Raw genomic sequence first — 144,179 nt, forward strand, 5'->3', positions numbered from 1 at the left:
TTCCACGGCCTCTTCCACCAGCCTTCCTCATTTTTTGTAGAAATGTAGACAAAATCCAACAAACTATATAGTAATGTAAAACAAGGTACAAGGTGTCTATAGGACAGGGGAGATTTTGAATTTCTGCACACACTTGTGGACACTGGACACTTATGGATTGTGTGAGGCCCACTGAATATCACAGCGCTATGTCACAGGATCGATGGCACAGGTGTGAAAAAAGTGACTACAGGATAAGGGAGATTTTGAATTTCTGCACACACTAGTGGACACTGGACACTTTTGGATTGTGTGAGGCCCACTGTATATCAGAGCGCTATGTCACAGGCTCGATGGCACAGGTGTGAAAAAAGTGACTACAGGATCACAGAGATTTTGAATTTCTGCACACACTTGTGGACACTGGACACTTATGGATTGTGTGAGGCCCACTGAATATCACAGCGCTATGTCACAGGCTCGATGGCACAGGTGTGAAAAAAGTGACTACAGGATAAGGGAGATTTTGAATTTCTGCACGCACTAGTGGACACTGGACACTTTTGGATTGTGTGAGGCCCACTGAATATCAGAGCGCTATGTCACAGGCAGAAATTGCCTAGTGTATCACAAACTACAAGGTGTATGTAGAATTGGGCAGAATAGGAATCTCCCTAGAGTGTAGGTCTGTAAGAACGGAACAAGTCCTCCACTTATCCTTCCACAGTGACACACAGATAGCTTCACTGTGGCCGTGATAACAGCCGTTACACGGTACTGAGAGGAGCGTGCACGTACACGGCTGTCCGGTGTACGTAAAATTGTCATGCTCCGTGTTTTTTAAGTATACGGACTGACACGCTGTCTCTCTATAGTTTTGAATGTGATCAAACAGCAAATATATTTAACTGTTTGAAAGCTAGACAAAACTAGTAGGTGCAGGTCTGTAAGAACGGAACATGTCCTCGACTTATTCTCACAGAGTGACACACAGATAGCTTCACTGTGGCCGTGATAACAGCCGTTACATGGTACTGAGAGGAGCGTGCACGTACACGACTGTCCGGTGTACGTAAAATTGTCAAGCTCCGTGTTTTTTAAGTATACGGATTGACACACGCTGTCTCTCTATAGTTTTGAATGTGATCAAACAGCAAATATATTTAACTGTTTGAAAGCTAGACAAAACTAGTAGGTGCAGGTCTGTAAGAACGGAACATGTCCTCGACTTATTCTCACAGAGTGACACACAGATAGCTTCACTGTGGCTGTGATAACAGCCGTTACACGGTACTGCGTGAGGAGCGTACACCGCTGTATGGTGTGAAAAAATGCACGCTCAGTACCTCAGCAGGACAAAAAAAAAATTGGGATTGCTTTTAAAAAAGCAGTTTGCAGAGCAGTGGGTAAACAGCAATGCAGCTGTCAGGAAGCCTTAGAAGGCAGCCTAACAACCAACACCGCTGATCCACCACAATATAGCCTCCCCTTGCACTGCACACACAGTGACTGGTGTGTTGTACAGGCAAAATCGCTAGCAGCAGAAGCAGTTTTTTTTTCTTCTTCCCTGCCTAACGCTCTCCCTACAGAATCAGCAGCAGCAACCTCTCCCTATGCTAAGATCAGCAGAAGTAAGATGGCGGTCGGCATGCACGCCCTTTTATAACCCCTGTGATGCCCACCAAAGCAAGCCAATCACTTGCATGCCCTTCTGAAAGATGGTGGTGACCCCTGCCTATGTCAACACGTTGCCCACAGTGTCCGTGGATCCTGATTGGCTGAAAAAGAGCGCAAAACAAACTTTTGAAACGCGACTTTGGTGCGTAAGTCGCCGACCTCGTGAAACCCGACTTTGCCAAAAGTCGGCAACTTTTGAAATTTTTCGACCCGTTTCGCTCAACTCTAGAGACTACTATTCTCATAAGCCTACTCCTGCTGCCGCTAATAACAGCGAGAGCAGGCGGTGGCTGATGTGAGTATTCATCAGCCAGCACCTGCGCTCTAAATAAATAATTAAAATAAAATGGCTGGTGTTCCTGTTGTGAGTTCATTTTCCCCTTCACCGTTGATGTCTGATGAACTCCCTCTGCTGGTGAAGGGAGGTAGTGAAATTGATTGGGTTGAGATGAACCTGTCATCTGAACAGGTGGAGCCTGATTGGACACCTGGAATCACTGAGTGGATATAAGGCAGCCAACGCCCTACAGGGGTGCTGGTGATCCTTTCTGCTCTGAGCTCTTGCAACCAGATAGTCCTGTCTACTGAAAGTTTTTGCTCTCTTATTTTTCCATGAGATTTTGTCTGTTTGCTTCGTGTTTTGTGTTCAGCCTGCCTTTGTTGGGACGGGCTGAGCTCCATTTTCGTCTCTGATCAGTTTATCTCTTTGCTCTGTTTTCAGAATATACCTGAGTGCTGATATAGTGATTTTGAAGTCTAGCGACTTCAGGGCCTTTTTCCCCTATCAGACGGTTGGGACATTTTTGGTAGGGTTTTTTGCGGATTGCAGCCAGCATCTTTTCTGTCCTTTCCTATTTAGTTAGTTGGGCCCCATCGTTTGCTCAACCTGTCCTTCTGTCTGTGTTTGTGTTTTCATCTGCTTTTCACCGACAATACGTGTTGGGGGCTGTCTATTGCTTTGGGGTCTGCTCTGGGGCAGTTTAGACTTCCCCTTTCTTTAGGCTTATTTAGTTCTCCGGCTGTGAACGAGGGGTCTAGGGCACCGTAGGAACCCCCCACGGCTACTGTTAGTTGTGCTGAATAGGATCAGGGGTCTGCAATCCGATAGCTACCAACCTCTCCGGTTTTCTGGACTTAGCTTGCATTTTTGTTTTTTCCTCCTTCGGTGACTCAGTCATAACAGAATCACCAGCCATACAGCAGATTCTAGGGTACTCAATAGCAGGAAAGAATTGTAGAAAAAAAAAAAAAGGGAAAGAAAAAAAAAAAAAGTGTCAGAATTTTTTCCTCTATGTCTTTGAGGCCGTAGGGGGAATTTTTTCTTCTCAATGGAGATGAAGCAATTGTCTGATCATGTGGAACAGCTCGCTGCTGAAGTGCAGGGAATTTCCGCCTATCTTGCTCATTCACATGTTGCTGAGCCAAAGATCCCTACTCCTGATGTGTTTTTTGGGGATCGGTCTAAATTTTTGAATTTTAAGAATAATTGTAAATTATTTCTTGCCTTGAAGCCTAACTCATCAGGGAGCTCCGCACAGCAGGTTAAAACTGTCATCTCCTTGCTGTGCGGCGATCCTCAGGATTGGGTGTTTTCCTTGAAACCTGATGATCCTATTCTAACTAATGTGAACGCATTTTTTCAAGCCTTGGGGCTGTTGTACGATGAACCTAATGCTATTGATCAGGCTGAAAAGGCCCTGTTGGCATTGAGCCAGGGTCAGGATTCTGCAGAGTTGTACTGTCAAAAATTCCAAAAGTGGGCGGTCCTTACTACCTGGAATGATGGTGCCTTGGCAGCTCTCTTTCGGAAGGGTTTGTCAGAAACCGTAAAAGATACTATGGTGGGATTTCCTGTTCCCTCTGGTCTTGACAATTCTGTCTTTAGCCATTCAGGTTGATCGGCGTTTGCGTGAACGCAAAACTGCACGAGAGGTGTTGCCACCTGTTGAACAAATGTCTGAACCTATGCAATCTGATAGAGTTTTGTCTAGGGCGCAACGTCAGGAGTTCAGAAGGCGTAATAAGCTGTGTTTTTTCTGTGGAGATGCCTCGCATATTATTTCTGTCTGCCCTAAACGAGAGAAACGTTTTGCACACACATTTGTTGTGGGTGGTGTTCAACCTAAGTTTCTTCTGGCAATTACTCTGATCTGCTCCCTGTCCACATTTTCCGCTAAGGCTTTTGTGGATTCGGGAGCAGCTCTGAACCTGATGGACTTGGATTTTGCTAAACGTTGTGGATTTCCTATGACACCTCTGCGGACACCTATCCCTTTCAGGGGTATTGATGCTACTCCTTTGGCGAAGAATAAACCTCAGTTTTGGACCCAGGTGGTAATGCGGGTCGCCCCAGACCATCAAGAAAATTGCAGATTTTTGGTGTTGCATAATCTGCATGATACCATTGTTCTGGGGTTTCCCTGGTTGCAAATCCATAATCCAGTTTTGGATTGGAAATCTGTGTCTGTGGTGACTTGGGGTTGTTGGTGTTCCCTTAGTGACGCTCCTGTTTTCTCCACCTCTCCCCAGTCGCATGATGTTCCTGACTATTTGGCTGATTTTAATGATGCATTTAGTGAGAATGAGTCTGCGTCTTTGCCTCCTCATAGGAGTTATGACTGTGCAATTGAGCTGAGCCCTGGGTGTAAATTTCCCAAGGGTCGACTTTTCAATTTATCTATACCCGAGCACGAGGCTATGCGATCCTATATTAAGGAGTCGTTGGAGATCATATTAGACCTTCCTCTTCACCCTTAGGTGCTGGGGTTTTTTTCGTGGCCAAGAAGGATGGTTCATTAAGGCCTTGTATTGACTATCGTTCCCTCAACAAAATTACTGTTAAATATCAGTATCCGTTACCCCTGATTTCTGATCTATTCTCTAGAGTTAAAGGTGCTTGCTGGTTTACCAAGCTTGACCTCAGGGGGGCGTATAATCTTATTCGCATTAAGCATGGGGATGAATGGAAGACGGCGTTTAATACTCCAGAGGAACATTTTGAGTACCTGGTGATGCCTTTTGGGCTCACTAATGCCCCTTCTGTCTTCCAGGGCTTCATGAATGATATTTTCCGAGACTTTGTGGATAAATTTTTGATCATCTATCTGGATGATATTTTGATCTTTTCCAAGGATTGGGACTCTCATGTGGAACATGTTCAGACTGTGTTCTGGATTTTGAGGGAGAATTCCCTGTATGTCAAGGGATCGAAATGCCTTTTTGGGGTACAGAGGATTTCATTTTGTCTCCGTCAACTATTGAAATGGACCCGGCCAAGGTACAGGCCATTTATGATTGGGTTCAGCCCACTTCTTTGAAGGCCCTCCAGAAGTTTTTGGGTTTTGCTAATTTTTATCGTAAATTTATAGCTAATTTTTCTGGTATTGCCAAACCATTGACTGATTTGACTAAGAAAGGTGCTGATGTGCTGAATTGGTATCCGGAGGCTGTTTCTTCCTTTCAGTAGCGGAAGCGAAGGTTCACTTCTGCTCCGGTTTTGCGGCAACCTGATATCTCACTCCCGTTTCAGGTAGAGGTGGACGCTTCTGAGATTGGTGCAGGAGCTGTTTTGTCTCAAAAAGATCCGGTAACATCTAAAATGAATCCCTGTGCTTTCTTTTCCCGAAAGTTCTCCCCATCTGAACGTAACAATGATGTGGGGAATCGGGAACTGTTAGCCATGAAATGGGCATTTGAGGAGTGGAGACATTGGTTGGAGGGAGCTAAACATCAAGTCGTGGTCCTTACTGACCACAAGAATTTGATTTACCTGGAGTCGGCCAAACGCTTGAATGCTAGACAGGCTAGGTGGGCCTTGTTTTTCACATGTTTTGATTTTGTGGTCTCTTTTCTTCCAGGCACTAAGAATGTCAAGGCAGACGCCCTCTCTAGGAGTTTCTTTGCTGATTCTCCTGTTGTGACCAAGCCTGCTACCATCTTAGGTGAGGGAGTAGTTCTTTCTGCCATCTCGCCCGATTTGAGACGTGCTCTGGAAGAGTTTCAGGAGGACAAACCTGAGAGTTGTCCCATTGGAAAATTGTATGTTCCTGACCAGTGGAGGAAGAGAGTGATGTCTGAAGTTCATTGCTCTGCATTGGCTGGTCATCCAGGTATTTTTGGTACTAGATATTTGGTGAGTCGGTCTTTTTGGTGGCCCGCCTTGTCTCGTGATGTCAGGAGTTTTGTGCAGTCCTGTGGGACTTGCTCCCGGTCTAAACCTTGTTCTCGCTCTAGTGGGCTGCTGATGCCTTTGCCGGTGCCCAGGAGGCCATGGACCCATATTTCAATGGATTTTATCTCTGATATGCCTGTCTCTCAGAGAATGACTGTTATTTGGGTGATTTGTGATAGATTCTCTAAGATGGTCCATCTTGTACCACTCCCTAAGTTGCCATCTTCCTCAGAGTTGGTGCCCTTGTTTTTGCAACAGGTGGTTCGCTTACACGGGATTCCTGAGAACATTGTATCTGACAGAGGAGTTCAGTTTATTTCTAGATTTTGGAGGACTTTCTGTTCCAAGCTGGGAATTCAGTTGTCCTTCTCCTCTGCGTTTCACCCTCAGACCAATGGGCAGACGGAGAGAACAAACCAGACTTTGGAGTCGTATTTGAGATGTTTTATTTCTGCTGATCAGGATGATTGGGTTTCATTTTTGCCCTTGGTCGAATTTGCTTTAAATAATAGAGCTAGTTCTGCCACTTTGATGTCACCTTTTTTTTGTAACTTTGGGTTTCATCCTCAATTCTCTTCAGGGCAGGTGGAGTCTTCTGCCTGCCCAGGTGTTGACACTGTGGTGGAGAGAATGCACCAGATCTGGGACCAAGTGGTGGATAGGTTGTCTCTCTCCCAGGAAAAGGCCCAGTGGTTTTCCAACCGTCATAGGACCATTGGTCCCCAGTTTAATGTGGGTGATATGGTTTGGTTGTCATCAAAGAATATCTCTATGAAGGTGGCTTCTCCAAAGTTTAAACCTAGATTTATTGGATCTTACAAGATTTTGGAGATTCTGAATCCTGTCTCTTTTCGATTGGCTCTTCCTGTTACATTTAAGATCCATAACGTGTTTCATAAGTCTCTGTTAAAGAGGTTTGTTGAGCCAGTAGTTCCTGTGGTGGCACCTCCTGACCCTGTATTGGTGGAAGGTAATGTGGAATATGAGGTTGAGAAGATACTGGATTCTCGCCTGGCTAGACGGAGACTCCAATATTTGGTTAAATGGAAGGGTTATGGCCAGGAGGATAATTCTTGGGTCCCTGCATCTGATATTCATGCCGAAAGATTGGTTCGTGCTTTTCATCGGGCCCATCCTGATCGTCCTGGTGGCGTGGATGAGGGTTCGGTGACCCCTCCTCAAGGGGGAGGTACTGTTGTGAGTTGATTTTCCCCTTCACCGTTGATGTCTGATGAACTCCCTCTGCTGGTGAAGAGAGGTAGTGAAATTGATTGGGTTGAGAAGAACCTGTCATCTGAACAGGTGGAGCCTGATTGGACACCCGGAATCACTGAGTGGATATAAGGCAGCGGACGCCCTACAGGGGTGCTGGTGATCCTTTCTGCTCTGAGCTCTTACAACCAGTTAGTCCTGTCTACTGAAAGCTAAGTTTTTGCTCTCTTATTTTTCCATGAGATTTTGTCTGTTTGCTTCGTGTTTTGTGTTCAGCCTGCCTTTGTTGGGACGGGCTGAGCTCCATTTTTGTCTCTGATCAGTTTATCTCTTTGCTCTGTTTTCAGAATATACCTGAGTGCTGATATAGTGATTTTGAAGTCTAGCGACTTCAGGGCCTTTTTCCCTATCAGACGGTTGGGACATTTTTGGTAGGGTTTTTTGCGGATTGCAGCCAGCATCTTTTCTGTCCTTTCCCATTTAGTTAGTTGGGCCCCATCGTTTGCTCAACCTGTCTTTCTGTCTGTGTTTGTGTTTTCATCTGCTTTTCACCGACAATACATGTTGGGGGCTGTCTATTGCTTTGGGGTCTGCTCTGGGGCAGTTTAGACTTCCCCTTTCTTTCTTTAGGCTTATTTAGTTCTCCGGCTGTGAACGAGGGGTCTAGGGCACCGTAGGAACCCCCCACGGCTACTGTTAGTTGTGCTGAATAGGATCAGGGGTCTGCAATCCGATAGCTACCAACCTTTCCGGTTTTCTGGACTTAGCTTGTATTTTTGTTTTTTCCTCCTTCGGTGACTCAGTCATAACATGTTCCCCTGTATTTTGTATAACCAGCCAGGCAAAACTGATGGTTGAGGGCTGCTACTCTCAGCTGTCAATGTCAGCATACCTATTTATCAAATATAGTAGGGTCCCCATGCCGTATTTTTGAATTAGTTAAACAAATAAATAAAAAAACGGTGTGGGGTCCCCCCTTTTTTGACAACCACTCAAGCTAAAGCAGACAGCGGGGGGCTAGTATTCTCAGGCTGGTAAGGGGCCATGGATATTGCCCCCAACCTAAAAGCAGCAGCCCGCAGCTACCCAGAAAAGGTGCTTCTATTAAATTTATCCCTCATCCATCCGTCCAGCCATCTGTTGTGAATTCCCTGGCTCAGACTTCTGAGCCGAAGCTCCCCCTGCTCTCTCCGGTGGTTACTGGAGGTAGTGGAGCTGGCCAGATTGAAAGAGGTCTGCCACCTGATGATGATGATGATGAGAACGATTGGAGATCTGGGGTTACTGATTGGAGTATTTAAATCTGCAGACTTCCTGCAATCCCTGCTGGTGATTGCTTTCCTGTGCATTCAGAGGTCTGATGTCTTCTGCCCTGATCCTGCATTGTTCAGCTAAGTGGTTCATTTGCTAATCCTTTGCATCTGATCTGGTTTTGTCTCTCTCTGCTTGTTGTGTGTGGTCAGCTTGCTCCCGGTGGGCTGTGTTGGACCACTGCTCCATATGTTACAGCCTGTGTCAGTTTGTTCAGTCCCCTATTATATTGGTCTCTTTTGCTTTGCTTCCAATTCATACCGGAGTGCTGATATAGTGGGGGCGAAGTCATGTGATTTCAGTGTTTTTTTTGTACATCAGACGTGTTGGATTTTTGAGGGTTTTTGCGTGATTGTAGACAGTGTCTTTCCTTTCCTGTCCTGTCTAGTTAGTTTGGGCCCCATCATTTGCTCAGTCTATTTTTCTGCCTGCGTTTGTGTTTCATCTTGTCTCACCGACAATACATGTTTGGGGGCTATCTATTCCTTTTGGAGTCTGCTCCGGGGCAGTTTAGATTTCACCTTTCTTGCTTTAGGCTTAGTTAGCTCTCCAGCTGTGCCGAGGTGTCTAGGGCATCATAGGTACGCTCCATGGCTACTGCTAGTTGTGTGGATAGGATCAGGGGTCTGCAATCTGCTTAGCTACCAACCTCTCTCGTTTTCTGGTGGCTTAGCCTGTTCCTGCCATCCTTCTCGGTGACCCATTCATAACAGAATAAAAAAAACACTGAAGTCACACGACTTCGCCCCCACTATATCAGCACTCCGGTATGAACTGGAAGCAAAGGAAAAGAGACCAATTTAACAGGGGACTGAACAAACTGACACAGGCTGTAACATATGGAGCGGTGGTCCAGCACAGCCCACCGGGAGCAAGCTGAACCTGCACAACAAGCAGAGAGAGACAAAACCAGATCAGATGCAAAGGATTAGCAAATGAACCACTTAGCTGAACAATGCAGGATCAGGGCCGGAGACATCAGACCTCTGAATGCACAGGAAAGCAATCACCAGCAGGGATTGCAGGAAGTCTGCAGATTTAAATACTCCAGTCAGTAACCCCAGATCTCCAATCGTTGTCATCATCATCATCATCATCATCAGGTGGCAGACCTCTGTCAATCTGGCCAGCTCCACTACCTCCAGAGGGAGCAAGGGGAGCTTCAGCTCAGAAGTCTGAGCCAGGGAATTCACAACAGCCATCCCTTCATCCATCCATCCCCATTCATCCATGCATCCATCATCCAGGCATCCCTCCATCCCTCAACCATCCATCCCTCATCCATCCATCCATCCAGCAAGCCATCACTCCATCCCACGCAGCCTCAGTGATCATCGGTAACCTCCATGAAGTCACCGCTAATCACTAATGCTTAGATTGCGGCAGCTAATTCTCCCAGTGGTTCTCAGCCTGGACGATCACATCTTGATACCGTTCAGGTTGAAAACTGTTTATCTCCAGACATGGATTATGGCGTGGGACAGAACTCCAGAGAGGTGAGGGATATTGTTGTTTGTTATTTTTGTTTTATTACAGGAGATGTTGGCTTCAATGGAATGGGCGTTAGGTGAGTATAACTGTGTTTGTTATTTTTAAATAAAAATGGAAAAGTGTGTTTTATTTTATTTCTAATAAAGGACTTTATTCTGGCCGTGTCTTTATTTACCATGTAACTATAGGATTAGTAATGGATGGGTGTCTTATAGACGCCTCTCCATTACTAAGCCGTGGGCTTAATGTCACTGGACAATACAAAGGTGACATCAACCCCACAGATATGAACCCCACTTGCCACCACCACAGGGCAAGTGGGAAGAGCCGGGCAAAGCGCCAGAATTGGCGCATCTAATAGATGGATTTTCTGAATGGCTGTGGGCTGCTATTTTTAGGCTGGGGAGGGGCCATATCCATGGCCCCTTACATTCTGAGAATACCAGCCCCCAGCTGTTTGCTTTAGTAAGGCTGGCTGTCAAAAATTGGGGGACCTCACGCCATTTTTTTAAATTATTTAATTAGACTATATCATTAGATGCAATAAAACCAAATGATCTTTTTAGTGACACGCATATTAAGTGCGGGAACACAGCTTACTACGCATGTGAACTAATTTAAATAAAGGTGTACATTGTGCCACAGCCGGAAGTTCATGTCTACTGCAATTCTCGCGATGAGCTGAGCTGACCGCGAGAACTGCTGTGCACGTTACCGTCGGGGACAGGGTTATCTCCAGTCACTTGCCAAGTTCTCACGATCAGCTGACCGCGAGTCCTGCCATGCACGTGACCGCCGGGGACATCTCCGGTGAACATCTTCAAGCTCCACTGTGTCTGGATGTCAGGATGAGTGATGGCATAATGCCACCGTTCAGCCTGACATCCAGATGTACCAGATCTGGACTCGTCATGGGACAGTATGTGCATCTTCTCGGTGGACAGGTAAGGATATTGTTGCTTTTTTATTTTAATTCTCTTCCAGGAGACGAGGGCTTCGGTGGAATAGGCAATTCAGTAAGTATGGTTTAATTAAGATCTATTAAAGGAGTCTGTGTATTTCTTTCAGTTAAATAACTTTATTCTGGCTGTGTTTTTATTTACTATATAACTATAGGATTAGTAATGGTAAGGTGTCTTATAGATGTCTCTCCATTACTAATCCGTGGGCTTGATGTCCCTGGACAATACAAAGGTGACATCAACCTCACAAATATGAACCCCACTTGCCACTGCTACAGTGCAAGTGGGGAGAGCCGGGTAAAGTGCCACAATTGGCGCATCTTTGGATCGGCTGCAGGCTGCTATTTTTAGGCTGGTGCGGGCCAAAATCCATGGGCCTCGCCAGCCTGAGAATGCCAGGCCGCAACTGTCTGCTTTTTCCTTGGCTTGTTAACAAAAATAGAGAGACCTCACGCTATTTTTTTTGGAGAGAATCCCATTATTTTTGTTAGCCATCCAAGATAAGCAGACTGCTGCAGCCTGGTATTATCAGGCTGGTAAGGTTCATGGATATTGGATCCTTACCAGTCTGAAATACCAGTCCCAGTAGTCTGCTTTACTCTGGCTGGTTAACAAATATAGGGGAACCCCACACCATTTTTTAAGAATTATTATTTATTAAAAAGGAGGTGGTCTCTCTCTGTGCTTTCCTCTACTTCCTGTGTCCTGTACTTCCAGCTGTGTCACAAGATTCACCATTATGTAAATTAGTACACATGCGTTGTAAGCTGCGCTCCCGCACGTAATACACATGTGACTATAAAGATAGTGCCGTTTTACTGCATATAATTAAATCCTATGGATAATTTACGCAGCGGAGACTGAGCGTCTCCGCTACATAAATAGACATGCTGCGGTCTGTAAAGACGCACCGTATGTCCGTTTACGTAGGGATGCCGGAAGCGTCGTTGAACGCATAGTGTTCAAGAAATCCCATCCACTATGCTGTAACATCTGGCAGCTGCGGGTTGGACGCTGTGGATGTACGCAGCGTCCAACCTGCAGCATTTATTAACCGTGGGAACATACCCTCAATATATCTGCAAACAGGAAACCACTTTTTTCCTTCCCAGAAGCCAACTTTCAGTTAGCTTTATTTCAAGTGACAAAAAAATGCATGCAATGAAAAAACACATAAAAAATGCAGGTGACCTGCCTGTGAGCTCAGATACAGATTTCACCTGTGTCAGATTCTGAGCAAATACTGAACCATTCCTGATCGTGTGCACATACAGCCACAGCATCCAGATGTTACAGCATAGTGGATGGGACTTTATAAAATCCCATCTCCACTATGCGTCCAGGAATGTCTCCGGCTTCCCTGCGTAACCGAACATGCGGTGCATCTTTCAAGACCGCAGCATGTCTATTTAAATATCACAGTCTTATGTATAGGATTCGGTGATTCCGTATGGTTCAATGAACTCATGCGGGATCACCGTGCGTACAAAGCCGGCAGTGCTTTGGATGGAGCTGCGTCCAAAGTGCTGCCCAAACTGACCGTGGTGGAAACATACCCTTAGTGCCTGTTAGCCAAGTGCACCATAAAAAAGTGGAAGACATCAATCAAAGGAAAGGGGGCAGCCTCAGCGTCTTCTTTTTAGGTAACTAACCAATGCAAATTTTGTAACCACGCGCCCTCCTTCCATGAACCATTTACTGTAGATGTCCTCCAAGGGGGAAAAAAACAGTTGGCAGCTACCAGGGAGGGGTTTGGCTGCTGCCTCTGCCCCTTACACCCTCCTATCGAGCCTTAGTGGGGGTCCAAGGTGACACACTTTACCACATATATCTGTATAACATATGAAAGATGATTTTGGGCAGCAGTGGCATAACTGTGCCACCAAAGGATCTAGGAAGACCAGCACAGGGTATGGAGAGGAGTGTGTCTTCGACTGCTGCGCTCTGCATAGGCAGCAACCAACATGATAAAGTGAATATGTGGCGCCCCCAGGAGTATGGTCGCCACAGTGGCATTACCTTCCTCCTAGGGAGTGTGATGTCATGCTTGGAAGCAATGAAGGGTCTCTCTGTCAGTTAATCACAACACACAACACAGTTCTCATTCCAAGCCAGCACAGGGAGCTCTGAACCAAAACTGGGGGAAGAGCTACTCTCTGGGGCCGGGAAGGGAGATTAAAGGAGTTCGTGTGAGGAGGGCAACGTGTGTGGACGTGAGGAGAGGAGCTGGAAGATTGAGCAGAGTTCAGAGCTCACTTCTAGCTATAGCGCATTATCTGGAGCCCGGTCTCCAAGGTTGTATGGATACTGATGTTCCTGCAGCAGAAACCGGAGGAATAGGAAGCTGTAAATGCTCTGTTCCTATATAAGACTCGGAGGCACAACAGCAACAGGTGAGCCAGAAGAAGAAGAAGGCTACAGCTGTCTGCCATACGAGGGAGTTCTAAAAGAGAACAAGCACGTGGAACTTCAGTGTAACATAGTACTGCAAGTACCTAAGATAAGCGCTAGAAAGGAGACTACACAACCCATCTGCATAGAGAGATTCCCAAGTTGCTTCTAGGCTGGCCAGCCTCTGTTCCATCTGTAATCTGGACCCTGGACTGCATTTACCCAGCAAAGTAAAGGTAAGGCTAGTTTCACACTAGCTTATTTTCTACGCAGCGCTTAGTGCCGCTAAGCCCCGCCCCCTGCCGGCTCCCTGCCCGCCCCATCCGGTCATCACCGCCTACTATCACACACGGCTGCATGAGATCTGCGCACCCTATCTTTAGCATAGGGTGCGCAGACCGTGCGCAGACCGTGCGCTAGTAGGATTTTAGCGTGCGCTGCACACTTTTGAAGGTGCTCCGTGCGCGCCAAAATGCAACATGGTGCGTTCGGCGCACACCGGCGCACCTTCAAAAGTGCGCAGCGCACGCTAAAATCCTACCAGCGCACGGTCTGCGCACCCTATGCTAAAGATAGGGTGCGCAGATCGCATGCAGCCGTGTGCGATAGTAGGCGGCGATGACCGGATGGGGAGGGCAGGGAGCCGGCAGGGGGCGAGGCTTAGTGGCGCCGAGCGCTGCGTGGAAAATAAGCTAGTGTGAAACTAGCCTAAAAGAAACTGCACCCTGTTGTGTCCTTGCCTTCTTCCTGCAACCTCTTCAGCACTGCTACATCTCTGTGCCTAACACTGCACCCTCTTCCTCCCTGGGACTACAGCTCTACCTGTGGGGAGCTATTCCATCTTGCTGCCATATACCATCTGTCCCAGAGGCTCTGCACTGCAGCGTCGGCTTAACCACTTCATTGCCGAGCACCACAGGTGGCGTCACGTATCATTCACTTACAAACTTTAATCAGCCACTCTTAACCCTTTTTACATGGACGCCCAGGGCCACGGACCGGGTCACCGCTACTATGACACTTCCCTCTGAGATACCGGCCCGGTACCGAGTACCCCACTGCCCTGGTGGGCGACCCATTTTGGCGTCACGAACAGGATTTACGGAGCCCGGTGTCCCCGGGTCCTGTGTGCCAGAGACTGTGTTGTGTGCCACAGACTATCTGCACAATGGCCGCCATTACCCTGCCGCTTGGCGCGCACGGGAAACCAAAGGGGCGGGCCGTCGTGGGCGGAGCCAGCTGAAGAGCGCGAAAAAGTGAAGTGCTGGGCGGGAAGAGGCCAGCGCGCGGGAAGTGAGAAGCCGAGGCCTGGAGTCCCAGGGTCCCCCTGATCATCCAGCCTGCAAAGCGGCAACCGGTAAGTCAGCGCAACCCAGGTCCTGGCCAACGTTAACTATGGGGGAGGAGAATGTCTGAAGCAAGAGTAGATGCAGCGGCGGACGCCACCGCACCCCCCACAGCGCCGCAAGATGCAGGGGCCAGCGCAGCTGCGGCTCCAATGGCACCGCAGAATCCAGCAGCCAGCGCTGCCTCCAGAGCACCGCAAGAATCAACGCCCACCGCAGCAGTCCCCATAATGCCGCTGTCCATGCCCTATATACCGTGAGCAGCCTGGTTACCGCAGTACTCAGGGGAGTCACATACCCTGAGTGAATTTAAAGAGAGACTGTGCAGTTTGTTTGAGGTGTATCCTCTGTCTGAAAACCTTATTGGGCAGCTAACTGGTGCAGCACCGAGGTAAGTAAAAGCCTGGCAGGACACTGATAAAGAGACTGTTAAAAAGATTCTGGCCAAGCTAAGAAGCACCTTTGACACCCGCACTGCAGCTGAAATAAAAATGAGATTCTTTGGGTGTAAGCAGAGAGTGCAGGACAGTATACGGGACTATGCTCTTAACCTGCAGGAGGCGCTGCGAGCCATAAAGCAGATTGACCCCGATAGTGTGAGATGGAGACAGACTGTTAAAGGAGCAATTTATTGAGGGACTCCTATCCAGTACCCACAGAGCACAGCTGCGCATCATAGCACTTCAAAACCCGGACCTAGACTTTGCAGACTTCAAAGACAGGGCTATTCGGGTACTGCATGAACCAAATGTCAGCTGTCCAGCGCCCCCTAGGCGCCCAGCGATCACATACCACCAAGAAGCAGCATCTTTCCCTCCCAGCCCTGTGGGGGCTGATGCACTGACTCTGGATAATGATTCACCTACAGAACTGCGCCTTCAGGTCCAAGAGCTGGCCAAAAATATGGCTGCAATTGCTAAAACTGTGCAGTCCCTGCAGGTGTCCTCAAAGGAGAAGATCCAGCTGGCCTCCAGTCCAGAGGATGTCCCATGGCTATGGAAGAAGAGGATCCCGCCACGCCGAGGGAGAGACAACGATCGCTACGACCAGAACGGACGTCCCATCTGACGTCACTGCCACATGGCAGGCCACATCGCAAGATTCTGTTATTAAAACGAGCAACCCCTGGGGCAGAGGGCCTTCCCCCTGCAGTCCTGGAGCAGGACCACAAGGCCCAAAGAACTTGCGAGCCAAGTATGTTGGAGGGCGACCGATCCTCCCAGTGGTGATTGATGGCATCCCCATGAACGCTTTGCTGGACACTGGCTCTCAGGTGACAACTATGCCATATAGCCTTTACAAGCGGTATTGGGCTGACTCTGAACTTACTCGCGGCCCAAGTGATGAACTGACAGTAGTTGCCAGCAATGGTCAGTCATTGCCGCAAGTAGGATGTAAAGAGATTACCATTAAAGTGGGGCGAGTAGAGTTAAAATCTCAAGGTCTGATGTAGACATTGATCGACGAGAATGTAACCCAATGATGACCTTAGGTACTAACGTGATTGAAAATTGTCTTTCCGAGGTTATTGTTTTGTTGCAACAGGTAGCCGAGACTGCTGGTTCTAGTGAACAACGAGTCCTACACAAGGAGATCAAGGCCCTGATGCAAAGACAGCAGGTAGAACTGTCTGGCGGAGAAATTGGCAGCGTCAGAGTGAGTGATTCTTTCCCCATTGCAATACCACCCAGATGTGAAATGTTAATTTGGTGTCGGGCAGCCATAGGCCTCAGAGGAAAGGATTACCAAGCATTGGTAGAGCCATTGTACTCTGATAGCAGGCCCACTGTCCTGACAGCTAGAGGGGTAGTTGATGTTCGCAAAGGGAGGGTACCTGTACGCCTCTTGAATTGTGGGGAGGAGGAGGCCACAATACCTCGGTATGCCACAGTTGCTAAGCTGCTTACTGTCAGTAACAGCGCAACACAAGCAGCAGAGCCCTTGACCTCGTCCGACCAGGAAGGGGACAATGGCTCTGTGAAGCAGCTGGAGGAGTGGTGTCAGCAGCTGCAGGTGGGAACTGACTCCACCCCTTCATACCAAAAGAGTGGGGTTTACCGAGTGACTCAGGAGTATGAACGGGTATTCAATAAACACCCTCTAGACTTTGGGAAGGCAAAAGGGGTTCAACACCATATCCCCACTGGAGATCATCCACCCATTAAAGAAAGGTACCGGCCTAAACCCCCAACACAATATCAATGTGCTAAAAGTATGTTGCGGGAAATGAAGGAGGCTGGGGTGATCAGAGACAGTTGTACCCCCTGGGCAGCTCCAATAGTCTTTGTGAAAAAGAAAGATGGTACCATGAGAATGTGTGTTGATTACCAAAAAATTAACAGCATTACACATAAGGATGCCTACCCATTACCCAGAATTGAGGAGTCATTAGCCGCACTTAAAACTGCTATTTTTCCACCTTAGCTCTCACTAGTGGGTATTGGAAGGTTGCCGTGGCAGAGGCAGACAAGGAGAAAACAGCGTTTACCACACCAATGGGTCTCTGCGAGTTCAACTACATGCCGTTCGGGCTCTGCACTGCCCCTGGGACATTTCAACGGCTAATGGAGTGCTGTCTTGGACACAAGAACTTCGAGGCAGTCCTGTTGTACCTTGATGATGTCATTGTTTTCTCCAAGACTTATGAAGACCATCTGAAGCACCTGGCTGAGGTGTTTGAAGCCTTGTCCAACTTTGGCCTGAAAGTGAAGCCATCCAAATGCCACCTCCTGAAGCCCAAGGTACAGTACCTTGGTCATGTAGTGAGTGCAGAAGGTGTGGCACCGGATCCTGACAAAGTCACCGTCATCCGGGACTGGCAGAAGCCCAGCAACCTCCATGAGGTACGTCAATTCCTCGGGTTGGTAGGCTACTACCGAAGGTTCATCAAAGGCTTCACTGAAATAAAAAAATCCAAAAAAATCATTTGAAAGGTAACTCACCAAACCCTGACTAATGCACTGGCAGAATGCAGCAGAACCCCATTGATAAAGGTTGGGGCAGCACAGGTGCATTCCACTGATGAGGACAGCCAGTAACCAATTGTGGTCTGGCTGCCCAGTGGAAAAACTGCACACAGATGAGGCTTGCATAAGGCATAAGTCACACTGATAAATGTGATGCACAAGTGTCTGAGCAGCCTATTGATCACGCCCATAATATTAGCAGGCGGGCTGCTCTGCACTATATATACATGCATCCAGCGTCGGACTGGCCCACCGGAGAACCGGTGGATTCTCCGGTGGGCCCTGGCATCTGGTGGGTCCTGGCACCTGCTGGCATACAGGGCCAGCAGTTGCCTAGGGCCCCCGCTGCTCCAGGGGCCCCCAGCCAGTGGTGTGTCGCACACCATGCAGCTGCTATGGGGGCCCCTGCCAGCGGAGCAGCAGCGGGTGTCAGGAGGCAGGAGCCCCTGTCCCCGCTGCTAAAGAGAAATGAATATTCACTGCGAAGCAGTGAATATCATTTCAGGTCTCCACCCCCAGAGGCCCCGCCCCCAGCCCAGTAAGCTGCTCTGCATCAGGGCCGGCGCCGCCCTCAGTCCTCTCTGCTCCTGGCTCACAGCCAGTGCGCGATGACGTCACTACATCGCGCACCCGCTGTGTGTCTGGCAGAGGGGGCAGCTCCTGACACTGAAGCCGGGATCAGCGTGGGAGCGAGGAGGAGAGGTGAGTATTGTGTTTTGGTTTTTTTTTATATCTCTCTCGCTCTCTCTATCTATCTCTATATATATCTCTCTCTCTATCTCTCTTATATCTATCTTTCTATCTCTATCTGTTATCTATATCTATCTATTTCTATATCTATCTATCTATCGCTCTATCTTTATATCTATCTTTCTATCTCTACATCTATCTCTATATCTATCTCTATATCTTTCTATATATATCTCTATATCTATCTATTATGTCTATCTATCTATCTTACTCTATCTATCTCTATATTTATTATCTATCTAGCTACCATCTATATCTATCTATCTTTATCTATATATATCTCTATCTAATATCTATATCTATCTCTATACCTATCTATTTATCTATCCGTTATCTATCTCTATATCTTTTCTCTGTATCTATCTATCTCTATATCTATATCTCTCGCTATCTATCGCTCTATCTCTATATCTATATCTATCTCTATATCTATATATATCTATCTCTATCTCTATCTATATCTATTTCTCTCTATATCTATCTCTATATCTCTCTCTATAGCTATCTATCTATATATCTCTATCTATCTCTATATCTATCTCTCTGTATATCTATCTATCGCTCTATCTCTATATCTATCTATCTTTCTCTATCTATTTATCTCTATATCTTTTCTCTGTATCTATCTCTCTCTATATCTATATCTATCTATCTCTATATATATATCTATTATCTCTATCTATTTCTCTCTATATCTCTCTCTATATCTATCTTTCTATCTCTATATCTATCTCTATATCTATCTATTTATCTCTATCTATTATCTATATCTATCTCTATCGCTCTATCTCTATATCTATCTTTCTATCTCTACATCTATCTCTATATCTATCTTTCTATCTATATCTATATCTATCTATTATGTCTATCTAGCTATCTCTATTATCTATATCTACCTATCTCTACATCTTTCTATCTTACTCTATCTCTATATCTATCTGTTATCTCTATATTTATTATCTATCTTTATCTATCTATCTCTATCTATTATCTATATCTATCTCTCTATCTATTTATCGATCTCTGTATCTATCTATCTCTCTCTATATCTATCTCTCTACCGCTCTCTCTATCTCTATCTATCTTTATATCTATATCTATCTATCTCTATATCTATCTATTATCTCTATATCTATCTACCTATCTATCTCTATATCTATCTCTATATCTACATCTGTTTCTCTCTATATCTATCTCTATATCTCTATAGCTATCTATATATTATCTCTATCTATCTATCTATATATTATCTCTATATCTATCTATCTATCTCTATATCTATCTGTTATCTCTATATCTATCTATCTCTATATCTATCTTTCTATCTAACACTATATCTCTATATCTATCTCTATATCTCATTATCTATCTATCTCTTTATCTATCTATCTATTGATCTATCCATCTATCTCTATATCTATCTATTATATCTATCTATTATCTCTATTATCTATATCTATCTATCCATCCATCTATCTAGCTAGCTAGCTCTATCTATCTATATATCTCTCTCTATATCTATCTATCTTTCTAACTCTATATCTGTCGATCTCTATACATATCTCTATATCTAGCTATTATCTCTATATCTATCTCTATATCTATCTTTCTATATCTATCTGTCTCTATATCTATCTATCTATCTATCTATCTCTATATCTATTATCTCTATATCTATCTATCTCTATAAATATATATATCTCTATATCTATTTTTATTTATAGCCATCTATCTATATATATATATATATATATTTATCTCTATATCTATCTATATATGTCTATATTATTATTATTATTATTATATCTGTATATCTCTATCTATTATCTATCTCTATCTATATATCTATCTATCTATCTCTATATCTTTCTATCTATAGCTATCTCTCTATATCTATCTATCTATCTATCCATTATCTATTTTCTATCTATCTCTATATCTATCTACCTATCGATCTATCTATCTATCTATATTTCTTTCTATATCTATCTCTATCTATCTCTATCTATCTCTATGAATCTTTCTATCTATATCTATCCATTATCTACTTTCTATCCATTATCTACTATCTATCTCTATATCTATCTATTTCTACATCTATCTTTCTATCTATATCTATCTAACTCTATATCTATATAGCATTATACCCTATGAGGGGGGCATTATTCCCTATGAGGGGGGCAGCATTATACCCTATGAGGAGGCAGCATTATACCCTATGAGGGAGTGCATTATACCCTATGAGGGGGGCAGTATTATACCCTATGAGGGAGTGCATTATACCCCTATGGGGGGCAGCATTATACCCTATGAGGGGGGCAGCATTATACCCTATGAGGGGGGCAGCATTATACCCTATGAGGGGGGCAGCATTATACCCTATGAGGGGGGCAGCATTATACCCTATGAGGAGGGCAGCATTATTCCCTATGGGGGGGGGCAGCATTATTCCCTATGAGGGGGTGCATTATACCCTATGAGGGGGTGCATTATACCCTATGAGGGGGTGCATTATACCCTATGAGGGGGGCAGTATTATATTCTATGAGCTGGCTGCATTATATTCTATGAGATGGCTGCATTATACTATGTGAGGGGGCTGCTTTATATTCTATGAGGGGGCTACCCCAACTCCTGCTACATAATTAAGACATGTACAACCTTATATTATACCCGGATATTAGCGTGTTTTACCGCATAATTGGTGGTCTGGTATTTAACTCTATGCAGCTACATAGTGGGCCCCAAGAATGATTCTCTCTGGTGGGCCCAAGGTGTTCCAGTCCGACGCTGCATGCATCCCACAAAGGACCAAGCCAACATAAAGGGTTCTAGCTGCATCCTGCTAAAAAGTGCAAAAAGATAAATAGATATGGGGTATTGGTTACTATTTTGGCCAAAGCAGATAAGCTCACAACCCAACGTCAAGGGTCCCCAGATATTGTGAGTCCCTAACACTAAATATAGACAAACACTAATAAGAAAAAAATCCAAAAAATCATTTGAAAGGTACCTCACCAAACCCTGACTAATGCACTGGCAGGATGCAGCAGAACCCCATTGATAAAGGTTGGGGCAGCACAGGTGCATTCCACTGATGAGGACAGCCAGTAACCAATTGTGGTCTGGCTGCCCAGTGGAAAAACTGCACACAGATGAGGCTTGCATAAGGCATAAGTCACACTGATAAATGTGATGCACAAGTGTCTGAGCAGCCTATTGATCACGCCCATAATATTAGCAGGCGGGCTGCTCTGCACTATATATACATGCATCCCACAAAGGACCAAGCCAATCTGCTGGTGGGCTAGCCCAAGAAAGCCAGGAAGAAGAGTCCTACATTTGAATGGAATGAGGAACTAGAGAGGTCCTTCACTCGACTGAAAATGGCTCTCACAGGAGATGAAGTTCTTGCCTACCCAGATTATGACCAACCATTTGTTCTGTATACTGATGCCAGCAACGTGTGACTGGGAGCAGTACTGTCACAGGTACAGAATAGCAAAGAAAGAAGAAAGAGTAATCTCCTATGCCAGCAGGAAGCTCCGTCCCACTGAAAGGAACCCTGACAACTACAGTTCCTTCAAACTGGAGTTCCTCGCCATAGTCTGGGCTGTTACTGAACGATTCAAGCATTACCTAGCTTCAGCCAAGTTTACCATCTTCGCGGGCAACAACCCGTTGACTCACTTGGAAACTGCAAAACTAGGTGCACTGGAGCAGCGATGGATGGCCCGGCTGTCTAACTATGAATTCACCATCAAGTACCAAGCGGGGCACAAGAATGCCAATGCTGATGCGCTGTCCAGAATGCCTAATCTGCCAGATGCAGGAGAAGACCCTGAGGCACTTAAAGAAATAGAGTTACCTGCCTTCCACCGGCCAATTGCGGCCCAACGTGCCCAAGGAGTGAGAAACAGATGATCTATCGAGAAAGAGGCCACGCTAAATCCATTGCCTCATCATGACTGGGCAGAAACCCAGGATAGCGACCCCGCAGTCCGCCTGGTAAAGGAACTACTGTCACAAGCTGACTCACGCCCAAGTCCAGATGCTCCTGAAGAAACCCAGCAGTTGTCGAAGGAAAGAGGCAGGCTGTTCCTCTATGAGGGAAAGCTGTGTCGGAGGAGTATCAATGCCCCATGAGTTGGTCTGGCAGGTGGTAGTCCCAAAGAGGGAGGCATCAATGGTCTTGGAAGCATACCACAATGGAGCTGGACACCAGATGGAAGAAGTTGGAGGCCTTGCTCCGAGAGAGATTCTACTGGACTGGTATGAGGAAGGCCATTGAAAGTTGGTGCCGGGAGTGTGGACAATGCAACCTGCGCAGAAAGGACTGTAAAAGCCAGTGAGCTCCTTTGCAGCCAATAATAACCAAACAACCACTTGAGTTGGTAGCCCTGGACCATGTGAAGCTGGTTCCAAGCCGTTCAAGCTACGTTTATGCTCTTACCATCGTTGACCACTACTCAAGATTCCTGGTAGTCGTGCCTGTCAAGGATCAAACAGCCAGGACAGCAGCCAGAGCATTCCAACAGCACTTTTGTCGACCACATGGATATCCCGAGCGAGTGCTTACAGATCAAGGTCCAGCCTTTGAGGCAGAAGTGTTCCAGGAATTCTGTAACTTGTACGGTTGTAAGAAGATCAGGACAACACCGTACCATCCACAGACCAATGGCATGTGAGAAAAGATGAATCAGGTGGTGATCGATGTACTGAAGACCTTGCCTTTGGAAGAAAGGAATCTGTGGCCAGAAAAGTTGCCAGATCTGGTAGACCTCTACAATCACATTCCTGTGAATTCCACCAACTGCACTCCAGCCTACCTAATGAGAGCGAGGCCTGGCAAGTTGCCTATTGATTTGGATATGGGAGTCCTTACACCTGAGGTGACATCACCAGATGATGACTGGGATACAGAGCGGCAACAGCAATATCGAAGAGTACAAGAGTGCGTAGAAAAGAGTCTAGCTCAGGCAAGACAAAAACAAGAGATGAACTACAATCAACATGCACCTGCAGTTCCCTTGTCACCAGGAGAACAAGTTCTAAAGAGGAAAAGAAGGATGCATAAATTGGATGACCAATGGGAAGCAGAACCCTACACCGTCTTACTATCAAACTTCGACAACACCAAAGTGTGCCTTATCAGTAAGGATGGAGGAGAAACCTCATCAGCGGTATCAAGGGATCATCCGAAACTGTGCCCTGACCAGCTAAAGGAGAGGATGGGAGAACAAAACAGCCTTCAACCCATAGAAGAAGAAGAAAAGGTCAGCACTGTACTCGGAGAATTTCCTGCAAACTGGACAAGAATGGATCAAGCCATTGTAGTTCCTGTCCTAATCTTTCCCCAGCCTACTGCAACTGAAGTAGCAGAGACTCAAGACAACTCTGAAAATCAGCAAGTTCAGGCAGCGGATGCCACACCAGCAGTGGAGTCAGAGAATCTTCGCCCTGCCAGTGGTGAATCTGTCATGCCCACAGTGAGTCTAAGAGTTCGCAGACAGGTACTACCCAGTATACCCATACCAGTGCTACGTAGGTCTGTCCGTAGTACCCAAGGTATACCACCCCTAAGGTTTCGTATCTAAATAAGTTATACAAATGGTAAACATGCAACTGTTCAAGTTTATGTGCCTACAGAGACTCTGTAAGAACCTTTTTTAACAATCTCAGTTTGTTTTTGATGGACAAATGGACCACAGGACTATGTAACATAGTAACATAGTAACATACATAACATAGTTTTGAAGGCTGAAGGAAGACCTTATGTCCATCTAGTTCAGCCTATTTTTAGTGCTGCTGTTCTGCATTGTTGATCCTGGGGAAGGCAAAAAACCCACAGAGTAGAAGCCAATTTTCTCCATAGGGAAAAAAATTCCTTCCCCTAAGCTGGGTCAACCATCTACCTATAATATTCTGTTATTCGTGTGGTCAAAACTCTGTTTGTACATAGTTACTGTCAGGAACACCGCACTGCACTTGCTCACTGAGCCAGTGCGCGTGTCCTGAGTACAAACACTGTGCACAAAGATACCTGCGGTGCGGGATCTCAGTGGTGACAATGCATGCTCCAAGCTCACAGGACCAGAAGCATGTGATAGTCAGGATGTAGCAAAAGATCAGAAAACCAGAACGGGCAATAGACGGTACAATAGGGACAAACTGTAACGGAGTAACGATAGCCAAGCCAGGAGGTCAGAACCGGAAAAGACAATAGTGCCAAAACGAGAAACTGAGTACAGAGTGGGGGAACGGACCGGGTCATACACGGGAAGCAAACAAGCAACGCAGAATACACGCACACCAGGGGTCAGACACACCAGAATAACAGTATAGCTGACAGAGAACCCTGGTAAAGAGTGAGTATAAATACCCCTCCCAGATCCAGAAAGAGGACAAGAACACTTAACCCTGTGAGTGCAGGGCAAGAAACCTGTTCAAACCTTGACAGTTACAAACTGCTCAGGATGGACCATGGACATTGACGCATGGACTAATCGTCACAAGGACTATTTTTCAGCTTTGGTTTTTGTATTTTTCACTTTTTGGAAATCGTGTTACATTGACAATTGCTCATTTGTTAATATGTTTTTGCATGTTTTTCTTCAGTCCGGGAGTACTGAATTGCACTAGGGGGGAATATGGCGCCCCCAGGAGTATGGTCGCCACAGTGGCATTACCTTCCTCCTAGGGAGTGTGATGTCATGCTTGGAAGCAATGAAGGGTCTCCCTGTCAGTTAATCACAACACACAACACAGTTCTCATTCCAGACCAGCAGAGGGAGCTCTGAACCAAAACTGGGGGAAGAGCTACTCTCTGGGGCCGGGAAGGGAGATTAGAGGAGTTCGTGTGAGGAGGGCAACGTGTGTGGACATGAGGAGAGGAGCTGGAAGATTGAGCAGAGTTCAGAGCTCACATCTAGCTATAGCGCATTATCTGGAGCCCGGTCTCCAAGGTTGTATGGATACTGATGTTCCTGCAGCAGAAACTGGAGGAATAAGGAAGCTGTAAATGCTCTGTTCCCATATAAGACTCGGAGGCACAACAGCAACGGGTGAGCCAGAAGAAAAAGAAGGCCACAGCTGTCTGCCATACGAGGAAGTTCTAAAAGAGAACAAGCACGTGGAACTTCAGTGTAACATAGTACTGTAAGTATGTAGGGTCGGTGGGCCGAGCTGGGGGGTGGTCCCTCTTCTTGCCGCGCAGAGACGAAACAGAGACAAGATGGAGGCAAGTTCAGGGTGCAACAGGTCCAAGTTTATTCACGCTCGCCGTCCGCCTGACGGCCTCAAAAGCATACTGTACTTTCTTCAACTCACGGCCCTCCATTTCCAGAGCCGCTTCTCACACCGTACTTTACACTAGGGACGTGTCTGCACACACCGTCCCCTCCTCACTCGTCGACGCTCCTGACAGGTCCATCACTGTGGCCGCCTTAGGCCCGTAAACCAACAGCGCTTCCACTGATCAGTCATCGTGTCAAATACGGTGTCTCACACCCAGTGCCTCGTCCCTTCTGCGGTTCTTCCTGTCAGTACCACCCCCCTGACGTTCTCTCTCCTCAGTCCCCTTGGTTTAGATTCTCCTCACAGCGCACACACTGTCGCAGTCCTCTTGTCACTGGAGCTCCCCCTGGGGACTGGAACTTTCTGGAACCCTCCCTCAGTATTTATAGCTCTCCCATTCCCCTGTCACTGTAACCCCGCCCCCCATGACCAACGTTTTCTAAAGCCCTAAGCTGTTGTCAACTCCTTTACTCACACTCCTCCCTGCCATCTAATGGTCAACCCAAGGTACTGCACGTCCACTACACTTTCCTAGCTGTTTCCCCACTGTAATAACTGACACCTACCTACACTGTGCAAACCTTTCCTTCTTCACTCTGACTAGTCCGTCCGTCCGTCAGGTCACCTTCCCTACAAGTACATAAGATAAGCGCTAGAAAGGAGACTACACAACCCATCTGCATAGAGAGATTCCTAAGTTGCTTCCAGGCTGACCAGTGTTATGAATGAGTCACCGTAGGAGGCAAAAGCAGAAATACAAGCTAAGTCCAGAAAACCAGAGAAGTTGGCAACTATCAGATTGCAGACCCCTGAACCTATCAACACAACTAGCAGTAGCCGTGGGGGGTTCCTACGAAGCCCTAGACCCCTCGATCACAGCCGGAGAATTACATAGGCCTAAAGAAAGAAAGGGGAAATCTAAACTGCCCCAGAGCAGACCCCAAAGCAATAGGCAGCCCCCAACATATAATGACGGTGAAGCAAGATGAAAAATACTAACACAGACAGAAAGATAGACTGAGCAAAGACGGGGCCCGCAACTATCTAGGTAGGAAAGGACACGAAGGCTGCTGTCTGCAATCTGCCAAAACCCTATCAAAGACATAAGCCAACAAGCTGATATGAAAAAGGCCCTGAAGCAGCTAGGCTTCAAAAACTAAATCAGCACTCAGGTATTTTCAGAAGACAGAGCTAAATGAATTCAGCACACCCCAGAAGGGAATGGCAGAAATCCAGAAAAACAAAGCAAAACAAAGTCAAAGCACAAAAGCAAAAGGCCGAGCAGCAAACTTAGCTTTAGAGGAGCAGGAATTCAGACTGGTCTCCAAGGATCCCACAGAGAAATCACCCACAGGGCAGAAGGGCGTCGGCAGCCTTATATCCAGTCCGAAACTCCACTCAGCCAGTCATCATCATCAGCCTCAGGTGTTTGATAATCAGGCTCACTACCTTTCTTTACCAGAAGAGGGAGTTCCTCGGGCCTCAGTAATGAAGGGGAAAATGAACTCACAACAGTACCTCCCCCTCAACTACGCCACCAGGGCGATCAGGGTGAGCCCGATGAAAGGCACGCAACAATCTTTTGGCATGAATATTAGAGGCAGAGACCCAGGAATTATCCTCCTGACCATAACCCTTCCACTTAACCAAATACTGGAGTCTCCGTCTAGCCAGACGGGAATCCAGTACTTTCTCTACCTCATATTCCATGTTACCCTCAACCAATACAGGGTCTGGAGGTGCCACCCCCGGAACAACAGGTTCAACAAACCTCTTCAACAAAGATTTATGGAACACATTATGGATTTTAAATGTGACAGGAAGAGCCAAACGAAAAGAGACCGGATTAATAATCTCCACAATCTTGTAAGGTCCAATAAATCTAGGCTTAAACTTAGGAGAAGCCACCTTCATAGCAATATTTTTTGATGATAACCACACCATATCACCAACCTTAAACTGGGGACCAATGGTCCTATGTCGGTTGGAAAACCGCTGGGCCTTTTCCTGGGAGAGAGATAACTTATCCACCACTTGGTCCCAGATCTGGTGCATTCTCTCCACCACAGTGTCAACACCTGGGCAGGCAGAGGGCTCCACCTGCCCTGAAGAAAATCGAGGATGAAACCCAAAGTTACAAAAAAAAGGTGACATCAAAGTGGCAGAACTAGCTCTATTATTTAAAGCAAATTCGGCCAAGGGCAAAAATGAAACCCAATCATCCTGATCAGCAGAAATAAAACATCTCAAATATGACTCCAAGGTCTGGTTTGTTCTCTCTGTCTGCCCATTGGTCTGAGGGTGAAAAGCAGAGGAGAAGGACAACTGAATTCCCAGCCTGGAACAGAAAGTTCTCCAAAATCTAGACACAAACTGGACTCCTCTGTCAGATACAATGTTCTCAGGAATCCCGTGCAAACGAACCACCTGTTGTAAAAACAGGGGCACCAACTCAGAGGAAGATGGCAACTTAGGGAGTGGTGCAAGATGAACCATCTTAGAGAACCTATCACAAATCACCCAAATAACAGTCATCCTCTGAGAGACAGGCATATCAGAGATGAAATCCATTGAAATATGGGTCCATGGCCTCTTGGGGACAGGCAAAGGCATCAACAACCCACTAGAGCGAGAACACGATTTAGACCGGGAGCACGTCCCACAGGACTGCACAAAATTCCTGACATCACGAGACAAGGAGGGCCACCAAAAAAACCGACTCACCAGATCTCTAGTACCAAAAATACCTGGATGACCAGCCAAAGCAGAGCAATGAACTTCAGACATCACTCTCTTCTTCCACTGGTCAGGAACATACAACTTTCCACTGGGACAACACTCAGGTTTGTCCTCCTGGAACTCTTCCAGAGCACGTCTCAAATCGGGCGAGATGGCAGAAAGAACTACCCCTTCGCCTAAGATGGTAGCAGGCTTGGTCACCACAGGAGAATCAGCAAAGAAGCTCCTAGAGAGGGCGTCTGCCTTGACATTCTTTGTTCCAGGAAGAAAAGAAACCACAAAATCAAAACGTGTAAAAAACAAGGCCCACCTAGCCTGTCTAGGGTTCAAGCGCTTAGCCGACTCTAGGTAAATCAAATTCTTGTGGTCAGTGAGGACCACGACTTGATGCTTAGCTCCCTCCAACCAATGTCTCCACTCCTCAAATGCCCATTTCATGGCCAACAGTTCCCTATTCCCCACATCATAGTTACGTTCAGATGGAGAAAACTTTCGGGAAAAGAAAGCACAGGGATTCATTTTAGATGTTACAGGATCCTTTTGGGAGAAAACAGCTCCTGCACCAATCTCAGAAGCATCCACCTCTACCTGGAATGGAAGTGAGACATCAGGTTGCCGCAAAACTGGGGCGGAGGTGAATCTTCGCTTCAGCTCCTGAAAGGAAGAAACAGCCTCCGGAGACCAATTTAACACATCAGCACCCTTTTTAGTCAAATCAGTCAATGGCTTGGCAATACTAGAAAATTTTGCTATAAATTTCCGATAAAAATTAGCAAAACCCAAAAACTTCTGGAGGGCCTTCAAAGAAGTGGGCTGAACCCAATCGTGAATGGCCTGTACCTTGGCCGGGTCCATTTCAATAGTTGACGGGGACAAAATAAATCCCAAAAAAGAAATCCTCTGTACTCCAAAAAGGCATTTAGATCCTTTGACATACAGGGAATTCTCCCTCAAGATCCGGAACACAGTCCGAATATGTTCCACATGAGAATCCCAATCCTTGGAGAAGATCAAAATATCATCCAGATAAATAATCAAAAATTTATCGACAAAATCTCGGAAAATATCGTTCATGAAGCACTGGAAGACAGAAGGGGCATTAGTGAGCCCAAAAGGCATCACCAGGTACTCAAAATGTCCCTCCGGAGTATTAAACGCCGTCTTCCATTCATCCCCATGCTTAATGCGAATAAGATTATACGCCCCCCTGAGGTCAAGCTTGGTAAACCAGCAAGCACCTTTAACTCTGGAGAATAGATCAGAAATCAGGGGTAACGGATACTGATATTTAACAGTAATTTTGTTGAGGGCACGATAATCAATACAAGGTCTTAATGATCCATCCTTTTTGGCTACAAAAAAAAACCCGGCACCTAAGGGTGACGAGGATGGTCTAATATGACCCTTCTCCAACGCCTCCTTAATATAGGATCGCATAGCCTCGTGCTCGGGTACAGATAAATTGAAGAGCCGACCCTTGGGAAATTTACACCCCGGGCACAGTTCAATTGCACAGTCATAACTCCTATGAGGAGGCAGAGACGCAGACTCATTCTCACTAAATACATCATAAAAGTCCGCCAAATAATCAGGAACATCATGCGACTGAGGAGAGGTGGAAAACACCGGAGCCTCACTAAAGGCACACCGACAACCCCAACTCACCACAGACACAGATTTCCAATCCAAAACTGGATTATGAATCTGTAACCAGGGAAACCCCAGAACAATAGTATCATGCAGATTATGCAACACCAAAAATCTGCAATTTTCTTGATGGTCTGGGGCGACCCGCATTACCACCTTGGTCCAAAACTGGGGTTTATTTTTAGCCAAAGGAGTAGCATCAATCCCCCTCAAAGGGATAGGCGTCTGCAGAGGTGTCATCGGAAATCCACAACGTTTAGCAAAATCCAAGTCCATTAGGTTTAGGGCTGCTCCCGAATCCACAAAAGCCTTGGCGGAAAATGTGGACAGGGAGCAGATCAGAGTAATAGCCAGAAGAAACTTAGGTTGAACACCCCCAACAGAAAACGTGTGTGCAAAGCGTTTCTCTCGTTTAGGACAGACAGAAACAATATGCGAGGCATCTCCACAGAAAAAACACAACTTATTACGCCTTCTGAACTCCTGACGCTGCTCTCTGGAAAAAACTCTATCACATTGCATAGGTTCAGACATTTGTTCAACAGGTGGCAACACCTTTCGTGCAGCTTTGCGTTCGCGCAAACGCCGATCAACCTGAATGGCTAGTGACATAGAGTCGTCAAGACCAGAGGGAACAGGAAATCCCACCATAGTATCTTTTACGGCTTCTGACAACCCCTTCCGAAAGAGAGCAGCCAAGGCATTATCATTCCAGGTAGTAAGTACTGCCCACTTTCGGAATTTTTGACAGTACAATTCTGCAGAATCACGACCCTGGCTCAATGCCAGCAGGGTCTTTTCAGCCTGATCAATGGCATTAGGTTCGTCATACAACAACCCCAAAGCTTGAAAGAATGCGTTCACATTAGTCAGAATAGGATCATCTGGTTTCAAAGAAAACGCCCAATCCTGGGGATCGCCACGAAGCAAAGAGATGACAATTTTAACCTGCTGCGCGGAGCTCCCTGACGAGTTAGGCTTCAAGGCAAAAAATAATTTACAATTATTTTTGAAATTCAAAAATTTAGACCGATCCCCAAAAAATACATCAGGTGTAGGAATCTTTGGTTCAGCAGCATGTGAATGAGCAAGGTAGGCGGAAATTCCCTGCACTTCCGCAGCGAGCTGCTCCACACGATCAGACAATTGCTTTATCTCCATTGAGAGAAAAAAAAATTCCCCCTACGGCCTCAGAGATATAGAGGAAAAAATATACACTTTTTTTTTTTTTTTTTTTTACAATTCTTTCCTGCTATTGAGTACCCTAGAATCTGCGGTATGGCGGGTGATTCTGTTATGAATGAGTCACCGTAGGAGGCAAAAGCAGAAATACAAGCTAAGTCCAGAAAACCAGAGAAGTTGGCAACTATCAGATTGCAGACCCCTGAACCTATCAACACAACTAGCAGTAGCCGTGGGGGGTTCCTACGAAGCCCTAGACCCCTCGATCACAGCCGGAGAATTACATAGGCCTAAAGAAAGAAAGGGGAAATCTAAACTGCCCCAGAGCAGACCCCAAAGCAATAGGCAGCCCCCAACATATAATGACGGTGAAGCAAGATGAAAAATACTAACACAGACAGAAAGATAGACTGAGCAAAGACGGGGCCCGCAACTATCTAGATAGGAAAGGACAGGAAGGCTGCTGTCTGCAATCTGCCAAAACCCTATCAAAGACATAAGCCAACCAGCTGATATGAAAAAGGCCCTGAAGCAGCTAGGCTTCAAAAACTAAATCAGCACTCAGGTATTTTCAGAAGACAGAGCTAAATGAATTCAGCACACCCCAGCAAGGAATGGCAGAAATACAGAAAAACAAAGCAAAACAAAGTCAAAGCACAAAAGCAAAAGGCCGAGCAGCAAACTTAGCTTTAGAGGAGCAGGAATTCAGACTGGTCTCCAAGGATCCCACAGAGAAATCACCCGCAGGGCAGAAGGGCGTCGGCAGCCTTATATCCAGTCCGTAACTCCACTCAGCCATTCATCATCATCAGCCTCAGGTGTTTGATAATCAGGCTCACTACCTTTCTTTACCAGAAGAGGGAGTTCCTCGGGCCTCAGTAATGAAGGGGAAAATGAACTCACAACAGACCAGCCTCTGTTCCATCTGTAATCAGGAATTCTGGACTGCATTTACTAAGCAAAGTAAAGGTAAAAGAAACTGCACTCTGTTGTGTCCTTGCCTTCTTCCTGCAACCTCTTCACCACCGCTACATCACTGTGCCAAACACTACACCCTTCTTCCTCCACACCTATTCTCACTGCCCTGGGACTACAGCTCTGCCTGTGGGGAGCTATTACATCTTGCTGCCTTATACCATCTGTCCCAGAGGATCTGCACTGCAGCGTCGGCTTAACCCCTTCTGCTATGAATGGGTCACCGAGGAGAAAAAAAAACAAAACAAGCTAAGCCACAGAAAACCAGAGAGGTTGGTAACTATGCAGATTGCAGATCCCTGATCTTACCACACAACTAGCAGTAGCCCTGGAGCGTGCCTACGATATTCCTAGACGCCTCGTCACGGCCGGAGGACTACATAAGCCTAAAGCAAGAAAAGGGAAAACTAACTGCCCCAGAGCAGACCCCAAAGGAATAGATAACCCTCACACATGTACTGACGGTGAAACAAGATGAAGGCACAAACACAGGCAGGAAAATAGGCTGAGCAAATGTTGGGGCCCAAACTAACAAGACAGGAAAGGAAAGGCAAGTCACTGTCTGCAACCTGCAAAAAACCCTACAAAAATCATGTCCAACACTTCCGATAGCAAAATTAACCCTGAAGTCACTAGACTTCTCCCACTATATCAGCACTCTGGAATATTCTGAGACAGAGCAAAAAGAGACCGAACTAGTAAGGGACAGAAAGCCAATTGGCAAAATACTGATAAATAAGAGTGGAAATTCAGCTCAGCCCCCAGCCGGGGCTGGCTGACCACACAAAAAACTGAACAGACCAACAAAATCAAGTGTGAACATTAGCAGAAAAATTTAGCTTTAGATCACTGGAACAGAGCTGAGAACCAAGACCTGACAAGCAGAAGGAATCACCAGCAACTGAATAGGGCGTCGGCTGTCTGAAATCCAATCTGAGAATCCTGAGATCCAATCGTCATCCTCATTCTCAGGTGGCAGATCTCCACCGATCAAACCAGCCGCACCACCTCCCGTCACCACCAGAGGGAGTCCAGAAGGGGAACTCACAACTGGTGAGAATGAACTCACAACACCCTTCATTGCCGAACACCACAGGTGGCGTCACATATCATCCACTTACAAACTTTAATCAGCCACTCTTAACCCTTTTTACATGGACGCCCAGGGCCACGGACCGGGTCACCGCTACTGTGAACTTCCCTCTGAGATACCGGCCCGGTACCGAGTACCCCACTGCCCTAGCGGGCGACCCAAATACCGAAACAGGAAAACAAAAAATTGCAGAATTGCCATTTTGTTTTCACGTCATTTCCCAATCCCCATCCACACAAAAAAATGGAATAAAAAGAGTTCAGAAAGTCATTTGGTGATCAAAATGCTACAATAAAAACCAAAGCTGCAAAAGACAAGTCGTCACACAGCTCCAGCAGCGGAAAGCAAAAAAGAAAATAATGTAAGGCTCTCAGAATATGACGACTGGAACCAGAAGTTTTTCAAGATTTTTTTTTATTGTTCTTTTTTATTTTCAGTAGTAAAACAAAAATCCTATCATTTTGTTCTATCCCCACAACGGTACAGAGGCCTAGAGCAAAGTCACCGGGGGATTTTTGCAGTGTAGTGAATGTTGTAGAAACAATCGCTCCCCTTCCCCTACTTACAAAAAATGGTGGGAACCGTATTGTTTTTACTATTTCACCCCAGGCGGCATTTTTCCCATTTTTTTTATATGATGTGAAAAATGTTATTCCAAACTACCACTCGTCCCGCAAAGAAAAAAAAAAGAAAAAAAGTTCTGACTCTAAGAAGATTAAGAAAAAAAAGCAAAACCAAAACATTAAAATTTAGTTGGTCTTTAAGGTGTTAAAAAAATACAAAAAAAGAGAGACTGATGGAAAAAAAAAAAAAAAAAAGCTAAAACCCGGACCACAAAAGACAGATAAAGCTTTATTATTCAACTGATAGCTTTTACATGTAAAAAATAACCCAAAAGCTCCTGTTCCCGCCGACAACATGGCGGTACACACTACTGGCGACACAAATCATTCCATAAAAGACCTAGGAGAATTACTGCTCTCAGGGGGCGTGGCTTTTCTTTTCTTCAGAACGAGGCGTGATTCCTATTTACATATTGGGCGTGGCATGAGAACTTGGATAAAAGGGGGAGGGGAGAGAAGCGTTACCGTCCGGGCGCAGACCCAGAGAGGAGGTAATTGTTTGGCTTGTGGCTGCGCGTAACTTCCGGTCTAGTCATGTTACCAGTGCTTCCGGAATACGGGATGGAGGCGGACGGGACTTACGAGCAAGGGTTCGTCGGGATCCGGTTCTGTCAAGAATGGTAAGAGCGGGGTATGTATTGGTGAATGGCGGCCGCTGAGCTAATGCCCCTTCTCACTGTTACACTGGGTGGGATACATTATGTGACTACAGCGGAGGCTTGAAGGGATTGTCCACTCCACTGCCCAAACCTCAGTATAGGATCCTGGAAGGTAAAAAGAAACAACAAACCTTACTGTTAGTCTGCTGGACACCAGCTCTGCTCCTCTGTACTCTGCGCGTTGCCGCCACAGGCCGCCCCCCCCCGCGCGTTGCCGCCACAGGCCGCCCCCCCGCGCGTTGCCGCCACAGGCCGCCCCCCCCGCGCGTTGCCGCCACAGGCCGCCCCCCCCGCGCGTTGCCGCCACAGGCCGCCCCCCCCGCGCGTTGCCGCCACAGGCCGCCCCCCCCCGCGCGTTGCCGCCACAGGCCGCCCCCCCCCGCGCGTTGCCGCCACAGGCCGCCCCCCCCCCGCGCGTTGCCGCCACAGGCCGCCCCCCCCCGCGCGTTGCCGCCACAGGCCCCCCCCCCCCCGCGCGTTGCCGCCACAGGCCGCCCCCCCCCGCGCGTTGCCGCCACAGGCCCCCCCCCCCCCCGCGCGTTGCCGCCACAGGCCCCCCCCCCCCCGCGCGTTGCCGCCACAGGCCCCCCCCCCCGCGCGTTGCCGCCACAGGCCGCCCCCCCCCGCGCGTTGCCGCCACAGGCCGCCCCCCCCGCGCGTTGCCGCCACAGGCCGCCCCCCCCCGCGCGTTGCCGCCACAGGCCGCCCCCCCCGCGCGTTGCCGCCACAGGCCGCCCCCCCCCGCGCGTTGCCGCCACAGGCCGCCCCCCCCGCGCGTTGCCGCCACAGGCCGCCCCCCCCCGCGCGTTGCCGCCACAGGCCGCCCCCCCCCGCGCGTTGCCGCCACAGGCCGCCCCCCCCGCGCGTTGCCGCCACAGGCCGCCCCCCCCCGCGCGTTGCCGCCACAGGCCGCCCCCCCCCGCGCGTTGCCGCCACAGGCCGCCCCCCCCGCGCGTTGCCGCCACAGGCCGCCCCCTTCTTTTTTTTTTTTCCCCTCCCTGGGCGGGTTAATAACATGTTATCTGACACACACAAACACCATTGCTCTATTTCTTGTCTGTGGGAGTCTGGCAGTCCTGTGTACAGTATAGAGAGGGGGTGCACAGGCTCCGCCATTGTGCCAGTCATGTGCACAGTATAGAGGGGGCGCACAGGCTCTGCCATTGTGCCAGTCATGTGCACAGTGTAGAGAGGGGGCGCACAGGCTCCGCCATTGTGCCAGTCATGTGCACAGTGTAGAGAGGGGGCGCACAGGCTCCGCCATTGTGCCAGTCATGTGCACAGTATAGAGAGGGGGCGCACAGGCGCCGCCATTGTGCCAGTCATGTGCACAGTGTAGAGAGGGGGCGCACAGGCGCCGCCATTGTGCCAGTCATGTGCACAGTATAGAGAGGGGGCGCACAGGCTCCGCCATTGTGCCAGTCATGTGCACAGTGTAGAGAGGGGGCGCACAGGCTCCGCCATTGTGCCAGTCATGTGCACAGTATAGAGAGGGGGCGCACAGGCTCCGCCATTGTGCCAGTCATGTGCACAGTGTAGAGAGGGGGCGCACAGGCTCCGCCATTGTGCCAGTCATGTGCACAGTGTAGAGAGGGGGCGCACAGGCTCCGCCATTGTGCCAGTCATGTGCACAGTGTAGAGAGGGGGCGCACAGGCGCCGCCATTGTGCCAGTCATGTGCACAGTGTAGAGAGGGGGCGCACAGGCGCCGCCATTGTGCCAGTCACACTGATAGTTTTTCTGCCCTGGGATCAGGTGGGTCACAAGCGACAGGCAAGTTATGGCTGATCCTGTGGTGCAGATAATCCGCTTTCCATGGATCTTACTGGAAGTCGCATCTTAGGCCCTCACCGATCCCGAGAACCCTTGTCGCTGCTCCCACTGTCAGTTACTGTCTGGAGTGCTGATGTCACGTCGACAGCACTGCAGTCTGAGCTTTGCGACCCTGCCTTAATTGCTGGCACGAGCCACTGAGCTCACTGACTGCAGCACTGCAGATAATATCATGAGCAGTGGTGGTGACCCGGCACTGGACCTGGAGAGAGGGGGCGACATTGATCTCCTCTTCTATAACAAACTGCAGCCGGAGACAGGGTTAGTTCTGAAACGAAAACCCATTTAAGGACAGTGCTGTGTCTCGTATTTGGGTAATATTTAATTGGGGTCCATAAGATCAGTTTGTGTTGGCTTCTTGCACACAAGGGTTGAGTTTGGCTAAAACTCCCAATGGCTGCAGCTGTCTCCCATAGGAGATTACATATTGTGTACTTACTGTGTATCTGAGGATTGCAGGAAGCTCAAGAGGTTCTGGCCCTCTGTGAGGCATATTGGGGTCTATGGACACATGTGTAGACTTTTCTGCGGCACCGACTGAACGAGAGGGGTAGCACGGTGGCTCAGTGGTAAGCATGGTTGTTTTGCAGTACTGAAGTCTCCATTTCAAATCCCACCAAGGACTACATCTGCAAGGAGTATGTATGTTCTCCCCATGTTTGTGTGGGTTTCCTCTGGGTTCTCCAGTTTCCTCTCACATTCTGTAAAGCTCTGCGGAATATGATGGCTCTATATAAGCAAAGCATAATAACAGAATACATTGCAATTGCGCTGTTGATGTAGTAAAGTGTTCACACCTTTTTACACTTAATTTTTAGCAACAACATGTTGTATCCTAAAGAAGACAAAGAGAATCGGATCCTCCTTTATGCGGTAAGATCCAGAGGCGATGTGCTGAGCAATATACTCACACATATCCATAGACCGGTATTAGGAGCTGCAGGTGCTGTAGACCTCAGGGTGGGTTTTTGAGTGGTCTTGTTATGGCTTTACTATGGATGCAGCTGTACTCCGCCCCCACAAACATCTGATTCAGCAAGAGAAAGCCAAAGCTGGCAAGCTTCCCTGTAGCCGACGCTGAACGTAGTAGATGAATGCTGGCTAGCATGGCTCTGCTGAGATTCAGTGCGATCCTTTTCCCCATGATCACGTACCTCCTCATCAGTGACCCCCCACGACTTCTTACTTACATGAGTCTTCTGTCTTCAGATGCTTGTCAGTAATCTGCAGATGTAATTGCTAAAGGGTCATTCCCATTTCACTGATGCCCTCTAACCTCTGGGACCCCCCACCTATCCTGACAATATAGGAGTCGCACCGCATTCCTCCAGTTGTTTCCCTGCACAGTTGCACGCTTCCCAAACCCATCTGGGAAACTACACCCGGCCATGTTTGTATGCAGCAGGTATTTGGGAATGCCCCTGTGCAGACAAAACTGTAAAAGGGATATAACAAAGTATAGGGGTTTCTCCAACCACCCAGTGCTGATCAATTCAAGGGAATCTGGTGCAGGGGCAACATTCATGATCCACATCTGGGGGGGTCCTAGAGGTCAGATCCCCAGCGCATCTGCAGTACATTGCTAGGATATACCAACACCTAGTATTAGGATGGAGGTAACCTCTTTAATGGCCGGAATACTTTACTGTGTATGGAAAGGTTTAACCCTTGTTACTGGAGCAATTTCATGGCCTCAACATTGAACATCTGTTTATCTCCAGTGTCGAAACTGTGACTACCAGCAAGAGGCAGATAACAGCTGTATATATGTGAACAAGATCACGCACGAAGTGGAGTGAGTATTTATAATGATGCCTGCTGTCCGTACTCCGACCTACGGAGAAAATAGCAGGGGTGACTCCAGGGTGCAAGAGAAAAAGTTGGCGCTCAAAGAAATTTGTTTAGCTGCCTTAGTTTTTCTCTTGCACCCTGGATCACCCCTGCTATTCAGTTGTCGAGTGGTGGCAGTGGCAGTTAAATAATGTTTTAGAAAGTCATTCCCCAACTTCTCATAAAATGCTTTGGCTGTGCAAAAGTGGCAAGACATTTGACAAATAAGCAGATTTGGTATGTATGGGACTACAAAAATATTAATGTAGTTTTCTCTGCATAGATGGCAGCAACAAAACTGAAAAACACTAAAGTAATATCCTCCCAATAAGAATAAAGTCCCCATATTGTGCTGTTGGGAAATACTTCCTCCAGAAATAGAACAAGCCATTCCATAGCTACAGGAAAAAAAAAAAAATTGGTCGTAACAATATTGGAGTTCACTCAAACACCAGACAAGGGGTTGTCTCTTAGAAGAGTCCTTTTGAGATTAGGCACTGGTGCTTATAAAATGTGGTTCTCCATTCTAGCTGAAGAGCATGGGGGTCCTAATTTGGGCACGTTTCTCATGAGCAATCTTATCTTGATGAAGCATATAGATCGGGTTGGCTTTAACACTTTTAAGGGGTTAAAGATCCTTTTTGAAAAGCGAGAGCTGTTGTTTGCTGTGAGCAATAGCTGCCCTCTTCACTTGTCATTAGACATCAAGAGGGATTTATTAAAACTCGTGCAATGATGGAGTCCCTCACCGTAACCTCATATGTTGAGATTTTGCTCTCTGCAGTATAAGGCGGCATTCACACGTCCGTGTTTAAACACATGTGAAATAAATGGTGCCGGTTTCATCAGTGATTTTCTCTGACGGATAAATTGATGACAAAGCTTCTCCTATACATTGCTTTGTTAATCTTGGACAGTACACGATTGTACACTGGTGCCATTCATGTGCTGTCCATGATTTTCACCAACCCATAGCCTTGTTTTTGCCCTTTTCATTCGTGATACCTGAGAAAATGGCCGTGTCTTGAGTTTTGCAGACACCTGGTCTGCGATCAAACACCTAATTGTGAACAGCCACATAGACTACAATAGGTACCATGGATCCAATGTGTACGTGAAACACTGGTGTGTGAATGAGGCCTAAGGCTGGTTTCAGACCTCTGAGCAATACCAACCCAGATCAAATCTTATTGCCTATGTCTCCTGACCTGAGCTAACCTCATGGGCATACACGTGGCTGTTGGCTCAGACCAGATATTCCTATGAAAGCCTGGTCTGTTTCATGGACCTGTGAAGCCGACCTAACCTCTGATCTCAGTATTTGATGTCATCTCTTCAGTCACTGACTTCCATGTCTTATTTCCCAGTGAGCTGACTCAGATCATTGCAGATGTGTCTCAAGACCCCACACTGCCTCGTACGGAGGATCATCCCTGCGCAAAGTAAGTGATCTTGTCCAATGAAACCAAAATATGCTCACAACGCCCACCATGGTGTGTGAATTCCCCTCTGCTGGATATTCCCTTCTACCTGTAGCTTCTCTCCCTCCTCTCCAGGTGTGGCCACAAAGAAGCAGTATTCTTCCAGTCTCACAGTGCTCGAGCTGAGGTACGCCATACATTTTTTTTTTTTTTTTTTTGCATAGCATTTCCTTCCAACTACTATTTCTTAATCTATTAGGAAATCCCTTTGAAACCTTCTGGTTCTGTAGGCTGATTACTGAATAAGAGAAGGGGGTATGGTATACCCCAACTCCGGTCCTCAAGAGCCACCAACAGGTCATGTTTTCAGGATTTCCTGAGTATTGCACAGGTGTTTGAATTCTTGCCTGTCCAGGTGATGCAATTATCACCTGTACAATACTAAAGAGATCCTGAAAACACGACCTGTTGGTGGCTCTTGAGGACTGGAGTTGGGGATCACTGGTGTAAAGGGATGTTCAGTTTGTTACAATACACTATGACCTATGATAACTACTAACATAGTAACATAGTTTTGAAGGCTGAAGGAAGACCTTATGTCCATCTAGTTCAGCCTATTTTTAGTGCAGCTGTTCTGCATTGTTATCCTGGGGAAGGCAAAAAACCCAGAGTAGAAGCCAATTTTCTCCATAGGGAAAAAAATTCCTTCCCCTAAGCTGGGTCAACCATCTACCTATAATGTTTTCGTAACCTTCTATACTGTTACAAGAAAAGCATCCATTCCTTTCTTAAATTCATTCAGTGAGTTGGCCATCACCACTTCCTCAGGAAGAGAATTTCAGAGCCTCACTGCTCTTACCATGAAGAACCCTCTTCTATGCTGGTGCAGAAATTGTCTTTCCTCCAAACGAAGAGAATGCCCCCTTGTTCTTGTCACAGTCCTTGGTACAAACAGTTCATTGGAGAGATCTCTATATTGCCCTCTGATATACTTGTACATATATATTAGGTCTCCCCCAAGTCTTCTCTTTTCTAGAGTAAATAGACCTAATTTTGATAACCTTTCTGGGTATTGTAGTTAACCAACTCCATTTATCATTTTAGTAGCCCGCCTTTGAACCCTTTCAAGTTCAGTAATGTCTTTCTTGAGCACTGGTGTCCAAAATTGCACACCATACTCCAAGTGTGGTCTGACGAGTGATTTCTAATGCATCCCATGACCCTATTTGCTTTGGTAGCAGCTGCCGGACACTGGGCACTCCAATTTAGCTTCTTATTGACCAAGATGCCCAAGTCTTTTTCCATGTCTGATTTCCACAGCAGTTTCCCATTTAGTAAGTAATTGTAGCATCTGTTTCTCCTTCCCATGTGCATAACCTTACACTTATCTGTGTTAAACCTCATTTGCCATTTTTCAGCCCAATTCTCCAATTTACTCAAATCTGTCTGTAGTTGCAAACTGTCCTCCTTTGTGTTAACTACCTTACATAGTTTTGTATCATCTGCTAATACTGATATTTTACTGTGTAAGCCATCCACTAGATCATTAATAAATATATTAACTAGAAGGGGGCCCAATACAGAACCCTGTGGTACCCCTCTAGTAACCTTGGCCCAATCTGAATATGCACCATTAATAACCACTCTTTATTTTCTATCACTAAGCCAGCTACCTATCCATCTACACACATTTTCCCCTAGCCCAAGCTTTCTCATCTTACTTACCAATCTTTTATGTGGGACAGTGTCAAATGCTTTAGAGAAGTCGAGATAAATGACATCCAAAGATTCTCCTTGGTCCATTTGAGAGCTTACATCCTCATAGAAGCTGATCAGGTTAGTTTGACAGGAGCGATCCTTCATAAATCCATGTTGATATGGAGTTAAACATTTATTAACATTGAGATATTCCATAATGGCATCCCTTAGAAACCCTTCAAAAATTTTACCCACAACAGATGTTACGCTTACCAGCCTATAGTTTCCAGGTTCCCTTTTACACCCCTTTTTGAATATTAGTACCACATTTGCTTGCCGCCAATCAAAAGGAACACACCCTGTTTCTATAGAGTCTTTAAATATAAGGAATAGAGGCCTGTCTATCATATTACTTAACTCCCTTAATACCCGAGGGTGAATGCCATCAGGGCCTGGTGATTTGTCAATTTTAATCTTACTAAGGCGGTTCTGCGCTTCTTCCTGGGTTAGGCAGGTAATACTTAATGGGGAGTTTACATTATCACTCTGCATTTCCACAGGCAAATCCTTTTTGCTGTGTGAACACTGTTCAGAAAAAAGTATTTAAAACATTTGCTTTTCCCACATCGCTCTCTGATTACATCGCTCTCTGATTTCATCCTCCTTGTTCTTTAAAGGGCCGACACCATCAATTTTAATTATTTTACTGTTTATATAATTAAAGAATAGTTTGGGGTTTGTTTTACTTTCCTTAGCAATGAGTCTCTCAGTTTCCACTTTTGCTAAATGTATTTGTTATTTTACACATTTTTTTTCTCTAACTTTTTAATGCTTCTTCATTGCCTTCTTGTTTTAGCTTCCTAAATGCCTTGTTCTTGTTCTTTATTGCCCTTTTTACATCCTTATTTAGCCACATTGTGTTCTCCTGTTCCTAGCCCTTTTATTTCTGTATGGTATGGCTAGCTCGCAGTGGGTGTGTAAAACTGATTTAAATATTTCCCATTTATGTTCTGTGCTCCTATTTTTGAGGACATTGTCCCAATCAATTCGGCTAAGGTCCTCTCTAAGCTGATCAAACTTTGCTTTCCTGAAATTCAGTGTTTTTGTAACCCCCTTCCAGGGCACCTTACTGAAGGACAAGTGGCATTGTATTATATTGTGGTCACTGTTCCCTAGGTGCCCATCGACTCGTACTTCTGTTATTCTATCTGGCCTGTTGCTTAAAATTAAGTCCAGAAGGGCTGTCCCTCTAGTTGGGCCCTGCACAAGTTGTGACAGATAATTATCCTTGGTCACTGACAGAAATTGGTTTCCTTTCTGAGATACGCAGGTTTCAGTTTCCCAGTCTATGTTGGGGTAGTTGAAGTCCCCCATAATAATCACCTCATTGTGATTTGCTGCTTTGTCTATTTGTTTCAATAATACATTCTCAGTGGTTTCTGTTATATTTGGTGGCTTATAACAAACCCCTATGAGGATTTTATTACTTTTCCCTCCTTGTATCTCCACCCATAGAGACACCACCTCTTCATTTCCCTCTTGTATATCTTCTCTTAGTGTGGGCTTTAAAGTGGACTTAATATATAGACAGACTCCACCCCCTTTCCTTTTTTTACGATCCCTCCTAAACAAATCATATCCTTGCAAATTAGTCGCCCGGTCATTGCTGTCGTCTAACCATGTCTCAGTTATTACTACTATGTCGTATTTTTCCTCATACATTACCAACTCCAGATCTTCCATCTTATTGGTCAGGCTTCTTGCGTTGGTCAGCATGCAGGAAAGAAGTTTTGCTTCATTTTTCTTAGCTTCCTACTGAGTACCCTGTCTCACTAGATCAGTGAGCACCAATCGCCAGAGTTAAATTGGGCAGCAGTCATGCAGTAAATCTATATAGACCTGAAGGACTTCTCCACTCGGCCATATTCATCAGTCCTATAGCTATTGAATTGATTGGCAGCATGCATGGACAACCATTGCTCCATCTAGTAGCCATCACCTGTACCGGGGATAGGTAATAATTACCAGACTACCCCTTCAACAATTTTTGTCCTACTGCTGACAGGGCACAGGTGGAGGCTTCTGCTGCAGCCATTTTCCTTCAAACTAGATTAGAAAGGGGGATTAAAGGTTTATATATTGAATATTAAAATTTTTAATTTTATTTGCTTTGTCTTCCTTTAAATTCTATGTAATTAAGCTACAGTGGGGCAAAAAAGTATTTAGTCAGCAATAGTGCAAGTTCCACCACTTAAAAAGATGAGGCGTCTGTAATTTACATCATAGGTAGACCTCAACTATGGGAGACAAACTGAGAAAAAAAAAATCCAGAAAATCATTGTCTGTTTTCATTTTATTTGCATATTATGGTGGAAAATAAGTATTTGGTCAGAAACAAAATTTCATCTCAATACTTTGTGATATATCCTTTGTTGGCAATGACAGAGGTCAAATGTTTTCTGTAAGTCTTCACAAGGTTGCCACACACTGTTGTTGGTATGTTGGCCCATTCCTCCATGCAGATCTCCTCTAGAGCAGTGATGTTTTTGGCTTTTCGCTTGGCAACACGGACTTTCAACTCCCTCCAAAGGTTTTCTATAGGGTTGAGATCTGGAGACTGGCTAGGCCACTCCAGGACCTTGAAATGCTTCTTACGAAGCCACTCCTTCGTTGCCCTGGCGGTGTGCTTTGGATCATTGTCATGTTGAAAGACCCAGCCACGTTTCATCTTCAATGCCCTTGCTGATGGAAGGAGGTTTGCACTCAAAATCTCACGATACATGGCCCCATTCATTCTTTCATGTACCCGGATCAGTCGTCCTGGCCCCTTTGCAGAGAAACAGCCCCAAAGCATGATGTTTCCACCACCATGCTTTACAGTAGGTATGGTGTTTGATGGATGCAACTCAGTATTCTTTTTCCTCCAAACACGACAAGTTGTGTTTCTGCCAAACAGTTCCAGTTTGGTTTCATCAGACCATAGGACATTCTCCCAAAACTCCTCTGGATCATCCAAATGCTCTCTAGCAAACTTCAGACGGGCCCGGACATGTACAGGCTTAAGCAGTGGGACACGTCTGGCACTGCAGGATCTGAGTCCATGGTGGTGTAGTGTGTTACTTATGGTAGGCCTTGTTACATTGGTCCCAGCTCTCTGCAGTTCATTCACTAGGTCCCCCCGCGTGGTTCTGGGATTTTTGCTCACCGTTCTTGTGATCATTCTGACCCCACGGGGTGGGATTTTGCGTGGAGCACCAGATCGAGGGAGATTATCAGTGGTCTTGTATGTCTTCCATTTTCTAATTATTGCTCCCACAGTTGATTTCTTCACTCCAAGCTGGTTGGCTATTGCAGATTCAGTCTTCCCAGCCTGGTGCAGGGCTACAATTTTGTTTCTGGTGTCCTTTGACAGCTCTTTGGTCTTCACCATAGTGGAGTTTGGAGTCAGACTGTTTGAGGGTGTGCACAGGTGTCTTTTTATACTGATAACAAGTTTAAACAGGTGCCATTACTACAGGTAATGAGTGGAGGAAAGAGGAGACTCTTAAAGAAGAAGTTACAGGTCTGTGAGAGCCAGAAATCTTGATTGCTTGTTTCTGACCAAATACTTATTTTCCACCATAATATGCAAATAAAATGAAAAAAAAAACCGACAATGTGATTTTCTGGATTTTTTTTTTTCTCAGTTTGTCTCCCATAGTTGAGGTCTACCTATGATGTAAATTACAGACGCCTCTCATCTTTTTAAGTGGTGGAACTTGCACTATTGCTGACTGACTAAATACTTTTTTGCCCCACTGTATCTCCCCATTTTAATAATTGCAGTATACGTTAACTTTGTACAACTAAAACCGTTCTCTGTTTTCCTTGTAGGACGCCATGAGGCTGTATTATGTGTGTACTGCTCCCCACTGTGGTCATCGCTGGACAGAGTGATATTTTTCTGGAAGTTCTTAGTTTTTTATTTTTAAATAAATTTAATTTTTTTACTTGTTGCTGATCATTTCATTTGTGGAGGAAATTCTTAAACCAGTAAGTCACGGTGAGCAGTCATCAAGATTATATTGTCTGCATCTGGTGGGGATAAGATTTGGGAGGTAGCATGGTGTTGGGTGGAGTAGCACTCCCATCTCTCCTTTGTGAGCCCCGGCTCCTCTTTTCCTTAAGTGTTTGGAGAGCAGTGGGTTGTTTGGATGCACCTCAAGAACATGCAGGGTGTAGGTGTCAGAGCTGGGCGATGTAAACCCACAGTCCTCGCAGACGTAGATCTTGGAGCGGCGCTGGCGGTAGGCGTAGCTCTGTAGTACTCCATGGATCTTGCGCAGATGAGACTCCAATGAGCAGCGTTGAGTAAAGGATTTGTCACACGCCAGACACTTGTATGGTCTTATTCCTGCAGGAGAAATTCAGTGTGATCTGATAACGTGGCACAAATGGTTATTAGAATTACACTAAAAATGTGCATTTGTATATAAATATAAGTGAAAAGTTACAACAATATTGTCTGAATTAACTTTCTAGGTTACCTGTTTGTTATACTTGTAAGCTCAAAAATCCTGCTCTGTTTTTGCAGGGGTTCGTGCTTTGTACACTTTCCTTCATACAGTCTTAAGCCAGTCTCGCACCTCCATGTTTTGCAGTCTGTATATGAGGCTGTGGAGTTGAGGTCAGAAGATCTGAAGCCATTCTGGGCATCACGGTCTTGAGTACAGACTGCAAAATGCAGATTAGAGAGGCCTAGAATTGGATGAATGAGCTTTCCTAAGAATGATCATTCTGGATTATCAACATGTGATCACTGGACAAAGGAGCAAAATGCTTGTTCATCGGATGAGCAGTTCATTTATGCTGTCAAAAAAGGGAATGTGCTGCTGACAATTCTAAATGGGGACAAAGATTGTACTGACGATCCTTCTGTTGCTATTGTTTTTTTTCACAGCACATATAAACTAGCTCCAGTCCCATTGTATATGGTTGATTGGCCCATTTTTATGCACTTAAGTATCTTCTGACATGTTGGAGGATGGCTCAGAGGGAATTCTGTGACTCCAACCAGTTTCTGGAATTTGGCAGGGCCCTAGGACTCTCCGATGGAGGAGTCCTTTTAATAGCAGATAACTTCTGAACAGGAGAATACCCATTTTATTATAAAATTCTGGTTGCCTGCAGACACCTCTAGGGGGCGCAATCTCTTGCTTGCCGAAGACCAGAAATAAGTCATTAAATGGAACCAGTCATGTCCACAAGTGCTATTAACCTGCAGATACCGGGTAAATGGTGTTACAGTGCTGCTTCCTGGAGGAAATGAGCTTCATTCTTCCTGGGAGCTGCTGACTTTGTCATAGAGGTGTGCATAGAGAATCTACAGTCATCGCTCACCGCATTGAGTGGCAGCTGTAAGCATGCCCTGACACTTTTAGAGCTTACTCTGTACAGAAGTGTTACAGAGCAACCTGTCAAACTGCCACTACTGACAGTGAGTGCAGTCGCTCAGGACACGCCTGTACAACTAAAAGCTGGCAGCTCCACGGAGGAATGAAGTTCATTTTCTCAGGATAGCTGCACTTCTAGTAAGGTCTCTGTTCAGCATTGTAGTTTTATTAACATGTAGATTAACTCTATATCTGTAGATAAATGGCATTTGGGGACATGACCGGCTCCCTTTAACACTTTTGAATTGCACCTTTTTCCACAGTAGGAGCTGATCCCCCTAATTTCTACTGTGGTTGTGTTTGCTGGATCTGCATGAGTCGTGGCACCAATATCCTTCAATTGGCCTAATCCTCTGCTGCTTACATTACTTATTTCCACTGCTAGGTTTTGTTTTATACATTTAGTGCCAGAAATTTGGAAATCTTCAGTTTGAACAGTGTTATAGAAACCCTCAGTCACATTCATAGCACCTGGATTGTCACATTTGTCCTATCCAATACCTGTAAATGGGACCTTAAGGTGGCCATACACACTTGTGGCATCCAACCATCTAACGTGTATGGTGATGTCCTGACTCTGCTGATGACACTTGTGGGAAGGCAAAAAAGATCAGTCTATTGAATTTTCACACTTTTGTTCTCGGGGGAGAAGAGCATCACCATTTATCAGGCAGCAGCTTACTTCCCTTTACTTGGCCGACCATGTATGGGATGGGGTGAGGGTAGGAGATTCAGCTGATGGGTACACTAAGATAATTATCATTTACAAAGTTAGGAGTAAAGTCATTCTGACCAATCTCTTTCCCCCATGACGGCACCACAGAGAGAGAGGGATCGGAAACCTACAGATGAAAAAGGCGGTACCTCTCTCCCACATCAGTTGGTTTCCTGTCCCTGACAGGGAACCTACAGCATGTACCTGGAAGTCGTCGCAGGATTCCGGGGACCGATCCAGACCGGCAATAAGGCAGCGGGGCTCCCTGCCTCGGCTGGGTCGAGGCCTTGGACAGGCTCCCCCCGAAGCACCACCATCGGGGTAGGCGGGCCTTGAGGGTGAGTGGGGAGAGGCAGTGAATAATCCAGAAAGTCTGCCAATCCCGGGGAAAAAAAGGGCCTCCTGCAGTATAGTGACGGCGGTCACTACAGGAGAGCCCAGCTGATCTGATAAGGGGCCGGGCAGGTGGCGGTGGTCACCAAGGGCCATACCCGAGATGGAGGGGGGCCACCGAGAGTCGGGAAGCGGGCAGGCCTCTGCAGCACACAGCGGGTGCGGCGGCGGCCACCGGAGCCAGGTGTGCAGCAATGGAAGGACGCAGGAAACTGGCGCCGGATGCGCGGTACACCAGAGGATGGGGGCGCGCGCGCCATGTCAGCTCCCTTAAGGGAAAGGGAGCGCGGTGCACCACTGGGTGATTGCGCGGTGCGAATGCGCGAGACTTCCGGCGGGGCACAGGGATCCCTGGGAAGGGGGTGCGGCGCGAAATTTTAAAAAAATTCAGCAGTGGAGATAATCCCTACGCCCGAGACGGTATCGTTCGTTCCACAGGGGGTGAGTGATCTCCGTGAATGCCGTCTGCTAATCTGCGACTTAATTTTTCTTTTTCAGGGGCGTAAATGCACTACCAAATGTAAACACGTGGTATGTGCTATATGCACGGAGGAACTACCCCCTAAATGGGAGAAAAAGCTCTGTGCGGCTTGCATAGAGCAGACAATACAAGAAGAATCCCCGGGGTTTGCCTTAGACCTCAAAGCATTAATAAAAACTCAGATCGAAGACGCCCTTAAGGGCGCCAGGACCTCAAAGAAGAAACGCCGGTCCAGGCATAGATCCCCAGAGTCGAGCATCAGTGAGATGGGAAGCGAACTACCCGACAAGTGATTCATCATCCTCTTTGTCATCCTCAGAAGGGGGACGCAGCTGCTTTCCCATTGAGGAGACGGACGCTCTGGTAAAGGCCGTGAGAACAACTATGGGGCTGGTAGACGAACGGCCCAAGAAAACAGCCCAAGATATACTGTTCGGAGGGCTAGAGCAAAAAAAACGGAGGGCTTTTCCGATTAATGAAAAAATCCACTCCATCAAGCGAGAGTGGAAAAAGCCAGACAAAAAAGTCCTCCTAACACCAAAGAGAAAATACCCCTTTGATGACCCGGCCTGCTCCTTTTGGAACAAAGCTCCTAAATTAGATGTGGCTGTAGCAAAAGCCTCTAAAAAGTTTGCCCTGCCCTTCGAAGACATGGGCACCCTGAAGGACCCAATGGATAAGAAGGCTGAAACTTTCTTAAAAAGCACTTGGGGGGCTAAAACCAGCCATAGCAGCCACATGTACGGCACGGGCCCTGATGGTGTGGCTGGACCATTTAGATTCCCAAATAAAGGAGAAGGTCCCGAGGGAAACGATACAGAGGTCAGTTTCCGTAATGAAGGGAGCAGCAGCGTTTCTGGCGGATGCGTCGGTAGACTCAACCAGACTGGCAGCCAGGACAGCGGCCTTTTCAAATGCCGCAAAACGCGCCTTATGGCTGAAATGCTGGCCGGGAGATTTGCAGACGAAAGCCAAATTGTGCGCAATCCCGTGCAAGGGGGAATTCTTGTTTGGGCCGATACTGGACGACATCTTAGACAAGGCCGGGGACAAGAAAAAAATCCTTTCCCAGGTTCCCCAGCCAGTCATACAAATGACCCTTTCGGAATAGGAGGTTTATGCGGCGGAAGCCCCCAAAAGGGAACAAAGAAGGTTGGACGGACAGAAGGAACAAGAGTAAAGACTTTGTTTAACAAACCCCCCGACAACAAGAAGCCACAATAAAGGTACTCCCCGGGTCGGGGGAAGATTATCATACTTTCTCCAGGCCTGGGAGAAAATATCCACGAGTTCTTGGATACTGGACATAATAAAGGAAGGACTGAGGCTAAAATTAATTTGCCTCCCAAACAGCTCGGGGCAGTAGCGCTAGACGCTTTCACGATACCCTGGGGTTATCAGCTGGCCTACGCCTTCCCACCAATATCTCTCATCCTCTTAGTACTGAGGAAAATACGGGAAGACAGGCAACAGTAGTGGTAATAGCGCCCTTCTGGCCACGGAGAATTTAGTTCTCCTGGCTAAGAATGTCCGTAACGGATCCCTGGGTTCTACCGGAAACTCCAGACCTGCTATCCCAGGGACCAGTGTATCACCCCCACATAAAAAATCTACACATGACAGCTTGGCTTTTGAGAGGGAGCTCCTAAGTAAACAAGGGCTTCTTGTCAAACTTGGTATCCACACTACTACAAAGTAGAAAGCCAGTAACCACCAAAGCATATGGCAAAGTGTGGAAGAAGTTCATATCGGTGTCAGGCTCTTACCCAGCGGGCAAAATCCCTGTTGCCAAGATTCTGGAATTCCTTCAGAGGGGGTTGGAAAAGGGGTTAGCTACCAGCACCTTAAAAGTACAGGTGGCGGCCTTGGGAGCTCTGTATAACCATGACCTAGCCAAAAATAGATGGATTATGAGATTCATTAGAGCCTCAAATAGGTCCAGGCCGATCCCTCTACACACACCCCCAACCCCCCCCCCCCCCCCCGGGATCTAAACCTATTGCTAAACACACTAACCAAATCTCCCTTCGAACCCCTAGCAGAGGCTTCCTTAAAAATATTGTCACTTAAGACTTCCCTCCTCGTAGCCTTAACTTCTGCCCGCCGTATTAGTGACATGCAAGATGTCTGCCCACGCACCCTTCACGCAAGTTCTGAATGATAGGGTAATTCTTAAAACCGACCCAGTATATCTCCCCAAGGTGTCATCATGGTTTCATAGGACCCAGGAAATTTCCCTACCCTCTTTCTGCCCCAATCCCAAAAACAAAACAGAAGAGATGTTGCACACTTTAGATGTAAAAAGATGCCTGGTCCAATATTTAACAACCACGCGGGAATTTAGGAAGGATAGGGCTCTGTTTGATTGCTTTCAGGGTCCTCGGAAGGGTCAAAAAGCGTCGAAGGCCACACGGGCGAGGTGGATAAGAGAAGCCATCACCCTATCCTACTCCTCTTGCGGGGCGGCCATACCGGAGGACGTAAGGGCCCACTATCAGGGCAGTGGCATCATCCTGGGCAGAGAAAGCCGGCGCTTCAATAGATCAGATATGTAGAGCTGCCACTTGATCTTCCCCCTCTACATTTTTCAAACATTACCGTCTAGATTTGACCTCCTCTTCAGATCTCACCTTTGGGGAAAAGGGTTCTGGAGGCGGTGGTCCCTTCCTAGATGTACAATCTTTGTAATTCTCTCCGTGGTGCCGTCATGGGGGAAAGAGAAAATCGTAGTTACTTACCAATAACTGTATTTCTCTGATCCCATGACGGCACTCGTACATCCCCTCCCTTTCACACACACAGGTGTGCACATAAGAGTGAGTTAGTTAGCGTTAGTACTTAGCAACGCGGTGCCTTTGTTAAGCTTAATTTGATTAATGTTGGATATTTTTGTATAACAGTTTGAGTTGCAGCTGAGAGTTCTGTGTAATGCTCTGTAAACCAACTGATGTGGGAGAGAGGTACCGCCTTTTTCATCTGTAGGTTTCCTGTCCCTGAGGGGGGATCCCTCTCTCTCCGTGGTGCCGTCATGGGATCAGAGAAATACCGTTATCGGTAAGTAACTACGATTTTCTCAAGCGTCACTGCGGGCGATTGACAGGTCTCTCCCATGTGTCATATGGATACATGCGTACAAGCTGAGAGACCTGTTGATGAACAAGAGCGGTGATGGCAGGGGGAGACATCGGACTAGTCTCATCTCTGCCTTTGCACCCACTGGAACTTTAAACGGTTTTCTGAAATACTGGAGCATAATAGAGATGGCTGTAATTGTGCGGTGATTTGTGATGCCAAAGTTTGGGTTGCATAAATCAAGTGTTGGGATCTCTTTAACGTGAGACAATATCAGTCATTCACAGAAAAATAGTTAATTATAGGGGCACAGTGAGGCCTAAAATGCAAAAATTACTCACCGGTATGCGTCCTCATATGGCGCTTCAAGTCAAAGGTGTCATTAAAGCCTTTCCCACAGCAGGGACAGCGATGTCTCTTCTGGATGCTGTGACACTTCAGGTGCCGGGTCAACATACGCTGGAGCGGAAAGGTCTTCCTGCAAGCACGGCAGAGGTATGGACCCTAGAAACAAGGATTACTTTAGCAATGAGTTAATGACTGGTTTTGTGGCAGAAATAGACGGAAAAAAATACATTTTTCCTCCATAATTTAAGTTGTCTTTTTGGATCTCTTTATTTTTGACATTTCATATGTGCATGTCAAGCGATCCAAAAAGTCATTTTATAGTTATTCTTTTAGGTATTGCTCCCCTTATAATCTATGGGGGTGATGGAAATAACTTCTGTAAAAGTTCCAGACAAGTTTCCAGAATTTCAGTGTGACAGATTAATTTACAATTGTACAGTTAGGTCCATATATATTTGGACAGAGCCAATATTTTTCTAATTTTGGTTCTAGACATTACCACAATGAATTTTAAACAAAACAATTCAGATGCAGTTGAAGTTCAGACTTTCAGCTTTCATTTGAGGGTATCCACATTAAAATTGGATGAAGGGTTTAGGAGTTTCAGCTCCTTAACATGTGCCACCCTGTTTTTAAAGGGACCAAAAGTAATTGCACAGATTAAATAATTGTAAATAAAATGTTCATTTCTAGTACTTGGTTGAAAACCCTTTGTTGGCAATGACTGCCTGAAGTCTTGAACTCATGGACATTACCAGACGCTGTGTTTCCTCCTTTTTGATGCTCGGCCAGGCCTTCACTGCGGTGGTTTTCAGTTGCTGTTTGTTTGGGGGCCTTTCTGTCTGAAGTTCATGCTCAATTGGGTTGAGATCTGGTGACTGACTTGGCCATTCAAGAATATTCCACTTCTTTGCTTTAATAAACTCCTGGGTTGCTTTGGTCGTCGTTTCATACTACAGATGGACAATGACCCAAAACAAAGCCAATCAGTTTGGCTGCATTTGGCTGGATCTGAGCACACAGTATGGCTCTGAATACCTCAGAATTCATTCGGCCGCTTCTGTCCTGTGTCACATCAACAATAAACACTAGTGACCCAGTGCCACTGGCAGCCATGCATGCCCAAGCCATCACACTGCCTCCGCCGTGTTTTACAGATGATGTGGTATGCATTGGATCATGAGCTGTACCATGCCTTCGCCATACTTTTCTCTTCCATCATTCTGGTAGAGGTTGATCTTGGTTTCATCTGTCCAAAGAATGTTCTTCCAGAACTGTGCTGACTTTTTTAGTTTTTTTTTTTTTGGTTTTTTTTTTAGCAAAGTCCAGTCTAGCCTTTTTATTCTTGATGCTTATGAGTGGCTTGCACCATGCAGTGAACCCTCTGTATTTACTTTCTTGCAGTCTTCTCTTTATGGTAGATTTGGATATTGATACGCCTACCTCCTGGAGAGTGTTGTTCACCTGGTTGGCTGTTGTGAAGGGGTTTCTCTTCATCATGGAGACTATTCTGCGATCATCCACCACTGTTGTCTTCCGTGGGTGCCCAGGTCTTTTTGCATTGATGAGTTCACCAGTGCTTGCTTTCTTTCTCAGGATGTACCAAACTGTAGATTTTGCCACTCCTAATGTTGTAGCAATTTCTCGGATTGGTTTTTTATGTTTTTGCAGCCTAAGGATGGCTTGTTTCACCTGCATGGAGAGCTCCTTTGACCGCATGTTTCCTTCACAGCAAAACCTTCCAAATGCAAGCACCACACCTCAAATCAACTCCAGGCCTTTTATCTGCTTAACTGAGAATGACATAACAAAGGGATTGCCCACACCAGTCCATGAAATAGCCTTGGAGTCAATTGTCCAATTACTTTTGGTCCCTTTAACCCCTTCACCCCCAAGGGGGGTTTGCACGTTCATGACAAGGCCAATTTTTACAATTCTGACCACTCTCCCTTTATGAGGTAATAACTCTGAAACGCTTCCATGGATCCCGGTGATTCTGACATTGTTTTCTCGTGACATATTGTACTTCATGTTAGTGGTAAAATTTCATTCAAATATCTTGTTTATTTGTGAAAAAAACAGAAATTTGGCGAAAATTTTTAAAATTTCGCAGTTTTCCAACTTTGAATTTTTATGCCCTTAAGTCACAGAGATACGGCACACAAAAAACTTGATAAGTAACATTTCCCACATGTTTACATCAGCACAATTTTGGAACCAAAATTTTTTGTTGTTAGGAAGTTATAAGGGTTAAAAATTGACCAGCGATTTCTCATTTTTGCAACACCATTTTATTTTTACGGACCACATCACATTTGAAGCCACTTTCAGGGGTCTATATGATAGAAAATACCCAAAAGTGACACCATTCTAAAAACTGCACCCGTTAAGGTGCTCAAAACCACATTCAAGAAGTTTATTAACCCTTTAGGTGCATCACATGAATTTTTTGAATATTTAAAAAAAAATGAACATCTAACTTTTTTTCACAAAAAAAATACTTCAGGTTCAATTTTATTTATTTTTCCAAGGGTAACAGGAGAAATTGGACTGCAAAAGTTATTGTGCAGTTTATCCTGAGTACGTTGATACCTGATATGTGGGGGGGAACCACTGTTTCGGCGCATGGCAGAGCTCAAAAGGGAAGGAGCGCCGTTTGACCTTTTTCAATGCAAAATTGGCTGGAATTCAGATCGGACGCCATGTCACGTTTGGAGAGCCCCTGATGTAACTAAACAGTGGAAACCCCCCACCAGTGATCCCACTTTGGAAACTAGACCCCCCAAGGAACTTATCTAGATATGTGGTGAGAACTTTGAACCCACAAGGGCTTCACAGAAGTTTATAACGTACAGTGGTACAATTAAAAAATCATATTTTTTCCACAAAAATGATCTTTTCACCTCCAATTCTTATTTTTCCAAGGGTAACAGGACCCTAAAAGTTATTGTGCAATTTATCCTGAGTACGCTGATACCCCACATGTGGGTGTAAACCACTATTTGGGCGTATGGCAGAGCTCGGAAGGGAAGCAGCGCCATTTGACGTTTTTGGCTGGAATTGAGATCGGACACCATGTCGCGATTGGAAAACCCCTGATGTACCAAAACAGTGGAAACCCCCACAAATGACACCATTTTGGAAACTAGACCCCCCCAAGGAACTTATCTAGATGTGTGGTGAGCACTTTGACCCCTCCAGTGCTTCACAGAAGTTTATAACGCCCGGGCGTGAAAATAAAAAATTTGTATTTTTTCCACAAACATGATCTTTTAGTCACCAATTTATTTTATTTTCCCAAGGGTACCAGGAGAAATTGGACCCCAAAAGTTGTTGTCCAATTTGTCCTGAGTACACTGATACCCCATATGTGGGAGAAAACTATTGTATGCGCACACGTCGGGGCTCGGAAGGGAAGGAGTGACGTTTTGGAATGCAGACTTTGATGGAATGGTCTGCGGGTGTCATGTGCGTTTGGAGAGCCCCTGATGTATCTAAACTATTGAAACTCCCCACAAGTGACCCCATTTTGGACACTAGACCCCCCACAGAACTTATCTAGATGTGTGGTGAGCACTTTGAACCCCCAAGTGCTTCACAGAAGTTTATAACGCCCGGGCGTGAAAATAAAAAAAATCATTTTTTTTCCACAAAAATATTTTTGCCCCCAATTTTTTATTTTCCTAAGGGTAACAGGAGAAATTGGACACCAAAAGTTGTTTTGCAATTTGTCCTGAGTAGGCTGATACCCTACATGTGGGGGTAAAACACTGTTTGGGCGCATGGCAGAGCTTGGAAGGGAAGGAGCACCATTTGACTTTTTTAACTCAGAATTGGCTGGAATTGAGATCAGACGTCTTGTTGCATTTGGAGAGCCCCTGATGTGCCCAAACAGTGGAAACCCCCCAATTCTAACTCCAACCCTAACCCCAACACACCCCTAACCCTAATCTCAGCCCTAGCCCTAGTGGGAAAATGGAAATAAATACATGTTCTTTTAATTTTATTATTTTTCCCTTACTAAGGGGGTGATAACGGGGGGTTTGATTTACTATTTATGGCGGGTTTTTGTTTGGCAGCTGTCGCACGCTAAAAGACGCTTTTTATTGTAAAAATAGTTTTTGCATCACCACATATTGAGAGCTATAGTTTTTCCGTATTTTGACCCATCGAGTCATGTGAGGTCTTATTTTTTGCGGGACGAGTTGACGTTTTTATTGGTACCATGTTCGGGCACGTGACATTTTTTGATCGCTTTTTATTCCGATTTTTGGGACGCAGAATGAACAAAAACCAGCATTTCATGAATTTCTTTTGGGGGGGGGGGGGGGGGGCGTTTACACCGTTCCATGTGCAGTAAAATTGATAAAGCGGTTTTATTCTTCGGGTCAGTACGGTTACAGCGATATCTCATTTAGGTTTTTTTTATGTTTTGTCGGTTTTATGCAATGAAAACAATAAATATTTTTGCATCGCTTTATTCTGCGAGCTATAACTTTATTTTTTCACTGATGACGCTGTATGGCAGCTCGTTTTTTGTGGGACAAGATGACGTTTTCAGCGGTACCATGGATATTTATATGCGTCTCTTTGATCGTGCGTTATTGCACTTTTTGTTTGGCGGTATGATAAATCATTTTTTGCTTCGTTTATTTTTATTTTTTTAAGGGGTTCGCTAAAGGGGTTAACTAATGGGACAGTTTTATAGGGCAGGTCGTTACAGATGCGGCAATACCGAATGTGTACTTTTATCTATTTTTTTATTTCCCAAAAATGGATTTATTGGGGGAATTTTTTTCTAATTTATTTGGCGATTTTTTTTTTTTTTTTTTTTTTTTTTTTAAATTAACTTTTTTTTAAACTTTATTACATAGACCCAGGTGGGACATCACTGTCCTGTGACAGATCGCTGATCTGTCACATCACAGATCACTGTGACAGATCAGCGATATGTCACAGGCACTGCTGCAGACTTCCTCATGCCTGCCCTTTGCAGGCACTGAGGAAGCCAGCTCCCTGCAGGCCCCCGTCGCCATCTTGGATTCGGGGGCCTGCAGGGAAGGAGCCCCCCGCAGCAGCGCTGCACATTGCGCTGCCGTGGGGGGCTCAGGGAAGCACGGAGGGAGCCCCCTCCCTGCCGATGCTTCCCTTTAACCCCCGGTACACCGCGATCATGTTTGATCACGGTGTGCAAGGGGTTAACGTGTCGGGGGAGGTCCGTGACCGCCCCTGACACATTGTGCCGGGTGTCAGCTGTGATAATTAGCTGACACCCAGCTGCGATTGAGAGGCGCTCACCACGTGGGCGCCGCTGATCGCTGAGACGTACTATCCCGTCCATGGGCATAGGGTCCCGGGTCCCATGGACGGGATAGTACATCTGATGTCAGGAAGGGGTTAAAAACAGGGTGGCACATGTTAAGGAGCTGAAACTCCTGAACCCTTCATCCAATTTTAATGTGGATACCCTCAACTGAAAGCTGAAAGTCTGAACTTCAGCTGCATCTGAATTGTTTTGTTTAAAATTCATTGTGGTAATGTCTAGAACCAAAATTAGAAAAATTTTGTCTCTGTCCAAATATATATGGACCTAACTGTATAAGATTCTTCCTGCTCTAATAAATAGAAGGAATATGGACGTACAGTGTTATAGATCCGTGCGTTGCTGTATACCTCACATGCTGCAGGAGATGACTCTGGTCTCGGAGATGGGGACCCAACAATGGAATCTGTGCAATAAAAAGATCAGTTATCGGGGCATAGTGTCACTTGAACAGATGCAGGATTGGAATATTTACCCTTTTTTTCTTCCATTACATAAAAGCAAAAGCTATCAGTAAAAAGAGCTTGTGTGCACAGTATGAGGGTATAACACATGCATGTAAGGCCGGCTTTACTCATCCACGTTACGTACAGCAATTCTGGGTCTGACCACAGAGCTCCTGATCTGAACCAAATGCTGGTTAGCCTATTTGTTCGGAGTCTCGTAGGTGGTCCGGACATTGCCTTCTGTGACCAGGTCCCTGTGGATGAGCGAGTGAGAAATCTTCCAACTCAGATGATTCTAACATTCATCTGATTTTCATCCATGTGTATAATCTGTTTTCATACAGCTACACTAAAAACATGTACATGATCACATACACTCTCCTAGGTCTATAATAGAAATGTACCCATAAAAATTGGATGGCCCATGAGGACCCGTTTTTTTAATTTTTTTTAACACACCTACAGATTTGAATTGAGTCTCATCCAAGACTCAGAAGAAAGTTGTGCCTGCTGTGATTTTTTTTTTTTTCCTCACAGACTGAGAAAAAAAAAATTGTTCATCTAAAAAGCCGTATTGAATAACATGAGTCAGTGAGCGGTTCGTGAGTCCTTCGATCAAAAATCAGACAGCACATAGACGATTTATACGCTCGTCTGCATGAGCCCAAACACTGATGTCTGAATTCAGCCCAATCTGCTTAATCCGTTCAGTTCAATTCCATTTACAGGCACTTGCTGGTGCTATGTGAGACCTGTGCTGTAGCTAAGTACGATGTAAGACCAGTGCTGTATCTACAGTGGGGAAAAAGTATATAGCCAGCCACCAATTGTGCAATTTCTCCCACTTAAAAAGATGAGAGAGGCCTGTAATTGACATCATAGCTAGACCACAACTATGAGAGTCAAAATGAGAAAACAAATCCAGAAAATCACCTTGTCTGATAATTATGGTTGAAAATATGTATTTGTTCACCTAAAAACATGCAAGATTTCTGGCTCTCACAGACTTGTAACTTCTTCTTTAAGAGGCTCCTCTGTCCTCCGCTCATTACCTGTAGTGATGGCACCTGTTTGAACTTGTTATCAGTATAAAAGACACCTGTCCACAACCTCAAACAGTCGCACTCCAAACTCCACAAAGATGAAGACCAAAGAAACAAAATTGTAGCCCTGCACCAGGCTGGGAAGACTGAATCTGCAATAGACAAGCAACTTGGTGTGAGAAAATCAACTGTGGGAGCAATAATTAGAAAATGGAAGACATACAAGACCACTGATAATCTCCCTTGATCTGGGGCTCCACGCAAGATATTATTTATATAGCACCATTACTTCCATGGTGCTTTACATGAGAAGGGGGGTTACATACAAAGTTATAGATATCGTTAACAGTAAACAAATTTATTACAATGACAGACTGGTGCAGAGGGGAGAGGACCCTGTCCTTGCGAACTTACATTCTACATAAGATATCACCCCGTGGGGTCAAAATGATCACAAGAATGGTGAGCAAAAGTCCCAGAACCACACGGGGGGAACCTAGTGAATGACCTGCATAGAGCAGCTGAAATTATCGTAACAAAGGCTACCATCAGTAACACACTACGCCACCAGGGACTTAGATCCTGCAGTGCCAGACGTGTCCCCCTGCTTAAGCGAGTAAATGTCTGGGCCTATCTGAAGTTTGCTAGAGAGCATTTGGATTATCCAGAAGAGTATTGGGAGACTGTCCTATGGTCTGATGAAACCAAAGTAGAACTGTTTGGTAGAAACAAAGAATCCAAAGAACACCATACCTACTGTGAAGCATGGGTTGACATCATGCTTTGGGGCCGTTTCTCTGCAAAGGGACAAGGACAACTGATCCGTGTACATGAAAGAATGAATGGGGCCATGTATCGTGAGATTTGAGTGCAAACCTCCTTCCATCAGCAAGGGCATTGAAGCTGATGGGTCTTTCAGCATGATAATGACCCCAAGCACACCGCCAGGGCAACGAAGGAGTGACTTCGTAAGAAACATATGAAGGTCCTAGCCAGTCTTCAGGTGTCAACCCCATAGAAAACCTTTGGAGGGATTTGAAAATCCGTGTTGCCCAGCGACTGGCCCAAAACATCACTGCTCTAGAGGAGATCTGCATGGAGGAATGGGCCAACATGCCATCCTTGTGAAGACTTACAGAAAATGTTTGACCTCAGTCATTGCCAACAAAGGATATATAACAAAATATTGAGATGAACTTTTGTTAATGATCAAATACTTATTTTCCACCATAATTTGAAAAATAAATCTTGCCAAATCAGACAAGGTGATTTTCTGGATTTGTTTTCTCATTTTGACTCTCATAGTTGTGGTCTATCTATGATGTCAATTACAGACCTCTCTCATCTTTTTAAGTGGAAGAACTTGCACAATTGGTGGCTGACTAAATACTTTTTTTCCCCACTGTATGTCTGATGTAAGACCTGTGCTGTATCTTTTTTATCTTCTATCTTCTTTTTACGACTTGAGCCGTAAAGCAGCTAAAAGTTCTCCAGGCAGATTTTGCTTGTAAACCTCTGACTATTGTATACATCGTATAATAAATATCCAGCATTTTCCTGAAGCATCTTCCTCTTCCATGGCACAAAACCTTATGGTTGCTATTGACATAAATGTGTAAAATTTGCACTAAAAAGTATATATTTGCAAAAAAGATTAAAATATGAATACAAACGCATGGGCCATGCACACAGAGAACAAGGTCGGTAGGACAGTGTTCACACCACCAAGAGACAAACACAGTACAACAAACGTGAAAAAATACTCTGCTGGGCCATGCACATATAAAGCCATCTTACACAGCGTGTCCACATCAGACATTACCTTTTGAATCCTGTTCATATAGGTACTGTTCACATGATCAGGTTTTAAATATATTGGTTAGGACTGCTCCGAGGGTTATAACTTGGCGTTTGGTAGAGCGGCTTAGTATACATTTTTTGCAAAAAACGTATCAACTAAATACCCTGTTATCTTTTTACCAACCCTTGCTGTTCATTGTTAGATATTTTTATTTTTTTTTTACAGTAGAGTATTTTTTCACGTTTGTTGTACTGTGTTTCAAAGATTAAAATATTAAAATTTATAAAGAGCAGTAAAAAAAACAATTTCAGCACAATGTTCGCCTCCACGAATTAAAAAAATAAGCCCCTAGCGTCAACAAGACATTGAATTAAACCTCATCCAATCTCAACATCAAATATGCAAAGTGTGAACACAGCCTAGCTTTCTTTTTGATGGGTTTGGTGCTGAATATGGATCTACAGTTTGACATAGTCACTTGTACTGGTGTTTTATGCTAAAATTATACTAATGTGATTGTCACACTCACTTGGCCGATCAAGGATGAACGTAATATGAAGAAGAGGAAGGAAGATGCCAACAAACCACTCAGCATTGGCCAAAGTTTTTGGATACAAGACTGGGTTATTGTCTTGTCAAATGGGTCCAGTGGGTCATAAAATGGCTTCCCTTGAGTGAAAAAAGGGAGAAACTGAAATCTAAGATTGCTGATGCCATGCAGGCACTTCTGGCGGCGTCACCCACCAATGTCCGGCTCTATCCTAAAGCCGCACAGAAACACAGAGAGGAGGTAAGGGGCAAACGATTAAAAATGCCTAAATGCAGAAATCGGCATCCCGGATGATGTTACTATTCATTCTGCATTTGCATAGCTGGACTGATGCGGCAATGACATTTACACAGGATGGGACATGGCGGTGCTGGTCGCAGGGTAGACACTGATTGATCATCGTTATCCCTCAGTGTAAACAGGGCTGAATACATTGTTTGCCTTCCATTCAATCGCCAGGGTGTAGAATACATGAAAGGAAAGAATCCTGAAGGGTTCATCCATTGTGAAGGAGAATAGCCGGGATTTCAGCTCATTTGACTGTAACAGAACATTAATGATCGCCGGTTATCAATGGCAGACATTGCCAAGTGGTCACTAACATTTTATTAATCCTCATACCATACAATGAGAACAATAGCAGCAGTAATAGTGATTTGCATTGCTTGCAATATGATGGCTACTGTTCCAATATGTATAAGAAAATGCATTGGAAATATATTTATTCTGATTGCTTATATGATGCCATCATATTCTGGAGCACTCTACAGAAAATCATCCCTCACGGTCCCCACAATATAAGTTCTCCATCACTATGGCTTTTGGAGAACATAAAAACCCATGCATGTGTTGTTCACGGTTGGATGTGAACTGTAAGGTAATACTGTGACCTCTGATCCACCCTCTTGTTTTTGTCCCCCTGAGCCACCCTCTTGTTGTTTTTGGACCTCCTGAGCTACCCTGTTATGAATGGGTCACCGAGGAGGATAACAGGACCAGGCCAAGCCACAGAAAACCAGACAGGTTGGAAACTAAGCGGATTGCAGACCCCTGATCCTATCCACACAACTAGCAGTAGCCGTGGAGCGTACCTACGATGACCTAGACACCTCGGCACAGCCAGAGAACTAACTCAGCCTAAAGCAAGAAAGGTGAAATCTAAACTGCCCAGGAGCAGACCCCAAAGGAATAGACAGCCCCCAAACATATATTGTCGGTGAGACAAGATGAAAACACATACGCAGGCAGAAAAATAGACTGAGCAAACGCTGGTACTCACACTGACTAGACAGGTCAGGAAAGGAAAGACACTGTCTGCAATCACGCAAAAAACCCTGAAAAATCCAACACGTCTGATGCACAAAAAACACTGAAGTCACACGACTTCGCCCTCACTATATCAACACTCTCGTATATACTAAAAGCAAAAAGAGACCAATATAACGGGACAAAACAAACTGACACAAGCAGTAACATATGGGCTGTGATCCAGCACAGCCCCAGCAGGAGCAAGCTGACCCGCACAAAGCAGAGATAGACAAAACCAGATCAAATGCAAAAAGATTAGCAAATGAGCCACTTAGCTGAACCATGCAGGAGACATCACACATCAGACCTCAGAAGGCACAGGAAGAAAATCACCAGCAGGGATTGAAGGAAGTCAGCTGTCTTAAATACACCAGTCAGAAACCCCAGATCTCCAATCATCATCATCAGGTGGCAAGCCTCTGTCAATCTGACCAGCTCCACTACCTCCAATTACCACCAGAGGGATCCCAGTAAGAGAACTCGCAACACCTCTGTCAATCTGACCAGCTCCACTACCTTCAGTAACCACCAGGGCGATCCCAGAAAGAGAATTCACAACACTACCCTCTTGTTTTTGGACCCCCTGAGCCACCCTCTTGCTTTTGGATCCCCTATGTTCCAATCATATCAATCTTTGGCTAGGTTTCCACAACCATATTTTCGGTACAAGTGCTGTCCATGACAAAAAAACGGCGGCACACAGACCAATGTCATTCAATAGGTCTGTCCAGATGACACGTGTTTTTTTGTTTTTTTTTCCCCACAGATTGAACGTCTACATGGAAAAAAAAAGCACACCACGCACTATTCGCTTCCATATTTTGGATGAGACTCATCTAGATGTGCTTCTCCCAAAATTAGAATATCATCAAAAAGTTCATTTATTTCAGTTCTCCAATACAAAAAGTGAAACTCATATTATATAGCGTCATTACAAACAGAGTGATCTATTTCATGTGTTGATTTCAGTTAATGTTGATGATTATGGCTTACAGCCAATGAAAACCCAAAAGTCATTATCTCAGTAAATTAGAATAATTAACAAAAAACACCAACAAAGGCTTCCTAAGAGTTTAAAAAGGTCCCTTAGTCTGTTTCAGTAGCTCCACAATCATGGGGCATGCTTGTACAAAATGAGAAAATTTAAACAGCTAAGAGATCTACAATTGAGGGTATAACTCCTCTCTGACCTCAGACGTACTATTTTGTCTATTTGACCCTGGACGGAATAGTACGTCATTAGCGATTGGCCACGCACATAGCTGACACCTGGCACTAAGTGCCAGGAGCAGTCACAGGAGCGAATACGATCGCAGCATTCCCGGAGCAGCTCTGACAGCCCCTCTGCCTTTGGATCGCGATCGCTGCTGTGGAGACCCGATGTCGTCATGACGACATCCGGGTCTCCAGAGCTGAGAAACTTCCTGTCATGTGTTGTGCATGTCAGGAAGTCTCTCAGGTTAGTGTTATAGAAACTGTAGCGCTGACAGCTTCTATAGCATGCAGCTCTGCATGCTATAGAAGCGATCAGCCTGCACAAAATGAGTGTCCCATAGTGGGACAAAGTATAAAAGATAGAGTTAAATAAAAAATTTTTTTTTTAAATGATTGTAAAAATATTTTTATAAAATAATTAAAAATCAATATTTATTCCATCAATATTTAAATTAAAAAAAATCTAAACAATAAAAAGTACACATATTTAGAATTGCCGCATCCTTAACGACCCAACCTATAAAACTGTCCCATTAGTTAACCCCTTTATTGAACACCATAAAAATTTTTTTAAAAAACTGCTTTATCATAATACCACCGACCAAAAAGTGGATTAACACGCGATCAAAAAGACGGATATAAATAACCATGGTACCGCTGAAAATGACATTTGGTCCCGCAAAAAAACAATCCCCCATACAGCGTCATCAGCAAAAAAATGAAAAAGTTATAGCTCTCAGAATAAAGCGATGCAAAAATAATTATTTTTTATTGTATATAAGGGCCAAAATATTAAAAAAATTATATAAATGAGGTATCGCTGTCATCGTACAGACACAAAGAATAAAACCGCTTTATCAATTTTACCACACATGGAACGGTGTAAATGCACCCCCCCCAAAAGGAATTCATGAAATGCTGGTTTTTGTTCATTCTGCCTCACAAAATTGGAATAAAAAGCGATCAAAAAATTGCATGTGCCCGAAAATGGTACCAATAAAAACGTCAACTTGTCCCGCAATAAACAAGACCTCACATGACTTTTTGGGCCAAAATATAGAAAAATTATAGCTCTCAAAATGTGGTGATGCAAAAACTATTTTTTGCAATAAAAAGGGTCTTTTAGTGCGTGACAGCAGCCAAACATAAAAACCCCTCTTTATCACGCTCTTAGTTAGGGAAAAATAATAAAATAAAAAAATGTTTTTATTTCCATTTACCCATTAGGGTTATGGCTAAATTTAGAGTTATAGTTGGGGCTAAAGTTAGGGTTTGGATTATGGTTACGGTTGGGATTAGAGTTAGGGGTGTGCTAGGGTTAGCATTAGGGTTAGGGGTGTATTGGGGTTAGGGTTATGGTTGGGATTAGGGTTAGAGGTGTGTTGGGGGTCAGAGTTGGAGTTAAAATTTGGGGGTTTCCACTGTTTAGGCCCATCAGGGGCTCTCCAAACGCGACACGGCGTCTGATCTCAATTCCAGCCAATTCTGCGCTGAAAAGGCCAAACGGTGCTCCTTCCCTTCCAAGCTTTGATATGCCCCAAACAGTGGTTTACCCCCACATATGGGGTATCTGCATACTCAGAACAAATTGCACAACAATTTTTGGGGTCCAATTTCTCCTGTTACCCTTGGGAAAATAAAAAATGGGGGCGAAAAGATCATTTTTGTGAAACAAATGTTTTTTTTACTTTTATGGCTCTACATTATACTGTGAAGCACTTGGGGGTTCAAAGTGCTCACCACACATCTAGACAAGTTCCTTAGGGGGTCCACTTTCCAAAATGGTGTCACGTGTGGGGGATTTCCACTGTTTAGGCACATCAGGTGCTCTCCAAATGCAACATGGCATCCGATCTCAATTCCAGACAATTTTGCATTGAAAAGTCAAACGGCGCTCCTTCCCTTCTGAGCTCTGCCATGCGCCCAAACTGTGGTTTCCCTGCATATATGGGGTATCAGCGTACTCAGTACAAATTGTACAACAACTTTTGGGGTACAATTTCTCCTGTTACCCTTGGTAAAATAAAACAAATTGGATCTGAAGTAAATTTTTTTGTGAAAAAAGTTAAATATTCATTTTTTTAAAACATTCCAAAAATTCCTGTGACGCACCTGAAGGGTTAATAAACTTCTTGAATGTGGTTTTGAGCACCTTGAGAGGTGTAGTTTTTATAATGGAGTCACTTTTGGGTATTTTCTATTATATAGACCCCTCAAAGTGGCTTCAAATGTGATGTGGGCCGTAAAAATAAAATGGTGTTGTAAAAATGAGAAGTCGCTGGTCAACATTTAACCCTTATAACTTTTGTTTCCAAAATTGTGCTGATGTAAAGTAAACATGTGGGAAATGTTAATTATTATTAAGCATTTTGTGTGAAATATCTCTGATTTAAGGGATTGAAATTTCAAAGTCGGAAAATTGCAAAGTTTTTGCCAAATTTCCATTTTTTCACAAATAAATGCAAGTCATATCAAAGAAATTTTCCTACTGTCATGAAGTAAAATATGTCATGAGAAAACAGTGTCAGAATCACCGGGATCCATGGAAGGGTTCCAGAGTTATTACCTCATAAAGGGACAGTGGTCAGAATTGTGAAAACTGGCCTGGTCATTAACATGCAAATCACCCTTGGGGATAAAGGAGTTAAAGCCTCCAAGGTAAATTTTTTGGCAAGAAAATATAAAAATTCAAGCTTTTACTGTCTATTAAACAGTAGAAAATGGACATCACAAGGATGAAAAACAGAGAATCCATGTGCAATTTTTTTTTTAATAGGCCTGATTCACCAAAGCACTTATACCAGTATTCTGGCATAAAAATCTTTGAAAATGTGTACAATTTTTGCGCACATTGAGCCTCGGCTAAAACTTTGTGACTTTTGGTGCTCATGCCATTTTTACCCAGCTGCGCCAAATTGGTGGGACGGGGACGTAGTCACTGCCGCTCATGAAACAAATCTTACTCCAGCAGAGACTGGGTTAGGATCTGTAGTGAGGCGCCCATGGAGGTGTACACCAATCGTCCAACAATTCTGATTCATGCGTGCCTTTTCATGAATCAAGAGCGTCTCACTTCGGCACTGTTCTTTATCGAGACTATGGATGAGTGGACCCAAGCTTAAAAGTTCAGCGTTTGTGCTCAACAATTGCTGTCCAGTGCTCAACAATTGCTGACCTGTGCTAAACCCCAAAAACAAACTTTCCTCAGAAGTCCATTGCAATGTTTGGAGTTCCTGGGGAAGAGAGAGACAGAGAGATTTTTGGCTCAAAAGTCCGTGTTCCCGTTGTTTTCAGTGGGGTACAGATTCTTAATGAAGTTTAGGTACAGTTCTGGTGCCGAACTAGAACTTTAGAATAAGGTTGGGGTCGGGTACAAGAACCCGAACTTCCACGGGTCCCCTCAAACTTTCAAACTCGAGATAACCCCTCGATCTTTCATAGAAATTTAGAAACATTCAGAAATATTAATAAAAGGAGAGAAAGTCAGAAATTTAGTTTATCAAACATCTCTAGAAGAAACCATCCATGTAGAATATTAGACGTGTCAGCATCTGCTTAGGCCTAGAATATCATAGTTGGAGCCTTGCATAGCATATCGACTTCATATTACCAGAACACAAAGCCAACATGCAAGACTAAATGAAATATAAAGCCTTCAACTGATGCATGCTCAAAAACCAGAGTACCAACAATACTGGCACAAGCTTATAATAGTTCTGCCATCTATCGTGTTATGTTTTTAAAGGAAATATCTGAGACATGATCTTTTTTTTTTTATCTGGTGATGGTACCACTCCTATACATTGCCTGTGCATCTTGGCCACACTCCTGCCCACATCGTCAGGAGTGGCACTTTTCTACATTTACAAAATAAACTTAGGTTTTTTTGCTAAGGTCAATCAACAATTGTGATCCCAATTTCATTAGGGATCGGACTTACCTGGGACATAGAGATCCCCTCTTTCAGCATCCGCAAGATGCCCCCATCCGGTGACCCCCATAACCATTCGTGGTCTCTTTACCAAGAATGAACGAGGCATATTCCTGATTGTAAAAAATATATATTTAAAAAAAAAGTTCTTAAAAACGGAATTTAAAAACAATCAGTTTTGCAAAAAAAAAAAGATAAAAATACCGTAGGCAACTTTTTCTTTCTATTGGGATCTCTGCCTGGTTAACCTACCTGGGTAGGGTCCACGATCAGCGAGGACAGGAAATCACTGTAATTGCTGCCGTGGGAGATTCTGCCTGTGAGAGATATTAGGACCCACACGCTCCTCTTATCGGCTTCTGATCATTTGAATGTCCCAGAAGTTTGCATATGAAGCTGAGAGTCTCTTGTCACATACACAGAGAAAACGGCTCTTCCTTCCCATGCAAATCCATCCGACGGACAAAACAAATAGGAGGGATAGGGGCTTTGTGATGGGACAGTTCGTTTCTAAAAGGGTTTTTCTATTCTGTAATAGTTCCCCCTGACCACAATAGTGCCCTACTACTGGTTCCCCAGACTGACAGCTCTCGGCTCTGGCCGGGTGTGTGGTCATACTGTCTGTATGTACTGTCCTATACACAATCCTGGAATTAACGGGATGTCATTAGCTGCCGCTGTGGACTCATTTGACTGCCCCGTTGCCCCTGTAGCTTATTTGGTTAACAAAGCTTGTTAGCTGAGATTTGCAGTATACTAACCTCTTTTAGGCCCATCCAGTATTTTGATACCAGAGAATGTACTACTGTTTCATGAAGTCCCATGAACCTTATTTTTTTTATATTACTTTACCTTGGAAAAACAAAATGAGAGAACGGCACAAAACATACAACACTTAATATACAGTTTATTAAAACATAAAAGCAAAACTCTACAGAATGTTTACGACTTTTCAACCTAGCTAATAAAGAGGTTAGGATCTTAAATGAATACAGGTTTACCACCTTAATTCACTTTTACCAATGTCAAGCTGCTCTTCTCTTTGCCGATGTCACCGCAATTAATCATGACCATGGATGAGGCAGACTGGTGGCCAGGTGTATGCTGCCTACAACCTACACCTTGATGGCCTCCATAAACATTACATAAGTTGACAAAACCTCAAAGACCAATGGCTTTGTATGGGGGGCTTCTACTCTCACTGGACACATGATGTTGGGGGAAAGAAGGATTGGGCCATTGGAATTTCAAGGCCTGGTCCTTTTGTGTCCAGGGGACATAAGCAAATGCCAGAAAAGTCTGGTAGAAACTTTTCACCCACTCCAAATTAAAAACACACGAACAATCGGGCGAGCCGAGTGTATGGGAAAGTCGTTAAGAGATAGCTGGCAACCTAATGAGTGTTAGGCCAAGTCTAGATTGCGCTATGGCAGATTTAAACATGAGGTTGTCAAGACCCGACGTTCATAGCTACAAGTCTTGTCTTTGGATCAAGAAAAAATTGCTTTTTTCACTGACGAGGGTTAATAGTTTTCGATTTTGGGCAAAAAAACATTATTAAAAGGCTATTCCACTTTAAACAATGGGTACCTATTCATTAGATAGGTAGTAACTTAGTTTGCTGCAGGTATGGCCACAATTTTACCACTAATTGCCTGGACCTGAGGTTCCTAGTCCCCATTTTCCCCCAGCATAATTAACGAGCGGATACGCTTCAAAATCCACATTAAAAGATCGCTTAACATCTTCTATTTCTATTTCAATTGGTAATCCACTTTATCTTTCATATGACAAGGTTTTTTTTAGCATTTTTTTTTTCAGCTGAAACCGTCTGGTGGAAAAAAAAAAAAAAAAAAAAAAAAAGAGCATGACATTTTTTTAAAATAGATCTTGAAGGAATCCGCTCTAAACTGTGCACTATCAAAATAAAAAAATTAAAAGGCTGTAAAATACTTGAAGAAAAAAAATTTCAAAACGGCTTCAGAAGCTATGGACACACAGTTTTTTGGAGCAAAAACTTAGCTGAAACCCCAAGTTTTTGAGGAGTTTTGAAGGAGGATTCTGATAGTTGATGCGTTGATGCTCCAAAAAGACCCTGTGTATATAGATAGAAAAAAGGAAAGCTCCTCAAAAAATGAATTTGGAAAAATGCATGGTGCCTACAGTGAAACATGGTGGTGGCAGTGTCTCTACGTGGGGCTGCATAAACACTGCTGGTGATGAAGCTATGTCTTGTCAAAAGCTTAGAAATTGTTCTTGTATGACTTGAGCCTTATTTCATGCTATTGAAACACCCCTCTACAATATTTAAATAACACTCTTCCCTGTGTCAAGTTAAGAGGAAGGAATTTTAAAAAGGGAAAAAAAAATGGGACAATTGACCTAAGTTAAAATAGATTAGTAACATTTCATAGAACAGAATATAAAAGTTGCAACAAGTTGGGGAAAACTGAATACCCCAAGGAAATCAATAAACACATACCAAACTCTTGGCATAAGGGGATAGGGCATAACCAGCAGGGCTGTGGAGTCGGAGTCGTGGAGTCGGTGCTAATTTTGGTGGAGTCGGAGTTGGAGTCGGTATAAAATGGACCGACTCCGACTCCTAAAATATATAATAAATTGGGTACAGTAATTCAATGCAGGATGTGCTGAATATTTTTTCATAGGAGTTTGGGAAAGTTATGAAATGTCCTATAAATGGCTGTTATATTCCTGATCTAAGGCTACATTCACACACAACGTTTTTCCTGTGTTTTTTGAGGATACGTTTTTCAGCTGCAAAAGCTGATCATCTTTTTAAAAAACTGCATCACCTGAAAGGTTTTTGAGCTCATAGATAATGTTTTCAATAGCAAAAGCAGATTAGAAATCTGCTCTATCTATATATCCAGTTATCCATATCTGTCTATCCATATCGTATCTGTACCAAAAAGAATGAAAACCGGGTAGTACACCAATATATATTCTGTTCTAGCTAAACATCTTGATTATTGGATCATAAAAATGATTAAATGTCTGAGGTTCACATTGTACTACAATAAATTTTTCACTTAAATATAAGCAATATGTGTGGGAGTCGGAGTCGGAGTCGGTGTAAGGGAAATTGAGGAGTCGGAGTCGGAGTCGCAGGTTTGGCTTACCGACTCCACAGCCCTGATAACCAGGGATACAAAAATCTCCACATCTAGAATGTCTTAGTCCTAACCATCTCATCCACATCCTTTTAGGCCATGCACTAGGAAAAACAAAGTTGAATTGCCAGCTGTTCCGCTATCCGTAAAATATGGGGCTTACTGGTCGCTGGGTTCCGACCTCTAGGACCCCCAGCAATCCCAAGAAAAGGACGTCAGAGTGCCATCTTGAATTGAGAGTAGGTCTATGGGACTGCCGGATATAACTCCTCTATTCTAATGTCCCATAGATAATACTCTATTGGCTCAATGAACACATTGATGAAGTTTGTGGTTTTTAGTAAAAAAACAAAAACAGATTTGTAGAGTAATCAGCCGGCATCAGATTTAGAGTCAAGTCGCAGATGCAACATTTCATATTTATTTTCCAACAGTTGTAAGATGTTATAGGTTGCAGGTAGCATGCACTAAAATATTTAGTTTTTGCATCAAATTGACATACAGGCTGCTACTTCGGGGATCGAATTAACTAAAGGCCACTCAATGGACACCCTTTGACATGGGAAAAATTATTTTTTTGCTATGCAAGTGGGGTTACCTTTAGTTAATAAAGCTGCACAGAGTTTTATTCTGCAATCTTCACTCATTTTCAGACCCCCTGATATGCAGCATTCAGTTTAATCCAAGTTCCAGATTTCTCCCTTGTGGGAGTGTCCCTCCCAGTAATATAGGCTGGATATGAGTTCCCTGTGTATGTATGGTGCTACTATTTTCTATCCTTTTCTATAATTTTCTATGCCCTCCCTGGGGCTGTAGATGCTGTCCTCTCTTTCTACTATTGACATTTCTACACAATCCATCCCTTTTGCTACATTTAACACTGAGAAAAGCAAGGCAGGAGCCTTCGGGTCCATAAGAACCAGGAGCCCTGGCGGATCTGTCAGACTTTGCAAAAGGATGGAGTTAGATAGAGGACTTCCACAAATCTGCAGCAGCAAAATGGCAAAACCTTTTTTTCCAATAAAGACTAGAAATGAAGAAAATCAATTCGCAGGACTAGAGTCCATTGGCCATGTGAGTAATCTGTGACCGATGGACCAGGCTTCCCAGCATTCCCAGCTCTCCTTTTAATTGGCTGGGCTGATGCGACATCTCGCGGAAATTATGACGTCACATCAGCTCGGCTAATCACAAGAAGAGCTGGGAAAGCCGGGAAGGTCTCGTCCAATGGTCACAGATTATTGATCTGGCTCTACAAATCGACTGTCTCACGGAAAAAGAAATTGCTTAACTTTGCATTTAGGAAACAAATGGACCATACAAAAAAAATCTGTGCAAAAGTGCACACATCCATTAAACTTTGCACCAAAATTGGTGGAGAAAGGTTGAACTTGATGGACCTAGGTATTTTTTCAACCTACCTATGTAACTATTTAATTCCTACTAGAATAAAAACATGTCCGTGTAACAATGTCTCTATGACCAACATTTTCTTTTTTTTCTAGAATCGAGGCTGCTTGAAAAGTTTAACATCTTATTCTAGATCTTGTCGAGCAATAAAAACAACTGAGGAAAAATTGTACAATATTGTAATACTGCTGGTGGTAATAGGAAAGTGCACAATTTTTTCCTATCTAACAGAGGGCAAACTACAAGACTGTACTACTTTAGGCGGGTCGCATATACAGTGCATGTCACAGATTGCCTCATACACAGTACCTTCCAAGGCGCCCGCCGCATGTACAGTTCCTGTTAACTGCCCCATTGCAGTTTAACTGCAAGAATTAAAGGGGCTATCGGGTAATTATTATAATTTATATTGTGCCAACAAATTCTGAAACTTTATTACTGAAGGGGAATTTAAGGACCACGTAAAAACAAGTCATCATCTATCTCTCGGATAGGTGATCACATTGACCGGTGGTGGTTCCGACCAATGGGGCCCGCGCCGATCGGCAGAAGGGGGCACTTTTACCCTTGTTAGAATAAACCAGGAGTTCACATGCTCAGCCGCAGCTCCATTCATTCCATATGAGGCTGCGCCAGTCATTATCCAGAAGCCCCATGGAGGATGAATGGAGCCTTGGTTGGACATCCAATCTTTGCTCCATTTTGTAAAGTGCCTCGTCAGGGATAAAAATTCCCTAATCTGCAGATCGGTGCCGTCCCAGAAGATAACTTGTTTTCACTGGACAACCCCTTTAATGATGAGGTCTCCTACACACTGTCATACAAAAAAAGGGATTAAGGTTTAGAAAGGTTGATTTAGTGTACTTGTTTGTGCCCCCAATATTTGCTGCATATAACCACCTAGTATAATCCAAATTTGGATCTTTGTGGGCATTCTTCTCACCGATGACAAAAGGAGACATTCTCATATGTATGCTTCAGTCTACCATCTCAACAATACATATATACATCAGTCTTACACACAAATAATGACTACTTTCGAAGTTTAAGGGTGTTGTACAGCTCCTCTCATTTTCGCATCCACAGATGGCATGGCATTTGCAAGCAGGGTCCTGTCAATCGCCAATACAACCCATAGGCGGTCATCACTTGTCATCCATGTGTCCTATTCTACCCTCCAGGGTGTTGGAGGCATCTGTTTCGTCTGACTTTCAGCACTAGTTGCTGAAATAAGATGGGCTACTCAATCCCAAAAAACACAAATTCTGCATTAACTTTCTCTACCATTGTGAACACAATGAACTATTGTAAAACAATTTTAAGGTTTCTGGAAGCTTTTCTTCTCATATAATGACAATATTTTCCACATTGTGAATTCCCTCGTGATACAGAAGATGTCTTTGGGTTGGGAACCTTTCGCCACACTCTGAACACGAAAATGGTTTTGACCTGACATGAATTCTTCTGTGAAGGAAAAAATTGAGATATGAGCGGAACCTTCTACCGCATTTAATGCATCCGAAACGTTTTGTTCCCAGGTGAATTCTCTGTAGCATCCCCGAAATGGTGATCATATATCCATCCTGACCGCAATGGGCGAGTTCTTTATACCTCGTCTGAACCATTTTGGTGGCAATAGGACTAATCTTGGTGTAGATCAGATTTGATCTACTCTGAATACACGCAAAAATCCTCTGCCCTAAATGAATTTTTTCGTGTCTTCTGAGATTCGAGTGCCACAAAAATTTCCTACCACATTCTTGACATACCATCGGTTTCTCATTAGCGTGCACCTTCAGGTGCCTGGTGAGGTTCGATTTCCACCCGAAACATCTTCCGCACGCGAGACATCTGAAGGGCTTCTCTTTCGAGTGAACCTTTTGATGACTGCGGAACTTAAATTTGCAGGTGAAGGTGACCCCACATTCTCCACACATGAGAGTTTTCCGCTTTTTATGGATTCGTTGATGCTTTTTCAGCTCCAAACAACTATTGAAATAATTTCCGCACTCTAAACAGGGAAACAGCTTGACCACCGTGTGGATCTCGTCGTTGCTCACGTAGTAGACGTTCTTGGTGAACAGTTCGGAACATTCATTGAGCATTCGGGTGTCCACGTTAGAGCTTGAAGGTGCGTTAACTAAAAATGGTTTGCATCCTTTACCTCCGACGTGGACCCTTTGATGCCTCTTCAGATTAGAGTTCCAGCCGAAACGTTTCCCGCATTTCATACACTGGTAGGGTTTCTCACCAGAATGTGTCTTCAGGTGACTCTTCACCTTAGAACTTGAAGAGAACTGTTTTCCACATTCGGGACAGGAAAACGCTCCATGTGACGAGTGGAGCTTCTCGTGCTTCTTGAGTGACGTGATACACGAGAAGGTCTTTCCGCACTCGGGACAGGGAAATGGTCTGAGTTCAGTCTGGATTTCCTCCCAGGTGTCTCCATTAAGACATCTTGTGATCACATCTTCCTTCGTGTGAATCTTCAAATGTCTTTTAAGATTCGACTTCCAGTTAAAACTTTTCTCGCATTTCATACAAGGAAATGGTCGCTCTCGTATGTGGGTTTTAAAATGGGCGTGAAGTTGGAAAATGGATGAGAAATACATTCCACATTCTGAACACTGAAGTGGTTCGCTTTTTGGCACGGGGTGAAATGAATAGTCATCATCGAGATCACGTGTAGGGGAGGCCTGCTCCGTTTTTATGCTGTGTGTCAGCTGATGGGAGATGCAGGAGGATTTGCTATTGAAGCTCTCACCACATTCATGACAGTGATATTTGTTTAATGACAGGTTTAGGGGGGCTGGAATTGAGTTTTCAGTCATTTTTGATGGTCCAAAATATTTTTGAATGGAGCTGTTTGACTATCGTGGAGGATCAATGGTCCATATGAAATGTTGCCGACAGTAGGGAGAATTCGATGAGCTGCAGAAAAAACTGCGACCTCTTCAGGCTGATAGAAAAAGAAAAAAATAATTAGTATTTTACCATGCAGGAGCATAAAACCAATGGGACCTCCACCGATCCCCAGAATGTCTAAACTATGTGTATATCCAGTCCTCATATACATCTATTTTACATACGGTATGTATATCTCCTTCTCACACATTATATATCTCCAGTCCTCCTGCACATGTAATATAGATATATATTACACACGCACACATTGTCCTCATATGCATCACTTTATGTATATATCCAGTCCTCATATACATCTATATCCAGATATATACATAAATTAGATTATGTGAGGATGATGGGTGTGTATATATTATATATATATAGTCCTCCTGCACATCTATATTATAATATATATATATATACATACATACACACACACACACACACACATTTATCGTCCTCTCATGAATACTCTATATGTACAGTCCTCATAAGCATCCATTATATATATTATCACCACATTCTTCCATATTATATATGCACACGTACGTGTCCGGTCCTCACATGCACCCATTCTATATGGCCAGTCCTCATACATCTATATAATATATAGTGTACTTATATACATGTAGAATGGATGCATATATCCAGTCCTCATATACATTGTCCTCACAGCCCTCCATTCCACACGTATACATCCAATCCTCACAGCCTTCCATTATACACAGACATGCCCAGTGCTGGATACCTGGCTGCACAGAGGAGCAGCACTCACATCTGCAGACCATCACTGCTCCCATCACTGCAGACGTCTCCTGTCACGCCACCCAAACTTCAATCACAACAAGCCAGCGTCTGCTCCTCGCTGAGGATCATGGGTCATGTAGTGCAGAAGAAAGCTAGACAGGACAGGCAGCGTGAGAACTACACTGCGCATGCGTGGAGACCGTCTGTGTCCCCGGCGCGTCTGCTTCCTGCGCACTGGTGACCTGCTTCCTGTTCTCCCGCCGCTGACCAATGACCACTGCATGGGACAAATGGACTAAAGGAGCTGTGATGACGTCATGCTCATGTGATCTGGCTGGGGGCTGCTTTTGCATGGAAGAAATGGCCATATGTGGAGGATCTGCAGGAAAGTGGCAGCATTGGGAGCTGGAGGGGGCAGGCTGTGTGTGTAATAGAGACGTACATAGGGGGTAGGCTGTGTGTTATAGAGGGGTACATGAGGGGGCAGGTAGTGATAGAGGGGTACATATGGGGGGCAGGTAGGCAGTGTGTGATAGAGGGGTACATATGGGGGGCAGGCAGTGTGTGATAGAGGGGTACATGAGGGGGCAGGTAGTGATAGAGGGGTACATATGGGGGGCAGGTAGGCAGCGTGTGATAGAGGGGTACATATGGGGGGCAGGTAGTGATAGAGGGGTACATATGGGGGGCAGGCAGTGTGTGATAGAGGGGTACATGAGGGGGCAGGTAGTGATAGAGGGGTACATATGGGGGGCAGGTAGGCAGTGTGTGATAGAGGGGTACATATGGGGGGCAGGTAGTGATAGAGGGGTACATATGGGGGGCAGGCAGTGTGTGATAGAGGGGTACATATGGGGGGCAGGTAGTGATAGAGGGGTACATATGGGGGGCAGGCAGTGTGTGATAGAGGGGTACATATGGGGGGCAGGTAGTGATAGAGGGGTACATATGGGGGGCAGGCAGTGTGTGATAGAGGGGTACATATGGGGGGCAGGTAGTGATAGAGGGGTACATATGGGGGGCAGGCAGTGTGTGATAGAGGGGTACATGAGGGGGCAGGTAGTGATAGAGGGGTACATATGGGGGGCAGGTAGGCAGTGTGTGATAGAGGGGTACATATGGGGGGCAGGCAGTGTGTGGTAGAGGAGTGCAGTGGGTGGGGGGGCAGTGTGTGTGTGAGACATGTGTACATAGGGGATCAGGCAGTGTGTGAGAGGGGTACAGTGGGTAGGGGACAGGTAGTGATAGAGAGGTACATGGGAGGGCAGTGTGTGTGTGAGACATGTGTACATAGGGGATCAGGCAGTGTGTGAGAGGGGTACAGTGGGTAGGGGACAGGTAGTATGTGATAGAGGTGTACATAGGGGGGCAGGGTGTTAGTGCCAGGACATGCTTCAGCCTCCGCTCACACTGCTGTGACTGTAATTATGGTGTTTGAACCTCTAGGTTCAAGCAACATACTGTCTGTAATCCGATTTCTTATATTTATAGTGTTTGAAAAACCACTATATTGTAATCCGAACGCTGCTAACTTTTTATTATTCAGTTGATTTCCGCAATTAATACGGCCCGAACCGCTACACGCACAGACTCCGTTGAGGTGTCGTTTCGAAGCCAGTGTCCATGAGAGGTGTGCTAAGTATTTTTCGTGTCGATCGGATTTGTGGTTTTTGCGCAATTTGCGTTTGAACGTTTTTTTTCCCCATCATTGGAATGCACTGTCTCAGTGCATTTGAATGGGAAAATTTTGCCATAGGAAAACATTGGGCAGTCGTGAGGCGATTCAAATGGCAAGGGGTGGGTTGTTAGAGGCTAGAAGAGCTTGGGGGCAGGTTGGCAGAGGCGATTTATGAAGAGGTCACTCTGACCCCGTTTTAGTGATTTGGGGATATTTTTAAGTAATTTTTTACACAGTCAGCCTTTGGGGGGTGCCCTGATCCTATTGCACACACTTAAAATTAAATCTGTGAAAGTCAGACCCCGTTTTTCAGGGTATTTTTTCGTCGCAGTGCAATTTTAATGTGTGCATTAGCATCAGCTAAGGATTCCTCAGATTTTCCCGCAAAAAACGCATGCACCTGAGAGAGAATGGTCACCAAAATAGATTTAGAAGCCCAGTGCGCCAAACTGGCTCTTTAAGGGCCGACGCGCCAAAATGAGTCTTAAAGGGCTGGCGTGCCAAATCGAAAGCGGAGTCACCCCAGGCTCCAAATCGGAGTCTGATTGACCCCACCCACCAAATCGGACCCAGAGTGGCCCTGCCCACCAAATCAGACTCAGAGGGGCCGGGGCGCTCACAAAATCGGACTCTGAGGGGCCCTGCCCACCAAAACGGACCCTGAGGGGCCCCGCCCACCAAATTGGACCCAGAGGGGCTCCGCCCACCAAATCAGACCCTAAGGGGCCCCACCCACAAAATCAGACCCTGAGGGGCCCCTGCCACAAAATCGGATCCTGAGGGATCCCATCCACCAATTCAAGCCCTGAGGGGCCCCGCCCACCGAACGGACCCTGAGGGACCCTACCCACCAAATCAGACCCTGAGGGGTCCCGCCCACAAAATCGGACCCAGAGGGGCACCGCCAACCAAATCGGACCCAGAGGGGCCCCGCCCACCAAATCGGACCCTGAGGGGCCCCACAGGCCAAAGTGGCCCCTAAGAAGCACCCACAGTTAAAACAGATCCTGAGTTGAAAGTCTTGCAGGGGCAGCAGGCAAGTCTCTCTTAAAGGGGCAGCCCGGGCACCATTTCAAAGCACTATCTGTACTTCCTTCAGGAAATACACATCTAGTTTATTCTATTCCGCAATTAATGTGGCCTGAACCGCTCGACGCAGAGACCCCGTTCAGGCAGCGTTTTGAAGCCCTTGGTGGGGACGGGTGTGCTATTTAATTTTGGAGTCAATCCGATTTGTAGTTTTTAAAAAAAAAAAAAATCATCGCAGTTGTCAGAGGCTGTCGGAGCCTGGGGGCAGGTTGTCAGAGGCTGGGGGCAGGTTGTTAGAGGCTGGAAGAGCCTGGGGGCAGGTTTTCAGAGTCTGGAAGTGCCTGGGGCAGGTTGTCAGAGGCTGTCGGAGCCTGAGGCAGGTTGTCAGAGGCGATCTGTGAAGAAAAGGTCACTCTGACCCCGGTTTTTGGGGTATTTTGGCATTGCAGTGCAATTTTCATGTGTGCAGTAGCATCAGCTAAGGATTAAAATCTGAGGAATCCTTAGCTGATGCTACTGCACACATTAACATTCAACTGCGATGAAAAAATACCCCGAAAAATGGGGTCTGATTGACTTTTTCATCACAGATTTAATTTTAAGTGTGTGCATTAGGATCAGGGCACCCCCCCAAGGGCTGACTGTGTAAAAAATATTACTTAAAAACAGCCCCAAATCACTAGAATGGGGATGTATAATGCATTCATATTCTAACTTTACTTTCTTACAGTCGACACCTGATACACTGCTGTAAAGCTGGCGGCGCTGTTCAATGCCCATCTAGTTGCTATGTGCACACCTACATGACAAAGCCAGTGACTCCCATGAGAATCAAAGTTAATTTTCTCCTGGGTGCTGTACTTTGTGGCCGGGCACCTTCATAGCACTATAAATCTGCAAATATGTGGTCAGCAAACTTGGAAGGTTTCTTTTAAAGGACAGTTACATGCTATCCATCAAATGGATTCCTCTTAGGTGCTAGTACAGAAGTGAAGCACACTGTGTACCCGCTCTTAAGGAATGTCTAGTCACAAGATATTGATCACTTAGGTCATCAATCCCAGATCACTGGGGTCCCGACCACCACCCCACCACTACCATCATCAGTGTGTAGTGCCTGCTGCAGGATACTACAGAACGGCTACTATTATTTTACTACATTAGAAAATTGTGTGATAATAAAAGCAACTGCAAGATAAAAGTTGGTATGTAGCATTGATGGACAGGTGGGACCACGTGTCTGAGCATCATTAAGCAGAACAGTCATTCCTATTAAAAACAAAAATGTATTCAAGTGGGAAGAGGGACTGGGTGTATAGACAGGTGACCAGAAAAATGCCCACACGGAAAATTCCCCGCATGGATAGTTGCCCATACAGAAAATTGCCAATTGCAGCATCACAAAGTTTCAGATCTATGATATTTGAGGTGCAAGCTGAGGATGTTCACATTATATATGAAAAATGGCACAGAAAATTTCCCACAGAGATAAATACCCACAGGAAAACAGTAGAGAGTGATAGGTGAGATGCTCTGCAGCACAGAAGAACGTCGGCGAAAATTGCTCGCACAAAAAAATTACCCACAAGTTTATTAAGAACAGTTTATTAACGAGGTCTAATAACAATAACTTCAGTTTATTAAACAATCATTGTACACCTGCAAATAATTAGCCACCTGGTAATAGTCCTGAACAGGAACAGTTTATTAACTTCTTTCTGCCATTGGACGCAATAGTACATCCAATGTCAGATCCCTCGCTTTGATGAGGGATCCGGTGGTGAGTTTGCATTAAAGCCAGGACATGTCAGTTGTTTTCAACAAATGACATGTGCCTGCAATAGGCGCGGGTGGAATCGTGATCCACCCACACCTATTAACTAGTTAAATCCCGCTGTCAAACGCTGACAGCGGGATTTAACCAACACTTCCGGCCGCCGGACCGGAAATGAGCGCATTGCTGACCCCCCCGGTCACGGGATCGGGGTCAGTGATGTGTTGCCGTAACAACCTGAGGTCTCATGGAGACCTCTATGGTTGTTGATGAGTCATTGCTATGAGCACCACCCGGTGGTCGGCGCTCATAGCAATGCTGTAATTCTGCTACATATAGGCAATCTGCTCATCGCCTATATGTAGTGTATTCTTTCACTAAAAGACTTTGGTCTTATTGTGTTTATTTAACCCTTGACTGACTCTAGGATTAGTAATGGATAGGTGTCTTATTGACATCTCTCCATTACTAATCCGGGCTTAATGTCACATTACAATAGAAAGGTGACATTAACCCTTTATTACCCCACTTGCCACTGCTACAGGGCAAGAGGGAAGAACCGGGCAAAGCTCCAGAATAGGCACATCTAATAGATGCGCCTTTTCTGGGCAGCTGGGGGCTGCTGTTTTAGGCTGGGGGGGGGCCAAGATCAATGGCCCCTTACCAGCCTGAGAATATCAGCCCTAAGCTGTCAGCTTTAGTCAGGTTGGTTGTTAAAAATAGGGGGACCCCACGCCTTTTAAATTATTTACTTAAATAATTAAACAGTGTGGGAACCCCTCTATTCTTGAGAACCAACCTTGCTGAAGCTAGCAGCTGAGGGCTGCAGCCCCCAGCTGTAAGTTTCGTCTGGTTGGTTCACAAACTGAGGGGGACCCAACGTCGGGTTTTGATTCATTCTTCTCTCCTGCTCGCTGTTATTTAAATCGTTATTCCACTCCTAAATCCAAAACGACACCATCGTTCTCCTGTAAAAAAGTATAAAATAAGGAAACCAACAATATACATTACCTGTCCGGCGCTCAGTCACATCCCACAGCGCAATCTCTCTCGGGGGGTTAATCAGTTTACAGGCGGGGAGGTGCTAATGCGACCTCTCCGACTGTAAACTACTGGGGAATGAATGAAAGCAGAGAGCAGACTCAGTGATGAGCGGTGACGTCACTGAGCCTGTGTGCGCTGCTTCCCTTTCATTTCACAGTAGTTTACAGTCGGAACGGCCGCATTAGCACCGCTCCGCCTGTAAACTGATTAACCCCCCAAGATGGATTACGCCGTGGGACGTGACTGAGCGCCGGATAAGTAGTGTATATTGTTGGTTTCTTATTTTATACTTTTTTACAGGAGAACGATGGCGTCGTTTTGGATTTAGGAGTGGAATAAATATTTAAACAATGTGTGTAGTGTATTCTTTCATTAAGAGACTTTGTTCTTAATGTGTTTGTGTGTGTTTATTTAACCCTTGACTTACAATAGAAAGGTGACATTAACCCCTTATTACCCCACTTGCCACCGCTATAGGGCAAATGGGAAGAACCGGACAAAGCTCCAGAATAGGCGCATCTAATAGATGCACCTTTTCTGGGCAGCTGGGGGCTGCTGTTTTTAGGCTGGGGGGGGGCAAGATCAATGGCCCCTTACAAGCCTGAGAATATCAGCTGTCAGGTTGGTTGTCAAAAATAGTGGGGACCCCACACCTTTTTTAAAATTATTTAAATAATTAAAAAACAGCGTGGGACCCCTCTATTCTTGAGAACCAACCTTGCTGAAGCTGACAGCTGAGGGCTGCAGCCTCCAGCTGTAAGTTTTGTCTGGTTGGTTCACAAACTGAGGGGGACCCCACGTCGGGTTTTCATTCTTCTCTCCTGCTCGCTGTTGCCGGCAGAGCAGGAGAGAATGACAGCTGCGTTCAGCACCAGCCGCAGGGGAACAGTGCTTACAGTAGAGCTTCTTCCCTGGCGGCCGTCCGTGAGCACAGAGGACAGTGTGAACTGTTCTCCATGTGCACGTGTTCAGCACTTTTGCGGACTGTGCGCTCCTACAAACACTGACATGTCTCTGTGTTTTGCACACGGGTCGTGTGTTCGTGAAAACACACTGACATGTGCAGAGACACATTCATTTTAATGTGTCTACGTGTGTCAGTGTCTCCGGTACGTGAGGAAACTGTCACTACACGTACCGGAGCCACTGATGCGTGAAACCGGCCTGATTCAGGGCCTCATACTTTCACTTTTTTTTTTTTTTTTTTTTTTTTTATCTCAAGGCGACCTGCCTGTGCATTAGCCAGTGTTAATTTGTGGCAAGCTAGGTCCTTCTGCAATCCATCAAAGAGAAACCACAAACTGGGATGACTGCAGTGGAACACTATCTCACCCTGTCTCCCGTCACTCCCTGCGCGGAGTATACTTGTTAATAAATCTGTTAACTCTTGATCTGTCTCCTACTGTGACGACATACCGCGTTCCTGCGATTACTTCAGTTCTAATAATAATTCCACTCTCAGTATGGTGTGTATTGGCCTAGAGACCCTTATTCAAATCCATTCTGCATTTTCTTTCATCCTATGCCTGCCTACACCTGCAGTATATGTGTATGATACATAACTCTGTAGGCTCTGTTCACTCTTACTCTTGGTAGTCATAAGTGGACAGGGAAGGAGGTGCAGGCGCCAGCTTCACTGTCACTGAAATCAATGGGAGAGCGGCGCTGCTATGGCACTTCCACCTCGTCTGTTGGTCAGTGACATCACTATGGGGACACACCGGTCAGTGGGTGCTCTTTTCTGCTGGCCTGGCTGTCTTTCGAGAGCCTGCAAGAACCAGGGCTCATCCCACTGAACGCCCAAACTTGATACCCGTGGGTAGAACACCACTCAGACAACACAGGGTGAGGGGAACACATGGTGAGGGGAACACACATTGGTAAGACTATAAGCGAGCAGAAAAAAAAACAAAAAAAAAAAACAGGTGTAACGACTGTGTTCGCAGGGATCAAGGCCTTGACAAGGCACGGGAGTACAAATGAGTATGCAGATCCAGCAGAAGCACGCAAGACGCAGATCCAGATGACATGCATCATGTTGCAGAGACCAGTCGGGTCTCTACACTGCGATACATGCTGCCGTCGCAGTGGCTGTGAGCTAACGTCGGAGGTGCAGCCACAGGGAGCTGCACATGACAATGGCGCACACTCCGATGTCAGCTGTCGGGCTGTGCAATGGCTACAAAAGACAGGGTGAGATGGGAGCAGAGGAAAGGTGAGAATGTTTTTGTTTTTAATTATGCATTAGGGGCAGAACAGGGACACATACACTAGGATTGGAGACCATGTAAACCAGGATGGGGACATATATACCAGAAAGGGGGCTTATATATCAGGATGGAGACCATGTGGACCATATATACCAGGATGGGGAGCATATATACCAGCATTAGGACATATATACCAGGATGATGGGCATATATACCAGGATGGGGACAATTCATAAGTCTTTATAGAATTTAGAATGCAAGAGGGGGCCATACATCTGACGTGTGTGTGTGTGTGTGTCAGGTCCAAATTTTGCACAGGGGCCCATCGGACTCCAGTTACACCACTGCAAAAACATACACTCTCAGCAAGAAAACAAGTTGGTAAAAGAGACAGAATCTCACCTTTCTGCTGTGCCTTCTGGGCTTCCAGGAACAACTATCTCTGGCAGCAGCACCCTGCTTTTGGTGGGCTCCAACTGAGATGATAATGTACTAGGGTATGTGCACACGTTGCGGATTTTGATGCTTTTCCGCAGCGTTTTTGGACACACGGAATTGCATTAAATCCGTAGTGCATCCAATGATAATGAATGGGAAATGCAAAAACGCTGTGCGGAATCACAGCGGTTTATTTTCCGCAGCATGTCAATTGTTTTTGCAGATCCGCAGCTGTGGTTTCCATTCTGGCACATACAAAAAAAACCTGTCTCTCTCGCCAGAGTCTCTAAAGGATCTCCCAGACTTCCAACAGCTCAATGCCGAATGAGACTGCACCATGCGTGACATTGTGGACAAAACAGAAGCAAAAAAAAATAAAAAAATTGCACAAATGTCAGAAGTGGAAATCGCACAGATCCATGTCTGCTAGGAGCTCAAAGCACCCAGTCAAACTCATCTAGGTACTCAACCCTCAGTGAGAAATTCAAAAGAGCGTGTGCCAAAGGGGAATCTACGAAAGTGCAAGCCGTTTTCGCCCAATGGAATCTGCACTCAAGAAAGCAGAGATGGAAGCTGAATCTGCACGCAAGAAAGCAGAGATGGAAGCTGAATCTGCACGCAAGAAAGCAGAGATGAAAGCTGAATCTGCACGCAAGAAAGCAGAGATGAAAGCTGAATCTGCACGTGAGAGGGAGGAAATAGAAGCCCTGCAGAAGGAATGTGAACATGCAGCAGCCAGGGCAAAGCTAAAGGTCTTCCAGCAGGCCCTAGGTGGGAGCAGTGGAGGCAGCCTTAATTTGCGAATTCGACATGGAAGACTCACTTAAGCGCACAAGAGACTACGTGCTGATCCAAGCCAGTGAACCCCTGACCACCAACAACATTCCCATCAGTACCGACCCCTCTCCAAAGCATCAAGATGTCAATCCGCCTGCAGCTCCGAGCTTTCAAGGTCAGTTAAATGTGCCACAAACATTCAAACCTGAACCTCCTTCATGCTTCAATACACAGCCAGATCCTACACCCCAGCAAAGCGATACAGCTCCAGTCACATCTATGGCAGAAACTATTCTCAGTAAACCAGTTACTGCACTAAATGCTTATGCCGCACCATACTATCCTACGTTTCTAAGTCAAGACACTACAGACCATATGAACAGCGCTACTCAGCCAGCAATTGTCTTCCCAAGGTCAGAGAAAACTGACATGTCTGACTTTGCAAGGTACATGGTTCGTCGTGAACTTACTAAGACCGGTATCACAAGGTTCGATGATCAACGAGAGAAATATAGAGGTTGGAAATATGCCTTTAAAGCCACAATTAATGACCTTGGCCTCACTGCTGCTGAAGAGCTGGATCTGCTAGTCAGGTGGCTCAGACCTCAATCCACAGAGTGGGTCAAGAGGCTTAGATCAGTCCACATCAGTAATCCAGCAGCTGGTCTCATGGCTGCATGGGAAAGACTAGAACGTAGCTTTGGCAGTCCCGAAACTATAGAGAATGCATTGTTCCAGCGACAACAGGATTTCCCCAAAATATCCGGCAAGGACAGTTCAAAATTCCTAGAGCTTAGCGACCTGCTCTTAGAGCTCTAGTTAGCCAAGGCAGACACGCACCTACCTGGCCTCAGCTACCTGGACACCGCTCGTGGGGTAAAACCCATAGTTGCCAAGTTACCCTACAACATACAAGAAAGGTGGACCATACGAGGGTCAAACTACAAAAGACAATACCAAGTCTCTTTTCCTCCATTTTCCTATTTCTGCGACTTCATCAAGGAGATTGCAGAGTGCAAAACCAACCCCAACTTCTGCTATGAAGAACCCAGCAGCTCTACGTCATCTCCTAAGTACGAGAGTTCGTGCTCTCACAACAAGAACCGCAGCGGTCTGCTTACACTGACATCAGTGCCAGACAAAGGCAATGAAGGTGAGAAGGTAGAAAATCGCCAGTGTCCAATTCACAAACTGCCACATCCCTTGAAGAAGTGCATCGGCTTCAGGAAGAAACCCCTTCAAGAACGAAAGGAGCTCTTGAAGAAGTTTGGCGTATGCTTCAGGTGCTGCGCCTCTATCGAACATCTTGTGAAGGACTGTGTCATTGCCATCAAATGTCTACAATGCGACAGCGAAGACCACGTACAAACGTTCCATCCATCACAGCCTGACTGCGTCTACACCTTCTCCACCACAAGCCATGGCGAGGAGAGTTCAGACCAAGCGACCAGTCATGTTGCGTTATCTTCCTCATGCACCGAAGTCTGCGCAGGTCTTCGAGACAAGTCCTGCGTGAAGATTTGCCTGGCAAGAGTGTATCCCAAGGGTCATCCAGAGAAGGCAGTGAAGGTGTACATTAGTCTGGACAACCAGAGCAACAAATCAATGGCCAGGTCAGAACTCTTTGACTTAAAAGGAGATGTCTATCCCTACACCTTGGGCACCTGCAGCGGCATTATAAAAACCTCTGGAAGAAGGGCCGGTGGCCTCATAATAACTTCTCTTGAGAAGGACGTTATGGAGATACCACTACCCACGCTTGTTGAGTGTAACCAAATACCATTCAACAGGGAAGAGATCCCAACGCCAGAAGTCGCTCTTCAGCATCCTCATCTCAGAATGATAGCCAAAGAGATGCCACCCCTTGATGACAAAGCAGACATTCTAATTCTCCTTGACAGAGACATTATACGACTGCACAAGATGCGTCAACAAATACATGGACTACTCAATGAATTGTACGCACAGCGCCTTGAGCTAGGCTGGGTCATCATCGGCAACATCTGTAGCGACCAGACAAAGGATCCAAGCAACATCTCTTACAAAACCCTTATCACGTCAGATAACCACGACTTGTCCCCCCAGTCATACCCACGTCACTACTGGGTGGAGAAGTCAAGCAACACTAAGTGGCAACATCAACCATCTGACAATTCAAGTTTGCTTTATCCTCAAGACTTCAACCTCGAGACAACAGCACTTGATCCTTCAACCAAGGACAACTCACCACCTACAGACGAAGACAAGGTGATCATCAGGGTCACGAGCATTAAACCCACCGAAGACTTCTGTAACAACTGGGTAGCTCCCTTGCCTTCTCTTCCAGCAAAGACTGAGTTGCCAAGGGATCCGCAGCAAGTAACTGCTAATTTCCCAACCTTTGACGCCCATCTCCATCACAAGCCTGGTCAAGCCAAAGCCTTGCTAGACTTCAGTGCTCAGAGTGAGAGCCCCTCTCTCAACAGCCTACCTCTAAAGGGCCTGTCACACTAAGCGATATCGCTAGCAATATCACTATAACGTCACTGGTTTTTGTGACGTTATAGCGATATTGCAAGCGATATCGCTATGTCTGATACTTACCTACGACCGCTCCCCCGCTGGTTATCGCTGATCGCGCGAGAACGTCTTGGACCGTTTCTCGTCATCAGCTTCCTGCGGCGCTTCCTGTGGAGAGACGAGCGTGGAGCGGGGGGGGGGGGGGGGGAGGACATCAGGATCGCCTAGTGTGACAGGTAAGTAGCGACCCCCGACCCCTGCGATGTCGCTGGTGAGATCTGCCTGTGTGGCAGCTCACTAGCGACCACTTAGCGATGTACCAGCGATCCTGACCACGTCATGTCGCTGGTACATCGCTAAGTGTGACAGTACCTTTACCGATGGTGCCAGCATTCTCCCCACGCAACGCAGCCTCAGTACACTGCCGGATGTTGAACAAGTCATGTTCACTTCCCAAGCATCACCCTGTGATGAACTTGCTATTGAACGAAAACAGCATCCACGGTTCTCTAGGTTCAAAACACCCATCGCAGTTCCAGGCAGGGTACCACTGAGACAGCTTGCTACTCAGGGTTACTCTGGTGGTGTGAGTACGAGTTACACAATTATCTAAGAAGCTGATAGTTACAACGCTTGGGATTTGCAGCCATCAGGAAGATGCAGAATAGTTGTTATGGAGTATTAGTGCAGGCACCTGCGGAAAACGTGGATGAAACGCATAAAGAAGCTGCATGTGAACAAGGTGTTAAGTTTAAGGCTTGATGGAGCAGCACTACACAACCTTGGTAACGCAGAGTAGAGGACGCCTCTCCAATGACAGTGTCCATACCCTGGTCCGAACAGAGCCAATGACCCATCTACATCCCCTTCCACAGGGCAGCAGGAGTCAATAAAAATGTCTTGGCATCATTGGAGGACACAGGAGACAAAGAAAAAACAAACTTTTTCTCTCACTTCCTTGGGGGACACAGGAAATCATGGGTGTACGCTGCTGCCACTAGGAGGTTGACACTATGCAAAAAAGTTAGCTCCTCCCCAGCAGTATATACCCACCCACTGGCAGAAAGCTCATCAGTTTTAGCTTAGTGTCAGTAGGAAGTGGACACGGGCTGCTTTCAGCCCTGTTTCTACCTTTAGGTTTTTTGTTTTTTTATTAGTGTCTATTTTGCAGGCTCAGCTTGTGATTCTGGGCGATGGAGTGTAACTGGTCACTCCACTCTACCCCCTTAGAGACCGGGAGCAGATTGGGAATGTGTCACTACTGTATCCTCATGTCTGCCAGGCAGGATATCATGCCTTCTACAGTAAGGGTATGTGCACACACTGCAGATTTGCTGCGGATCCACAGCGAATTCTCGGCACGTGTTTGCTGCAGATCCGCAAGTGTGGCCAACCACTGTAATTCAATAGGGAAAATGAAAAAAAAAAAAAAAAAAAAGCTCTGCACATGCTGCGGAAAATTCTACATGGAATCAGCAGCAGTTTATTTTCCGCAGCATGTCAATTATTTTTGCGGATCCGCATGCGTTTTTAACCAATTGAATTATTGAAAACTGCAGAGCTAAAAACAAATGCCAATCCGCAAAGAATCTGCACAAAATCTGCAAAAAAGCACGGATTTTTACCTGCATTTTCTGCCAAGAGATGCATATTCCGTGCACTCAAATCTGCAACGTGTGCACATACCCTAGCACATCAAGAGGGTTTGGGGCATCCGCAAGCAGGAAGATGCAGACTGGTCCTTGCCACTACACCCTAGCCTGCTCGCCCTCCAGAGCCAGACGTGCAGGGTGGGAAGATGGTATCCATACCTTACAGCCACCCGACATACTGTCCTGGGATCAGGTACCCTCCAGCCACCCGTCCCTCCGGGACATCTGATGACAGTCTTCATTATTGTGCTGCGAAGATGGATTCTGGGGCCTTCAGGACAGGTATCTCAATGTCATTCCTTCCAGGAGAGCTGCCCCTCCCAATCGTCCAGAGCTTGTGACTCAGCAGCTTAAGGCTATGTGCCCACGTATGCAGAAAATTTCTGCTTCAAAACCGGACTCCTTCACAGAAAACGCGCGTTTTATTTCCCGAAAAAACACGTGTTTTTTTTGCGCGTCTTCTGACTCATAGAAAATAGCTAAAAATGCTGACTTTTCTGCAAGATTAATGAGCATGCTGCGTTTACCGCTAAGCGTTTTTTTGTGCAGAAAAAAAAAACAAAAAAAAAAACCATCAAATGTGCACAAAAAGTGCGGAATTCATTTAAAATGAATTGGATGCTTCTATGCGTTTTTGAAGCGTTTTGACCGGGACAAAAGCTTCAAAAACGCTTACGTTGGCACACGCACCTGTGTCTCTAATGTTACATATAAAAAAAAAAAAAAGAGCTCATGACTACAGGACACACTTATTTTAGACAGACATGGTTGTCCTTTGTCTATGTACACAATATCTTATAGTCCTTCCCGTTGTAGTTCCTGCAGAGTCTGTATATTTCGGTTAGGTGTTCAGACCTTAACCGCAGCAATGAAGTTTTTTTCCCCTTCTGCCCACCAGCTTTTCCATCCTTGGGGAATTAGACTTTAGGTGCTATAGGAATAACAGCTCTAGTGTTTGGTCCCCTACCCAGTCTGATGTACCTTTTAACCACGTACCTCATGGTCGATCACAGCTGCAGTCCACATTTTCTGACCACTATCTAGTGTATCAGATGCACCATTTACCACGTACCTCCTGGTCAATTGCAGCAGCGGTACTAGTGTTCTGTCCGGCATTCAGCAAGTCAGATACACTATTTATCATGTACCACCTGGTCGATTGGAGCAGCGGCATGTGTTTTGTCCACCATTTGGTGAGTCAGATACACCATCTACTACGTACCTAATGGTCAAATGTAGCAGTGGTCCATGTCTCATGCCCACTATCCAGTGAGTCAGACGAACCATTTACCACGCACCATCTAGTGACTCAGATACACCACCTGTCACGTTCATAATGGTCGTTTACAGCGGTGGGCCACGTTTCCTGCCCACTATCCAGTGAGTCAAATGTACCATTTAACATGTATCTCATGTTCAGTGACAGCATCGGTCCACATTTCCTGCCCACCATCCAGTGACTCAGATGCCCCACTTATCAAGTTCCTCATGGTCATTTGCAACAGTGGTCCACATTTCCTGCCCACTATCAAGTGAGTCAGATGCACCATCTACCGCATGTCCGATCGCAGCAGCAAATGTAAGTGCACTCTCCTCTATCCGGTAGATCAGTCACACCATCTGTCATGTACCATATGACCGCTTGCAGTAGTCGTCCAAATGCTCTGCCCGCTATCCAGCGAGTCAGACTCTGTATCTACCACGTAACCATACCTTGATTACGGTTACGACCCATTTGCCAACAGGTCAGGCTCTCCATCGACCGTTAACCACATTGCTGTCCGCAATGCAGTTCAGCTGCGCTACTCACTAGCCAGTAGTTAGACCCAACATGAATAGCAGCAGCATTTCTAATGCTCTGTCCACTATTCAGTAAGTCAGGTCTTTTACAATGATCCATATGGCTGGTCATTGTGCAGCCCAAGGGGGGGGGGGTCCCGAGATCTCAGTTCTTTGTCCGTTTCCATACTTCTTCTTTCTTACAGAGATTGGATAGCACTTAGTCCTTATCAAGCCGTAGCCAAGAGCACGAGAGCCTCTTCAGCCTTGGATCCGTTGTCCGAACATCACGTAAATGAGTCTTCTCCAGCAAAGATTGTATCCTTTCTCAGTATTTAGAGTTGTAATCTTGTGCTTTTTTCCTCTCAGTGATTAAATTACAGTTCTCGGGGCCAGCGCTGTCTCACCCGGACAGCCCATTTCAACTTGGGGAGTCCCTGGCTATGTCTGACCCTGCGAGTCACAGAGTCGGCACTCGTGCCAAACTGGCCATGTCAATTACTCTGCCTCTTCTGTTTCCTGTGCCAGGTATGCACTGGAGCTCCTCCTTCAAATGGAAAGACCTCTCTAATTAAGCTGCCTTTTTTGGAATTTTCTTACAAGGTAAGTGGTTACACATGTAAGGATTCTTACCCACTTCCTTACCAAGATGGTCTGAGTCGATCAAGAGCTACCAAGATACCTCAAGATATCAGTACTAATTTCCTTAAACTGGACCAGTTGTCCTCAAAGTGATTTAGAGTCCACATCAGCATTGTCCTTTTTCGCCGTTCACGCGTTTTTTTCCGGCTCTGCTCCACACTGTTATTCCTTGGCACCTGGATTCTGAGTTCAGACCTTGCCGTGGACTCCTCTCCAAGGAGTTTGGATCTCTTTTCTCATGCTTGCACTCTGGTCACTTTTCATCTTGGCTGGGTTATCAATATCCAAAAATAGTCTCTGGTCCAATATATTGATTTTTCTGGGAATGCTGTTTGACACTGCATGATCAAGAGCTTTTTTTCTACCCAAGGATAAACCCTTGATTCTAGCATGTTGGGCTCTCTCCGTCAGATGCACATTTGCATGAGCGTTCTAGGTAGGATGGTTGAGTCAATGGAAGAAGTTCCATCTGCCTACATTCATACTCATCCTTTTCAATATTCTTTTTCTGCCATCAAGATGGGACTGGTCGATTCACTCCCTGTATCGACTAATCATGCCCCTCGCCGAATAAATAAATCTCTAGACTAGTGGACTTAATCTCCTCTACTCAATTGCGGTAGATATTTCCCCCACCATGTAGGAAGATCGATACTACAGATACCAATCTTCTCAATTGGGAAGCATATTTTCAGAACTTAACAGTCCAGGTCTGATGGACAACCCAGTAATCATCTCTTCCTATCAACATTCTGAATTTTGGGTCCCTCCCTCTTGCTCTACTTTTCTTGCAAGGACCCCATTCTTTACCATTAGTTTCAGGTCCAAACTGACATGCCACAGCGGTGACAGATGATCCTTCAAGGAAGAACACAAAATCAATATTGTCAAAAGTGCCACGGATTCGGTTATGATCTTGGCACTGCTCATCCCAAGAGTGGAGATCTGGGCCGCCGATTTTCTCAGCTGAAAGGGTTCCGCCGCCGGCAAGTGGTCCCTGAACCTTTCAGTCTCCCATGACATGTGGCTCCTTTGAGGGTTTCCCGACATAAACCTGAGTCCAGTCTAATTTACAAGATTCTTCATGTGATCTCCAAATCACACGACATGCTAGCAATCGGCACTGACGCTTTGGTAATTCCTTGGTCTCGCTTCTCCCCCCCACCCCGTACTTGTTACCTACCTTAACACTGATCTCTAGGGTGGTCCAGAGGATCAAGACTGAGGGAGTGCCCATTATTCTCATCACCCCAGAAGACTTAAGTACGCAGAAGTAAACAACTTCCTCACAGGCACTCCGTAGAGACTCCACAATCTTCTCTCACAGGGTTCTGTGTTTCACCAGAATTCTCCGTCACTCTATTTAACAGCATGACTAAGACCATGTTTCTGAAAATCAGCCGATTTCTCTAATCAGGTTATCCAGACCATGTTCAGAACTATGAAGCATTTCTTTTCTCGTATTTCCCATCGTTCGTGGAAAATCTTTCCGCTGGCGTGTAACTAATCAGACCTCCCCAAGGGTCTTTCACCTGTTTCCATTTTGTCCTTCTTACATTTGAGTCTGAGATCTGGCCTCTAAATCAGTTTTCTCAAGAGACAGGCGTTTGCTTTTTCCATCCATTTTCGAAAGATTATGTCTTGCCTGCAGATCAAGACCTTTCTGCAGGGAGTTGGGCACTTTGTTTCCCCCTACCGGCCTCCAGTAACACCTTGGGATCTCAATTTAGTACTCAGTGTCCTTCAAGAATTAACATTCAAACCTCTACGAGACACCTTTCACTCCTTTCCTGGAAGGTTGCCTTCCCGGTCGCCATTTCTTCTATCAGATGAGTTTCCAAACTCACAGATCTCTTATTCCTCCTTATCTTAGGGTGTCACTAGGACAAGGTAGGGTTACATCCGATACGATCCTCTCTCCCTAAGGTGGTTTTTTGTATTTCTCCCCAGTGAGGATACTGTTTTTTTCTTCCTTTTGACCATTTTTGCTCCCTTTCTTTATGAAGTATGGTCTCTAAACAAACTGGACCTGGTAGAGTTCTCTGTAGCTACCTTCCCAGGACAGCACCAATCAGATGTGCAGATTCACTGTTCTTAATCCCAGAATGTACTCGTAAAGGTCTTGGCTGTTTCCAAGTCTATCGAGGCCTGCTGGGTTCACTCTGCTACTCTGAAGCCTACTGACTAAGGACAGATCGCATCCATTTAAGATCACCGCGTACTACTCTTGCTCAGTGGGGGGCCTGCTCTGTCACCCACCGCCAGGCGATGGTCTCGTAGATTTGTTAGACTGCTACATGGTCTTCCTGTCATAACTTTGCCAAGTCCTACAAGGTTCACATATAGGTTTAGTCATATGCAAATCTCTGTAGAATGGTCCAGCAAGCAGCAGTGACCCGAGCTCGGATTTGACGGTACCACCTTTACCCACCCTTGGGACTGCTTTTGGAAGTCCCATGGTTTCCTGTGTCCCCCCAATGAAGTGATAGAGAAATGAAGATTTTGGGTCCGACCGTAAAATCTCTTTCTCGGAGCCTTCATTGGGGGACACAGCACCCGCCCTTGTTTATTGTTCGTTGTGGTTATGATAGTTGTATACCTGTTGCTTCTCCTACTGCTTTCTCACTAACTGATGAGCTTCCTGCCAGTTGGCGGGTATATACTGCTGGGGAGGAGCTAACTTTTTTTGCATAGTGTCAACCTCCTAGTAGCAGCATACACCCATGGCTTCCTGTGTCCCCAATGAAGGCTCCGAGAAAGATTTTACGGTAGGTACCCAAAATCTTAAGTCTGCAATCTTGCTGACAAATGCTCTTCTGCGAGATGAGCTGCGTATCTCAGAGCAGCTTTTTGAGCAATATGTAGGGGTCTCAAGACCCGGACCCCTCCGCTCTGTAGGACGTTAGGTTAAAAAAACAAAACAATGAGATGATAGTTGCTGTTTAAAATGATTCATCAATATTAGAATGTTGAGTGTAACTCCCAGCAACCCCACCGATCAAGAAATAACGGCTGTGGTGTTCCAGTTCTGTTTTAATGTATGCCAGGCATAGCTCCACTCTTTGAAGTGGCTGTCCCTGGTATTGCAGCTCTGTTTCATCCAGCAGTAATACCAGTACAAAATATATCGCACTACACCCTGCAAACGAAGAGGATACCATGAGGCACACAGTCGCTTTAAGCAGCGGCCATGTCATGTCTTAAAGTCGAGGAAAACCCTATTGAAGGGAAATGTCAGCAGACTTCACAATACCAACTGCATACAGCATGCTGGTATACTTACCTTGAAAATCCACATCCGGCTACAAAATTCAAAATAAAGTAAAAATAAAAAATTGTTTAATTTTTTTTTTTTAAAGTAATGACTCCAGTAATGATTTATCAGGTGCAAGAAATTGATTCAATAATGTATGCAGTTCTTATAGTGACCGATCAGCTTTGAGTCCCTTATTAGGCTACTTTCACATTGCGTTCCGGCACCCGGTCGGAGGTCTCGTCAAAGCTTAGGTCTGAACTCCCTGTAAAATGGGATTTGGAAGTACATGTCGAGAGGCCCATAACCTATAATGGTGCCGACAGAGCGAAGGCGTGTCTGATGTGCATAATTTTCTAGCATATACACCTACTGGTAGTGGACGGCCAGACACAGTCTCCTACATTTGAGTGTCCGCCTCCAGTAGGCGTATACATGCCCAAAAATAATGCACGTCAGAAGGCATGTTCGCTCTGCCGGCACCTTAGAGTCTATGGCCCCGTCTGTGCATACGTCCGAATCCAGTTTTGTGGGGGCTTCGATTGTAAGCTCTGATGGGAGCCCTGAACAGGTGCCAGAACGCACCCTAATGGTGACTGCCACAGTGCTTACAGAGTTTAGTGACGGTACCCACAGTCATGTAGTGAAGCCTCACTGTCCTTACCGCAAATATCTCACTTGACTGTTGATTTCTTCTTTTTTTTGTTAATCAGACTGAATGAGAAAAGTTTAATGATTTTTATCATGTGACGTTGGAAGTCAAGAAAAGGAGAATATTCAATACCATGACTACTATGGCTACTCTTGTAAGACCTTTACAAAGAGAAGAATGAACTGGGGGGGGCGGGGGGCGCACGTTTCTTAGTTTTATAATTCTGACGTTCTGCATGACGTTACTGAAAAGTTGCCATATTCCAAAACTCTGTACTCGTGTATTGAAATGCCTTTTGGAAATACTGCGATATCACCAATTAATGGAGGATGATGAGAGTCCAGTTTCTTCCACTGGACAGTCATCATAGAGGAGTAAGGGGGATCCTGTATTGCACAATTCCATTACAAAACATAATATATTAACCATCAAATAATACCACAGTGGAGAATTGTATTAAAGGGTTTTTCCCATCTTCATAGATGGATAATTGTGGATACGTCTTGTAAATACACTTTTACAAGTTACGGCTTATTAAAATTTGCAGCCTTTTGAGATATTAGCACTTGTTTACAACTCGTTGCCTAGGAAACCGACCGCAGCAGCTGTGCATCTTATAAGCACTGCTCTAAAACTGGATGGTATTAGGAGGTATCAGCGCCCTCCAGCTATCCTGAATAGCTTCAAAACAGGGCTTAGGCCTTTTTCACATTTCCGTTTTTTGACGTCAGTCAAAATCCGTCAGTTTGGCCCATGATGGAGACGGATCCTTGGCGGATTTTTACTGACCTTGAAAGACTGAAATGTTAAACAGGCCTTACAAGCTCAAGTGTTAATCTATTAAGAACAGCTGAAAATTTTAATAAGCAATAAATTGATTGCATTTAGAAGCCCTATCCGACAATTCCTAGCCATGAAGATGTTAAAGGGAATCTGTCACCCCTTTGAGATATTATATAATGATATAATTCAATTGTGTGTCACATAAGGATTCTCTTAGTACTTTTGCTTCCCCCTGACCCCGCACCTTTCATGCATAAATACCTTTTTTATATAGGTTCAGATGTATGTAAACTGTCGCTGTCTGGTCCGCTTGGCGGAGCTTATTCAACTGCTCACCCCCTCCCTGTCTTGCTCTATGCATTTCTTCTTGTGTAGAGCAAGACAGGGAGGGGGGGGGGAGCAGTTGAATAAGCCCCGCCCAGCGGTCCGGACCATGGCAGTTTACATACATCTGAACCGATATAAAAAAAAGGTATGTAAACTGCCACGGTCCGGTACGCTGGGCGGGGCTTATTCAACTGCTCCCCCCCTCCCTGTCTTGCTCTACACAAGAAGAAATGCATAGAGCAAGACAGGGAGGGGGGGAGCAGTTGAATAAGCCCCGCCCAGCGGACCAGACAGCGACAGTTTACATACATCTGAACCTATATAAAAAAGGTATTTATGCATGAAAGGTGCGGGGTCAGGGGGAAGCAAAAGTACTAAGAGAATCCTTATGTGACACACAATTGAATGCTATCATTATATGATATCTCAAAAAGGGGTGACAGATTCCCTTTAAACAGGCAATCCCTGCATGTGTGTTGCGGCTGTCGAACAGCCGCGGTGACTCGAACATATTTTTCGAGCTCGCCAAAGACACTGTTAGCAACCAAGCATGTTCGATCATCACTACTTGTGATATCTAAAGGGACCCCAGTTTTTTTGGCATTTGGCATATCCATCCCTGCACCATCATCCTAAGGTCCATAAGGAGGAAGAGAACTTTGTATTTCCCACCAGCTCTTTCTGCTGCGTAACGCACTATGAGTGTAAAACCACCTTTGCACTTCAGGATAAGTTAATCTTCACAGCGCTAGATGTGACAAATCTTTGCTCAGCAAGTGGTTCCACAATCAAGGTACGCTCAGTTTCTCTATTCCATGAGTTCGCAGGTGGAAGTTTAGGTACGACCACTTTGTAAAGCATTTTTTACACTCGGGACACGTGAAGAGCTTATCTGCGGAGTGTGTCCTTTGATGTGTCACCATGTGCGAACTCTGGGTGAAGCGTTTACCGCACTTAGGACAAGCGAAAGGCTTCTCCCCTGTGTGCGTTCTGTAATGTGTGGCCATATTTGATCTCCGACTAAATCTCTTCCCACAGTCAGGACAGGCGTACGGCTTTTCTCCTGTATGAGTCTTAAGATGCATTCCCAGGTGAGATCTTTTGGCAAATCGCTTGTCACAGTGGTTGCAAGTATACGGCTTGTCTACTGAAGACGAGTGGCCGTGTGTCATCTGGTGGATGAGAAGGTTGTTCATGGTCTCAAACAACTGACTTGGCTCCTCGCAAACACGGCCGGGATTATGCTCACCGTACGCCGGTTCTTCATCATACACGTAGTTATATTCGTTGGTTTCTTCTTTAATATGCGGATGTTCTACTGGTGTGAAATTGGCATCGCCAACATATCTATTGTAGGCCATCCATGCCTGCTCTTCACATTGCTCCGATGTAGACATGTAGGCCAGGTTGTCTATAGCATGCCTCGGCGATGCAATCGGAAAATTCTCTCCGCTGTCCTCTATCTGACAGCCGTGAAACGAAGTTGCATGATGTTTTGCTACGTTACTAGAAGATGAAGACAAGGTGAAGGAGTCTTCTTGCAGATCTTCCTCTGTAAAGAGCACAAGACAAAATGTAAAAATAGTGCTGAACATGACTTTATTCTAATCCTTCTAGGACACACATGTTTAAGGCTTTGAAGATACAGCAATTTTTACTTTTTTTAATTCGTTCCAAGAGTCATAATTATTTTTCAGTTAACTCCTTCACAACATAAGACGTATACATACATCATATGTCGGGTATCCTCCTTTGATGCGCTGAGCCCCATCTTTTCCGGCACATCACAGCTTATGTGATCAGCTGTCATGTGCCCCTAATAGCGGCGGATGAAATTGCGATCCATCTGCAGCTGTTAACATGTTAAATGCCACTGTCACACGTCACTAACTCCGCCCATCAGCGCCCCATCACATGATCGCGGGGCACCGATGGGTTGGCATGACACCCAGGGGTTTTTGCAGGAGGCCCCCCGTAGTTGACATTGCTGATTTGCTGTGAGTGCTGCCACATGGCTGGCGTTCATAGCAGATGAGCATTTCTGCTCCACAAAGCAGGGTTGAAGCCCTATGTGTAGCACAAGTGATCAGATCGTAGATTATGGAAGCAAGAAAAAAAAAAAAAAAAAAGATTTAAAAATTGAAAAAAAAAAAAATAAAAATCTCAAATGATCCTTTTTTGTCCCATTAAAATAATAATAAAAACTAAATGTGTATTTCCTGAAGGAAGTACAGATAGTGCTTTGAAATGGTGCCCGGGCTGCCCCTATAAGAGACTTGCCTGCTGCCCCTGCAAGACTTTCAACTCAGGATCCGTTTTAACTGTGGGTGCCTCTCAGGGGCCACTTTGGTCTGTGGGGCCCCTCAGGGCTTGAATTGGTGGACGGGATCCCTCAGGGTCCGATTTGGAGGCCTGGGTGGCTCAGCCTCCGATTTGGAGACCAGGGTCGATCAGATTTGCATTTGTGCTTTGGGTTTCACTTTAAGAGCTGATATTATCTGGCAGAAACTGTGTCCTGCTGGGGTCATGTAAAGTTTGTAGGCGTTAGCATAGTAACTGGGTCTGCCTGCGCTTATCAATGAGCTTAACTGCCATTTGAATCGCCTCTCGACTGCCCAATAAATTCCTATGGCAAAATTTTCCCATTGAAAAGCATTGAGACAATGCATTCCAATGACGGGAAAAAAAATTTTCAAATGCAAATTGCGCAAAAACTACAAATCCGATTGACACGAAAATTACTTAGCACACCACTCGTGGACGCTGGCTTCGAAACGACGCCTCAACGGAGTCTGTGTGTGTGTAGCGTTTCGGGCCGCAAATTGCGGAAATCAACTGAATAATAAGAACTAGATGTGTATTTGCTGAAGGAAGTACAGATAGTGCTTTGAAATGGTGCCCGGGCTGCCCCTTTAAGAGAGACTTGCCTGCTGCCCCTGCAAGACTTTCAACTCAGGATCCGTTTTAACTGTGGGTGCCTCTCAGGGGCCACTTTGGCCTCAGGGTCCGATTTGGTGGGCGGGGCCACCCTGGGTCCGATTTGGAGGCCAGGGTGGCTCAGCCTCCGATTTGGAGCCTGGAGTCACTCAGCTTTCGATTTGGCGCGCCAACCCTTTAACGCCACATAGGGGTCATGGGTTGTTTTGGCACGACTTTTCATGACGCCTATGTGGCGTCATGACTTTAAAGCCCCCCTGCGGGTCGGGTGACCTAGGTCACTGAAAGGTCACCCGACCCGCAGATACAGGGGGCTTTGTTCTTCACCACAGGGGGCGTGGCTTCGCCCCACGTGGCTACAATTGCTCTGATTCACTTTTAACAGCCAAACAGCCAATCAGAGCAATAGTAAAATTTCATCAATGAAAATTGATTAAATATTACAATCCAGCCATGGCCGATGCTGCAGTAGCATCGGACATGGCTGGAGACTGTGATCCGACCCCCGCCTCCCCCCCCCCCCCAATCGACTCACGGGGCCGATCGGCCCCCGATACCAACTGACGGTGGCAATGTGCCGCCGCCGTCATCATCAGCTCCCCTCCCCCTTCTGAGCTCCCCCCACCTTCCGACCCCCCCGGTACCTCCGATGTCCCTCTCTGCCTCCCGGTGTCCCGCGGTCCTGCTTCATGGGCGCCGCCATCTTGGAAAATGGCGGGCGCATGCGCAGTGCGCCCGCCGGCTGCAATTTCCCTTCATTCATTTTGATCACTGTGAAACTCTCACAGTGATCAAAATAGAATGAAAAGTAAATAAACCCCCCGTTTATCACCCCCATAGGCAGGATCAACTAATAAAATAAGGAAATTATTTTCATTTTTCCATTAGGGTTAGGGTTGGAAAGAGGGTTAGGGTTGGAACTAGGGTTAGGGGTGTGTTGGGGTTAGAGTTATGGTTAGGGATGTGTTGGGGTTAGGGTTGGAGTTAGAATTGAGGGGCTTCCACTGTTTAGGCCCATCAGGGGGTCTCCAAATGCGACATGGTGCAACCATTGATACCAGCCAATTTTGCGTTCAAAAAGTCAAATGGTGCTCCCTCTTTTCCAAGCCCCGACGTGTGTCCAAACAGTAGTTTACCCCAACATATGGGGTATCAGCGTACTCAGGAAAAATTGCACAACTTTGGTGGTCTAATTTCTCCTGTTACCCTTGGGAAAATAAAAAATTGAGGGCTAAAAAATTATTTTTTGGAAAAAAAATGATTTTTTTATTTTCACGTCTCTGCGTTATAAACGTCTGTGAAGCACTTGGGGGTTCAAAGTGCTCACCAGTCATCTAGATAAGTTCCTTGGAAGGTCTAGTTTCCAAAATGGGGTCACTTGTTGGGGTTTCTACTGTTTAGGCACATCAGGGGCTCTGCAAACGTAACGACGACCGCATACCTTTCCATCAAAGTCTGCATTTCAAAACGTCACTACTTCCATTCTCAGCCATTACGTGCGCCCAAACAATGGTTCCCCCCCACATATGGGGTACCAGAGTACTCAGGACAAACTGGACAACAACTTTTGGGGTCCAATTTCTCCTGTTACCCTTGTGAAAATAAAAATTTGCGAGCTAAAATAATCATTTTTTGAGGAAAAAATGATTTTTTATTTTCACAGCTTTGCATTATAAACTTCTGTGAAGCACTTGGGGGTTCAAAGTGCTCACCACACATCTAGATAAGTTCCTTGGGGGGGGGGGGTGGGGTGTCTAGTTTCCAAAATGGGGTCACTTGTAGGGGGGGGGGGGGGGGGTTTCCACAGTTTAGGCACACCAGGGGCTCTGCAAATGTAACATGACGCCCGCAGACCATTCCAACAAAGACAGCATTTCATAATGTCACTACTTCCCTTCCGAGCCACGACGTGTGCCCAAACAGTGGTCCCCACCCACATATGGGGTATCAGCGTACTCAGGACAAACTGGACAACAACTTTTGGGGTCCAGTTTCTCCTGGTACCCTTGTGAAAATAAAAAATTGCGCACTAAAAAATAATTTGAGGAAAAAAAATATTTTTTATTTTCACGGCACTGCTTTATAAACTTTTGTGAAGCACTTGGGGATTCAAAGTACTCACTATGCATCTAGATAAGTTCCTTAGGGGGTCTAGTTTCCAAAATGGGGTTATTAATGGGGGAGCTCCAATGTTTAGGCACACAGGGGCTCTCCAAACACGACATGGTGTCCGCTAACGATTAGAGGTAATTTTCATTTCAAAAAGTCAAATGGTTCTCCTTCCTTTCTGAGCCCTGCCGTGCGCCCAAACAGCGGTTCCCCCCCCACCATATGGGGTATCGGTGTACTTGAACACATTGAACAACAACTTTTGTGGTCCAATTTCTCCTGTTACCCTTGTGAAAATGAAAAATAGTGTGCTAAAAAATCATTTTTGAGGAAAAAAAATTATTTTTTTCTTTTCACTGCTCTCCGTTATAAACTTCTGTGAAGCACCTGGGGGTTCAAAGTACTCACTATACATCTAGATAAGTTCCATAAGGGGTCTAGTTTCCAAAATGGTGTCACTTGGGGGGGGGGGGGGGGGGGTTTCACTGTTTAGGCACACAGGGGCTCTCCAAGCACGACATGGTGTCTGATAACGATTGGAGCTAATTTTCCATTCAAAAAGTCAAATAGCGCTCCTTCACTTACGGACCCTGCCGTGCGCCCAAACAGTGGTTTATGACCACATATGAGGTATCTGTGCACTCAGGAGAAATTGCCCAACAAATTTTAGGATCCATTCTATCCTGTTGCCCATATGAAAATGAAAAAAACTGAGGCTAAAAGAAAATTTTTGTGAAAAAAAGTACTTTTTTTACCGATCAATTTGTGAAGCACCTGGGGGGTTCAAAGTGATCACTATGCATGTAGATAAGTTCCTGGGGGGGGGGGGGGGGGTCTAGTTTCCAAAATGGGGTCACTTGTGGGGGAGCTCCAAAGTTTAGGCACACAGGGGCTCTCCAAACGCGACATGGCAACCGCTATATATTCCAGCATGTTTTCCATTCAAAAAGTCAAATGGCGCTCCTTCCCTTCTGAGCCCTGCTATGCACCCAAACAGTGGTTTATGACCACATATGAGGTATCGGTGTACTCAGGAGAAATTGTCCAACAAATTTTAGAATCCATTTTATCCTGTTGCCCATGTGAAAATGAAAAAAAATTGATGCTAAAAGAAAATTTTTTCTGTAAAAATTAAAATGTCCATTTTTTCTTTCCACGTTGCTTTAGTTCCTGTTAAACACCTGAAGGGTTAATCTTCTTGAATGTAGTTTTGAGTAGCTTGATGGGTGCAGTTTTTAGAATGGTGTCACTTTTGGGTATTTTCTGCCATATAGACCCCTCAAAGTGACTTCAAATGTGAGGTGGTCCCTAAAAAAATGGTTTTGTAAATTTTGTTGTAAAAATGAGAAATCGCTGGTCAACTTTTAACCCTTATAACTTCCTAACAAAAAAAAAAAAAAAAAAATTGTTCCAAAATTGTGCTGATGTAAAGTAGACATGTTGGAAATGTTATTTAGTAACCACTTTGTGTCATATAACTCTCTGGTTTAACAGAATAAAAATTCAAAATTTGAAAATTGCGAAATTTTCTACATTTTTGACCAAATTTCTGATTTTTTCACAAATAAACGCAAAAATTATCGACCTAAATTTACCACTAACATGAAGCCCAATATGTCACGAAGAAACAATCTCAGAATCGCTAGGATCCGTTGAAGCGTTCCTGAGTTATTACCTCATAAAGGGACACTGGTCAGAATTGCAAAAAATGGCCAGGTCATTAAAGCCAAAATAGGCTGGGTCATGAAGGGGTTAAGACTCATTTTGGTGCGCCGGCCCTTTAAGAATCACTTAGGCACGTCGGCCGTTTAAGAGCTAGTTTGGCTCACTGGGCTTCTAAATCCACTTTGGCGCACATTCTCTCTCAGGAGCGTGCATCATGTGATGAAGCTAGATTTGCATTTGTGCTGTGGGTTTCGCTTTAAGAGCTGATATCTGCCAGAATCTGTGTCCTGGGGGGCGTCATGTGACATTTGTAGGCGTTGGCATAGTAACTGGGTGTGCATGCGCATATCAATGAGCTTAACTGCCATTTCAATTACCTCAGGGCACGTTTTGTCTATGGCAACATTTCCCTATTGAAAAGCATTGAGACAGTGCATTCCAATGACGGGAAAAAAAATTTTCTAACACAAATTGCGCAAAAACTACAAATCCGATCGACACGAAAAATACTTAGCACACTACTCATGGACACTGGCTTCGAAACGACACCTCAACGGAGTCTGTGCGTGTAGCGGTTCGGGCCGCATTAATTGCGGAAATCAACTGAATAATAAGAATAAGTTAGCAGCGTTCGGATTACAATATAGTGGTTTTTTCAAACCACTGTAATAATAATAATAAATAATAATAATAATAATAATAATAATAATAAGAAGAAGAAGAAGAAGAAGTAGAAGTTAGCAGCGTTCGGATTACAAGATAGTGCTTTTTTCAAGCACTATAAAAATTACACATTTGGCATCATCGTGTTCAGAGGCGCCGAATCAAAATATAAAAAGAAATCAGATTGATAAATGGCGTAGTGAGGAAAAAAAATAATCAATACCCCAGAATTATGGAAAAAAAAAAAAAAAAAGACCTCCGGTGCGGATTATCAATCCTCAGAATGTTAATTTATGCGGTGCCCGAGCAAAGTACAATCAGCATCTACGAAGTTTACACAATACTCTAATAGTTTACCTGTGCAGGAGGCTTCATGGACAACGGAGGTTTCCCAGGCATTTAACACATATGTCTCCTCTATTGCTTGATCAGCCGGTAATGAGTCTGTGCTGAACTCACCTATATAAACCAACAAACCATAAAATGAGGCAACAGGACCTAGATATGCTCTCTTACTAGACATAAGCTGAGCCCTGTCCACACAGTGCACTCCGGTGCGGTTTGGCTACTACTGTACATCTCTGACAGTGAATTTAAAGTGGGTCAATTTAATCATATTAATGTTTCGGCGCCCTCCCCCCACCACCTTTCTGTTTACAGACCAAAAAATAGAATAAAAAAAAAAAATAAATAAAATATATATATATATATATATATATATATATATATATATATATATATATATATATATAGTTTTGCATGAATTAACCATTATGGCAAATGCTTTAACGAGAACAAAAAAAGTCAGAATTGGCATTTTTTGGTCACTCCAACTCTTTCCCCCAGTAATAAAACATAATGCAATAAAAACATGGTATGCACGCCAAAATGTCAAAGACTACAGCTCACTAGTGATGAACAAAAGTGCTTGGATAAGGTATTATCTGAGCATGCTTGGGTGCTAACAGTGTCTTCTGCATGCTTGAAAAATATGTTCGAGTCCCCACGGCTGCAAGTCTTGCTGCTTTTAGGCAATCCCTGTATGTGCTGTCGAACAGCAGCGAGACATGCAGCCGCGGGGACTCGAACATAGTATTCGAGCACGCTAAAGACACTCGGTTAGCACCCGAGCATGGGAATAACACCTTATCCCAGCACGCTCGCTAATCACTACGCAAAAAAACAAGTTGCACTAAGATCAATCAACAGAAGAAGGAAAAAAGTTGTGGCTCTTGGAAAACTGCAATGATTTTTAACCACGGCACTTGTGTTGCATCTCAAGTGTTCCATCTTTCTTTGGCTTCTTGTCATATTTACATATTTTCATGACTTTTGATTTCTTATTAACTTGCAATGCAATGACACATGTGCTGTGATTAATTGTGATTGATATTACTTGGAAGGATTCTTTACCTAAGAGCACTGAAACACACAGCCCAGGGTGCCGACCATAAATTTTGGAAGAATATTGGCTCACAAAATGGCATAATAAACTAAACATTTTTATTTTTATAATGTTGTTTTTTTAGCTACTAAAATTATATATATAAGAAGCGACCATCGCCCAAGTGGAGTGTGCCCAGATCCCTGCTGGAACAGGTGTGCCGCTGATGCAGTAAGATTCCTGAATAGCCAAGCAAATCCACCTGGCTATAGTCGACTTTGAAGCAGCGAGTCTCTTCCTATGACCCTCGGGGGGGGGGGGGGGGGGGGGGGGGGAGTACGAACAACGTGCCTGTCTAACGAAAGGATAAGGATGCCGTCCGTGACACATTCCCCCTGAGAGCTCTCATTAGTTACAACGTATGAAGAGCCTTTTTCCACACGGTGTACTGGTGCTCGGCTAAATTAGGGCAAGACAAGGTCTTCATTAATGTGAAAAGAGTAAACGATCTTTGGTAGAAAAGGGGGGGCTGGCCTGAGAACCATCTGATCCCGGTGAAAGATCCGAAACGGGGCTCGACAGGATAGAGCAGCCAACTCCTAGACCCGCCTGATTGACGTTATAGCAATGGGAAAAAACACTTTCCAAGAAATGTATGTCAATGAGACATCCTGTAGTGATTCGGAGGTTCCTGCAGAGCACTTAGGACCAGGTTAAGGTCCCAGGCGTCCAGGGGGGCTTTATAGGGAGGTACCACGTGGGAGACCCCCTGAATGAAAGTTTTTACCTGCAGGTTGGAAGCGATCCTGCAGCTGGAATAGGAAGGATAAGGCTGATATCTGTCCTTTGAGGGAGCTCGATGCTAGACCCGAGTCCAGGCCAGTTTGGAGAAACGCTAAAATGTTGGGAATGGAGAAAGTGAGCGGAGAACGACTGCGGTCTCTGCACCATGCGAAAAAAAGACTTTCCAGGTGTGGTGGTAGATACGTGCCAAGGAGGGGCTTCCGAGCGCTAATCATTGTAGCGACCACATCCTGGGAGAACCCGGCTTGGGTCAGGTTCCAGGATTCAACGGCCAAGCCATTAAACACAGGGCCCCTGAGTTCTGGTGGTAAATTGGACCTTGGAGAAGTAGGTCCGGACAATCTGGCAGCCACCAGGGGACCTCGGCAAGTAGTTGCACTAGCTCTGTGTACCACGCCCGACGAGGCCAGTCTGGGGCGACCAGGATTACTAGGACCCCTTCTGACTTGACCTTCCTGATGACCTTTGGAAGCAGTGGTAACGGAAGGAATACATACGGGTGGCGAAATTGGTTCACAGCAGAACCAAGGCGACCACGGCGATGGCCTGTGGATCCCGGGACCTGGCGACAAACTCTGGCACCTTGGCGTTTAACCTGGAGGCCATCAGATCCACATCCGGGGTTCACCAACGTTAGCAAATTTGTCGGAAAACCTCGGGATGGAGAGACCACTCCCTTATGCAAGACCCTGCCGGCTGAGCAAGTCTGCCGCCCAGTTCTTTACGCCCGGAATGTGGACTGCCGAGATCACAGAGTGATTTTTCTCGGCCCATCGGAGGATATGTTCCACTACGTGCATGGCCGTCCAGCTACGGGTGCCCAAGTGGTGATTGATGTAAGCCGTGGCATTGTCTGTTGTGAGTTCATTTTCCCCTTCACCATTGAGGTCTGATGAACTCCCTCTTCTGGTGAAGGAAGGTAGTGAGGCTGATTACCAAGCATCTGGGCAGGATGATGATGACTGGGTGACGGGAATTGCTGACTGGATATAAGGCAGCCGACGCCCTTCTGCCTTGCTGGTGATCTCTCTGAGGGATTCTAGGAGACCAGTCTGATTCCTGCTCCTCAAAAGCTAAGTTTTCTGCTCTGTTTTTGCATTTGTGTTTTGGTTTTGTTTTGCCTTGTTTTTCTGGAATTCTGCCATTCCCTGCTGGGGTGAGCTGAATTCCTTTTTGCTCTGTCTTCAGAAAATACCCGAGTACTGATATAGTCTTTTTGAAGCCTAGTGTCTTCAGGGCCTTTTTCCCTATCAGCTGTTGGTTCTTGTTTTTATAGGGTTTTGGCGGATTATAGACAGCAGCTTTTCTATCCTGTCCTATGTAGTTAGCTTGGGCCCCATCATTTGCTCAGCCTCTCTTTCTATCTGTTAGTGTTTTTTCATCTTGCTTCACCGTCATTATATGTTGGGGGCTGCCTATTGCTTTGGGGTCTGCTCTGGGGCAGTTTAGATTTCCCTGTCTTTAGGCTATGTAGTTCTCCGGCTGTGATCGAGGGGTCTAGGGCACCGTAGAAACCCCCCCACGGCTACTGCTAGTTGTTGATAGGTTCAGGGGTCTGCAATCCGATAGCTGCCAACTTCTCTGGTTTTCTGGACTTAGCTAGTATTTCTGTTTTTGCTTCCTACGGTGACTCATTCATAACAATTGTCCGATTGAATCCGGACGGGGCGAACTGCCAGAAGATGATGAAAATGCTGCAAAGCCAGCCGGATCGCCTGCATTTCTAGAAGGTTGATCGGGAGACTTGATTCCCGGAGGTGACAAACGTCCTTGGGCCGTGTGGTGACGAAAAACAGCTCCCCAGCCGAGGAGACTGGTGTTGGTAGTGACCACCAGCCAATGGTCCAGGGGAAAGGACTTCCCCTGAAGGGAAGAATTCCGCGTCCACCACCTGCCTGGGCCTGAGCGGACAGCCGGCATGTGTGGTCGAGAGAAAACCGGCTCTTGTCCCAACTTGCCAAGAGGGCATGCTGCAGGGGACGAAGATGAAGCTGGGCAAACGGAATTGCTTCCATCGCTGCTTCCATCGCTGCCACCATGCCCCCCCCCCCCAGCCACCCTAGGAGGGAAAGCGTATCCAAAGCGCATTCCTCGCAAGCTCGAAAAGATGGGCCATTGACCAGGAGGTCGTCCAAGTATGGCAAGACGACTATGCCCCGAGAATGCAGGATGGACATGACGGCCGCCATGACCTTTGTGAATACCCTGGGGGCGGTGGCTAGCCCGAAGGGCAGGGCTGTGAACTGGTAATATAGGTCGTGGACAGCAAAGCGTAGGAACCTTTGATGTGAGGGAAAAATGGGGATATGAAGGTAGGCTTCTTGGATGTCGATAGAGGCCAAATATTCTCCCTTTCCTATTGCTGAAATGACAGAGCTTAAGGGACTCCATCCGGAAATGTCTGATTTTGACAAATCTGTTCAGAAGCTATAGGTCCAGAATGGGTCTTACAGTTCCGTCCTTTTTCGGGACCACGAATAGGTACGAATAGAACCCCTGAAATTTTTTGGTTTCTGGTACGGGAATGATAGCTCCGTTGTGACAGAGTGACTTGATGGCTTTGAAGAAGGCCCAAGCACGAGTTTCCACTCTGGGAGGATGAGAAAGAAAAAAACGTTTTGAAGGGTGGTTCACAATTTCTATTTTGTACCCAGAAGACACCAGCTCTCCCACCCAAGCATCTTGCACGATGGCGAGCCAGACATGGCGAAACCAGAGCAGGCGATCGTCTACTCTGCTGGTGTCGACAGGAAAATGCCTTGAGTCATTTGGCTGAAAGTCTGTGGGACCTAGATCCCTTAGATTTGAACTGGTGGGATCGGATTTTCCACAACGGACAGGATCTGTATGAGATTTGACGATCTCTATCCTGAGTGGGTCGACCTGAACTGGCGGGGTTGGTCGATGCGGTCCACCTGGGGTTGCGAAAGGACCGAAAACGTGCCTGCAGCTGGTGACGAAATGGTTGCTTAACCCTTTGCTGAGAAAGAAAGTTGCTCTTCCCCCCTGTGGTGTCTGAGATGAGCTGATCTAGCCTCTCACCGAATAATCGGCCTCTCTGGTAAGCAGGGCTGTGGAGTCGGAGTCGTGGAGTCGGTGCTCATTTTGGTGGAGTCGGAGTTGGTATAAAATGGACCGACTCCGACTCCTAAAATATATAATAAATTGGGTACAGTAGTTCAATGCAGAATGTGCTGAATATTTTTTCATAGGAATTTGGGAAAGTTATGAAATGTCCTATAAATGGCTGTTCTATTCCTGATCTAAGGCTACATTCACACACAGCGTTTTTGCTGCGTTTTTTGAAGATACGTTTTTCAGCTGCAAAAGCAGATCAGCGTTTTAAAAAAAACTGCATCACCTCAAAGGTTTTTGAGCTCGTAGATTAGAAAAACGCCACACAAACTGACATGATCATTCAGCCCAAAAACGGATCCTCACAAAACAATGTGTCTGAATGTCATATCTTGAAACCCATTGACTTTGCTGGGATGCCCAGAGTCACTGCATTTTACTGCAAAAAACAGATTCGCAAAAACGCTGTGTGTGAATCATAGCCGTAGCCAGCGAGGGGCAGCTGCCCCCTAGAAGCAGGGGCACGCACCTATCAAAACTCACTTGTATGCTGCAGTGCTCCCGTCCTGCATCGGCTCCAGACTGCAGGGGGCAATCTCCCCTCCTCTGTCCTGTCTTCACCAGAGAGAGGAGGGGGAGGGGTGCCTGCCCTGCACAGGATCCGATTCCTGGGCACCGAGCTGGAGAAAGTTGTGCACGCGCTGCAACTTGCAATAAGAGATAGTCTGCAAGAGGGACATGCTGGAAATCTGATTGGAAAAGCGAGGAAATTGGTTATTGCCGCCAGAAGCCCTAAAATTGATTCCATCTTGAAGAGACGTGCTGGGAAAGAGGCAATTGTCAATCAAGCCAATCGGTGGGGCAGCACTTATTTAATAATTGAGGGATTGCTTGAACCAAAATCATTTCTTATAGATAGGGCGAACCCTCAGGTAACCCTAAATGAAGGTCAATGGACACATGTGGCTGAATTGAAGGAATTGTTTAATCACCCATTTACCGTGACTAAAAAATTACAAGCTGAGGATTTAACTCCTGGCTTTTTTATAAGGGAGTGGAAGAACTTGCTATTTTGCCTGTCTCTAAGAGGAGTTTTAATCGTAGATGGCATTTCTGCTTCAATGAAACGGAGAGAGACACAGCTATTGGAAAATAAAATTTTTCTGGCAGCTGTTTATGTGGACCTAAGTCATTGTATACTGCTTGATGATCAACAGCTTACTAAAGGAAAAGAAGCTCTGACTGAGGTAGCAGTTAGGATGAGTGGCCTACAGGAGGACTGCCAGGCGCAAGAGGACTCGGGTCCTGACAGTGCTACTGCTGCCATATGTTCATCCTCATCAGATGAGGAGTTTGACTTTGACAAATATTTGGATGACATGGAGCAGGCAAAGCGTTGCCGCAAGGAAAAAGATTTCATTCCGTCTTCTATAGCAAGCAGATTGACCATATTTCAGCAAAATGTTTCACTTGCTCTCAAAGAAATAGAAAAATTCAACCGTTCATCAAAACTGACTGCATGAGGCAATTCCTTTATACCCGGAAATTGTTAGAGATGTTGCCCATGTGGTTACGGCTTTGCCTCCAACCCAAGTTAGTGTAGAGAGGTTGTTATCTAGCCTTAAAAATTATTATGTCAGATTTGAGGTCATCTATAAAGAAGGATCTGATGGAGGCAATTCTATTTCTTAGAACAAATTCATAGACTGCACAAATGTTATTTGGTATGTTTTTGTTGAAAACTGTTTTTTGCCACTTACATAGTTCACTACATAATAAATATATTATATATACACACACTATATATATATGTAATCGATATTACAGTGTATTACATATTAACAACTTATTACAGTTTTTTGTGTTCTAAAGTTGTATTCCATTATTATGTTATATCTAAATATCTTGATTATTGTATCATAAAAATTAAAATGTCTGATGTTCACATTGTACTACAATAAATTTTTCACTTAAATATAAGCAATATATGTGGGAGTTGGAGTCGTGGAGTCGGTGTAAGGGAAATTGAGGAGTCGGAGTCACAGGTATGGCTTACCGACTCCACAGCCCTGCTGGTAAGGCAGAGAAGTTAGGGATTTCTTTGATGTCGAGTCTGCTCACCATGTTCTCAACCACAGAGCTCTTCTAATGGAAATAACATTCACGGCACCAAGTGCCGCACAGTTAGCCGCATCCAGGGATGCATTAATCAAGTAATCTCCTGCCAAAGTGATCTGATTTGTAATCTCAACTACCTCTGATGACATACCCTGTAGGGCTCTATTTAATGACTTTGACCAGGAAACGATGGCCTTAGCCACCCATGTTGCTGCCGCGAAGGAAGGAGAGAGGGCTGACCCTGAAGATTCAAAAACCGAACGAGCCAGGTTCTCTATGAGTCGGTCAGTGACATCTTTGATAGAAGATCCTTTAGGTAAAGATAGCAGGGTTTTACAAGTCAAGCACAACAAGGGTGGATCTACCGGCGGGGATTCTGCCCATTTTTTGCAGAGATTAGAAGCAAACGGGTATCTTGCTTCAAAAGTGCCTTCTGCCCTGAGAAATGTTTGTTTGGCCGTTCCCTGTGTTGTTGCACTATGTCCTCAAACTTTGGGTGAGTGCTGAATACTCTATGAGGCCACTTGGCCTGTTTGAATGACACCTTGTGGCCTGTGGTCAAGGTGGATTCATCGTCAATCCCTAGGGTTTGGTTGACAGCCTCAATGAGGCTGTCAACTGTCTCCTGGTAACCAGGCGCACGCAAATTGAGGGGCCCATCAGAATCGTAATCCGAGTTCTGCTCGCTATCGTACACTGGTGAAGGTGAGCGAGAGACGGAGCTTATGGATGCCGAGGCACCGAACAGGCCGGGAGACACCATGTTGGTTCGTTTCCCCCGCGTTTGCCTAGAGTGAGAGTGGCCCCTGCCGGCCGAAGACTCTTGAGAGATGGAGGATTCTTCCAAGACAGGCGAGACACTGTCCCTACCCCTATTTGGGGCTTGAAGGGACTCGATTGAACTCGTTAAAGATGCCATAGATTGTGACAGCGACGAAGCCCATTCAGGGGGACTTGGTACACTGGGCTCGGTTGCAGGGGAAGGCTCCTGGGCGCGTTCGGAATCGCAGGCTTCACATAATTGCTTGCTCTGCGCCTGCGGACCGACAGGAGGTACATGAGGCAAATAACACCATATGTGTCTGGGTCCTTCTAGACATGCTGAACCTCCTAGCTGATATGGCCTACGGCTGCCGGAGCAGTGTATAAGCAGAGTGTAGCATTAAGAGATTAGTGCAGCTTCTGAAAATTGGCGCTGCAAAAGGGGGGTGCAGCACTTACCCCAGTCTTGTGCCCCTGAGCGTCCTGGAAGGCTGCAGACAATCCTGCGGCTGTTCCTGGTTTCAAACGCAGCGCCTCTCGGCGTATGGGTGGGCCCGTCGGAAATAGACGCGCCTGGGGGTGGGACATCCGGCCGTGGCCTAGTACAGGCCGAAGTCGGGGACTAAAGTTCAGGCGCCGGCCAGAGGACACAGGGGCGGCGCCGTGACGGGGATGTGTCGCGCGCCAGTGCTTGTGGGCGGAAGCTGCACTCCTCTGATCCTCTGATGATGAGGACGAAAGTGGAGCCAGGCCCTCGCACTGGCCGGAGGATACCGCCGCCAAGGGGGAATGCTGCTGCAGGAACCCTACTTGCTAACCTTGACGGCCGCCATGCATGGAGCGCTTCAGCTGCAGATCCGCCATGTCAGAGGGGAGGAGGGCTGTGTAAAGGACGGTACAGGCACCCTAACTCTATCTTTCCCTATGGGGGATGAGGAGAAGGACCATCCGCCTCCTTCCATCACCGCAGTCTTAACATTGGTGATGCAGTGGGGGCTGCAAGGACTATTCCTATGCCTCTGTACAGCCTAGGGTTTCTGTACCTTAGGGTGGTCAGGGCTGTGTCCGGCATAGTGTCCCACGTTGCAGGAGAGTATACGTGGAGGTGACACTCCACGCGCTCGCCTGTTGTTGGTTTGGGGAGATCGTACGCTTTCAATAGGCTCCGTCGCCCCCATCTCGTCTTCGTGGTAAAAGAGGAGAAAAGAATGGTCTGAAGAAACCAGACATGTGTGCCTCCTGCGGACACTAAGCATAAACTGGTTCGCTTAGAGCCAACGTGAGGGTGTATACTGCGGCGGAGGAGCTAACTTTTTTTGTGTTCACTTAGTGTCAGCCTCCTAGCGGCAGTAGCATAGCATAGGAGAAATTAAAAATTGCATGGCCAGGTAGGGATAGGCCAGTGTAAGATTATAGGTTACTGACAAGCATATACAGCAATAACACTCACCGGCGTAGACATCTATTGACACATCCACCTGTTCGATTTCAGCTCTGCTTTCATTGTCGTCTTCTTCCTCAGTGACCACAACAGCCTTTACATCTTCAGTGCAAATCTCTGATGAAAAAAAAAAAAATATACATGTTACTATATATCTGATCAATTATAACAAACAGAAATATATATTCCCTGTTTTGTATAATTGATCAGCTATCCCTTTCTATACTTTCCCATTATTTGCAGATTAGACTTGTTGAATAAATGCTGGAACTTTTTAAGTTTGGCGAAGTCTTACCTGGTTCTTCTTGCACAGGAGTACTGGATCTCTCCTGGTTCTCCATCACCACCTTCTGGTACAGGTCTCTGTGCTCTTCTATATAGTCCCACTCCTCCATAGTGAAATAGACGGAGACATCACCACATTTTATAGGTACCTGAAATGGGGAAAAAAAAATGATGGATGTTGTGCTTGCAAAAGACTGCGGTGCCAACCTAATTGACTTATCTGGGTGCTAGTATTGAAGGAATCCTCCTTGACATTCCCTACACATGTAGCTTCAAATTCCAATCTGAGAGATCACATATTCACACAAGTCTGCCATTGGGCATCACATATCAATACCAACCATGGACTCAAATCGTCAAAATCCCCAATTTCTGCCAACTTTTTTCTACGGTATAAGGGCAGCTTTACATACTATCTGGATACTTTCCCACTTATGTATTTAAAAGAAATAAATAGAGGATTATTGGTAGCACTCACCTCATCATTTTGGGGGCTGCTGGACGGAGAACAATTCTTTTTAACCATCACATACTCCTACAGGATAAGAAGTGGATATGATTTAATAGAATAGATTTGCATCACATTTATAAAATACGGTACTGTGGAAGAACACGGCAGTGTTATTGGGAAGCGCACTGCAGCAGCAACATTGTTCCGAAGCACGCAGCAGCAACGTTGTTCGTAAACACACAGAAGTGTTTTTTTTTCTCATTCATTTTATGGTGTGCCACATGGAGTGTCTGCAGAAAGAAGGGAAATCATGTTCCGCCAAACAGTGCATGAGTACAATAGCGTGTTCATGGACTCTTATTTAAGCAAAAACTACTTAATAATGTTCTATATTTTTAAGATGTTATTTTTGTGTGTGCCAGAAAATTTGAAATGCAGCACATACCTCTCTGGATTTTATTACAGAAGTGCATTGATAGCAGGGGTCTATAAGAGTAGATTAGACCGGTCATCAGCACTCACCTCTCCAGTCAGCAAGGAGATGATTTCCATGGCTAGTTTCAAGAGTCTTTTGTTCATTATCTTCTCGTTTTTGTTTTCAACAAAATCTAGGGAGATGATAAAACATAATCATAACCAGTTTTTGGGCAAATATTAAGACCAGCGTACACACGCCTCCTCCTTACCACAGTGTGGATCTGTGCCAATTGACTTGTCCACCATCGGTTTGACAGTCAAAGCCAAATCATGTTTCATATTCCCAGATTCGGCCATTTCTGGGTTCCCTTGGAAGGTTGGTCCCATCTGTGATACAAAGTCTTGTGGAAGGGAAGAACTTGCATGTGAAAGGTTTTCCATTTGTGCTTTTGTGCAGGACGGAGCCTTGGAGACCTCCTGTACATCCGAGAGGTTTGGCACATATTGAAAAACCGTTGGGACGGCGTCTGGTTTCAGAACCATTTTTGAGCCGTTGAAGAAGTAACTTTTCGGTGAGAAATGTTTGGAACAGATTTGATAAATCCCAGTCCTGTTAGACTGCAGAACATTCTTCGCCAATGCTTCTAGGTCAACGAATGCGATACCCGTTTGCTGGAGCCATAGTCTAATCATCTGGATGGAGCTTGGGAAGCCATGAAATGTGATACCGGTGTCACAGGCAGAATCACTGTGGCAGGTCTTCACGATACACTTTGTCATGGTTGTTTTCTCTGGACAGAAGAAAGGTCATAATTATAAAGGAAGACTTTACGACATCATATACATATGGTCAGGGTTCTGGCCTGCGCTCGGACCACTGGTTCTCCTACTGCCTCATATGTGCCTAATAGTCAATCTCAGGTCATGGGACCCGGCAGTCATGTGGGTTTTCCGATTTGCACAAAGACATGTGAAACCGGCCTAAGGAAGATCAAAGAAGAACTGAAGGATTTGTCCAATTTCTTAAAAAAAGTGGGGCAAGGCAGCCATAAAACAACAAACCAAACACCACTTACGTACTTTTTAAAACCGATGTCAGAATGGCTGTATAATCTTTTTCACAAAATTTTCACCTTAATATTAGGATTATACAACTAGTCTGACATGTATTTTCAAAGTAAGTATACCAGCCTCATTAGGTCTAAGATATATTTACTATTGTGTACATTTTGGATTTTCAAATCTGGTGACAGATCCACTTTAATGAAACCTGACAACCTCTTAAAAGACACACGTTGCATAGCAACAGCTATACCTGATGGGGTCCAAGATGTGAGATTATCATTGCACTCGTAACTGAAAATGGTCAGAAAAATCAGCAAAGTACAGAGTTCAAAACTGCCTATCAAAGTAACAGCAGGAGTTAAAAGAATTGTTTTTCAAGGTAGAGCAGTCTTACATCACTAAGCACGATGCAAAGTGTCGACAGTAGTGGTGTAAAGCAGTCACCACTGGACTCTAGAGGGGTAATGTTCCCACATGACAGTGCTCTTGTGAACAGTATGTTCCAGCTCTCCGATGTGTAGTAGGTCAGCCAGGAACACATCACAGTCAAAAAGCAATTGCAGAAAACTAAGCAATAAAGACTGGTGACTTCCTCTATGCTGGGTGTCACCTAAGGCCAGATTCAGACATGGGTGCCTTTTAGTGTCTGTATTATAGCTGCTCTTTAGCATTGACATAGATGTGTCACCACTACAGAGGACCAGCGAAGGATTCGAGAAGCATCAGAAGGAGGTCAGCAGAGGATTGATGAGGTGAGGTATTTTAGGTTAGAAGTCATTTTTAGGATTTGTGATACGTTTTGTACCATTTGTGTATAGCCTCTGTGGGGCACTGACTATTCTATCCTTTTCTCAACTCCTCGATGCTGATTTATGACCAGAAACCATATCAAAGATGAACAGGACTTTGATGTGGTCATAAATCAGCATAGAGGAGTCAGACTGTGGTATAAATCGGACGGCAAAGCGCGTAGTAATCAGCGGCTCTCCCTTCCCGAGCGTGACAGCTGCATAGAAATACATGCAGCTGACATGCTCGGGTTCAGGAGAGCCGTCAGCCAGTCCGTGTGCTGCGATCCGATTTATACGACCTTCCAGTTTTGGCAAACTCTGTCCCAGGGCTGCAGCTTGTCTTGGTGTCTTATTGCTCGCAGACCTAATGGACAAGGCTGCAGAGGATTATCAAGCTCAGTGGGCCTTCTCCAGATGAGGCACGAGCAGCCTACTGGCAGCAGCGTTGTCGAGGTGGCATCAGGCAATAACAGACACAGGGAGCAGCATCAGAGTCTCTGGGCTGGACCGGGGCATGGTGCGAAGAGCACCGTTTTCTAGTTTAAACCAAGCTGCAGCTGGGAGGCAGAGATTTTCCAGAACCAAATAACTCCTTTACCTCATTTTGCAGCCGGCAACATACAGGGGGAAGAAAGGGAAATTCATACGTCACCAAAATGTATAGTGACACCCAGAGTCACACACAAACCAGCCATGTTGCTTTTAGTCAGGGGCTTCTTAAAAGACTTCCTGTGTAGCCTGACCCTCAAAGGGAGATATAGAATGCACACTATGGTGCGGTGTATGCAGCAAGAGCCCAATGCACCAGTCATGGGGAGTCCATGCACCAGACACAAGCCCCTGCTAACTGGCACAGTGCACACAAGTTCTCTGTATATAGTCTGTAACTCCTGATGCTCCCATCCCACAGAGTGCACCAGACACACAGCTGCTCTGCTATTCTCGTCGCACTTTACTGCCATTTGCAGCATTTTCACAACATTCCCCACGACTTACAGTTTATAGCTTACCTTTTTGGAATCGAGGACTAGGACTCAGCCTCTGCTTATAGGCGGAGGGATCCCGTGCTGGAAGGCGGAGGGATATGATTCTCTATGCGCTCATTGGTTGACCTTCTAACGACACCTCGCGGCAGAGAATAGAGACTTCTGGGATATGTAGTTTATGTTGCTATTAGAATTATGCACTCACAGATGGCAGGAGAACTACAGTGACCATAATGCCGCTGTGTTGGTGACAAAACATAGGACTTCTACCAATGAGCCTTCTCTGCTGCTGCAGGTAGATTGCACTTCCTGTGATGATGCAGCTGGTGGTGGTTCCTCACAGAGAGGAAAGCAGTGGGGCGGCTGCTGAGACTTGTAGTCCTGGCAGCAGCTGCAATGCCAAGTATGCCATAAACCAGGCATGTATAGTGGGACCAATGTCCCCTCTTGGCGCTGTGGAATATGTTGGCGCTATATAAATAACATTATTATTTGTAATTATATGATATCATTTTGTGAAACATTAACTCCTTTAATGCTGAGGTCAAATTTGAGCTTTACGTCCAAACTCCATAACTTTTTTTTTTACTTTTCCATAGCCATATAGGGCTTGATTTTTTTTTTTTTGGGGGGGGGATGAGTTGTAATTTTTTAATGACACCCTTCGTTCTACCAAACATTGTTACTGGAAAAAAATTCCAAGTGTGATGAAACGTTGAAAAAAAATCTATCGTTCCTCCATTATTGATTTTTATTGAAAGCGAATTTTAAAAAAAGTTGTTTTATGGCGCCATTTTCTGAGACCCGTACAATTTTTTATTTTACTTATGTTTCCATTGGTGGAGCTGGGCGAGGGCGAGCTTTTTTGCATAGTTAATAGTGATGAGCGAAGTGCTTAGATAAGGTGTTATCTGAGCATGCTCGGGTGCTAGTCAAGTGACTTCGGCGTGCTCGAAAAATATGTTTCGAGTGAGACAGCTGCAAAACAAGCAAGGATTGTGTAACAAACAGGCAATCCCTGCATGTGTTGCGGCTGTCGAACAGCCGCGAGATATGCAGCCGCTGGACTCAGAACATATTTTGAGCACGCCCAGGATACTCTGTTAGCACTAGAGCATGCTTAGATAATGCCTTATCCGAGCACTTCACTCATCACTAATAGTGACCCCCTCCTGGGCTTCCTTGGAGAATCATCATGGCAGTTCTGGTGGTCTTAAACTGGAGAAAAGCGAAAACAGATAAAAAGACCCCTAAAATGTAACTATTATTATAGCGCCATTTATTCCATGGCGCTTTACATGTGAGGAGAGGAATACATAAAAACAAGCACAATAATCTTAAACTATACAAGTTGCAGCTGGTACAGGAGGAGAGAGAACCCTGCCCACGAGGGCTCACAATCTACAAGGGATGGGTGAGGATACAGTAGGTGAGGGTAGAGATGGTCGTGCAGCGGTTTGGTGGATCGGTGGTTACTTCAGATTGTAGGCTTGTGGGAAGAGGTAGGTCTTCAGGTTCCTTTTTGATGGTTTCCACGGTAGGCGAGAGTCTGATATGTTGTGGTAGAGAGTTCCAGAGTAGGGGGGATGCGCGGGAGAAATCTTATATGTAATTGAGGGAAGAGGAGATAAGGTCTTGTGAGGATCGGAGGTTGTGTGCAGGCAAGTACCTGGAGACGAGGTCACAGATGTATGGCGGACACAGGTTGTGGATGGCTTTGTATGTTATGGTTAGGGTTTTGAACTGGAGTCTCTGGGATAATGGGGAGCTGATGCAGGGATTGACAGAGGGGAGAGGCCGGGGGACAGATGGATTAGCCGAGCAGCAGAATTTAGAATAGATTGGAGGGGTGCAAGGGTGTTAGAGGGGAGGCCACAGAGCAGGAGGCTGCAGTAGTCAAGGCGGGAGATGATGAGGGCATGGACTAGGGTTTTTGCAGATTCTTGGTTGAGGAATGTACGGATCTGTGAAATATTTTATTTAGTTGAAGTCAGCAGGAAGTGGAAAGGGCTTGGATGTGTGTCATGAAATAGAGCTTGTGGGACTGGGGAGAGTGAGCAGCCATTTACTTTAATGGATAGGTCCGTTGGAGGGGCCGCGTGAGATGGGGGAAAGATGATGAATTCTGTTTTGTCCATGTTAAGTTTTAGAAATCTAGTGGAAAAGAAGGATGAAATAGCATACAGACATTGTGGGATTCTAGTTAGTAGGGAGGTGATATCTGGTCCAGAGATGTAGATCTGTGTGTCACCAGCATAGAGGTGATACTGAAAGCCATGAGATTCTATGAGCTGTCCCAGGCCAAAGGTGTAAATGGAGAAGAGCAGGGGGTCCTAGGACTGAACCTTGCGGGACTCCGACAGATAAGGGGCGCGGTGAGGAGGTGGTGTGTGAGTGGGAGACACTGAATGTCCGGTCTGTTAGGTATGACGAGATCCAAGATAGGGCAAAGTCTGTGATGCCAAGAAATGAGAGGCAGTGGTGGATTATAATGAGGTCAATCTGGGCGGTAGCCCAGGGCTCAGTGGTGTGGGGACCAGCCCAAGGAAAATTGCCCCATTATAATCCGCCACCATAGCGCCACCCCCCCCCATGTACCGACCCCTTCCTCTCCCTCCCAGACCCACCGGCCACAACAGCGACAGCCCCTCACTGATAAATCCCTGCTCTGTGCGCACAGGACCTGTGATGAGGTCACAGGAGGGGAGGAGTCAGGGGGTTACATGATGAGGGGCTGATCATGTGACACCTGACTCCTCCCCTCCTGTGACCTCATCACAGGTCCTGTGCACACAGCTCTCAATGTATACCGGACTCTGCTCTCTGCTATGCTGGTTGTCATGGTGCTGGATGAGGGAATTATGTGTGGGGTCAGGAGGGGTTTACAGGGTGGATGTAGCTGTGTGTGTTTGCGAGGTGTACAGAGCAGAGCCGCGAATGTGCGAGCTGTACAGAGTGTAGCTGCGTGTGTGCGGGTTGTACGGAGCGGAGCCACGTGTGTACGGAGCGGAGCCACGTGTGTACGGAGCGGAGCCGCGTGTGTGTACGAGGTGTACGGAGCAAAGCTGCGTGTGTGTACGAGGTGTACGGAGCGAAGCCGCATGTGTGTACAGAGCGAAGCCGCATGTGTGTACGAGGTGTACGGAGCGAAGCCGCATGTGTGTACGAGGTGTACGGAGCGAAGCCGCATGTGTGTACGGAGCGAAGCCGTGTGTGTGTACGAGGTGTACGGAGCGAAGCCGCATGTGTGTACGGAGCGAAGCCGTGTGTGTGTACGAGGTGTACGGAGCGAAGCCGCATGTGTGTACGGAGCGAAGCCGTGTGTGTGTACGAGGTGTACGGAGCGAAGCCGCATGTGTGTACGGAGTGAAGCCACGTGTGTGTACGAGGTGTACGGAACAGAGCCCTGTGTGTACAGAGCTGAGCCGTGTGTTTACGGAGCGGAGTCGCGTGTGTGCGAGGTGTACGGAGTGGAGCGAAGCGCGCGAGCGAGGTGTACGGGCGCGCTGTACGGAGCGGAGCCACGTGTGTACGGAGTGGAGCCGCGTGTGTGTACGAGGTGTACGGAGCAAAGCTGCGTGTGTGTACGAGGTGTACGGAGCGAAGCCGCATGTGTGTACGGAGCGAAGCCGCGTGTGTGTACGAGGTGTACGGAGCGAAGCCGTGTGTGTACGAGGTGTACGGAGCGAAGCCGCATGTGTGTACAGAGCGAAGCCGTGTGTGTGTACGAGGTGTACGGAGCGAAGCCGCATGTGTGTACGAGGTGTACGGAACGGAGCCCTGTGTGTACAGAGCTGAGCCGTGTGTTTACGGAGTGGAGCCGCGTGTGTGCGAGGTGTACGGAGTGGAGCGAAGCGCGCGAGCGAGGTGTACGGGCGCGCTGTACGGAGCGGAGCCACGTGTGTACGGAGTGGAGCCGCGTGTGTGTACGAGGTGTACGGAGCGAAGCTGCGTGTGTGTACGAGGTGTACGGAGCGAAGCCGCGTGTGTGTACATGGTGTCCGGAGCACAGCCACATGTGTACAAGGTGTACGGAACGGAGCCCTGTGTGTACAAAGTGTATAGAGCTAAGCCGTGTGTTTACAGAGCGGAGCTGCGCGTGTGCGAGGTGTACGGAGCGGAGCCGCACGTGTGCGAGGTGGACGGAGCGGAGCCACGCGTGGACGGAGCGGAGCCGCGTGTCTGTACGAGGTGTACGGAGCGGAGCCGCGTGTGTGTACGCGGTGTACGGAGTGAAGCTGCGTGTGTGTATGAGGTGTACGGAGCGAATCTGCGTGTGTGTATGAGGTGTACAGAGCAAAGCGGCATGTGTGTACGAGGTGTACGGAGCGAAGCCGCGTGTGTGTACGTGGTGTACGGAGCGGAGCCACATGTGTACGAGGTGTACGGAACGGAGCCCTGTGTGTACAAAGTGTACAGAGCTGAGCCGTGTGTTTACTGAGCGGAGCAGCATGTGTACGAGGTGTATGGAGCAAAGCCACATGTGTACAAGGTTTACGGAGCAGAGCCATGTGTGTACAAGGTGTACAGAGCGTTGCCGCGTGTGTATAAGGTGTACGGAGAAGAGCCGCATGTATGAGGTTTACGGAGTAGAGCCATGTGTGTACTGAGTGGAGCCGTGTGTGTACGAGGCATACAAAGCGGAACCGTGTGTGTATGAGGTGTGCGGAGCTATGCATGTACAAGGTGTATGATGGGGAGCATTCATACCTCGTAACCGTCCCAGATTTTGAGAGTCTGTCCCACTGCCCCGAACGGGAGCTTACTTTTCCCGCAGACACAGGAATATATGGCGGAGCCCCGAGGAGCACTTGAAAACTCGCACGTGACATTCCATCGGAAGTGACGTGCTGGAAGCTGACCGGAGGAGATTGTGACGGAACCATGGAGGCACTTCAGGGAATGCTTCAGATCATCACCATGTCCTCCTCGGACAGCGGGATCGCCTCGGACTCGGGGATGTCGGCCATGTGAGTGGATCATGATATGTCCTGCACCAGGACTCTCAGGTGGGCACTACAATGTGAGCTGGGCTGGTATAGTATCTTTATAGAATCTTTCTTTCCTTGTCTTTCTTTCTTTCTTTCTTTCTTTCTCTCTCTGTTCTTTCTTTCTTTCACTCTCTGTTCTTTCTTTCCCCTCTTTCTTTCTTTCTTTCTTTCTTTCTTTCTCTCTCTCTCCCTCTCTGTTCTTTCCCCTTTCTTTCTTTTTTTCTCTCTTTGTTCTTTCCCCTCTTTCTTTCTCTCTCTCTCTCTCTGTTCTTTCTTTCCCCTCCTTCTTTCTCTCTGTTCTTTCTTTCTCTCTCCCTCTCTGTTCTTTCTTTCTTTTCCCTCTTTTTTTCTCTCTCTGTTCTTTTCTTCTCTCTCTGTTCTTTTCTTCTGTCCCCTCTTTCTTTCTGTTCTTTCTTCCTTTCTCTCTGTTTCTCTCTTTATTCTTTCTCTTTCTTTCTGTTCTTTCTTTCTCTTTTTTCTCTCTCTCTCTCTCTCTGTTCTCTCTTTCTTTTCCTCAGTACCAGTGTGATCAGCAGTGCTAAATGGGTGTGGTTGGGGTGTGGACATGGGTGTGACTAGCTGTGAAACGGGTGTGGTCGGGCGGCCGGTAACCAATCATCATATTGGAAGTCAGCTATTTCCTTCAACTTTGTTATATGTGGGCAGTGGGCACCGCTAGTAAGGTGGGCACGAGATGGTGGGTCTTGTCACCTCTGCCTCACACATAAGTTACTATGAGGTGTACTTTATTCCTGCCACATTTCTTTCTTGGCCTACTGAGAGAAATGTTTTGACCAGTTGAAAGTTATACAACCTGAGGATTGTGCATGTGTGCGCTGCCCGCATATATATTTACTTACTCCGACCCCTCTACAAACCCTGCCCCTCCGACCGCCGTCCACTTTCCCATGCTCCTGCTCTAATCCTGGGGTCTTTTTTGGTCCCCCCTTGGTTCTCCACATGCTGAACATCTGGGACATGACTAACATTGTTCAATGTACGCTTGTTCGTCGCCAGATGCAGCGTCGAGTCCAGTGTGTGAGGAGACGGTGACTTGTTTGTGGCGTTAACCCCTCTGCTGACATGTTGGGCACATTCTGTGACGAGGAGCGTCTCTTCCTGTGTATCCGGTCACAGACTGCTTCTTCTATGTGGGGAAGTTCATGAAGCAGAAGCCTCTGTGTGACTCATGTGAAGTAACTTGTCTGACAGGTCATGGGTCCAGGTCAGCAGGTGATTGCAGACTAGCTGGTTTCGATGTTAGGTACAGGTGAGTCAGGACTAGATGTTGGGTGGAAGCTTTCCAGTATTTATAAGGCCTCGTGCACACGCTGAGTATTTGGTGAGTTTTTACCTCAGTATTTGTAAGGCCTCGTGCACATGCTGAGTATTTGGTGAGTTTTTACCTCAGTATTTATAAGGCCTCGTGCACACGCTGAGTATTTGGTGAGTTTTTACCTCAGTATTTGTGAGGCCTCGTGCACACGTTGCGTATTTGCAGAGGTTTTTTTTACCCCAGTATTTAACCCCTTCCCGCCCCTTGACGCACCGTATGCGTCATGAAAACTAGTAACTTCCTGACCCCGTCACATGACCGGGGGCCCACAGAGTCTGAACAGCCCGGGGCCCTGACTACCCTTAATCCACCCCTGATGAGAGGGTCTGTAGTAATAGGGAATGGTCCACTGTGGCAGAGGACAGGTCAGGAGGAGGAGGATAGAGTAGTGTTGCTTGGATTGGGCAGTCAATAGGTAATTGGTGACTTTAGTTAGGGCAGTTTCAGTGGAGTGATGCACCTGGAAGCCAGATTGTCATCGGTCAAAGTTATTGAAATTATTTAAAAATATATCGCATGATAGGCCGGGATACAGTACATATAAAATATTTATATAGGCAAATGCATAACTTATAAGGAAAAAAAGAGGGAAGTAGGGAAACAAAAAACCGTAGAGACTGGGAATGAATAATACAGTATGTGGGCTAGTGGGCTCTATAAGGCTAGTTTCACATTAGCATTTCTGAGCGCAGTGTATCTGCATGCGCATGCATGCTTACGCAGCTTTTTTTATCCGCATCAGCTTACGCATGACGCCAAAAAAACCGCTGCGTGTGTATGCGTTTTTGCATGCGTTTGCGTTGTTTATGCGCATGAGTTCGATATTTCCAGGAGAATTTTGTTATGTGGACAAAATGGATGTATATAGACCCCGCACAGATGAAATCCTCATCTTTTGCTGCTGTATTCAGCTTCTATCGTAATCTGTATTTGGCAATGAAATTGGCTGTTGCCTTTGCTGTGGCTTGTGAAGAAGAAGGAAGAGAAATATGGAGAAGACGTCGTCGTCGCAACTGGCAACACCCCATCATTGAAGTCATTGAAGTTGTTGAACTGAAATCAGTTCCTGGACATGCTAAGTTTGAAGTACGCATGCGCATCAAACGCATCCATGCGCATGTCCTTGCGTACCAATGCGTTCCCATAGACAGTAATGCGTTGTTTTGACGCACTCATCCGAATGCGCATATTTGACGGCTCCAAAAATGCAACATGTTGCGTTTGGTGGGCACCTCGAAATGACGCACGGGTGTGCATCCGCATACAAACTGATGCCAACGCATGTCCCTGCAGGCCAACGCTGTGCTCAGAAACACTAATGTGAAACTGGCCTAAATCCCTAATGGATGCCTTACCTTGCAATGGAGGTTGGCACTCTAAGTTTTCACGGTATGCCGCCCCCACTCTGTGGCGGCTAAAGTCCAACCTTCACTTTTCTGTTTTGGTTTTTCTTTAAATTGATTGAGGACCTCACCTCATTTTCTTATTTGTTTTTTTGGTCTGAAACAGGTCATCAATTCCCCATCAGCATATTGTTGCAGGGCCGGAGCATGCAAGAAATCATTTTACTGTATACTGTTCTGTTAGGGAATTCATACACATCATAACATATCAATAGGATATGTTATCAGTGTTTGATCACTGGTCCGAGTGCTGGACCTCCATAAAACCCAATAATGAGGGCTCCTAAAGTCTGCGGTGTGAATGGCGCAGTAATGTGCAGGAGTGACCACCGCTCCAATCACTTTTGTGGCACTTGCCGAACGACTAATTTTGATAGTCCCATAGATGTGAATAGAGCTGCTTGATTAACACAGAGGATTTTGGGAACCCCATTATTGTGATTGGTGGGAGTCCTAGAAGTCGGACACCTAGTGATCATCCATGTACTACCTAGCGATAGGTGGTAAATGTATTTAATGGAACAACCCCTATAAATAGAGCCCACATAAAGCCACGTGCACAGAACCTGGATAAGGGCACAAGGCTGTAGCTATAGGCTCTCCATATGGTGCCTCTGAACAGGACCGTATGTTACATTGCTTCTAGGGGTTAACGTAGGTGTGTGTGCATATGCTCTGTAACCTGCCAGAAAAGTGCTTCATGAACGCTAGATTTTTTGAGCTTCTTTTAACAGTTTTAGGTTTCCAAAGACACAAAAGAAATGACTTGACCATTCTCCAGGCGGAAGCTGCTCACTGGTTTATCCAATACACGTTATATGAAAAACAAAAAGCCGGCGACCAGAAAGATGACCGAAAAGAAGCATCATAACAATAATCTTCATATTTCACCAAAATATTCCGCAGCGCTTTACAGTTTGCACACATTATCTGATGTGGGCTCACAATCTAAATTCCCCATCAGTATGTCTTTGGAATGTGGGAGGAAACCGGAGTCCCCGGAGGAAACCTACGCAAACACGGGGAGAACATACAAACTCCTTGCAGATGTTGTCCTTGGTGGCATTTGAACCTAGGACCCTAGCGCTGCAAGGCTGCAGTGCTAACCTCTGAGCCACCGTGCTGCCCATTCTCCTGAAACACTTGCCAGGTGCACACTTGTCTAAAATAAAGGGGGCACAATCTGCTTTCTAGATGTGCAGATTTTGTGGCAAATTTGCAACTCCTAAATTTATGGTGGGAAATGTGTGCCACGTGTGAATACACACAGCGTCTGCCATAGGAAAATGTATTCTTAAGTTAGGAGGTCGGCACAGAAGGATGTCGTGCTGATGGATCAGGTCTGCAGGGACCGGGGGGCTGCCAGCTGAGACCGCTGCTTCACGGGCTCATTATTGTATCCTTTATGGGACCAAAGTTTGTTGTTCTTCACAGAAAATTGTTTTGTTGCAAAGAGACCAATTAACAATGTTATAATAAAATATCAATGTGTGAAATTCAATATAATTACTGTTCTCTCATTAGGGAATAGAGCAGATGTATAAATATCTATTGTTTAGAATGATATTTTGTTCCAGAGATCTAATGATATAAGCAAACTGATCAAAAATAATGCACGTGTGCCCCCACTCTCCCCCATAAGATTTGGGGTGTTCTCATACTATTAAATTCCTGATGGTCAGCAGTTATCCCTGGGAGAAGCTGCCAATGTAATATTGCATCTGAGATATATAATCCCATTGGACTCCTCTCCTCAATATCTGTACAAACAGAGCAGGTGGATAGGGATTTCTTTTCAAATCCCTTTAAGCCTCGTTGATTTGTCTGTTAAACTCGGTACAAGCATAGGTCTGACCTGAAATTGACAGACCCACATATACTTAGTAAGCTGGATTTGGATCAGCAAACCCATGGCAGGTCCATGCATTGTCCAGCAGGTCTGAGCATTGTATGGCAGGTCCATGCACTGCGCGGCAGGTCCGTCCGTGCATTATATGACAGGTCAGCGCATTGTGCGACAGGTCTGTGCATTGTGCAGCAGTCCCACGTACTGTGTGGCAGGTCCATGCATTGTGTGGCACGTCTGTGCACTGTGGGGCAGGTCCATGCACTGTGTGGCAGGTCCATGCATTATATGACAGGTCCACACACTGTGCAGCAGGTCCGTGCATTATATGACTGGTCAACGCATTGTGCGACAGGTCTGTGCACTGTAGGGCAGGTCCATGCACTGTTTGGCAGGTCCATGAACTGTGTGGCAGGTCCATGCATTATATGACAGGTCCATGCACTGTGCGGCAGGTCCGTGCATTATATGACAGGTTCAAGCACTGTGCAACAGGTCCGCACATTATACGACATGTCAATGCCCTGTGGGGCAGATCCATGTATTATATGACAGGTCAACGCATTGTGCGACAGGTCTGTGCACTGTGGGGCAGGTCCATGCACTGTTTGGCAGGTCCATGAACTGTGTGGCAGGTCCATGAACTGTGTGGCAGGTCCATGAACTGTGTGGCAGGTCCATGTACTGTGCGGCAGATCCGTTCATTATATGACAGGTTCACGCACCGTGCGGCAGGTCCGCACATTATACAACATGTCAATGCCCTGTAGGGCAGGTCCATGCATTATATGACAGGTCAACGCATTGTGCGACAGGTCTGTGCATTGTGCAGCAGGTCCGTGTATTGTGTGGAAGGTCTGTGCATTGTGTGGCAGGTCCGTGCATTGTGTGGCAGGTCCGTGCATTGTGTGGCAGGTCCGTGCATTGTGTGGCAGGTCCGTGCATTGTGTGGCTGGTCCGTGTATTGTGTGGCTGGTCCGTGCACTGAGTGGCAGGTCCATGCACTGTGCTGCATGTCAGTGCACTGTGTGACAGGTCTGTGCACAGTGTGGCAGGTCCGTGCACTGTTTGGCAGGTCCGTGCACTGTGTGGTAGGTCTATGCATTATATGACAGGTTCACGCACTGTGCGGCAGGTCCGCGCATTATACGACAGGTCTGCGCATTATACGACAGATCCATGCACTGTGCGGCAGGTCCAAGCATTGTGGTCCGTACTCGAACCAAGTTTGACAGATGTCTGAGTGAGGCTTGAGGCTTTGACTAAACAGCAACATAAGAGTCCTGATTGGCACATTTATTACCTACATGTGTTTGACTCTACTCCAAACTCATTATACACATATCATAAAGCAATAACAGCCCAAATCGGAGATAACTCCAATACCAACGGTTTACCCCCTTAGATTCTACGACTAAGGGTACCGTTACACTTAGCGATGCACCAGCGATATGACGCGGTCAGGATCGCTGGTGCATCGCTAAGTGGTCGCTAGTGAGCTGCCACACAGGCAGATCTCACCAGCGACATAGCAGCGGTCGGCGGTCGCTACTTACCTGTCAGACGAGGCCATCCAGACGTCCTCCCGCCCGCGTCCACACAGGAAGCCCAGCAGGAAGCGCTCGACAATAAATTATCCAGGGCGTTCTCGCGCGACCAGCGGGGGAGCCGGTCGGAAGTAAGTATCAGACATAGCTATATCGCTAGCAATATCGCTATAACGTCACGAAATCGGTGACGTTACAGCGATATTGCTAGCGATATCACGGTGTGTAACGGGGGCTTTATGCTGACCGTGGCAGCTAAGAGGATAAACATAGGGAGGGAGCTCATTAGTGCCTTTGTGTTATGTTCAAGGGGTGCCTGGTGGCTTTCCATGGTAGACAAGGGCAAGGACTAGCAGGATGCCGGTCTGCTTTACGTCACGTATAATGCACTAGAGTACAGACGTAATAGGCCTCCTTCAGGTGTCACATACGTGAAAAACAGACCGATTATTCTGATCAGAGCATGGTTTGAGTGTCATCTGTTTTTCTGGTACTTGGAGAAAAAAAAGCCTCCACCTTCTATGTGACAGTAGGTGAAAATTGGACTGCACTCAGCATCCAAATGCTGTCCAATTTTTTTCATGGATCCATAGACTTGCATTACCAATTTTAATCTGACCATAGTATCAAAATCGGCCATGTACCTGATATACATCTGGTTGTCATGCCAACCCATCGGTGACCCGCGACCATGTGACAGCAGCATTTAACTAGTTAACACCCACGGGTGGATCGCGATTTCACCCGTGGCTGTTGCGGGCACATGTCAGCTGTATATATCAGCTGACATATGCCCGCACCAAACAGGGAGAGTCCGACATCAGCGTACTATCACGCCCGATGTCGGAAAGGGTTTAAACTTATTTTTGGGGATTTTATGTTTACCAGCAAATTCAAAGTAACAAGTATATGTGTGTGGTGCTAATAAAAATATGGATATCTTATAGCCTACATATTGTATTTTCCCCAATGTGAAGCTTACTGTTGCCACATGGGTTTTTTTTGCCTTCCTCTGGATCAACATGTTAGGGAAGGTTAGGATAGGATATGGGTTGAACTAGATGGACTTAAAGTCTTCCTTCAACACTATATATTGCAATATACTACAGTGTAACATCATTGATGCTGAACTTTGATACTGAGCCAAAAAGTGTTTGCTCTATGTTAATACCGTAAAACAAGGTTAATTGTTCTATGGTCTTTGAAGCTATGTGTTTCAAAGATTCATTATCCTGATATACACACAAGTGACCACTGTGATATTTGCTTTGTCAAACAGTGATACTGAAAACTTTCTCTTTTCTATACCCTGCCAATTGGGTTAAAGGAATTGGGGGGTGGTTGATGGGAATTCTACAAGGAGCTTTCCAACTAATTCTGTGTGGTATTCTAATATATATAGGGGTAAGAGTTGTGTGGTGTATTCTTACACATGTGCTGAGAAAAATTACAAAGACAATAGGGAAAATAACAACTGTACAGATAATGAATATTAATGCTGCTTCAACAAGGAAGTCTTGTGTTCAATAATATTATGATGCTCGGGGACAAGGGAGACCAAAATGTTTTGATGGTCTCATGTAGCAATGGTCATGCATGACATCAATAATCAAGGACCAATTGTGATACAAATGAGACAAGTATGAGTGTGTGCCTGGGTTACGATAGGTATCCAGTTTTCAGAATAGGTGATTATGGAAGTCATGCTGCCCATATGCTACCATCTTAGAGCGTTATGCTATGATCATGAAGAGTTAACTTTGTGACAAGCAACATATGTTGAACTTTGAACAGTAACAAACAACCTTGAAGCATTGTGCTATTGTTAAGAGACATGCCAGTGGCAAAAAATCTTGGGTTGTAATCAGTAACAAACAACCTATTGCGCAATGGCAAGATACCGATGATTCAGCCTAAACATACTGCACAGATGTGATAGGGGAGGATGTGGAAGTTGTGTATAAAAAGGGGACCCTGTGTCAGCGAGGTAGGGACATTTCCAGAAGGTATCGTGGATGCACGGTTTCTGTGATGACAAGACCAGAGTATTTCCTTCTCGCTGACACTGTGGTCCCTTCAGTGGAGAAGTGATGCTACAATACTTGGTAATGTATTGATGCTTATTTCTCTATGTACTATAATTCATATTAATTGTATGATTCACATGAAATGAATTAACAAAACAGGGTAATATTATATCTGCCATTCCATAATTTAGCATTATCCTGATGTAATCTTAATAAATTGTTACATTAGTGTTTTACCATATAACTGTATTCAGTGTGCCTAATTTGTATATTAGTGAGCATTGCGTAAGTAAGGGCGTACCCGCCCTGTCACTTTGACGTGGTAAAACAATGTGAAGTGTAAAGGAAATGATACATGGTTTTCTAAATATTTTAAAATTATAAATCTGAAAACTGTGACGTGCATTTGTATTTTTCGCTACAATTACTGCTGCAAGTCTTTTGGGATCTGTCTCTACCAGCTTTTCACATCAAGAGGCTGAAATTTTTGCCTCTTCTTTGCACACTCGCTCTATGAGATTGGATAGAAGTGTCTGTGAACAGCAAATTTCAAGTCTTGCCACAGATTCTCAATGGTATTTAGGTCTGAACTGTGAATGAGCCATTCACACGTATGAATTTGATTTGCTCTAAATCATCCATTGTATGTCACGGTCACGTGTGTGTCTGGACGCAGCGACTATCGCAAGGCGAACCCATGTGACGCACGTGACCCTGGATACACCACCTCCAGTGGGGCGAATTTAAATAATAAACACGTGCAGCTGGATACACCGCCTCCAACTGGCGAATTTAGACATTACACGTATATACAAGTCTGGAAACCCCGCCTCCAGTAAGGCAAATTTAAACAATAAGGGAAACCTGGGAAACATTAACAATGGTGGGTCCTGCGATAGGGAATAGGCAAGTGGAGACCTCCTGAGCTCCCCTGAGCCAGCGTCCCTGCACTCCTAACGTTCCCTTTGCCGGTTCCGCACCGGGCGCGCAACAGGAACCTAAAAACCCTAGCTCGTCCTGACCTAAACCCTCACTAGGGAATTGGTCGGTGCGGAAACTAATCCCACCACTGCACTAAAACACACATGAGGAAAGATGACAAAACAGGGAAAACACCACTTAGCTTTGCTCTGTTGCGTACGCTCCTAGCAACAGAGCCCACCACCTGTGAGCATCTTCTCCACCCGGATCCATCACCATAACTGGATCCTTCACCATAGTACAGCCTTGGAGCAGAGTCCACCACCAATTGCAGAAGTCCAGTAACAGAGTCCCAAAGATGAGTTCAGCTCCTGCTCAAAAAGTCAAGCATGCTTGAGTCCAGCTCTCAGCAACCAAGTCCCGCATGCTGAGTGCAACTCTCCATAGTCGTCACTCCACCAAGCCATGCAAGCACTCCCTGCCAACACCATAAACTGTGACTCCACCACGCCATGCCAGCCCTTCTTGCAGACCATCTAGCTGCCACTCGTCCCCTCTGGCTGGGCTGCGCAGGACTCATGTTCAGCTCCTTCATTCACCCAGACTTCCTTGTGAATGACTAACACACAATATCACCAACAGTGATTGAACATACCTGGCTCCCTTTTATAGAGCCTAACACCTGATTTGTAATTAAGTGCACATTAAACCAAAGAAACTAAAGTGCACTACTGCTCACCACCACCGGGGCAACTTAGAATGAACGACACCACGTGTAATAATTCTAATGGCCACCGGGGGCAATCAACCCACTTTGGCACCAAGCCAAAGGAAAAAAAGTTCACTTTGTGCATTTAAACTGTCAGATCCACCTTGGATCATGACATTGTATTTCTGGCAGGATGTTTAGGGTCCTTGTTCTGCTAGAAGGTGAACCTACGCCTCTGTCTCAAGGTTTTTGCAGCCACTAACAGGTTGTCCTGAAGGATTTCCCTGTATTTAGCTCTATCCATCTTCACATCAACTCTGACCAGATTCCCTGTCCCTGCTGAAGAAAAGCCTCCCCACAGCATGATGCTGTCACCACGTTTCACAGTGGGGACGGTGTTTTTCGTAACATATAGCGTTTTGCATTTAGTCACAAAAGTTCTACTTTGGTCTCATCTGACCAGAGCATCTACTTCCACGTGTTAGCTTTGTCCCCTACATGACATCCATCCAATGTCACTGAACTAGATCTAGTTTGCATAAAAGATTGGGCAAAATTGGCAGCCTTTACTGTAGATGTGCGAAGCTGGTAGAGACATACTCCAGAAAACTTACATTGGTAATTGCAGTGAAAGGTGGTCCTACAAAATATTGACTAAATGCATGTTATTATTATCAGATTTATGTATCATTTCCTTTATACTTCACAAATAGTTGCGGGTTAGTGTTGGTAGAAATTTAACTTCCAGTAAAATACCTTTAAGTTTGTGTGTGTAACGTAAAAAAATGTGGAAACATTCACAGGTTATGAATAACTTTTTTAAGACTATGCAACAAGCCTTTATAAAACTTTTTTTTTTATGGTGCAAAAAATAGATAAAACAAAAGTTATACATTCTATGTTGAAAATGATGCCCTATAATATACAATTTTGGGAATAAAACAAGTTCTCATCTGGCTACTGATCCAGAGCCTGATTTATGTGTTTTTACTCTGTGCATTGCTAGTCTTTTCCATATCAGCAGAACATACAGAGATGTAGACATACATTGTCTACCTTTCCTGCTCTTCATCGTCGTCATCATCCAGTTATATGGTCATTCGTACCCATCTACGTTTCAGTGCGGATTTGACATCTTGGTTTTTCAGGCTGTAGATCAGTGGGTTCAACATGGGGACGGCAGCTGTGTTGAACAAGGAGAAAAGCTTGTTGGATTCCAAAGTGTCCGTTGAAGCCGGTCTAAGATACTGGCAGACAAGTGTCAAGTACAGAAGTATGACCACGGTGAGGTGTGAAGAACACGTGTAGAAAGCCTTGTGCTTCCCTACAGTTGAGCTGATGCTCACTATGGTACGGATAATGAAGATGTAAGGGATAAATGTGAGGACAAAGGGGAAGGTGGAAAGGAAGAGTCCGCAGATGAACATCAAAAAGTCAGAGAGGGATGTATCGTTACAGGAAAGTTTCACTAGAGGGACAATGTCACAGAAGAAGTGGTTTATTTCATTAGAATTATAACAAGTGAATCTGGATATTAGAACAACGTGAGGTAGAGATTCCACAAAGCCCAAAACCCAACAGACAATGGCCAGCATAGAGCAGACGCTTCGGTTCATGACTGTGGAATAGCGCAGCGGGTTACAGATGGCGACGTAGCGATCGTAACTCATGGCTGTGAGTATCAGTAATTCATTGCACACTAGAGATGTGAAGATGAACATCTGAACCAAACATGACAGGACAGAAACGGTCTTGTCACCAGATAAAAAGCTAACGAGGATCTTATGAAGAGTGACCGTGCTGGAAGATATGTCCAAGATGGACAGGTTGCACAAGAAGAAGTACATGGGGGTATGGAGCTGAAGGTCTGCACACACCAGGTGTAGGATGGTCATATTACCACCAACGGTAATAAGATAAATAAGAAGGACCAAGAGGAAGATTGGCACCTGAAGCGTCGGGACATCAGAAATGCCCTTAATAATGAAGAAAGTGGTCAGTACTGTATGATTTGCTGCATTCATTGGTCCCAATGATCGAGAAATTCTGAAAATAGAAAATACTTGCCGATAAATTTGTAATGCAAATCGTAGACAGTCGGCCATGGGTATTCGAAAATCTCTGACAGCAATATCACAGACTGAGAAGAGATCTATGATTATAAAAGTTTACAGATTACATTAAAAAACTACAATAAAATCATGTAAAAAAACAAGGACATCACAAGAAAGTATAGACCATCTGATCGTAATTTTATGTGACTTTCAATATATGGAAATGTATATGACATAAAAAAAATTATAAATAATAAGTGCTAATGCAATCAATTATTCCTATGTGTCAATCATTTGACCGCAATTAGTATATGACATAAAGCTCTGCTCTACTCAACCACTCTCCCTGTAGTATCACGGTTTCTGCACCTCATACAGTACTAATCAACCTATTTCCATTGAATAAACATAAGGAATAGTGAGTCTGTATGTTAGTTTTTACCTGGATGTATAGAAACTAGTGCACAATATGGAGTTGATACGAGCAGCATGGTCTTATTTTTCCCCTGGTTACCCCACTATAATTATTTCTTATCTCATATACATTTCCGTACATTGGAAGTCTGCACTTTCTTGAGATGTCCTTGATTTTACGTGATTTTATTGTAATTTTTTATGCAATCTTTATAACAATGAATTCTGAGGGTACAAAAGCTCTGCACAACCCAGTCTTGAATGGAGCGGAGGCACTCATGCATGAATTCCACTCCATCTATTGTCTATGTGACTTCTGGAATTAGCAAACAGTTGCACTCAGCTTTCTCTGGCAGTCCCATAGACAAAGAATGGAGCAGAGGTCGAGTATGTGTACCTCTGTGCTCCATTCAAGATTGGTTTCTGAAAAGTCAGGTTCTTGGGATCACTAAGGGTCCCAGCAGTCAGGACCCCAGCAATCAGTAAGTTAGGATAGGGTATAGCTTTTTATTCTGGAAATACCAAGTGCTAAATGCTTGTATCCTGACTAACTGTTAGGTGCTTTGTTAATGTTTCTTAAATTGGAGACCAACAGTTTATGCTGGCCATAAATCTGTCAGCATTATGTCCTGTCAGTGGTCAGAGATACAACTGTGGTGTCAAAGAAACAAGATCGTTTTATTATCAAGCTTCTCCCGACGGAGCTCTGTAGGACTGACGTGTCTCTCCCTTTTGGCACTGAGCTGCTCATGTCCAAATTCGGTAAGACTCACACAGCTTTGGACTGGGATGCCAAGGGCCCACCAGTAACATTGACTTTAGGGGCCCACTTTTCACCTGCATACAAATATTACACTCCCCTCATTCATAATTGTACCTATATCTCTAAATAATAATAATATTAGGCGTCGGATTCCTGTAGCTACACAGCAGGAGTCCAGAGCCTCACATACTGCTTTGCAGCAAGTCATTTCTGAGGCTAAGTCCCGCTGCCGCTCCACTGAGCATGCTCATGAGACGATCTCCCATTGGCCCTCGGGAGTCACGTGCTCAGGTCCTTCCCCTGATCTGATTGGTCCATCTCAGAGATCTGGAAGGTCCCGGCAGCGCACGGCTATAAAAGGACCGCATGGCCGTTCGGCCATGCGCTAGTATAGACATTACTTGCTAGATGTGTGAATGGTGACGGATGTATGACTCTGGTGACTGACTCATTTGAAACCCCTTCCCTCTGATATTACTCATGTAGATAGGGAATTAGTTCAGCAGTCAGCGCCAGTCAGTGGCAAGCCTTACACTGTGCACACCGCGCCTCTACACTAGCGGCCGATGGGGCTACTCCACACGGCACTTTCGTCTCGCGGCAGTGTTCTTCGCCGCGCTGCAGTTGCAGCTCTCTTTGGCGCCCGCAATAGCGACGCCGCACACACGGTAGGTCTAGACGGATGCAGCTCCTCTGCCTTTGGTCCTGCACCTGTGACCTGATACCGTGTGTGCATATATCTGAGACCTGTGATGCTAACAGGCTCACAATTTTTGTGTTTACCCCTACTGGCATCTCTGTGATTAAACAGTGATTGCCCTGCGCACATGGGTGACGTTTAACCCTGTGCACATTATACCACCATATAGCACGTCTGCCATTACTCAGCAACAGTTATAACACCTTCTGCACGGTGGACCCCGAGCGGCGAACACACTTTATTATTTATTTTATTTAGTGCGTTCCGCCGTTCCTAACATATAAGCTAGGTAGTTTGGTTAATGAATGATGAGATGCTGCTTTTTTCTGTACAGATTAAATCAAGTCAATTATACTAAATACTAACCATATAGTGGGGTTGGGGGCCCAGATTTGCACAGGGGCCCACCGGGGGATCCCCCTGTTACCCTGTGGGCCAGTCCGAGCCTGGACTCACAGGTCTCTTCCTTTCGGCATCGAGATTCTCCCATCTGAGCTCGTTGGACTGACAGGTCTCTCCCTTTTAGCATCGAGCTTCTCCTGACAGAGCTCAGTGGGACTGACAGTTCTCTCCTTTTTGGCATCGAGCTTTTCCCGACAGAGCTCAGTGGGACTGACTGTTCTCTCCTTTTTGGCATCGAGCTTTTCCCTACCGAGCTCAGTGGAACTGACAGGTCTCTCCCTTTTGGCATCGGGCTTCTCCTGACCCAGCTCGGTGGGACTGACAGTTCTCTACCTTTTGGCATTGAGCTTCTCCCGCCCGAGGTCAGTGGGACTGACAGGTCTCTCCCTTTATAGCACTTTATGGACTCTTCCCACTGAACCACTGCCTATCTCTAAAACTACGTTTTCTTAAAATGCCATAGTGTTTCAGAGTAAAACATAGCATTCTGTAATCAAGGCATTTCATGCTGCCCATGATTCGGGGCTTATTAAAACTATAGACATGTTCCCTTTAAATTGACCCCGTGCATGCAGAATTGATATCAGAGCCTGGTAGTGTTCAATTAGTACTTAGGCTCTAAGGTGCAAACAGGTTATTAGTCCGTAGCCATTAATTTATTAGACAGTGGGAAAGAAAAGCTGACCCGTAATTCACTGGTAGGCTGCAGGCTGGTGACTTGCATACAGATTTTCAGCCCTAGCGTCTGATCTATTAATTTCTGAAAAAGCATTCCTTAAGCTGACTGTTGTGAATTCGCTTTCTGGCCTACCTCTGGTTACTACTGAAGGTAGTGGAGCTGGTCAAATTGACAGAGGGGTTGTGAGTTCTCTTTCTGGGTTCCCTCTGGTGGTTACTGGAGGTAATGGAGCTGATCTGATTAACAGAGGCTTGCCACCTGATAATGAGGACGACGATTGGAGATCTGGGGTTTCAGACTGGATTTAAGACAGCCGACTCCCTCTATCCCTGCTGGTGATTTTTTCCTGCCTCCTGAGGTCTTAGTTTCCAGCTCAGTCCCTGCATGCTCAGCTAAGTGTTCTTTTGCTATTCTGTTCACATTTGATCTGGTTTTGTCTATTTCAGTTTTGTGTGGGTCAGCCAGCTCCGGCGGGGGCTGTGCTGAATCATCATCCATATGTTGCCCCGCTCCGTCTGCAATAAGCTCCATGTGATTCATGACCTCTTTACCTCTCGTAACTTTTCCTTCCATGGCCTCACCGAAACATGGCTGACACCCTCCGACACCGCCTCCGCTGCTGCGCTATGTTACGGTGGCCTCCACTTTACCCACAGTCCTCGCCCTGGCAACAGACATGGTGGAGGAGTGGGCCTTCTCCTTTTTTCCAACTGCACCTTCAGCCCAATCCCACCTCTTCCCTCCCTTGTCCTCCCCTCTTTTGAAGTCGACTCTGTCCGCATCTATTCTCCCTTCATCCTCCAAGTGGCCGTCATATACTGACCTCCAGGCCCAACCACTTCCTTTATTGACCAATTCTCAACCTGGCTCCTTCACTTTCTCTCTGCTGACATTCCCACCATCATCATGGGTGACTTCAACATCCCCATTGACACCCACCAGTCGGCAGCCTCTAAACTCCTCTCCCTTACTTCATCCTTTGGACTTACTCAGTGGTCCTCCTCAGCCACCCACACAGATGGACATACATTAGACCTGGTCTTCACCTGCCTCTGCTCTCTTTCTAACTTCACCACCTCCCCTCTCCCTTTATCTGACCACCATCTGCTCACTTTCTCATCCCTGTCCTCCTCACCTGTCACCCACGTCCAGCAGCACGCGCACCCCCCACAGAAACCTCGCACATCTAGACACTCGCACACTCTCTGACTCTATTCTACCACTGTCCTCCATAGCTTCACTCCACGACACTGCCACTGCCACTAGTTTCTACAATGCCACTCTTGCATCAGCCATCGACTCAGTCGTACCTGTCATACATAACAGAGTGCGACGAACCAATAGACAACCCTGGCACAATAACACCACTAAAAAGCTTCGGCAAGCATCCAGAATTGCAGAACAGCGCTGGAAGAAAACACATTTGCAAGACGACTTCACTGCACTCAAAGAAGCAACACTTAAATTCAAATCAGCTCTCACCTCTGCTAAACAGGCCTTCTTTACATCCCTTGTATCTTGCTTATCCCATAACCCCAAACAGTTGTTCAATACTTTTAACTCCCTCCTCCGCCCACCACTGTCACCTCCAACTTCCCTAATCTCCGCCGAGGACTTTGCCGCACACTTCAAAAACAAGATAGACCAAACACGACCAGTCTTTATTGTCCAACCACCTCAACCCCTTTGTATACCAGACCAATGCCCAAACCCCATAACCTCTCTCTCCAACATCACTGAAGAGGAGCTTAATCGCCTCTTCTCCAAATCGCACCTCACAACCTGTGCACTTGACCCCATCCCATCTCACCTCCTCCCCAACCTCACCACCACACTTATCCCATCCCTAACCCACCTCTTCAACTTATCACTAACTTCTGGTACCTTCCCTTCTGCTTTCAAACATGCCACAATCACACCTATCCTTAAAAAGCCAACCCTTGAGCCAACAGCCAAGTCCAGCTATCGCCCAATATTGCTGCTCCCATTCGCTTCTAAACTCCTGGAGCAGCATGTCCACACTGAACTTTCCTCCCACCACTCATCTAACTTGCTCTTTGACAATCTTCAATCTGGCTTCCGCCCCCATCATTCCACTGAGACAGCCCTGACCAAAATTACCAACAACCTACATACAGCCAAAGCTAACGGACAATACTCTATACTCCTACTTCTAGACCTGTCCTCTACTTTCGAAACAGTTGACCACTGCCTCCTACTACAGATCCTCTCCTCCTTTGGCATCAAAGACCTCGCCCTATCCTGGATCTCCTCATACCTTTCCAACCGCACATTCAGCGTCTCCCACTCCCACACTAACTCCTCATCCCAACCTCTGTCTGTTGGAGTCCCACAAGGCTCTGTTCTAGGACCCCTACTCTTCTCAATCTACACACTTGGTCTGGGGCCCCAGCCACCCACACAGATGGACACACAATAGACCTGGTTCTTCACCCGTCTCTGCTCTCTTTCTAACTTCACCAACTCCCCTCTCCCTCTATCTGACCATCATCTACTCACTTTCTCATCCCTGTCCTCCTCACCTGGCACCCATGTCCAGCAACACGCACACTCCCACAGAAAGCTTGCACACAGACACCCACGCGCTCTCTGACTCTATTTTATCACTGGCAACAATATCCTCACTCCATGACACAGACTGTGCCACTGCTTTCTACAATGCCACTCTCGCATCAGCTATTGACACGGTTGCCCCTCTCGATCATGGCAGAATGCGACGTATCAACAGACAACCCTGGCACAATATCACCACTAAAAAGCTCCGGCAAGTGTCCAGGATTGCAGAGCGGCGCTGGAAGAAAACAAATTCGCAAGATGACTTCACCACATTCAAACAGGCAACACTCGATTTCAAATCTGCCCTCACCTCTGCTAAACAGGCCTACTTCACAACCCTCGTATCTTCCCTATCTTACAACCCAGTTATTCAAAACTTTGAACTCCCTCCTCCGCCCACCACTGCCTCCTCCAACCTCCCTCATCTCTGCCGAGGACTTTGCCACACACTTCAAAAACAAGATTGACCAAACAAGGCAAGTCTTCATGACTCAACCACCACAACCCCTTTGTATACCAGACCAATGCCCAAACCCGATAACCTCACTCTCCAACATCACTGAAGGGGAGCTTAATCGCCTATTCTCCAAATCGCACCTCACAACCTGTGCACTTGACCCCATCCCATCCCACCTCCTCCCCAACCTCACCACCACACTTATCCCATCCCTAACCCACCTCTTCAACCTATCACTAACGTCCGGTACCTTCCCTTCTGCTTTCAAGCATGCCACAATCACGCCTATCCTTAAAAAGCCAACCCTCGACCCAACCGCTATGTCCAGCTATCGCCCAATATCATTGCTTCCATTCGCTTCCAAACTCCTGGAACAGCACGTCCACGCTGAACTTTCCTCCCACCTATCATCTAACTTGCTCTTTGACAATCTACAACCTGGTTTCCGCCCCCATCACTCCACTGAGACAGCCCTGACCAAACAGCCAAATCAAATGGACAATACTCTATACTCCTGATTCTAGACCTGTCCTCTGCATTTGACACAGTTGACCACTGCCTCCTACTACAGATCCTCTCCTCCTTCGGCATCAAAGGCCTTGCCCTATCCTGGATCTCCTCACACCTTTCCAACTGCACATTCAGCGTCTCCCACTCCCACACCACCTCCTCATCCCACCCTCTCTCTGTTGGAGTCCCCCAAGGCTCTGTTTTAGGAACCCTACTCTTCTCAATCTATACACTTGGTCTGGGGCAACTCAAAGTCCCACAGATTCCACTACCACCTTTATGCTGATGACACTCAGATCTACCTCTCTGGCCCAGATGTCACCTCTCTGCTCTCCAGAATCCCAGAGTGTCTATCAGCCATATCCTCCTTCTTCTCCTCTCGCTTCCTCAAACTCAATGTAGACAAATCTGAACTCATCATCTTTCCTCCATCTCACAGATCTTCCTTACCCGACCTAGCTATAACAATTAATGACTTAATGACATCACGCTTTTCCCAGTACCAGAAGTCCGCTGCCTCGGAGTAACCTTTGACTCTGCCCTGTCCTTCAAACCGCACATCCAAGCTCTTTCTACCTCCTGTCGCCTCCAGCTCAAAAATATTTCCAGAATCCGTCCTTTCCTCAACCCTCAATCTACTAAAATGCTTGTGCATGCCCTCATCATCTCCCGCCTCGACTACTGCAACATCCTTTTCTGTGGTCTCCCTGCTAACACCCTCGCACCTCTCCAGTCCATCCTTAACTCTGCCGCCCGACTAATTCATCTCTCTCCTCGCTCCTCCTCCGCTTCTCCCCTCTGCAAATCTCTTCACTGGCTCCCATTCCCTCAGCGTATCCAGTTCAAATTACTAATACTGACCTACAAGGCCATCTACAACCTGTCTCCTCCATACATCTCTGAACTAATCTCCAGATACCTTCCCTCAAGGAATCTCCGGTCCTCCCAAGACCTCCTTCTCTCCTCTACACTTATTCGCTCCTCACCCAACCGCCTCCAAGACTTCTCCCGAATAGCCCCCATCCTCTGGAATTCCCTGCCCCAACACGTCCGGTTATCAACCACACTCGGATCCTTCAGACGGAACCTGAAAACCCACCTCTTCAGGAAAGCCTACAGCCGGCAGTGATCCCCGCTGCCTCAGAGAGCTACTGCCTCACCATCACTGGAACTGCTGTAACCCCCCAACCTACTGTCTCCTTCCCCACCATCTTGTAGCATGTAAGCCCATAAGGGCAGGGTCCTCTCTCCCCTCTATATCAGTCTGTGATTGTTAGTTTGCTGTAAGTGATATCTGTAATCTGTATGTAACCCCTTCTCATGAACAGCACCATGGAACCAATGGTGCTATATAAATAAATAATAATAATAATAATTTTACCGCTTGTGCCAGTTTGTTTTTGTCCCTTATTAGCTTGGCCTCTTTTTGCTCTGCTTTCAGAATATACCAGAGTGCTGATAGAGTGGGCAAAGTCGTGCGACTTCAGTATTTTTTGCATCAGACGTGTTGGGCTTTTTTGCAGGGTTTTTTGCGTGATTGCAGACAGTGTCTTTCCTTTCCTGTCCTGTCTAGTCAGTGTGGGCCCCATCGTATGCTCAGTCTATTTTCCTACCTGCGTTTGTGTTGTCATCTTGTCTCACCGACAGTATATGTTTGGGGGCTATCTATTCCTTTGGGGTCTGCTCTGGGGCAGTTTAGCTTTCTCCTTTCTTGCTTTAGGCTTAGTTAGCTCTCTTGCTGTGCCGATGCGTCTAGGATCATCGTAGGCACGCTCCACGGCTACTGCTAGTTGTGTGGATAGGTTCAGGGGTCTGCAATCCACTTAGTTTCCAACCTCTCTGGTTTTCTATGGCTTAGCTTGGGCTTGCTCTCCTCCTCGGTGACCCAATCATAACAGCTGACCTTGTTTCTGCAGACTGCTTGAAGATTGTCCATAAAGACTGCAATCAAGGGCAAGAAAATATATGACTGTAGCTTCATGAATGGTGTTGCTCCTGAAAACAAAAATCACTTTGGCTGCAGAACAAAAACTTTGATGAACGGACTAGTTGAAAAGGTGACATCCTAGAAAGGTGCCACGTGGACAGATCTAGGACCAGGCACCTGTGTAGAGGACTAGCCCCTTTCCAAAGGAGTAACACATCAGGAAGCACTCGGCTTGGTCAGATGTGTAGCTGACATGGAGAATTAATGGTCGCTCTATTTGCTTTTGAAGTTAATGGTGGAGTGTAATGTTGAGTGCTCTTTGGTGACTGCTTGACGTGTAATTTTCTGCGTTTTAGGAGCAGCTGCTTGGGACATTAATGGTGGGCATTGTGGTTCATGCCAATGAAGGCGCTAAGGCTTTTACTGTATGTATAAGGCTATAAAACTGTTTGACAGTGAAGGTAATCAATGAATGGAACAGGCTGCCTCGAGAGGTGGTGAGTTCTCCTTCAATGGAAGTCTTCAGAGGCTGGACAGACATCTGTCTGGGATGATTTAGTGAATCCTACACTGAGCAGGGGGGTTGGACACGATGACCCAGGAGGTCCCTTCCAACTCTACCATTCTATGAGTCTATGCAGGTACGGACTGGGGCTGAAATTCAGCCCTGGCATTTGAAATCATACAGGCTCATCATGTCCCCGTCCCCATGCACCAGATGGGATATATTACTACTAATATTACCCTGGATGGAGGAAAGAAAGATTTACTACAAGACATTTATTTCTAAGTAATGATACACATAGCCTGCTGGGGTAAGTGACGAAGTCAGCGACTTTGTGCTCCATCACAACTTTTAACACTAGGGGTGTCTTGAGAACACCGATTCTTCTAACAACATAGCAGACAAGGCAGCCCACGACCAGACAGGCCCTTCTGACATTTACCAGAATTGCCAGATGACCAGTCCGGCCCTGAGTCTATGTGTGGGGTAATATAGCAGGCATTCATTGGGAAAATATGGTAAATACTGTTTGTTAGCATGATGGCTAGTGTTAATTTGGGTAATATGAGGTGGAACTTATGGACGTATGCTAGTGGACTGTGCACTTTCACATAATTATCTTGAATGCCAAAAGAGCGCATCCTGTCTGTGCCTATGTAAAGCAATGATAAAAGATCTCCAGCATTAGCCATCCCACTGCTTTTTGCCTATAGAGAATGCATGACTGTCCAGAAAACTGCAGCAGAACTCTATGCAAGTGAATGGGGTCGAGCCGCATTGCTGTGGACAACTGATGGCCAGGAGCACAACTATATGAAGGCAGCACTAATATAATATATAATATATTTGGGTCTTGGTACAAAGTTTATGATATCAACAACCCTTAAAGAGAACCTGATAGCAGCTTTTTCGGAGTGCAACCAGTAGCGATATATAATAAAAAAAGGGGGGGAGGCCAGCGCTACCTATGGTCAGAACGCTATACATAAAGTTCATATGCACATAATGATTTCTAACTGTACTTGATCAATTCTTTGAGCCACCCCAAGGCATTCTCATATGGGGCAGTCCTACTCTACGTTTTTTATATTCGCTGTGCCATTACGGCCTCCTAAATGTATTAAAAACAAGACTGTATAAAATGCAAACGTACCCGAAGCATTTCTGAATCACTGCCATGGCACCAGAAAGGCAAGCGCAGATAATGGCCGACCAGGTCCGGACATGGACATTCCATATCTGACCTCCACACTGCCAGACCAGCAACCACAGATGAAGGGTGAAACAGGCCCAGACACAGGTGCATAATCAAATAGAACCTGGGGCAGGGCAGGGCTGCTGTGTGTACAGCAGCCTAGATCAATCACAATAAAGACAGATAGAATGGACTGCCCCATATGAGAATGCCTTGGCA

At 45.7% G+C, this 144,179-nt stretch overlaps 5 protein-coding genes across 6 annotated transcripts; 1 reads left to right on the top strand and 4 right to left on the bottom strand.

Annotated features, from left to right (window-relative positions):
* The first annotated feature begins 34,261 nt into the window (after positions 1-34,261).
* On the top strand, positions 34,262-45,240 carry POLR2I (RNA polymerase II subunit I). The gene is made up of 6 exons (XM_073549381.1): positions 34,262-34,431; positions 37,121-37,175; positions 38,024-38,097; positions 39,500-39,574; positions 39,689-39,740; positions 45,125-45,240. The coding sequence occupies exons 1-6, from the start codon at positions 34,346-34,348 to the stop codon at positions 45,185-45,187; spliced, it is 405 nt and encodes a 134-aa protein (XP_073405482.1). The 5' UTR covers positions 34,262-34,345; the 3' UTR covers positions 45,188-45,240.
* An 18-nt stretch (positions 45,241-45,258) lies between these two features.
* Positions 45,259-67,418, bottom strand: LOC141051650 (putative transcription factor ovo-like protein 3). Its single transcript, XM_073548661.1, has 4 exons — positions 67,319-67,418; positions 60,835-60,974; positions 51,686-51,848; positions 45,259-45,644 (listed from the first exon to the last, which is right to left on the bottom strand). The coding sequence occupies exons 1-4, from the start codon at positions 67,416-67,418 to the stop codon at positions 45,289-45,291; spliced, it is 759 nt and encodes a 252-aa protein (XP_073404762.1). The 3' UTR covers positions 45,259-45,288.
* A 778-nt stretch (positions 67,419-68,196) lies between these two features.
* Positions 68,197-75,758, bottom strand: LOC141052151 (uncharacterized). Of its 2 annotated transcripts, none has more exons than XM_073549384.1 (2): positions 75,536-75,758; positions 68,197-74,812 (listed from the first exon to the last, which is right to left on the bottom strand). In XM_073549384.1, the coding sequence occupies exon 2, from the start codon at positions 74,682-74,684 to the stop codon at positions 73,197-73,199; it is 1,488 nt and encodes a 495-aa protein (XP_073405485.1). In that variant the 5' UTR covers positions 74,685-74,812; positions 75,536-75,758; the 3' UTR covers positions 68,197-73,196. The 2 variants fall into 2 exon arrangements, with proteins under 2 accessions (XP_073405485.1, XP_073405484.1); XM_073549383.1 differs by having other exon boundaries at positions 75,509-75,758.
* Positions 75,759-96,412: 20,654 nt separating this feature from the next.
* On the bottom strand, positions 96,413-116,820 carry LOC141052149 (uncharacterized). The gene is made up of 8 exons (XM_073549382.1): positions 116,700-116,820; positions 114,425-114,946; positions 114,261-114,346; positions 113,766-113,822; positions 113,298-113,436; positions 113,012-113,119; positions 103,776-103,877; positions 96,413-97,596 (listed from the first exon to the last, which is right to left on the bottom strand). The coding sequence occupies exons 1-8, from the start codon at positions 116,704-116,706 to the stop codon at positions 96,833-96,835; spliced, it is 1,785 nt and encodes a 594-aa protein (XP_073405483.1). The 5' UTR covers positions 116,707-116,820; the 3' UTR covers positions 96,413-96,832.
* A 16,045-nt stretch (positions 116,821-132,865) lies between these two features.
* LOC141051710 (olfactory receptor 6C1-like) lies at positions 132,866-133,801 on the bottom strand. Its single transcript, XM_073548694.1, has one exon. It carries the CDS (start codon positions 133,799-133,801, stop codon positions 132,866-132,868), a length of 936 nt encoding a protein of 311 aa, XP_073404795.1.
* Positions 133,802-144,179: the final 10,378 nt, after the last annotated feature.

Source organism: Dendrobates tinctorius, unplaced genomic scaffold (assembly GCF_039654945.1).
Source record: "Dendrobates tinctorius isolate UK_male_01 unplaced genomic scaffold, ASM3965494v1 ptg000158l, whole genome shotgun sequence".
NCBI lineage: Eukaryota > Metazoa > Chordata > Amphibia > Anura > Dendrobatidae > Dendrobates > Dendrobates tinctorius.

Excerpts from the sequence above, each read along its gene's own strand:
- LOC141051650 (XM_073548661.1), bottom strand. The coding sequence starts at position 67,418 with ATGCCTCGTTCATTCTTGGTAAAGAGACCACGAATGGTTATGGGGGTC. Across the intron at positions 60,975-67,318 it reads AGGGGATCTCTATGTCCCAG|GGAAGCCATTTTATGACCCA; the intron begins GTAAGTCCGATC and ends TTTTCACTCAAG. Across the intron at positions 51,849-60,834 it reads GTTCATCCTTGATCGGCCAA|GGTCCATACCTCTGCCGTGC; the intron begins GTGAGTGTGACA and ends CCTTGTTTCTAG.
- LOC141052151 (XM_073549384.1), bottom strand. The coding sequence starts at position 74,684 with ATGACTGAAAACTCAATTCCAGCCCCCCTAAACCTGTCATTAAACAAA.
- LOC141052149 (XM_073549382.1), bottom strand. Across the intron at positions 114,347-114,424 it reads TGGCACAGATCCACACTGTG|ATTTTGTTGAAAACAAAAAC; the intron begins GTAAGGAGGAGG and ends TCATCTCCCTAG. Across the intron at positions 113,120-113,297 it reads TCCTGTGCAAGAAGAACCAG|AGATTTGCACTGAAGATGTA; the intron begins GTAAGACTTCGC and ends TTTTTTCATCAG.
- POLR2I (XM_073549381.1), top strand. The coding sequence starts at position 34,346 with ATGTTACCAGTGCTTCCGGAATACGGGATGGAGGCGGACGGGACTTAC. Across the intron at positions 34,432-37,120 it reads ATCCGGTTCTGTCAAGAATG|CAACAACATGTTGTATCCTA; the intron begins GTAAGAGCGGGG and ends CTTAATTTTTAG. Across the intron at positions 37,176-38,023 it reads ATCGGATCCTCCTTTATGCG|TGTCGAAACTGTGACTACCA; the intron begins GTAAGATCCAGA and ends GTTTATCTCCAG.
- LOC141051710 (XM_073548694.1), bottom strand. The coding sequence starts at position 133,801 with ATGAATGCAGCAAATCATACAGTACTGACCACTTTCTTCATTATTAAG.